At 42.4% G+C, this 144,179-nt stretch overlaps 1 protein-coding gene and 1 non-coding gene across 3 annotated transcripts; one reads left to right on the top strand and one right to left on the bottom strand.

Moving 5' to 3' along the window:
• Positions 1 to 24,248: 24,248 nt before the first annotated feature.
• On the bottom strand, positions 24,249 to 95,437 carry Wars2 (tryptophanyl tRNA synthetase 2, mitochondrial). Of its 2 annotated transcripts, none has more exons than XM_038311288.1 (6): positions 95,333 to 95,437; positions 50,314 to 50,571; positions 36,323 to 36,403; positions 33,503 to 33,588; positions 26,698 to 26,816; positions 24,249 to 25,327 (listed from the first exon to the last, which is right to left on the bottom strand). In XM_038311288.1, exons 1-6 carry the CDS (start codon positions 95,420 to 95,422, stop codon positions 24,879 to 24,881), a joined length of 1,083 nt encoding a protein of 360 aa, XP_038167216.1. In that variant the 5' UTR covers positions 95,423 to 95,437; the 3' UTR covers positions 24,249 to 24,878. The 2 variants fall into 2 exon arrangements, with proteins under 2 accessions (XP_038167216.1, XP_038167218.1); XM_038311290.1 differs by lacking the exon at positions 95,333 to 95,437 and adding an exon at positions 59,436 to 59,502.
• A 30,294-nt stretch (positions 95,438 to 125,731) lies between these two features.
• Positions 125,732 to 125,844, top strand: LOC119801516. The gene has a single exon (XR_005283206.1). It is a non-coding gene; the product is annotated as a small nucleolar RNA SNORA44 (small nucleolar RNA).
• The last annotated feature ends 18,335 nt before the right edge of the window (positions 125,845 to 144,179 follow it).

Here is a 144,179-nt window from a genome sequence, read left to right as displayed (position 1 = left end):
CGCCGCCGCCGCCGTAGTCCCTTCTCCCGCCCATCACCGGAGGTCACCGACCCCTGGCAGCCCAGCAGCTGGGCGCTGTCGGGTGAGCATCACCCTCACCATGCCCGGCATCTCACCTCAGCCAGGCAGGTGCAGGGGTGGTGGGCCAGGCAGTCACAGGTCCTCCGGCCGGCCGAGGGGCAGGAGTAGGCTGGGTGCCTGCCTCTTTCTGCTGCCCGGTGGCTGAGGGACAGGGGAGGGGGGACGGGGCCGGAGAAACCGCCGTCAGCGGGTCCCAGCCCCGCCTCCTGAACACCACGTCCAGGAAAACTCGGGAACTTTCCATTGTCTTTGGAGCGTCACTAAACAAATTGTCCCTACAGCTATAGGGCTGCTGAGAGGAGATGACCAAGGCAGTCTTTTACTCAATACTTCTGAGGATTGTGACTGGAAGCCCTCTGGTGTCCCCGTACACAGATGGACGACGGAGAAGCACAGTCTCATTATCTACTGACGCGAGATCAGGAATTTGAATTCCCGTCTTTAAGGACTTTGGAGGAAGGAGGTGGATGCCTGGACTCTGGGGATCAAAAGGAGCAACAGGCGCCTGAGGCTAACCTGTCAACCAGGGAAGACTCTGGCTAGGCAACTGATCCCAAGACCCTGGTTTCCCGGTTAGGTTTCAATTCTCACAATACTAGCCCCCCAACCCCACTACCACCATCCTAGACCACTTCCTTGTCTGCACAACACACACACACACACACACACACACACACACACACGCACACTCACTCACACGGAATCTTTCACGTCCCGCTTTTCTTGGGAAAAGACTTCCCACAGTGTTCACACCCTTAGCCCCAAAAGATCCTTGGGTACTGAATCTGAAACTTTATTCTTATCAGCGCCTTGGGTGAGAAATGGGTCACCTTCCTCTGGAACTCATGAAAGTACAGAGCTGATTCTCTGTGACCACCCAGTCGGAGTCTCTTGATGACTGAGAGTACATTCCTCATTGTTAAATTGGGACCGGCAAGACAGCTCATTTGTCAACCGTAGGCGCGAGTGTCCTTCTGTGTGCCTATCTACCTTTGAGTCCTGCCACCTGCACACCGTGCAGACACAGACCTACACAACTCCTTTCCTGTTTGCTGGTTCTGCTCCGTGATTAACGACCCCAGATAGTGTAAGGAATTCAACTTCTCAAGCTCAGCGTTTCCAATTTCTTAATTTGTCCCCAGGTAACCGTTAGCAATCAGGGCTGTAGATCACATCGGTCGGACCAGGTAGAGGGAACAGCTGATTCAACGCTGTTGAGTTGGGATTTGGTTTCGTTTTTTAAAAAGTGTATTTTGAAAAGTAGCCCCCGGAGCACTTCAAGAAGGCAGCAGGATGCAGCCTGCCGAGGTTCCTGCTTCTGCGCTAGGGTTTGGGTTGTCACCGCTCTCCTTCATCACAAATGGCCAAGCAAGAGCAGGATGCTCCTTCGGCCTTAGCCCGGGGCGTGGGTGGGGAAGCCCAGCGGGGGAGCTTTCCTGCTCCTGCACTCATTAGCAGAGCTTCTTTGCGGCAATCCTATTACCAGATTCTGGAATACATTTTCCTGGGCATTAACGTGGTAACCACGAAGTGGTAGTAAGATGCTCACTTTAGGGCTCCCCTAAAGCTTACCACAGCTAGGCATTCTAGTAAACCTTCCGGCTGGGAAGTGAGAGGCCGCCTTACCCTTCTACCTTCTCTGGACCCAATTGGGTCCTGACCACTCACTACCTCATCTCATTTGATGAAGGGAAAGAGGCCCTCTCTCAGGTCACAGAGTCTGAAGCATTCTACCACTGGCTACATGATTTCACTTCGTACTTCTGGATCTAAGAGGAGTTTTAAGAACTCATTTTTTTCCCTGTTCCCCAGCATGCACCGCAGGTGGCAGATGATCTGGAGGTAAACCCTTTAAAGAAGGCTCCCGAATTCCCAGATGTCAGGAAAGCCAGAGACTGGGGAAAGGAGAAGAGGGGAGAAAGGGAAGGTGGGTGCCACTGTTTCTCTGGGTCTGCCTGACTTCAGTAGATGGATTCTGCCCCAAGGAGCAGACGTTTGCTTCTTTCTTCCTTCCTGTTGCACCTTCCAGAAAAGTCTTGGAGAGATGGGAAGAGAGTATCTGTATGTCAGCGAGGTGGCAGCAGGCCTAGCTGGGGGACTTTCCTGAAAACTTCAACCAATGCATAAACGCAATGCATAAGACTGGAGCTCCAAGACAAACAGAGCCAATCTGCCCATCTGCGGACTTTGAGAGACCACAAAGTGTGCCTCCTACAGAGCTGTGTGGACCAGAATGTGGGTGGGTGTGTACAGGATGAAATCTGCTGAGGAGCCCCTGTGGAAACGTGAGTGAGCTCTGGCAGGGACATGGGAATATGACCCAAGCAAGTCTTGGTTTTTCTGGCCAGTTGACAGGTTTTGGTGGGGAATCTAAGGGCTCCAAACTGGTTGCAGAGACCCAAGCGCCTTGCCGAGGCATACAAGAATGAAGAGAAAAAAGTGATAAAAACAAAAATCATCCCTGTCCTGTGCACGTCACCCTCCCCCCCACAGAGAAGCTTAGTCTTTTTAAAGGGTTGTTTTTAAAGCCAGAATAGATATACATATAACTTCTCTATTCAATAATTATTGAATTCCTTCCACTAGATGGGCACTTTGCTACACTTTCCCCTCTTTATTATTATTATTTTTGTTTGGGGAGCGGACTGGGCAAGCAAATCACAAGCTGGCCTCTTGAAAGTTTTTAAGAATTACAGCCCCAAACCATCAGAGGTATAGGGCTCAGGTTTGAGGATATTCACACTTTGGATCAGAAGACTATTGATGCCCTGGGAGTTCACACTTTTCATCCTGAGTTGTGGAAATAGAAAAGGAACAACCTTTGGGTTCCAACTTCAGGTTCCGCCCGTGAGGGTGATGCTGAGCAACCATTTAAACAAATCCCTTTAAAGAAATGCTTTGCCTTCCTAAAGGCTGATCTTTTAGGAGTGTGCCAAGGAGCTCGGGAATAAGAAACCTAGCAATCAATGGATTCTTTTCAAATCATATACCGGAGAGAAGAAAAGATTGATTTGAGGCTCTTCCCACAACCACACACTTCATCAGCACCCACGCATAAAGGCACATGGGCAAACTAATGCACACACAACTCTGTAAATCCACCACACAACCTAGAAAAGGGGTCGAACAAGAGTGTCCCAAATCCAGAAACTCCACAAATACACAGAATGTCACTTAACTTTCAAAAAGTTATTAGAGACATTCTGGGTTTTATGTACATAAGATGAAATACTTATGCGTCATGAAATGGCTTGACATATACAGCTATGCCTTATATACTTACCTTATGGTGAAAATTTCCTAACAATTTTCAGGACTAAAACTACAGTTTTAAATCTATACTGTAGTATAGATCTCCTAAACATACTCCTAATTAAAGTTTTGTATCACATGACCAAACACTAGATTTTATTTCTCCTTCTTTCAAGTCTTCCATCCTTTCTTCCTTAATTTAATTTAATTTTATTTTTTAAATTGCTGAGTCAGGATCTTACCTTATAGTTCATGCTGGGCTTGAACTCTTCAACCTCCTGCCTCAACCTCCAGAATGCTGGAATACCACAAAACAAAAAACAAACTAATTTTTACATGCCTTATTATATCGCTGTATAACCAGAGCTGCAGACACCACCCAGGAAAAGCAAATAAACTAGTTGTCTTGAAGCTCCATGGACAAACCCAACTGATTCTCCCCAATAAGAAATGCTCGCTTAGCCTGCCTAGCAGAGTCAGAGGGTGAGCCTTCAAGGGTTGGTGTAAGCATCCTCTAGTTCAAACATATTCCTAGGCTGTGACATTGAATCCTACTACACAAACCAAGCAATGAGGTAGCCAGCCACAATCACAGTGGAAAACATTGCTACTGGGAGAGTGGGACGTGGGTAGTGGCCAGAGGTGAGGGTGGAGGTAGAATACCACTGGAGCTTGTCCGGATAGACGCCAGTTTGGTTCCAGCCCAGCGAGAGCCACACCTTGCTAGATGCAGTTCTCCGAAGTTTGAAAGCAATGGGGAGTGGGCCATGCTAACTCGGGGAGACTTTCCTTTCATAGACTCAGTGGACCTTCTAAACACGACCCCTGATGGTTCATTCAACTCAGGTACGTCTGCGGAAATACATTCTGAAGAAAACCATTCAGCCCTGAAAGCAATCTCTTTCACCTTATTGGCGAAGCAAGCAGGTTTGCTTTTGCTGAGCACAACTCGTTCCCACTTAGTTTAGGATCCTTTCTACCCGCAGAGGTGGGACGAGCTCATACCCTTTGCGGTGTCGGGTCATTAAAGTTAATTAACCAGGCATCTATCACTCAGGGAGAGCTCCAACTGCGAGCTTTCTTTCTTGGCCAGACTTCAGCAGGGCGAAGAGATGCTGGGCAGTAAGCAGTCTGAGCCTTGGACCTTGGTGGGGAGTGGAGTCTAGACTCCCAGCATCTCAAGATAGGAATCGGGAATGCCCTGATGCTCTGACAGCAGAATCAAGGATGCCTAGTGAAGAGCCGGCAGCACGATCCTTACTGCTGGTTTCATAGAAGTGTATAGCCTTCCTTGGCACCCAAGGAAGCCTAGAGCGCAGAGCGCGCAACACTTGGAGTCCTTGAGACTCAGACGCGGACAGAAATGAACTGCCTTTGTTCCAGGCGGGCTGCAGCTGCTCCAAGCTCCGGTGGTGGGGGGGTAAGGGAAGGGAGAAAAAGATGTTGCGGGGCTGAGTTTCTAGCCAGGCCCTGAAGCCTGATCCAAGCTTTAATGTGCGTCTGAATTCCCATGCTTCGGGTCTAAGGCTTAAAGGCCGGCAGGGGCCCGAGGCCCTGCAACCGGTTCCGCAGCGCGGATGTGCTCGCCCCTGCAGTGCTTCTCCAAGAGACCGGGGCGGTGAGCACCAGCACCAAGTTAAAGTCTCCTTTAGCTGTTTACAGACTAAGAAGGGCTGAGTCTCTTGGCTTGTCTATCTTAGTCGGGTATTGCATTCTTCTCAGTTTTCTGGAGGGGGAAATGTATCACATTGAACGTTAACTATTCCTTTTTATTACATTTTCCCCAGACAAAATCCTTTCTAGAAGGGCCTACCCTTACAGCGCAACGGCCAGAGGGTGAGCTCATGTGACGACCCTTGGACCTCGGAGCTCTGATGTAGTTGTGCTGCGTGGATCCCGCAGGGCGATCTCGCCTCTGTGCTGAAGGTTGAGGCCAGATCAACTGCAGAGTTAAGTTCTCACCCCAAGCTTTCCCATCTTCCTGACTTTTGAAGGTGTACCCCATTTTGCGAATCAGGTCTGTGGTTTCTTCCCTCAGCCACCAGCGCTGGAATACAGTCTCCACCACCGTTTTTGGGAAGCGAGGTTTTGCTTGTTTGCTGTTAGGGCTCTCGGGTTTTACTTAGCTATTCTGAGATGCCCCAACACCCAAGTACACAAACTGGCAAATTCTCTCTGGTCTTGGGGTTCTGGACCAGCACTGCTAACTCGTGTGTAAGGGAGAGGCCACATAGGCCACATGCAGCTTCGTTTCTATGAATTTTAACCCCCGATACACAAAGATATAGGACATTAACTCCTCTGAATGTTAAACAAAATCAGAACGGAAGGTACTGATGCTGTAATGTCTTGGATTGTTTTGAGGTGTGTAATCTAAGAGCCGGACTCAGCTTCACCACAGAGTTCCTCACTCCACCGCCACTGGCTGCCTGCCAGGAGCCAAGGCAGGCCTTGGGCAAGCTGTTCAACCTGCGACAGGTCAGGAATGCCAGGGAGGCCAGGATGCTCAGATTTACACTGGGTAATCCTCTGTGGCCGCTACTTAGGCTTCAGTGAGTTAGTGAGCAACCTCCTAGGGTCCACACTCTGCTCATCCCTTCGCTAACCAGCTTCTTTGAGGTTATGAGAGTCACAGATTTGGCCCTGCAGCTCGGGGCAGGAAGTCCCTGGCACGTGTGCCCAGTGATGCAGGTACAACCCGGACCTCTTACCCACTGGGGTGTCCGTACTCTTCCGTTTCCAAGACCCAAAGTTAAACTGTGGTGACTGTTCCGCCCGTCTGAGCATCACCGGACTGGCGCAGTAGCGTGCTCGCGAAAAGCTTACTTCCCAAGCCGCCTTTTCCTTTGCCTCCCCTCCCCCTTCCACTGACAACCTCAGATAAAGAAACCGATTACAAGGAGGAGAAAGAGTAGTAACAGCTATCACAGTGACACATGGAAATTTAACAGTCACAAGACTGCCCCCAAGTGACTGTTTTCAGAATGACATCTCCGGGCTACTTTGGGTTGCTTTGGAGCTAATGTCATCTGTGGCAGGATAATTATTGAATCTACTTGTTTTCATTAATTCCTCAAGAAAAGGAGGACCGGCTCCGAGAAATCCGCTGTCCGAAGACTCAAGAGTATTCTTTCAGTTTGTCTTTCAGCTTTATTACCGTTAGTCTTTTAAACTGCACTTTCAAAATGAAACTCCTCCCCAAGCGGCAGCATTCCCTGACCCCTCTACTCTATCCCTGGTCGGTCTTCCTCCTAGTTTCCTCTTTTTTGAAACAATAGCACGGCCTGATGATACAATCCTTAAGGCATCCACAAGCAGACCGGGGGCCTACTTATCAAAGCCTTTTCTTCTGAGCTTTTTTTTTTTTAAGCTTTTTTTTTTTTTTTTTAAGCTGTTTACTATTCAGGAAATTTGGTAATTATTTTTTTTCCTCTCCATGTAGTGGTATTGCCCTTTTCCTTTTGATATTAGATCCTCTATGGGCCCCTAGCTTCATGCCGTAGAAAGAGAAGGAAGATGAAGGGACCACATTCATTTTCCTATCTGTCATCATCGCTGCTGAAGACCAGCTGAGGGCTTCCGAGGCACAGGGAGCCCAGAGCTTGGAGAGCCCTCAGGCTCCCAGGACACTACAAACTCGAGGCTTTTGTACTGCACCCCAACACGGTACCTTCAGTACTTTTATAATAGTATTAAAGACACGCCATGAGGGGGAAAGGAAAGCTGATAGATATTTTTTAAAATGCTTTTGTTTGGAATGTGCCACATAGAAACGTATGAGGGATATTTTCCCCCAAGTGTGGGGTGTGAAGGTTATTGCTCAGTTTTAACATCCTGGGTAGCTTGCCATGCTTATTTTGGTTTTCTCCATGACAGATACAGTGTCCTGCCCATCACAGGTGACACTCAGTAAATATTTGCTTGTAGAATTTGGAGGAAGAGCAAAGTAAAGGAGCTCCCAAAGAACTGGATGTTTAATTCAATTCAGTTTCTTTCTTTCTTTTTTTTTTTTTAAAAAAAAAAATCCTTCTATGATACAGTTCTTGAGATAATATGGTTTTCAAAGGAAGACTACGTATGCTGGGTAGTGGGAAGCTGATTACATTTGAAGGGTTAACGCTCTGTCTTCCCCCACTAAATTGTACCATAGAGATCAGAGACCCACTGTTAATACTTTCATTATACACAACATCTTATATATTATTGGGCAACTGGTCATGTTGGAGAATGGTTAAGATAAGACTCAGTTTAAAATGGAGCTTATTACATGAAATTTAATGAGCAGGCATCCTCTTGGAATGTAAGGTACCCTAGGAGATGGGTAACCGTGGTCCGAGGCTAAAGAAATTATATTCAGATCCTTTCGGTTTAATTAAAGCTTTTCCCACAGAAATTATCTTCGGGATTACACTCTCCTCCCTGCCTTCCCACATTAGAGTATAAAGCCATAGAGAAGAAGATACGCTGACGTGACGGTGACTTCCGTATTGTCTCTAGCACAGCTATAGTGTGCACAGTAATGGCTGGTCGGCTTAGGGAGGTTGGGTGGGCTAGCGACCAGGTCACGACCAAGGCTCTATCACTTGAATATTTGTTTGGACTTACGGCTATTTGGCCAGAGAACTCTGGAGTCGGCCTGATGATACAATCCTTAAGGTATCCACAAGCAGACGGGGGGCCTACTTAATCAAAGGCCTGAGCTTTTTCTTCTGCGCAAAAAAAAAAAAAAAAAAAAAAAAAAAAAAAAAAAAAAAAAAAGCAAAAGCTGTTTACTATTCAGGAAATTTGGTAATTATTTTTTTTCCTCTCCATGTAGTGGTATTGCCCTCTTCCTTTGATATTAGATCCTCTATGGGCCCCTAGCTTCATGCCGTGGAAAGAGAAAGAAGATGAAGGGACTAGCCACTCCTATACTCACATGCGATGTCTTGACAAAGGTAGGCCAATCAGTGGATTTCCTCTTAGGAGCCATGACGTCACAGGTTGCTAAGCCCGTGACAGGCTGAAATAAGTTAAACAGATGTACTTCCTGGGAGCTTTCTGTCCCCCTTTACTGTCCATTGGAATTCTCTCCCATAGTAAACAGGCACTTCAGATCCAGCAATGGCTTTCCAAGCAGAAAGACTTCTGCTTTCTGGAACTGCCACGCCCCTGTTAGCACCGCACACGTACATGTAAATAAAGTACAATATGCAAACAGTTAAGCGGTCGGCTTGCTTTGCAATGAACAGCTTAGTCTTTGACTCTCCAGTACATGTCTGACTTAGCATGCAAAGAAGCAAGCCGAAGTAGTCGCCTTGAATACTGGCTAAATTGGAAGGCAGAGAATGCCGGGTTTCACCCTAAACCTGACAAAGCAGACATCATCTCTGCCTCAGTCACATCATGGTGAAGGGCAGCTCCCAGCCAGACAGTGTTATTTTCTTTGGCCAGTTCAGAAAAAAAAATTAAAGATTTTTTTTTAAACATTTGTATTTCATGGGTATAGGTGTTTTTTCCTGCACGCACAGCTGTGCAGCGTGTGCATCTGCAGGGACCAGAAGAGGACATCAGACCCCTAAAACTGGAGTTAGCCACCACGTGGGTGCTAGAAACAGAACCCTCAACTTCTGCAGCAGCAGCAGCGAGTGCTCACAGCTGCAAATCCATCCAGGGCCTGAAGGGAAGACATTTTAAGGGTTAAAATCGAACTGTAAAGTGGTGGGGGGCATGCACACATGTACACATTTGAGGACAGGAGAACTGTCCTCAAAGGCGTTATCCTTGGATTCTGCATCTTATTCCCATGACTCGTCAGGACATCTTTGGAAAGCCTCCTTTGGAGAAAATGACTGCAGGGACTGTTAGCCTCCTATGTAAGAGAATCTTAATCCTCACTTACTCAGTAGTTTTTCCTTGTTAATATGGGTGCATTTATTTTTTTCTCTAGAAATAGTGTTTCCTTTACTATACAATGATGATGATGATGATGATTTCTTTTTTTGCCACAATCAAACTTTGTCATGACTAAACATTTTTTTTTTTTTTTTTTTTGCCTACAGTCTTGATTTCATTGTGGCGGTTTGAAGAAATGGCCCCATGGGCTCATATGTTTGAATACTTGGCTCCCAGTTGGTAAAAATTGAATGTCACCTCTTACCCAAACTGTACTGATCAAGGTCTCTAGTGACTCCTTCCCCCCTCCCCAAGCACTGAATCTACTGATCCTTCCCGTTTACTAGACCTAGACCAGCTTTCTGCCTGAAAGTTTCCCACTTGGCTTTTGAGGTAAGGTCAGTCGTCCTCATCAGCTTAGACCATGAAACCCAATATGGACGAGTTGAACAGAACCACCATATACGGGCTGCCCATGCGTGCTTCAACATTGCCAGGGCATCAATTTCATTTTCAAAAATTTTGGTTTTTGAGGTAACAGTCTCCCCTTATTTTCCTTATACCACAGCAGTTCCATTTTCCCTGCATATTTTCTTTTTTTTTAAATTTTTTAAATTTTTTTAAAAATTAATTTATTTATTATGTATACAATATTCTGTCTACATGTTTGCCTGAAGGCCAGAAGAGGGCAACAGATCTTATTACAGATGGTTGTGAACCACCATGTGGTTGCTGGGAATTGAACTCAGGACTTTTGGAAGAGCAGGCAATGCTCTTAACTGCTGAGCCATCTCTCTAGCCCTCCCTGCATATTTTCTGCGTTCTTTCTCGTTACCTATACTTCTAACTATACTTAGTCCTTTGGCTTCCTTTTTCTCTGTCCACTCATCCACTTGAGCTTTCATTAACATTCCCAGGCTTAAATGCTATTATTAATGACTTACAAATTACTGTCTCTAGCCTGGATCACTCCCTGATTCCTTTCTTCAAACCTTCAATTGTCTACTCAACATCTCCAAAGAGTACAACTTGAACTCTCAATCCTTCCAGATATATCCCTCTTGAAATCGCCTCCTACCTCAATAATCGGCAGTTCTATCTAAGCTCAAGCCCAAACCCTTTAAATTATCACGAGTTTTCTCATATCACAACCAAAGCATCTGCAAATCCTTTCTGTGCTTTGAAAATTATTCTAAGAATTTTGAAAATCTGACTACCTGATTGACCGCTTTATTCTTGCACTGATGATTAAAAAAAAAAAGCATATCTGATCTCCCTGCTTTCATCTTTGGCCCTACAGTCTATTTTCTAGCATGAATGTCTTATAACGTTAGTCAGCCACAGCTTCTCAACTCCATATGTTATACCACAAAGCCGGACATCCCTCCAATGGCCTACAGAGCCTCAGCCTCACTCCTTTTCCCCTCTGACCTCATCTCCCATCCCTCTCCTTCTCTTTTACTCTCTTCTGCCACAGCAGCTTCCTTCTTTCTCTCTTTTTGTAAAAAAGATTTATTTATTTATTATGTATACAACATTCTGCCTCCATGCATGCCTGCACGCCAGAGGAGGGCACCAGATCTCATTACAGATGGTTGGGAGCCACCATGTGGTTGCTGGGAATTGAACTCAGGACCTTTGGAAGAGCAGGCAGTGCTCTTAACCTCTGAGCCATCTCTCCAGCCCACCCTTCTTTCTCTTTAAATAAGTCAAGCGTGCTTCTGTTTCAAGACCTTCACATTTGCTACTCCTCTGGCTGGCTGGGTTTTCTCCCAGATCCTGTGCTGCTGTCTTCCCCACCTCATTTAGCCTTCTGCATACACTTAAAAATAATATTTGCATATATATATTTATTTTTAAAAATAAAAAATAGTTTCTCCCCATACAGTAAATTCTAATGATAGTTTTCCCTTTTCCAACTCTTTCCAGATTCTTCCTACCTCCCCACCCATCCAAATCCATAACCTTTCTCTTTCTCTCTCTCATTAGAAAACAAACAGGCATCTAAAAATAAAAACAAACAGAAAAAAGAGTCAAAGAAAAAGCACAAGAAACATACATTTGCAAGCACAGAAATTCCACACAAACACAAAATTGCAAAGCATAATATATGAGCAAAAGATCAGCGAAGTTAAAACATAACAAAGCAAAACAACCTCTTAAAATACTATTGATTTACCAAATACTTTATAATAAAAAAGTTAAATAAAATAATACTATTGAGTTCATTCTGTGTTGGCCATCTACTGCTGGGCACGGTTTGTATATCTAGTGAGACTCTTCTGAAGAAAACTAAGCTGTGTGGAATAATCTTTTTGTGCACTGTGAAGATGTGTCTTTGCCAAGGGGCCTTCTGATTGGTCAATAGCTAAGAAGGAAGAGGTTAGGTGGGAATTGCAGACAGAGAGGATGAATGGAGGTGAGACAGAGATGCCCAAGGACATGGAGAGAAAACAGGTGGTAAAAGATGGAAGAGAGGTAAAAAGTTAAGAGGCAAGATGTAGATTAACATAAATGGGTTAATTTAAGTTAAAAGAGCAAGGGGACAAGCCTAAGCTATAGGCTAAGCTTTCATAATTCATAGTATGCCTCTGTGTCATTTTTGTGAGCTGTTGGCCCAAAGGAAAGCCCGTCTACACCGCTTTCCTTTGCTAGCGTTTATCAGCTGGAAATAGCTTCTAGGTCAGGGATGGAGGTTCGTGTCTTCTTGCTTAGGTCTATGCAGGCAGGCTCTGTGCAGAGTTCATGCGTGTACCCGTCCTGTTGTGTCTAGAAGGCCTTGTTCCCTTGGCATCTTCCCTCCCCTCTGGTTCTTACAGTGTTTCTTTCTCCTCTTCTGCAGAGTTCCCAAAGCCCTGAAGCGAGGAATCAGATGGAGACATTCCACTTAAGATGCTGTGTTCTAAAGTTTCTCACTCTGCACCTTGCCCAGTTGTGGGCCTTTGTATTGGTTTCCATCCCCTGCTGGAGGAAGCTGATGATGGCTGAAGGAGACACGGATCTATAGGCAGAGCAGAGTATGGCTGGAGTCGCTATATTTGCAACTCTGGATTAGTTTGCCGGGGCTGCCGCAACAGAATATTACGGGTTGGTGCTTTGATTGACATTGCTTCACAGTTGTGGAAGCTAGAAGGCTGAGGTTAAGGTGTAGGCAGGTCTGCCTTTTTTCTGAGGATGACTTCTGCCTGTGTTCTCATGTTCCCTTTCTCCGTGTGCACACTCCTGGTGACTCTCTGAGCATCCTATTTTATTTCTTATGAAGAAAGGTACCAGTTTGATGGGTTGTAGTACACTCTAACAGACTCAGTTTTTAGGCTTTTAAAACGATATACATACTATATATATATATATATACACACATATACATACATATATAAATATATTTTTATAAATATTTAAAATATATATAAATATATAATATATTATATATAAATATATTATATATTTATAAATTTATCATTATTTATATAATATTATATTATTTGTATATTATATATAATATATTTATAAAATATATATTTATATATAAAATTTTGTGTGTATGGGTATTTTGCTTGCATTTATGTTTTTGCACCAGGTGTGTGTCTGGTGCCCTTGGAGGCCAGAAGAGGGTATTAGATCCCCTGGAACTGGAGTTATAAATGGGATTGTTAGCTTCCCTGTGGGTTCTGGGAATCAATTCCAGGTCCCCTAGTAGAGCACCAGGGCTCTTAATCACTCACCCCTCTCTGCAGACCCAACACAGCAAACTCATTTTAATTGTAATTATCTCTTTAAAGGGCCAGTCACCCCCAAACAGTCTCAGTACAAGGGAAAGATTTTTGTCTCTTTTTTTTTTTCTCATTGCTGAATAGCCAGTGCCTATATAGTGGCCAACATACATAGCAGGCGCTGAATAAACATGTGTAAAATGATGTAATACGTTTGCACACTTCTCTGCCCCCTGAAACATTTGAGTTGGCAACCTCTAACCTCTCTCCAGTCAGGGTTATTTTCAGTCAATAAGCCTCACTTTTGCACCAGTCCTCTGTGCAGTGATGTGCTCCACACTGGAATGATCTGACAAACAAAGGCAACAGTGAAAAGAAACCAACTCTTTTTCTTCTTGCAATAATGTATGCCCAAAGGTGCATAAAAATACACACATACAAAAGAGGCAAAAAGAACAGTAACATGCAGCGCAAACTTAAACTGCAAATAGCAGGGCAACATAGCAACCAGGGAAAGATTATCAAAAGAAGGGAATAATGATTCTGATGTATCATAGGAAAGCAAAAATCAAATATCAGGAACATATTTGAAAAAGTTATGAGAAGAAAGACAGAGATCTCTGGAAGCCATACCAGGAAACCTCCTGTGGATGGTTTTGAGGCTCAGGAAGGAGTTAATACGCCCGGTAGTGTTCAGGGGATGATGGTGTTGGGAAGTAAATGGAAGTAGATCAGAGATGTAATTCCTGTAACATGAGTGCTTGTTGGGGTGCAGCAGGAGGGCATGGTAGAGCCTTGTAGAGGAGTCCCTCTTTAGTCTCCCCGCTCCAAGTTCAATTTACTCTCCATAAAAATGCAATAAAAATCTCACTTGCCTCCAGACTGTGGAGTATTTTTGATTCCAAACTATTTGGAATAGAGATTGTAACTAACAATATTTTTGGAAAGAACTTAGATGTTCTTTTTTCTTTTATTTCAGTTAAATTTTTCTTTCATTTATTTTACATACCAAAGGCAGTTTCTAGATGAAGTTCTTGAAAAGAGAAAAGAGTAGAGGGAGGTGACAGCACAGCACTATGTTACCAGAATGGACAGCAAGGAGTTTAACGACCCTGCAAGATGTTGAAAAACATAAAGTCGGGGCTAAAATGATTTATTCCAGCAAATGGCAGATGTGCAAAGTGCGTTTTTGAGTTCCTGATAGGGGGTGGGAGAATTTAACATGTGCATAGTTGGGAAGGAAGCTGGAAAATACTATCAGCCACCCCATCATCATCATCACAACTTAAATTAAAGGAATGCCCTGTGTTTGCCTGGTTTCTGATGCACAGAACACCCCTTATGCACTGGACCATCTCTCCAGCCCCTCTTCCCTGAATACGCTTCTCTATGTTACTCTCTCCAAAGTGTAAAGTTCTCATGCTAAAGATTGAAAATAATTTTGCTCTGTATACTAATAACAGCACTTATTTTTATATTTTTTTTGGTGGGAGGGGGACAGGGTTTCTCTGTGTAACAGTCCTAGCTGTCCTGAAACTTGCTTTGTAAACCAGATTAGCCTCCAACTCACAGATACCCTCCTGCCTCTGCCTCCTGAGTGCTGGGATTAGGTGTGAACTACCACCACTTGACTAACAACAACACTTAAAATATTTATTTATTTATTTATCTATCTATTTATTTACTTATTTATTTTTATTTATCATTTATGTATGAGTGCTTTGCATGTTTACCTGAAGAGGGCATCCGATCCCATTATAGATGGTTGTGAGCCACCATATGGTTGATGGGTATGGAACTTAGGACCTCTGGAAGAACAGCCAGTGCTCTTGCCTGCTGAGCCATCTCTCCAGCCCCTAATAGCAGCATTTTATTAGGTGTTGAGTTTGTTGGATTTCTGTTACTGTAAAAAAACATCTGATGTAATCAATGAATAAGGAGGGAAGGTTTATTTTGGCTCTTGGCTTTGCCAATTTCAGCCCTTGGTCAGTTGGACCCATCAGTGTTGGGTTTGTGGCAAGTCACCTCATCATGGTAGAAATATGGAGAAAACAAAAACAGAGAAAGAGAAGGGACTGGGGTCACCAAGCTTTACCTCTTACGTAGTTGTCACAACAGTACAATGGGCAGGTGATGGAGGCGGGTCATTTGTCTATCTGTTGTTTCATTGGTTAATTAATAAAGAAAACTGCTTGGCCTGATAGATCAGAACATAGGTAGGCGGGGAAGACAGAACAGAATGCTGGGAAGAAGGCAGTAAGGCAGATGCCTCAGACAGTCGCCATGAAGCCAGCCACCAGGTCAGACATGCTGAATCTTTCCCGGTAAACCACCACCTTGTGGTGCTACACAGATTATTAGAAATGGGTTAAGCAAGATGTGAGAGTTAGCCAGTAAGAGGCTAGAGCTAATGGGCCAGGCAGTGTTTAAATGAATACAATTTGTGTGTTTTTATTTCGGGGCATAAGCAAGCCAGGCAGCCGGGAGTGGGGCGGCAGGACTTAGCCTGCCACTCCTGTTACAGGCAGGGACCAACCTAAGCTTTTGGGGGACAGTTATCCAACTCAAAGCAGAGTTATCTAATGATTTCAATCATCTAGTTGTCTCTTGCTAATGAGAATAATGACATACTAGCTTTAGTCTCAAAACACGATTCTTTTATGAATTGCATCTACTGTATCTTTTCCATTAAATCCTCCATCCTATCTAAAACGTGAAGAGAATTTACATGAGATATGCCAAGCACAGGCGTCTTTGCTCTTAGCCTACTTTCCAGGGCATCTCCTGCACCACATTAATCTAGCCTGGTCTAGCGTTCTGAGCACTGAATGTTAGGAAAGTTTCCTTCTGTGGTGTCCCTGTCAGCCATGCTCAGGAAGAATGTGAACATTCCTAACTTGTGCATAATATAATTTTATGACTTTCTCGCCCATAAATTTAATCCATGCTCAACTGTTTTGATTTCTAGACCATATAACCCTTTACCGGCTAATAAGAACTGTAATTTTACTACCCACTGTGTGAATGACTACCTCTTCTTACTTGTCTCTCTTGGATTCAGGAACTCTTTATTAATTCCAGTATTGGGGAGTCGAGGGTCTGTTTACTTTATCTACAGCTGTAACCAATTATTTCTCCTTTTATGATTTGCATACACTCAAATGACCTTGGGTTTTAAAATTTTCTGTGATCACATCTATAAACAAAAACAATCTAAGATAAACTGTTCTGAGTGAATCTGGTTCTTTAAAAAGGAAAAGACAGGAAATAGCAGAGAGTCAAGATAACAAGTGTTTTTATGACTGATTAACTCTCACCAATGCAAACATGTTGAAGACAGAGACCGGCTTTTATTAATTCTTGTGGGGAGGCTCATCCTCAGCACACTGGTTCTTAAATGTCTATATCTCTTTTTCACCTCGAGTTAAAAACACATAGCTAAGCTTCACTGCCAGTTTTTCATTCAGTAGCTATTAGGTGGAGACTAGATTTGCATAGTTAACATGTAAGCGCCCAGGAGACCTTGGCACATCTGGCATGGGGATCACAGTTGCTGAACCTCTGCCTTAGCACAACTATTGTTACCTCCACAAGGCTAAATAGAACAAGCTGTAGAGGGGCCATTAGGCAAGAAACTAGTATGGCTATGGCCTAGCACATGTAACACAGAGAGCCCAAGAGGAAGCTGCTTAAGTGTGGTAGGTAAGCCAGGCAGATAGTTATAAGAGAGGCAGTAGGGCTTGGTTACTATTAATTATTAAAGCTTGGCCTTAGCTTAGACTTGTTTTTAATTAGCTCTTATAACTTAAATTAACCCATTTCTATTACTCTATGGTCTGTCATGTACCACCCATTCCACTTCTTCCGTGTCTCTTGGTATCTCTACTTTTCTTCTTCTCAGAGGCCTCTCTGCCCCCAGAAGTCCCACTGGGCTCTTCTTGTCTAGTCATTGGCCATTCAGCTCTTTATTACACCACTCACAGCAAATACCTCTTCACAGTGTACAAATATCTCAGAACAGAGATCTATGACCAAACATTAGGCAGAGAGAATCCAAATTAGTGGTCTCTACTGGGTTCCTCCCCTTGGAGCCTGGAGAACCCTGCAGAAAATGGGAAGAATTGCAAGAGTCAGAGAGATAGAGAACACCAGGAAAATATGGCCCACAGAATCAAATACGCAGTGCTCATAGGGACTCACAGAGACTGATGTGTTAATCACGGAGCCTGCATGGATCAGTGCTAAGTCCTCTGTTTTATATATATATATATACACACACACACACATATATATGTATATATATATACATATATATATGTATATGTATATATATGTATATATATATTATGGTTGTTTAACTTGGTGGTTTTGTGGGACTCCTAACAGTGGGGTGAGGGATATATCTGACTCTTTTGCCTGATCTTGGGGCTGTTTTTCTCCTACTGGGTTGCCTCACTCAGTCCTGATATGAGGGGTTTTGCCTAGTCTTATTGCAACCAGTTATACTGTGCTGGGTTGATATCCCTGGGAGGCCTGCCCTTTTCTGAAGAGAAACAGAGGAGGGGTGGATGTGAAGGAGACGAGAGAAGTGGGGGTGGCGAGGTTGGGAAGAGCGAAGGAGGGGGAACTTCAATTGAGATATATTGTATGAGAGAAGAATTTTAAAAAGTTGCCTCCATAAAATCAGGCTGTAGGCAAGCCTGTAGGGTATCTTTGTGACTGATTTGGGTAATCAGTAATTGATAGGGGAGGACCCTAACACATTGTAGGTGGCTCCATCCCTAGGCTAGAGGTTCTGGATTCTATAAGAAGGCTGAGTAAGCCGGTAAGCAGAAAAACCTTCCTTCTTCCATGTCCTTATACAAGTTTCCAGCAGAAGGCGTGGCCCAGATTAGAGATGGGTCTTTCCACCTCAAAAACTCTAGATTAAAGGCGTGTCTTCCCACCTCAAAGAGTTGGGTTAGAAATAGAATCTTTCCATTCAAACTAAGCACAAATCCCTCACAGTTCCGCCCCTCTAATTTTTGAGGTTTTAGTTAATTCCAGATGCAATCAAGTTGACAACCAGGAACAGCCATCACATTTCCTTTACTGCAAATTGGGAAATCTAGGAGCTACCTGGGGCCAAGAGTGCTGCTGAAGTTCAAAGAGAAATGGTTCCATTACTAACAAGAAAGAAGGGGCGGGTGGATGCTGGAAAAGGGTTAGCAGTTACCCAAAATCTATGCTATGACAACTCTATGAATATAGTAGCGAAAACCTGAGCAGTAAACACAATAAGGTTTGTGTGTATATGTGTGTGTGCATACACGTATATTCATTCTTTCTAAAAGGAGACAAGGAAGAAATTGCACTTAATGCTAATCAATACTGAGGTTGTTAAATTTGGTGTTGGTATGGATCAAGCAATAAAATCCTTTCTGTTGACCTCAATGTGCCCAGCATATCACAGTGCATCTGAGAAATGCACTTAATATTTCCTGAATAGATGGATGTGGATCAACAGATGGTGTGATGAGTATCCAGTTGTAGACTATGCTAGGCCTGGCATGGAAGCCACGATAGCTGCTGGCACAGCAACGGCCATAGGGAGAGTGGTGGGGCACACGGGGATAGTTACTCTAGCATGGTGGGAAGGACACAGGCGTCCAGGTATACCGTGACAACACAGAGGTCATGCACTTTGACCTCAGTGGCTTCAAGTATCAGCAAAAACAGTGGAAGAGAGGAATAAGTCTAGAAACATCTCAGGAAAGAGCTTCCCTTTAGTGACAAGCTGCAGTGTGAGTTATAAAGCGCTCACCTTGAAGGGCTGCTTGCTCTTGGGAATGTATTGGTTTGGTTTGCGAGTTAAGGAAAGTGATGGGTAAGAGAAGCAGGGGCAGGGGCCTGGTCTGGCATCATCTTAGATGTGGGGATGAGAAGCAAGTGTGAGGTGTCCCAGGGGCAAAAGTTCACGACTGTCCTGCTCACTTTTCAGAGAATTGTTTTTGAGCTGAGTAGGACTGAAGCAGAATGGAGACCAGCAAGCAAAGAGGGCAAGAGTAACAAAGAAGAATGCGCCCAAGGGCGAACGACATAATTCATTCACATTCTCTGTAGAGACCCAGGAAAGAAGCTGACCTAAAGCAACTTGGTGGTCTTGTACGCGCATGAGTCGGCCTCCTCTTACAGGACAAACACTTTCTTCTGGAATAGAGCTTAGGAACAGGACACTTCTTGCTCACTGACTGTCCACAACCAGAACACTTCCATCCTTAGGGCTAGCTCCCATAGCCATGTCTAGATAACTCACAAAGTTTCATTTTAAAAATCACCACGTAACTCCCTGTTATTGGGAGCAGGTTTGGAGAACTCAAGGCACTCTTGGGAGAGAACATTTATTTGAGCTGACCATGCTTGCAAGGCTTTCCTGAGGCCACGCTAGTGGTGAGACCTGGTGGTAACAGCCACCCACACAGCACTGCTTCATCACGGCATCCATGTGCCTGAAATGGACACGGCTTTCTTCCAAGATGGAGCTTGTTACTCAAAAAAGGGAACTCTCTTAAATCAGAGTTCAAAATAGACTCGTAAGGCACATCATCCGCTTTTTAGAAATATCTTTCGAAAATGATAACTGGAGGTCTGATGTGTATGTGGGTTAGGGTAGGGAGGATCTAGGGAAGAGTCTTCCACAGAGCCAAGGCAGTTATAGTAGATATAAGATATTCATTTATGTGAAGACCACTGAGTGTGCCACCTTACACGGTTTGAATGTGGATTCATTCTGAGGCTTCTGGTGGGTCGCCATCCCAGTTGTGAGGTATTTAAAAATGTGGAAACACAGGCTGAAGAGATGGCTTGAGGGTTGGGAGCACTTGCTGCTCTTGCAGAGGCTCTGGGTTGAATTCCCAGCACCCACATGGTGGTTGGCAACCATCTGCAACTCCAGTTCCCGGGGATCTGATGCCCTCTTCTGATCTCTGTGGTCTCCAGGCATGCAAATAGTGGACACATACATACATGAAGAAAAAAAAAACCACTCATTTATTATAAAATAAAATAAAAACAAGGAAAAGAAAATCCCCTCTCCTATCCCTGATCTGTGGTATCTTTCCCCCGGTATCCATGTTAATTGCTCACTCCCAAGCTTATCCAGCATTGCTAACTTGCATCTTTCTGTGTCTTCTGCTAAGTAATGGGTATACTGCATCTCCCTCGCTGCTCTTACAAAGCAAATCCATCAAGATGATCACAGTGTTGAACTGCATATCTGAGGACACATTTGTAATGCACTGGACCCCAGTCTCCTTCTTAGAGAAGGAAACAATCCCCATGGAACCAACAAAACAGGGTTGTTGAGTTAACAAATGAGAGCTTAAAAGGATGAGCGGTTGTGCTCATGGCTGTTGTGGCCCAGGGTGCTGGAAGATCCTAATTGCTAATGATAGGCAATCTGTTTTCAGAGCAGTCTCAGGGAGGAACTGGCTCTCCCCATGCAAACTATTTCAAAAGAGCCACCAAGCTGACAGACTGGAAACAAGTGACCCCACAGGGATAGCACATAGTTAAGGACGACACAGACGGATTCTCGTGCTCGAGAGAGAGAGAGAGAGAGAGAGAGACCAAGAACTGGCACATGGCACAGCCTTTCCCTTTAACTCACAGCAGACACAGGCCACTGGGAAACAAAAGCCAAGGGCCGTGCTCTGTGCCTGAATGAAGTTCTGGGGAGTCATTAGAAGAACACTGAACCAAGTGGGGAGAACAGGAGAAGCAAGAGGGGCAGAGAAGGAAAACGTAAAGACTGAGAATGTAACGGAGCACAGGAGAGAAGACTGTGGACCAGCAAGGGCTGACCACCGCTTTGAGCTTGCTAGTCAAGGTGTATCTCAGGTTCCCAACGAGGAGCCCATAAACGAGAGTGGGAAGGGATGTGAAGAACACATCCAGGTTGTAGCTTTGTTCTTTCATCAACTCCCTGAGGGTAACTGGCTGGGTGTAACAGTTGACATTATGTGTCAGCTTTTGTTACACAGGTAGCTGGGGAAACTGGTTTTTTTTTTTTTTAAAAAATTTTGGTGTCTTATGAGGGTATTTCTAGAAAAGACTGGAAGTTGAGTCCGTAAACAAAGACTCACCAATCAGTGCACCGAGGGACCATTTCAAAAGTTTGGGAAAGGCCAACCTGTTCTTTCCTTGAGCTGATCCATCTTGAAATATCAAAGTTTGTGATTCCCCGGCCTTCAGACTCTGGGGCTTAGAAAGGAGCTCACATCCCAGTCTCCCAGTTCTGAAAGCCATGGACTGAGTGTACCACAGGCCATTCAGCCTTTCAATCTCGACTTGATTACGCTACTGTCCTGAGTCCCCAGACTGAAGACAACATTCTATGATTTTCCCCCCAGTCTTTGTGATCAAATCTATACAACAAATTATTTTTAAGGATTTATTTTAATTAATTAAATTAATTTTAATGTACATGTATGTACTGTGTGGGTATGTTCATATGAGTGCAGGTGCAGGCTAAGGCCAGAGATATCAGATCCCCTTAGAGCTGGAGTTACAGGCAGTTGTGAGCTGCCCAACCTCGGTACTGGGGACCAAACTGCATGCATGTTCATGGCAAGAAAAGTAAATGCCATTAACCACTGAGCCATTCTCCAGTGCCCAATAAAGTCTTTCTTCTGCTTCTAAGTGTCCTATTAGATTTGTTTCCCTGTAGAACTCTCAAACATTGAGCAAGGATTTTAATTATTATGGAAAATTTAGATTTTATGCACTAGGAGTCTTAAAGAAGCAGATGCAATCAACTCTTGTCTGCCAATGCACTGACTTTGCTTCTTAGAGGTTATCCTGTTCTAATGCTTTTTTTGCCCTCCTCACTTTTGGAGATCTTTTCCATGTTGCCTTTAATTCTTGGTAGACAGAAGTGTTGCAAGGGGTTAAAAGCCATACAGATAAACAGGCAATTGGTTTGATAGACATAATTTCCAGTATTCCCAAGAGGCTTCTGCAAAGGGAAAGTGGAGAGGTGCTGGGGTGGGGCCTCAGCAGGTAGAGGTGACTGCTACTAAGCCTGACAAGCTGAGTTTGACCTCTGGAACCCACATGGTGGAAGGAAATCAGCTCCTGCACATTGTCCTGACACATGTACCGTGGCATGTATTTCCATGTGAGCATGGGTGTGCACACACCTACAAATGTCAGCAAAAATAAAGTGAAATGAAAGTCAAGAGATCCTTGTAAGAAATATTTCCAGTGATGTCCTCAGACTATAGACATCTCTGATGAAGATCTAAAAGATAAAATGTAAGGGCCAGTAAAATGGCTCAGCAGGAAAAGGTGCCTGATGCTAAGCTTTTTGACCCGATTCGGATTCCTGGAAACCCTGTGGTAGAAGAACTGGCTCCCACACACCATCCTCCAACTCTGACAGACATCTAAGGGAAAAGGCAAAAGCACCTTGGCCTGACTTTAGATTTCAGACTTCACCCTGTAGGGTAAAATAAAGTTTAGGTTCACAAGCTGAGAACTTTCCAGTGGCTGAACAAGCTCCTTCCTCAACCATAGAGATAGTTGTTATGCCCCTTTAGTTCTCTAGAAACATCATGGCGGCTGTTCCCAACAATAGAAGGAACAAATGAATCTGATTGGTTGGACTGAAAAGCTTGCATTGTTGACAATGACGGCATGTTCAAGGAAGCCCCTAATCTCTAAATCCTTACTGGTGAACATTGTAACTGAAACTTGGCAACAAATGTTTGTGATGCTTTGTGTTTATAAACCTGCTTCTGCCCCTGCTCGGGGCTGTCAGGAGAAACAAGGCTTCCAAGTCCCTGTCCTGCAGTCCTGATCCATCAGTGACCCTCTTATGTGGTGATTTAATAAAATCGTTGATACCCATGTGTCGCCTTCCCCTTCCTCGTGGCATGGTATAACAACACGCCTTGGCATGATCCTGCTCATAGAAATACAAGCGCTAATATATAAATGAATTAAGAAAACATGCCCCCCTCCAACAACGACAAAAGTAAAATGTACCCTTTCCCTGAGTCAAGTCTGTTTTAATATGGACTTTAGGAAGCAGTGTTTCCTAGTCCCCATTGTCTAACAATGGTATGTGTTGTGAAATTAAGCTTAAAATTCAAATTTAAACATGTGTGTGGAAAAGCATGTGTGTGTGTGTGTGTGTGTGTGGCTGAGCACAGCTGCAGGGAGCCGGTTGTCTCAGGGACTGAACTCAGGGGGTCAGACCTGGTTGGCACCAAGTGCCCTTGCCTGCTGACCCATCTTGTTGACCCTTGCAAAATTAATCGTGATATTAGGCCGGCCTTGGTGCGCAAGCCAGGACTGCCATTTCCACTTTCAGGTGTGAACAGGCAAGTGCAGATCTACGTTCTGGGTGGTCTGTCATTTTCTAGAGACTGTGGCAGACACGAGACAAGAAGCTTCCCTTCACAGGGAATACGGGAGGCTCCAGTTCTCGCTCCCACTGGAGTCCGGCAGAGACAAGCAGGTGTCTGCAATCCAGACGCGAGGCCTTGGGACCCACCTTTCGGGTTTTGCGGGGTAAATGTGACCAAAGCAAGCTAGATCCAGATTTTAAACACATAGCTATTGGCTGAGCTGATACCAACAACATCAGTACTTCAGGCTCTGTCCTCCTAGTACCCACGTTCAAAACTGGAATGTTTGGAGGCCCAAAGCATTGGCGATCACAGCTATTGGGAGCATCCTTAAAAAGCACTAGTTGTGGGAGTAAGGAGAAAAGGCTTCACTCTTGAATTTGCTTCTTGCTTACTGGCCCTGTAGAAGCTAATCCTGTGTTCTGACCCCTGATTTCACCGTGTGTAAAATGTAGCTCCTCTCAGTGTGCTCCAGAGGAAGGGGGAGGTGCTACTAAACTGTGATGAGTGTAAAAATGAAAGTGCCTACTAGGAACACTACTAGTGTTAAACACTACTAGTGTAAAAATGAAAAGTGCCTACTAGGAGCCAGCTGCGGGGGTGGGGGGTGCACACCTTTAATCCCAGGTGGAGCTTGGTGAGTTTAAGGCCAGCCTGGTCTACCGAGCAAGTTCCGGGACATCCAGAGCAACACACAAGCACACACACACACACAAACAACAAAAACAAATAAACAAAAAGAAACCCCTGTCTCAAAAAACCAAAAACCAAACGAACAAACAAAAAAAAGAATACCACTTGGGCCCTGTGTAATAATATAAAATATGAATAAATAAATGGAACTGAGGCAATATAATGACCTCCCGAATCTCTGAATTTAAGAACAGACATTTGTTAGAATAAGCCAGTGTGGTTTCTTACGAAACAAATGTAAATTAAGTAATTATTATATTTTTATTTATTTGTTGCTGCTGCTGTTGTTGTTGTTGTTGTGTGTGTGCTTATACCATGGTGCACAAATGGAGGTCAGAGGACAACCTGCCAGTGTTCTCCTTCCACCATGCTGGGTCTTCCACCATGCTGAGCTCAGACTGTCAGGCGTGGCAGCAGATGCCTTGAGCCTGAGCCATCTCCTGGCTCAGGTTAAGTCGTTCAAATACAGGAGGACAAACATCATCTCAGTGACATGTTAGCTGTAAGCATCAATCTGTCTTTATGAACTCCAAATAGAAAGGGGATTCAGGCTTACAGCACAGGGCCTCTACGCACAGCTTTGAGAAGGGCTCGGAAACAGAGAGAGTGCACCTGTCACAGTAAAGCACACATCGGAGCTCAGACACTGTTAGCTGTGGAGTGCGTGGGAATACTTCAGACCCCCAAATGCGCCTCAGTTAACTGGGGTGTAGACCCGAGTCTGCTTCAGCTCTCCTGATCATAGCATTTGGGTTGGAACTGGAGCATCAGTTGGAAGCCTTCATCAAATGAAGCTAATCATCAAACCAACTGCGTACAGACTAAAATCTGCCCGAGGAAAGCGGTCTTGACTGGAATGCGGTGACTGGCTGAAATTCTACAGGATCCCCACCAATTTCCTCACCTCCTTGAACACAGGGTAAGCTAATTCTTTGGCTTTTGCAGATCCAGCAAGTAAAACCTTCTTTAAATGGTCCTTATCCTTTTTCAGTTTCTCAATCTCACTTCTGATTGGAGCAAATTTCTCAATCACAGCATCTGCCACCAGCAGCTTGTAGCGTGCTGTGTCCATGCCTGCGCCGCTGCGCACCGCCTCCTCCACCGACAGGCCTGACACTGCTGCGTGGATCGCCACCATATTAGAGACGCCAGCTCTGCTGTCTGGCTCGTAGGTGACCTCTGATGTGAAGTCCGTCACAGCCTTCCGGAATTTCCGCACGATCTCCTCTGGGCTGTCTGTTATTCCAACGGTGGCCAATTTGTCAGGGTCCGATTTTGACATTTTGGCAGAGGGGTCACGGAGGGATTTCACTTTCTTCATAGACGCTAGGGAAAAGACACGTCATCAAGAATGTTAGAGTCTAGATCAAAAACCACCAGAGATATTATCTGATTGCATAAATTGCATACCTGAAGAATTTGAGCAATTTATCAAGTGTGGAGGTAAAGACACCAGAAACAGGTCTTGTTTAGTGCAGCATCTGCAGCACAGATCAGCAGTGATTCATCCAGTATATAACTGACAGAAATGGAATTATGTTGGCTATATTACTTATTCTGTGCACACTAGTGGGTTCCAGGGAACCCAGGTCCCCAGCCTTCCATGGCGAGTGCCTTTATCCTCTAAGCCATTTCTTAAGCTCTGTGAACACCTCATATATTTTTTTAAATTTTGTGTTTGTAGATGTTTGTGCAGATTCACATGTGTCATAGTGAATCTGTGACCACAGGACAACTTCTGAGACTCTGTTTTGGTCATCCACTTCGTTTTGAGGCCGGCTATGGCTTCCTTCTGCCATGAGGCAGCATATCCTAGGCTAGCGGGCGATTCTCCTGTCTCCACCTTGTTGTAGGAATGCTGAGACTTTAACCATCTGTGGCAATCCTTCCATGTCGCTACACAGTTACATACTTACAGACACATGCACACACACACACAGAAACAGTCACAGAAACACACACACAGAGGGGGATGGTAAGCTGTGCTTCATAAACCAGTGTTAGTGATAACTGCTCAGGCTATGGCTATTAATGAGGAAGTAGGTAAAAAAGCCATGGGTCGAACATTGAAATCTTACTGCAAAAATGGAGGTGACGTCAGTGCATGGGATACCCTAGCAGAGCTGAGGCTGGCATTTGAGATGCAGGGTTAGGTGTCTGTCCTAGCTCTCCTCTTCATTCAGGAAACATCTGGGGATCATCAGTTCTCTCTCGTTTGTCTGGACTATGACAGAGCAGTTCTCATTCTCCTGACCGTTGTCTCACTGTGAATGCTAAGAAGTGTGAAGTACGTGGGTTTTAGGATCAGCAGAGCTGACAGGGCTCAGCTCTGGGATAACTAGACACGTGACTTGGACACAGCGTGAACCCTGATGAGCCTTGGTCTGCTTATGTGTAAAATAGGGCATGTAATTTGCTCTATCAAATAAAATCTTTATTTTATAAACACAATTTATTGACATATATTTTAGAAACTAAAAATTATGATTTTTAAAGTTTCTCCCCATATTTCACATTTTTTTTTCTAGAATCCAGTATCACCTTCTAGTCCCACATAATCCCAAACAATAAGGATTTCAGCTAAGAATCCTGAAGTCTGTCAGTGAGAGAGCCAAATTTAGTTCCAAGAAAGTTCCAGGTCTCTAGCCCACTCTTCAACACGAGCCCAGTTTCATAATCATCTGGTTGCTACTTACTGAGAATGGACTTGGGCAATGGAAAGAACTCCCCATACTTCTGGTTGAAACTTTGAGCTAGATCCTGGACAAGTTCCATGTGCTGGACTTGATCCTCCCCGACAGGAACGTGTGTGGACCTTTAATAAAACACAGACAGAGAAACTCAGCAAGGCTCCTTCTTAGCCGGAAATGGTATTGCAAGCAGCTGCGTGTCCTGTGCCTACTTCACCGTTGGTGTTCAACAAATGGTCACCAACTACAGAGGGAACACGGAGACCCGAGTCTTTATCAGTGTGTCAGACAAATGCTGAGGACATGTGTGTCTGCTCCGGTTCTGTTTCTCCCATCGCAAAAGAGTGCAGCCATCAACACCAGCGTGACAGGATCTTGCCGGGAGGGAGCCATGGCATCTTCAATGGCACATGCTCTGCGTATAATTGTGTCTAAAAGCCACTCCTCATCCCTCACCCAGTCAGCACAGATCACTCCAGCCTGGACCAGATGCTTTTACCTCAGAGCTGCGGCTCACACTTGAAAGACACCCCACCCATTCTTCAAATTAGAGATGGCAGACAGCTCTTCCGGCCAGAGCCTTTCCTCCTCATCAAATGATTCAAGATCTTTCAGCAATATGCGTCTCCATGTTCGAGGAACTGTAATCGGAGGACAGCTAATATGTGATGGGGAATGTCAATGGAAATCTCAAAGCACAATGCAGATGGGTCTAAGAGAGCAAACTGCTGGGCGTGTGAAGAACACACTGACATTGATGTAAATTATGAGAGTCTAGGTTCAAATGCTACCTACTTCCACAGATGCACTGATCTGTAAGGATACAGCAACCCGGTAAAGGCTGATGTTCCAGGCACTGGGTTGACTCTCGAGGACTGACAGACAGATAACAATGATGATCACAATGATCACGAAAGAAGGAGAAAGACATACCTAAGCCACCTTTGTCACCTCACTGTAGCTGCTTCGAGAGAGCAAAGTAAATGATTTGAGAGAAGGAACTAAGGAAACTTGAGTTTTATCTAAAAATTTTTATTTATTAAGAAATGAGGACGTGGAAAAAAAAACCACGCAGAACACAAAGAATTTATTTATGATGGTATCATTCCTGCACGCATAGTTCAAAGCACAGACTCCTGGGGTGGAGATGGGTGACTTCAATGGTTAATGCTGGGCTGTGGGGTCAGGTTTGATAAAAACAGCTACAGCTTCTGACGGAGGAAGACGCAGTGAGTAAGCATCGCGGGCCCTCCCTCTTTGCAAGCCTTCATTTCCTCTGCAAACAGAGACAACGATGGCACCTCCTCTTCCGGCTGTTTTTAGGGTTACCAAGGGTAGCTCCTGAGAGGAAACACTCAATACATGGAAGCAACTGATATGACAATCACTCATTGTCATATCAATGACGTTGGATACGACGAAGGACAAAATGCCAAGAGATGTAAATGGCCGTATGAGAGGCATACTGGTTTCTCTAATAAGATCACCTTTATTTTAATGGCCAACCCTGCAAAACAGAAAGACCAATGCTCCACCCCAGAGATGGCCATAGACCTGGGGACAATCCAGATTTGGGTACAAACTATATGTGAAACTGACAGGTGATCCCCAAATGCAAATTATAAACTGCATAGGACTCCTGAGAACTCTGACCTAAGAAAGCCAGAACACTGAGTGAAGAGGTGAACCAGGAAGTAGTGCTTCCTCCTCTTCGGAGGTCAGCAAAAGCATTTCCGGAAACTGCAGAGGACCTGGGAGAGCTAAAGCCACTGGAGCAAAAGGCCAGTGGCTCACCGCGTGTTAGAAGTAGCATGGTTACTTGGTACCCTCTGCTCAGCACGGGCTCCGCTCTGGGGTCCACAAGCACACAGCCTGCTTTTGTCAATTCCTCTTCGACTGGTCTTTGCTACTCCTACCTAGTAGTTATACTGACGCCCATAAGCAGAGGTCACCTTGGCTCCCTGAGCCCAAATTAGCCAACCGAGCAGGTTAAAAAGCAGTTACAGTAGCCCATAGGAAATCACACTGGACTGCAACTAACACAGAAAAAACAATTACCATAATCAATACACTTTAAGCACATCAAAATGAATATTTCCACATGTCAAAATGGTTCCAGATTCACAAAGTCACCCCCTAAACAGAAAACACATTTAGTTTTCATAATGACACCGTGTGCGTCTTGCCTTATGTCGGATCCTTGACTCTTTTCTTACAGTTCTGTGGGGTTTTGATTTTTTTTTATAAGAGGATTAAACACATTTTAATTTTTTTCACCTGGTCCCATTGCTCCACGTGGCATTTGCATCTGACTCTGGTTTGTTTGTTTCTGGTCCCTCCTCCCGCTGCGGCCGCTGCCGCTTTCACCTCCTGTAATTTATCTTGGCCTTTGCTTCTCATCCGCTGGGTTCACACTCTACATTATCCCGCCTGTCTTTGATTCCACTCACTTATGGGGCTTATTCTCTTCACGTTTTCAGCCGCTCTCCTCACAGTCTGCCTTTCACTTCAAATAATTTAGGGCTGCGCTTTTTAAAATTTATATCCAACATAATGATATCCATATTAATACGTCCACTCTTCCTCCCCTGCCTTTTCATTCCCTCTCACCCTGGCTGTGCTTTCTCAGACACAACATAAAACAAAAGTCTTTCATAATTTTGATTGTTATAACTTCTGTCACATAATAATGCCTCTGATCTTCTTCTCTGGTGACTGAACCGCTTTTCTCCTGCTTCGATCCTTATTGCCTGGAGGTTTGCTTGGGCTCTGCCCCGCCCCTTTGGCAGCATCAGTGTCCAGATGAATGATCATTGCCCGTGGAGATCTTGCTTTCCTACTGGCTTGGCTGTGCCTGTGGGGTTTCAGAACTGCTGCCTTTACTCGGCAGGCCGGGAAAGGGGTCCGGGGTTGTCTTTTCTGTCACAAAGGGCTGGTTTCTCCTCACTGACTGCTTACTGGACATGTGGCAGTGACTCTCCATCATAGCAATTACGTATTAGACACTGATACTCAGTAGACACTGAGAGGAGCTGTGACTTCCGATGAGGCCTCTCCTAGTACTGCCCACCTCAAGCAGGGCAACAGCGTAGTAAATGTGTGGTTACCCCAACACAGGACCCACGCACACTCCATCTACTGTGAAGGTGTATTTCTTCTACTTTACCATCACTACCATGCTCGAGGCTGGTAAAACAGCCTGGCAACAGACTGGCCCAGCTGCTGTCCTCCCTTTAATTCATCCTTGCATTTAAGGTTTCCTTTGGAAAGCATCGATGACACCCAATTTGCTGGGTCCTTAAATTCCACCGACAGCTTCCCATTCTGGGAGCACACATTGGTTAGTTTGTTGTCAACCACAGTTCCCTGCCCTCTGTGAGCTCCCAGTGTCAGGGGCCAGAGCCTAGAGATTCTGCGCCTCACACTCTGAGTCCTTTCAGTGGAGTTTGGTTTCACAGAGCCATGTGCACTATAGCTGTTCCAGAAGAATGGAGAAGGGATGCCCATTCAGGCAGCACGGCAGAATGAAGTTGGTGCCGTGGCTTCCAGGACCATGAAAGAAAGATTCCAGGCCAGCCTGGGCTCACTGGATAAAGCTTAAGAACCCTAAAATTTTAAGACTAGCTTTAAGAAAGCATACTCCCAGGGTAGCACTTCCAATCCCAGACAACAGGAAGACTCTCAAACTGAAATTCCAGGCCACTTATTCTCCTGTCTACCTTTTTATTTCTGGATTGTACTTTAACTGTTCCCCAGAGACCATGTGCTAAAGGCAAGGGCCCAGTCTATGGTGCTACTGGGAGGTGAGGGATCACTTAGGAGCAAGCAGGCTAGAAAGAAATTAGGTCATTGGGGTGTGGCCCTGGAAGGTGATTTGGGGACCCTGGTCTGCCTTTCTATCCCTGTTTCTGGTCACCATGGAATGAAGCAGCTGGACTGACATCAATGAGGCCAACCAATCACATTCTGAAACTGCTGACTCCGGCTGACTCACCTCAGGCGTTTTGTCAGCACTAAAGCAGCCGACTAACAGAGTTTGGCTTTCTACGTACAGCTTTTAAAGGCCCACCTCCTCATTCTGTGTCATTTCAGACTTTTTTAAAACATGTATTTACTGTGTGTGTGTGTGTGTGTGTGTGTGTGTGTGTGTGTACGCACATGTGCGCGGTATGCTTGCAGTCACAAAATAACTTATGGGAGTCAATGCTATCCTTCCACATGGGTTCTTCGGCTGTGCTTAGGTTGTCAGACTTGGAGACAAGTGCCCTGCCTGCTGAGCATGCTCACTAGGCCCATCTTATCTTCTGATTTATGGTCTCAGCTTTTTCTTCTGTTTCTCCTCAAATCCTTGGGAAGCATACATATTCTGTCTATGCAGAATTAACAGATTTTCTCCGAGAGCTAATTTCTCTCTTTTTAAAATTTAAAAATTATTATTTATTGTTACTATTTATTATAAGTTTTGGTGGTTTCTCACTACACTTCTTCACCCTGAAAGCTAATTTTTTAGTGTGGAAAATGGGGAGAGATCTCACCCACCTATCTTACAGAGCCATCATGAGAAATTTGAATGGCATGTATCTACCAGCTATTAGGATGCTCTGGAGACCACTGCTCAACACCTCTCAGTCTTCCCTTCTCTTCCCTCCAGCGGCGTGTACAGCAGCACTGCCTAGAATTATTGCATCACAAGTACTTAGAAAATCCTGCTGAATATAAATACATTGTTCATATCTCTCTCTATGTGTATATATATATATATACACACACACACATAGATATATACAAGAAGTTAAACAAAAATGAAGAAAAATAAATATTTACTTAATATGTGGCCAGCTATTTAATTTTTTGAGAATACCAAGAGTATCACATTTACATTGACATCCTTTCCATTCTTTTCTCCCCCTCCAGCTCTTCCCATGTTTACTCCAACTCTCTCTTAAATTTATGACCTCTTCTTCTATAATTATTGTTACACACAGATAGACTGACCGATACACACACACACACACACACACACACACACACACACACGCACACACTCCCTCCTTACTGAGTCCACTGAGTGTTGCTCCTATGTTTATGTGGTTAGGACAGACCAGTTGTGCCTGGAAACTATCAGGGGGCTTGTCCCTGGAGAAGACTGAGTCGCCCTCTTTGCCTAAAGCTCTTCATCTGAGGGTGAACCCATCTAAGACTTCTCCTATTCACACTGGTGTGTCATCTGGTGTTGTCATTATGTAGGTCTTGTTTAGGTGACCATATTGTTGAGATGTCATGGGTAGAGCTTCCCTATCATATCTAGAAGACATTATATAGCAGCTGGCCTTCTGGTCCTCTGATGGTTAGTTATTTAAAATTAGGCATTCAGAGCTGGAGAGATGGCTCAGAGGTTAAGAGAACTGACTGCTGTTCCAGAGGTCCTGAGTTCAATTCCCAGCAACCACATGTTGGCTCACACCCATCTATAATGAGATCTGGCGCCCAGAACACTACATACATAATAAATAAATTAAAAAAATAAAATTAGGCACTCAGATAAGCAAGAAATGTATGAATAAAAATTAAGAACTTTTGCTGTTTTGTAATTTTTAAGTGTTCTTTCTTCATATATTTTATATATATATATATATATATATTCAACATACACTATTATCATCAATACTATTTTGATAGTGCTAGCGACTGAACCTAGGGCTTCATGCACACTAGGCAAGCTCTCTACTACTGAGTTATATCACCTACCTTCTTTATACTTTTATTTTGGGACGCGGTCTCACTAAGTCACTCAAGCTAGCCTTGAACTTGTGACCTTCCTGCCCAGTCTGATGAACAGCTGGGGTCACAGACCTGTACCTCCAGGCTTGGCTTAAATTTCTGTTATTTATCATATTCTCCGGATAATATCATCTCAGCTCGCCATTCCTGGGTTCCTATGGAAACAATTACATGTCTTTCATAAGCTTATCTGAAACTGCTTCTCCATTCCTGGCCCAGTGTTTGTTCTCTGGCCTACCGTACCACTCATTCTAATGCTGACTTTGACAAAAACAAATACAAAACCTTTATTTGACTTGCACCAGCATTTTATGCAGAGGACACACAGATTTTCTGGTGGGTAGAAACCACCAATATTTTACCCATACTTCAATCTATCAACCTACCTATGTTTGTAATATAAATATTCCTAGACACGACTTTTCCCAAATACAGGAAGATGTGAAACAAAACAAAAATAAACAGAAAATACTCCCAACTGCATAGGTGGTCTAGCCTGAGACTAGACAGAAGGGAACACTGGGCTGTTTCTCTTAGTAAAGGGGCATGCAGATGTGCACATCTGTAATCCAACCATGGCATTAGATCTGGCATGTAATTTCTAGGCTTGGTCTATAAGGTTGAGTGGCCGTTTTACTTTTCTGATCCTCAAGCAAGTTTTATTTATTAAAATGATGATAAACTCCGCAAGGCTATTAGGATTCATGCAGAGATGACTCAGACAGGTCCCTAACACATAGTAGGCCCTCCGCACTAGCTCCAAACACTGAAACACACACAGATTTAGTTCGCAGTGCTGCCTGGTACATTTGATCCTTTCTGTAGCCCCTTCTCCGCAAGTAAGACCTTTCCCTGACGTGTTAAGACTACTATTGTGTGGCACATGCCTGCAATCCCTGCACACGCTCACCATGAGCCTGGGCTGCCCAGTGCGACCTTGCCGTGAACAAACCAGCGACACTCGCACACGGCCTTTCTTCTCATGGGGAGAGTACATAGGCCCCAGAGCAGGGCTGGCCTCCCTCCTTACTTGTAGCACAGAATGTCCGCCGCCTGCAGCACCGGGTATGTGAGCAGGCCCACTGTCCCATCATGCTTCTGCCTTGCAGCCTTAGCCTGTAGAAACAGGAGAGAAGAGAAAGAAATATGACTTGGACCCGATTATACTGCTCAGTTAAGACACGTTGAAGGGAAGCCAGGAGTGCTCTGGAGGTCCTGCAATAACACACATTCGGGGCCTTTAGCCACTCCGGCATCACCTGGCTGCTTACCATGGTCATGCTCTGGGTTCCAGGACAAGCAAGGGCAACTTTTTGCCATTTGTATCTAAGTTTATTCTTGAAGCTGGGGCAAAGCCCACCGAAGCTCTACCACTGAGCTACACACAGGGCCCCTTGCCCCCGGAGGGATCCTGGACCACCTCTATTTCACTTCCATTTCACTAAGGACAAAGGAATTTCCTAGATTCCAAGTCAACTATGTTCAGAAATGAACTATGTTCACAAAGCCTGATGTGCCAAGCTCCACCCCCACGACCCACAATCTGGAAAGAGAGAGCAGATTCCGGGAAGGTGTCCTCTGGTCTCCACATGCCATTGCTCACCTTCCCCCCCCCCCCAGACATGATAAATAAAAACATTTAAAAAGATTAAAAACTGAAATGGTGTTGCATTACATTTACAGATACATTTCCACTTATTTATTTATTTATTTATTTATTTATTTATTTATTTATTTATGTGTGTGTGTGTGTGTGTGTGTGTGTGTGTGTGTGTATGGTCTTGTGCCTTTACGTGTTGGCATGACTGAAGGTACATGCCAAAAGCTTTCATGGAGAGGTCAGAGGACAACTTTTGGAGAGCCAGTTCTCTCCTTCCACTGTGGGCTTTAGGAACTGAATCCAGGTCATCAGGCTAATGAGAGTCATCTTGCTGCCCAATTTGAGGATATATTATTACTATTATTTTTTATTTATCTATTTGTGTGTATTTATGTATGTGCATGCCACATGTGAGTAGGTGCCTGCATAGCCAGAGAGAGGGTGTAGGATCCCCTAAAATTGGACATACAGGCTGTTGTGAGCCACCTAATGTGGGTGCTGGAAGAGTAAAAAAGATCTCCTGAGCCGTCTCTCCGGCCCTTTACTTTTTATATCAGCATGCTGGCCTTGCAGTCACACAGGAGGCAAGGCGCTGTAGAGAACACTAGTGCTTACTGAGTGCTCTTAATCTGCAACCCACGCTCTATCCACCCACCCTCCAGATAACCCACCTCAGCAGCCCTGTCCCACCCTCACACCACTCCTCCTGTGCTCACTGTTCCCACTCTTCACACCACTCTTGTGCTCACAGTCTCTGCCCTTCACACCACTCTTGTGCTCACAGTCTCTGCCCTTCACACCACTCCTGTGCTCACTGTCCCCGCCCTTCACACCACTCCCCCTGTGCTCATGTCCTGCCCTTCACACCACTCCTCATGTGCTCACTGTCCCCGCCCTTCACACCACTCCCCCTGTGCTCATGTCCTGCCCTTCACACCACTCCTCCTGTGCTCATGTCCTGCCCTTCACACCACTCCTCCTGTGCTCACTGTTCCCACTCTTCACACCACTCCCCCTGTGCTCACTGTCCCTGCCCTTCACACCACTCCTTCTGTGCTCACGGTCCCCATCGGAATTGCCCTTTGCATATCTTCCCAGGATACTGAAATTCTGCCTCAGAGAACTTTTTACACTTAATTATTAGATTCAATCAGAATTTAGTAGTATAATGTACTAAAATATCAAAGTCTTGCCTAAAATTAAAATATGTTAGAGAGTCTTATAAGATCTTTGTTTCCAGTTCCTGGCACATGGTCAATCTGCAGCCTCCCCATTAGTATCTTATTTACCAGTTCTTTGGACATTCACAAGATACCAATTTTTGTTGTAAGCAATAGAATAGACATTCATTTTTCCTAGTTCTGGATGCCAGGGAAGTACAGGATTAAGACAAAGACTAGAGCTAGAAAAGAGAGCCCCTGCCACAGCCCACACCCCACCTCCAAGACTGGCCAGTGGTGCTTTTGTGTGTGTGTCCTTATTTCCTTTGTGAGAGAGGTGAAGGGGCTTATTTTAGAACAACAATCCCACTCACGAGGGACCCACCCTTTCCATCTGACCACCTCTCAAAGTCCCGGCTGCTGGGGGTTGGGTTTCAAGGTAAGGATCTGGGAAACAGGAATCCCTGTATCCAAACCAGGCACAGGCACTTCGGGGGGGTGGGGGGGCTTCTCTCTGCAGTTTAGGGAATGGCTTCTGAGGAAATGAACGGCCCTGAAAATATGCTCAAAAGAAGCTGAAACTACAGTGAGTGCTGATATAATTGGAGCTACCTAATTCAAGTTAGCCAATTGCAAAAGTAAATGGCAGTGAAACACTATGAATCACCTAATTTATCTTCTTAGTGGAACTTCTTTGGACTTGAACCGTTGCCTAGGCTCAACTTGTTTAAATGTTAAAAGTATTGTCTCTTCTCCCCATAGAGAAAACATTCTTTCCAGGGTACTTGTTAGTTCCAGGGGGTATTGGAGGCACAATCAGGGACCAGTACTCTAGAGATTCTGATTGTTCGTTAACTATAATGTAGTAGGTTCAAAGCCATTCCCAAATCTATCCAAATACAGATATAACAAATAGGTCCGAAGCCGGAGTCCTGGAGAACCACACTGTGACGTGGAGAGGTGGATGATGCTGCTCCAGCCTACAGTGAATGGTGGACCAGGGTGGCGAGTCAACTCAGGACGCCTAGAACCTGGCACAGCAACAAACAGACGCCTTCCTTTCCATTAACAATCTTGTCCTGGCATTTACCTTCCACTGGTGTAAATGCTGCAGCCGGGGCAGTCTGACCATGCAGGTGAGGATCCAGCTTAACTGAGTGTGTTCAGGTACCTAAGGGAAAAAATAGTAATAACAAAAAACAGTAAAAAAAATATATATATATATATAGTCAATGTCTTCTTGCACAAAAGCAGAAATAATTAGACAAGATGGATAGCTCAAATAGTTGAGAATGACCCAAGTCAAAGTTATTAAAATGAAACAGGTGAAGGGCCGGGCTGTTATTTCTGATGCATAGACCCTTAGGTCAAGGAGAAGAATATGAATATATATATATATCCACCACTGCTCCACTGCTACTGCTAAAAACACCCATCCCAACTAATACAAATACCAGTCTATTGTTTAATTTCTCAACATCCCTAGTAAGGAGGTGACCAGGGATGTTTCAATATCTTCAATATGGATTTCACTACATCCTAGGGGACCCATCCCCTTGAAATGTCAGGCTTGTCAATAAATCTCCTTTCCTCACCTCTTTCTTCTCTTGTCTCTCCCCTCCCCTTCATTCTCCTCTCCTCCCCTTTCTTGCCCTCCCTTCCCCATCCAAAGTCCTCTTTGATCCTCTTTAAATCCATGATGATAGCCAAAAAACTTTTCATGTAGACAGCAAAGAAAGGCACCTAACTCCAGTGAAAAGTTTGGCCTGTTCAGATCTGCAGTGATGAGAAAGCGGACTGACTGCATCACCTGTCCCCAAAGGAGAGTTGTAAAGATCCTAGCTCTTCTTCTTTTGAGTCTTTCTTCACTTTCTTTTCTTTCTTTTTTGTATTGTTTTGTTTTCCTGACCCCACCACTAATCAACAAGAAAATACAAACTCTCCTCAACCTAGTTTTATTTGAATCAAGCTTAATCAAGTAAGCAAAACCTGGCAACAATTGGGATGATTCCTGGGCCCAGGCCATATTCTAACTGATGACCTAGAATGTGCGTCCTAAGAATCCCATTTCTGGGCCCTGGGGATTCCGAGTCTATTGATTGTGGCATTCTGTGTCCATATGATTCCCTTAAAAAGCAGAGACTCTTGCCAATTCTGCAAAGTGGCCCCAAATGTGTTCTCTGTGGGTTTTGCAAAGGGAACATAAAGGGATGGGGATGAACCAGCTCAGGCCTGTTTCACTAGCAAGGAGCCGACATCTGGAGCAAGACAGTTTCTCTTTTTTTTTTCCCCCTTCAAGTTAGAGAGAAGGAAGAGTTGTTTTTCACGTATTTGACAAGGAATCGCTTTTAAAGTTTTGCGAGTGGCTGGGTGGAATCTGTCATCTTTCTTCTAAGGGGTTTCAGGGAAGGCAATGGCTATGACAACACTGCCCCAGAAAACTGCCAACTGCTGCTGCGGACAAACAAGCGGTAACCCAGCATGTCGCCAAGAGGATTAGCGTGGCTTCCATTCACCGCGAAAAGGCATCCCATCCATCCGAGCACAGCTAACAAGCACTAGGCGCGGGGAAGAGTGCCATTGAACGGAGGGAAGGAACGAGAGCACAGCGAGGGAGTGTGGGTGATACCTGCGAAGAAGCAAGAAAGGCTCAGCCTTGACGACATGATAAAAAGCTTCCCACTGTGTCTCCATGAATGACAGTATTTTGCTTGGAATAGCTTTTTGTTTGGCCAGATGGAATGAGAATTATTTAACATTCTGCAGAGATTTTGATGTTTTCAAATTAGCATTAGATTAATTCAAATAGATTCCAGTAGAGAAAATAGGTAAAAGGTCAAGGCCAATTAACTTTTTGCCGTTCACCTTCAATCATTATAAGAGAAATAATATGAGAAGTAATTGTCACAGTCAAGACAATCACACGGAGAGGTGATTTCTATTTGAAAAAAAAAATTTAAAGTGGTAAATACTTAAATTTATTATTTTCCTATGCTGCGAAGCCACAAACAAAACAACTATGTGATCTGTTTTAGCCACAGACAAAGTCAGGGCAGGGAATTGGCCTATTCGCCATCTACGAACAAGACTGCACCCATCCACAGAACAAAGCACAAGCGTTCTTCAGCCACTGCAGTTTGCCTGCCTTGTTCGTCCCTGTAAATTACAGGCTGGTGCACGGTATATACATACTAGGCACTGGCTGCAAGTATGAACCTCACCAGAAGCTGCAGAAAGAACAGAGTTGCAAACCAACTTGTTGATACAGGGAAAAGCAGTATAAAGAAAACAGCTGCAATAAATCATAGTAGGTGAAGGGTAAGACAACCACCCAAGGTATGAAGGACACATAAGGATGGCAGTGGGGCTTAAAGCTTTGTCTTGAGAGCTAACTTGGCTAATTCTATTGGGGGAACACAGGTACTTTTATACCCTTGGCAGAAGCATGGTCCTCTTTAGAGGAAAGGCTGTCTGTCCCCTTGGACTGAGTGTGTAGCTTCAGGAGGAACTTGCAGGAGGGAGGAATGGGTCCCTTGCCCAGCTATCCAGATCACCTCACACCCAAGAGCTTTTGTCCTTCGAAGGAGTTGATCTGGGTCTGAATCCTAGTTCTGTTCCTTAGCTAGATTACTCTGGGTAACTAGATACTCTATGGGCTTCAGTTTCATTATTGACAAAGGAAGGGTAACAGTAGTATCTCCCTGAGACTGCTTAGAACAATACCTAGCACAAAGTCAATTACTATAGGTACTAAAAAAATACTGTCTCCCCATTCCACATGTCTTCCCCTCCCTTTTTGCTCTTGTTCTCTCAGAAGCTGGCCTTGTTGCCTTCCCTCAGACACACTCCTACCTCAGTGGCTTTTCGTTGGCTCTTTTCTCTGAGGGAATTCTCCTTTCTAACTCCTTCACCTTAAGTCTGCTCAACCATTAGCAGATCCCACCATTAGAAACAGCCACCTTTTACCCTCCTATCTCATTGCAAGTGTAGCGGATTCCTTTTTCACGTCACTTATCACCTAATCTGATGGTCTGAAGGAGAATGGCCTCTATAGGTTCAAATGGATTAGAACATATGGCCTTGTTGAAGAAAATGTGTCAGTGGGGGAGGACTCTTCCGATTCCCAGTGTGCTTGTGAGTCAAGATGTGAACTCCCAACTGCTCCTGCCACCATGCCGTTTCTTTGCCATCATGGACTGTAGCCCTCTGAAAATGTAAAACAATTAAACAACTTCTTTTATAAGTTGCATTGATCATGGTGTATTGCTGCAGCAATGAAAGTAACTGAACCTTCTAATATAATTTACTGTTGTTTTATGCACTATTGTTGTTATTTATTTCTCTAATCCAACAGAATTAAAGATTTTTATTTGAATTATTCACTGGCACAGCATAAGTACTTAGCAGAGCACTTACGATTTCCATATATTCATTGAATACTTGCGAAACTTATGAACAAGATTACAAGCTCACTAATAGAGAAATGACAAAAATCAAGTGTGATCATGCAATGATACATGTGGCTGTTACAGTTAATTCAACTGTCAACTTGATTTGATTAAGGTGTTAAAAGGTAGAGTAACAGGTATGTTTCTGAGCAGTTTCCCCAATGATCACTATCTGAGGAGGGAAGACTCACATGAATGTAGGTAGCACTGCCCTAAGCTGACGATCTAGAGGGTAAAGATAGAAAAAGTGGGGCTGGGGAGATGGCTCAGCGGTTAAGAGCACTGACTGTTCTTCCAGAGGTCGTGAGTTCAATTCCCAGCAACCACATGGTGGCTCACAGCCATCTGTAATGAGATCTGGTGCCCTCTTCTGGCCTGCAGCATACATGCAGGGAAAACTCTGTATACATAATTAATAAATAAATCTTTTTTTTAAAAAATGGGAAAAGTGGATACTGACATTCTCCTCTGTTTCCAGGTCCACTGAGATGTGAGCAAGCAGCCACAGGATCCTGCTGCCACAGCTGCAAACCGTCCGTGCCCCCATGCTTTCCCAGCCAAGATGCACTGTACTCTCAAACTGTCACAGTCATCCCTTCCTTCCTTAAGGGGCTTCTTCTCAAGCATCTGCTGACAGCAACGAGGAATGTACTGAATGCAGTGGCTTCCTGACAGTCTGCACAGCAAAAGAGACCAGCCAGATTGGAACCTCCAGACAGATCACAGAAACAACTGCTCTTCTAGGTGGTGCACACCTTAAGTCCCAGTTCTTGGGAGGCAGAGGCAGCAGGCTCTCTGGGAGTGCCAGGCCAGACAGTGCTACAGAGTGAGACCCTGTCACAAACAAAAAACTTTGCCAAACCCAAATCACTCCAGACCAAAACCAAATAAACTATTCTGTGAAAAGAGAAAACTGTGAAAGGTACCACACTACATTACTTTTGCAAAATGTTCTTAAGTCACAAACCCAAAAAGCATTATATATTCTCAATGGAATTATAAGTACAAAATATGAGTTTGTGGGAAAATAAGTATCAATTATGAGCCACACTGATCATACGAAGGTCAAGATCGTGGCTGTCTATGGTGAAAGGAAAAGGATATGATGAGGAGAGATGGCAAGACCGTACAACTCCATCTACAATTGGGAAAGTTTATGGGGTTGGAAAGATGAAGCGCTGGCTGCTCTTCCAGAGGACGTGGGTTCAATTCCCAGGACCCACATGCTGACTAAAACCCATCTGTAACTCTAGTTCCGGGAAATTCTACCTCTTCTTCTCGCACCAGACACACGTGATACACACACATACAGGCTAAGCACAAATACACATAAAAATAAAAGTTTATGGTTGTGTGTGTGTGAGGGAGAGAGACAGAGACAGAGAGACACACACAGAGAGAGAGAGAGACTATGAAAACCAGAGAGGCCGGCACTGGGTATCTTTCATCTATTGTTTCTTCACATTTTTTGAGACAGGGTCTCTCACTGAATCGGGTATCATCGATTTGGCCATCCTGGTTGGTCAGTGAGCCCTTGCAAGGATCCACCTATCTCTGCCCACTTAGTGCCAGGGTTACAGATGTACAACTGGCTTTAATGAGGGTGACAAGGAGGAGAATCTGCGTCCTCAAGTTTATAGGTAGGTACCTTACCAACTTAATCATCCTATCAGCTCCATCATCCGTAACATTTTTTAAACTAAAAGGAACTGAAAGTAATATGAGAAGATATTAACAACATGCATCTTTGTGCCGAGAACATAGATGTTCCTTATGCCATTATCTGTATTTTACTGTATTTTTAAAATAATAAAGAAATTAAGAAAAAGAGCCCAAGGAAGCTGATTCCAAAATATGTACTTGCTAGATATCAATCATACCTAGCCAATGACCCAGTTCGGTAATTCTTGGGTCAGAACTCTAACACACCCTCAGGGTCCCTCAGGACGTCCCTCTTTTCCATGCAAATGCTACCCTCCCATGCATCAGGTCCTGGAAACTTTAAGTTAGGACGTTTGGAAGACTATTCAGACTCACAAACTCCCATTTACTGCTTCCTCTCGGAAACGTGCAATTTCATGCTGAGTTATTTTTATTAGACTCTTATCATCCCCATGACAAATCCCTTTAACAAGAACCTTGTTTGGGGATCTGATTTTAATTAAAAGGACGTTCTATCAACGATCCACTCTCACTCTCCTCAAATGGATTGCCTCCTGTCAGGACTTGAAATGCCAGTGAGTATTGGTCCGTATATATCATGAGTTCACCTTTTCTCTGTCCAACATTTCCCAAGCTAAATATGCTGATTCTATCTGCCTGTTCCTAATTCAAAAGTCACTCCACCTAAGTCCTGGGGTTCATTGGATGCATACATCCTGCACATACCTCTCCTTAATCTGAAGCATTGTATCAGCTTTAAGGACAAACTGGGTAGGAGTTGCTCTTGATTTGAAGTGCCTCCCACACATTGTCTCTCCTTTTACCGTCTGACACCTACAGATCATACTTCACTTTGTCTCTTTCCATTGCAGAGTCTAACCTATGCGATGCTTCAAGAGTTTTGTGATAAAGAGAAAGGGATCAGAGTTTGATACCATGCAAAAGTGGTCAAGTAGGGAAGCAAGGGTAAAGTGGCTACAAAACAACAGAACAAATAATGAAACTAAGTTCTTCCATATCTGAAACAACCTGAATAAATGGATCAAAGTCACCAAACAAAGGCTACACTGGCTGAATGGGTAAAAGTACAAGATCCACCTATATGCTGCCAATGGGAGACTAAGAAACACATAAGCTAAAAGTGAGAGCTTTTCCATACAAACAATGACCTAAGAGAAGAAGGTGGCTTTATTTACGTCTGACAGAGCAGCCTTCAACTCCTGCTTGGATATGGTGTGCACTCTGCTCTGCCCTTTCCAGTGGCTAAGGCAAATCAGTGGAAAATCGCACTTCAAGGAAAGCCAGAGGATGTGGCTAGTGATGGCATTTCTGCTTTCTAGTAAAAACTGGAATTTAGGAAACACGTGCCCTTCATTCCTCAAAGCTCCCCTGAGATCTGTGATGACATTAACAGCATGGCCTTTTACCATGACAAATGAAATGTGTAGGACTTCCTAAGTTTTGTATAGCTCAGTCATAAGTATGAAGAATAAAACTTAAAAAACACTCGGGAGATAATACAGAATAGTTCTCCAACGCTAAGCCAGAGAAGAATTACTGAAAACACACATCATGAGAACTCAACCGCAGGAAAATAAAGGCTGCTTTTCCATAGCTGTCTTGGCTTGTTTATGTGGTAAAAATGCCCATGAAAAGCAACTTAAGACAAGGCTTCTTTTGGCTCACAGTTCTACAGTGCTGCAGCAGGGAACGTGTGGCCACCGCAGGAGCAGAGGGAAGTGGGCCACAGTGAGTCCAGTTGGGATCAGAATGCAATGAACGCACGCACGCCTGTGTTCAGCTCACAGCCTTCCTTTGATTAGGTTCAGGAACACAGCACACAGAATGGCACTACCATATTTAGAGTGGGTCTTCCCACTTCAGTTAACCCACTAAAAAAGGCAAGCCACACACACCGAGAAAAGATAGTACATAACAAAGGGTTAGTATTCAGAAGATGTAAAAGACTTCCTCGAATCAATAAGAAAATACAATTAAGAGATACAATCACAGATGAAAACAGAAGGGTTAAGAGAGAAAAAAAAATTAACTTCAACCAAAAATGCCAATCACAACAAGATAGCAGAGTATATAGCAGAAAAAGAAAACCATCTAACGACACTACTATTGCTGAGGACTTAGAGCAGCATAAGAGTGGGTGGGAATGCAAACTAGAATCAGTGTGATCTGGCAGCATGAGTAAGGCTCATCCTCATGATTCTACTCTTGATACACACACATAGAAAACAATCATCCAGGGCCAAGAGGGCTGGCTCGGAATATGGGTGCTTGCTACCAAACGTAACCACTGAGTTTGATTCCTGGAACACACATGGTAGAAGGAGAGAACCTACTTCTGCCATTTGTCCTCTGACCTCCCAGATGCAGGTCAGTGTGTGCATGGTCCCCCACCCACACAAATAAATAAATATTAAAAAATACTTTCTCATCCAGGTGGTGGTGGTGGTGCTGCGCGCCTTTAATCCCGGCATTTGGGAGGCAGAGGCAGGTGGATTTCTGTGAGTTCAGGGTCCGCCTGGGCTACAAGAGCTAGTTCCAGGACAGGCTCCAAAGCTACAGAGAAACCCAGTCTCTGGGGGGAGAAAAAGCCTTTCTCAAGTACACAAACGACATTTTCAAGCAGGACCACAGCACTATTGTTTGTAGTTATAAAAAAAAAGTTTGAAAAAGAATTCTAAGTATTCTTGCCAAGAAAATCAGTAAATGATTTTTGACAGAGCCAGAAAATTCGACAGCAACAACAAAAATGAACAAATCTCAGAAATGAAATGAAACAAGGACCAGATAACAGATGCAGAAAGATAAGCAGCAGGATACCATTTACTTAGTTTGAAAATGTGCAAAGAAATAATTCAGATTATTTATGGCCATATCACATTCAATAAGAATATAAACACATATGCGAGAATGATAAATACCAAATAGACAAAAGGGCTGCCTCTAGGGGGGTCAGAGCATGGAACAAAATTCGAGTGAGCTAAAAAGTTTCTCTTATATTTGCAATGTTTTATTTTGAAATCAAAACCTATATAAAGGAAGTTAATATCTCAAAAGACAGCCATTCATCTTCGTACTTTTTGGAACGGTTGAAACATTTTTTTTAGTATCCAGCACTCTTGGATATCCAAAATATTCCTTGCAAAGAAAAAAGTAAGCAAAAAGTTTCTTAAAATATTTTATTAAAGAAGATAAAAAAGATAGCCATTATCTGGATGACCATCTGTTAGTCCACTTTATACAAAACCTTTGCCATATCAAGGAACCTGGAGACAAGGACAGGCTCACAATGACTGGTGATAGAAAGTTCGTCTTTCCCAAATGTGACACATGGTTTTCTTAACCCCCATCGTAGACATTAAATAGGCTTCAGAAAAAATTAGTTACTTGTCAATTATAAGAATAAAAAGAGATGACAGTGACATTCAGGCCACTCTTGCTTTGAGTATGAGGCAAGACCACTTCCTGTAGGTACAGTCCAGCCGTCCTACCCCTTCTCACCCAGTCATACAGAAGCCTGGATGGAGGCCAGGAAGGGGCACCTGTGGTCTAGGTGAGAACTGTGTAGAGAAGAAAACATATGCAGACTCTGGATGTGGAATCGCGTCTTCACCTTAAGTCTAAAGCACAGGCCATTGGGAGACTCATTTCCCCAGGAACTCTAGAGGGATTGCCAATTTTACAAAAACATTCCAAAAGGCCGTTAGTCTACACAGATGTTTGTTCCCGTCCTATTAAAAGCTGAGCACACACTCCTTTTTGGTAGCTAACAACCTGGAGAGTTCCACAATCACGAATTCATGCTCAAATGCACTTGCAAAAGACCAGAGTACACTGAGCCCATGGGGACTCTGCCTCATTTTAGGATCTGGCTTTCTACTTCTCAGGACAGAGAGGTGAGTCAGGTATAACTTTGTGTGCACAGACTGGGCCAAGATCCATCTAGTCATTCCTTTGGCCTTCTTTCAGCAACTGATTCCCCCATAGTACCCTTTAATTTATTATTATTATAGATTTTTGTTTCCTGGGAAACAAAATATAACTCTAATTAGAGAAGAGGTTACATTCATTCCAGATTCAGATTCCTTCCTGCTCTCCCGACTTTTCCTGGACGGTTCTGGACCTTCACTAACTTGATATCTGATACCCCAAACCCTCCTTTTGTCCTGACCTCCGCTGGAAGCCAGGGCTGAGGGCTGAGTCTTGAGTTTTTTATCTTCCATCTGCAGGGTGATTATATTGCAGGGACGCTGTCAGGGAGAGATGGACCTGTCCCTCATAGACATCTGGGGGACTCAGGTTGGATCTGTGCTCAGGTCTGCCAAAAACAAAAGGCAGTGACTTTGGCTTTGAGATGGAAACCTCTGCCAAATACACATAGGTATTCTCCCCCCACCCTATCCCTCTCTCAAACAAAATGTGCTTGTGAACATATTCATGTGCACATACACACTCATGTACACATTTTCAGACGAGGTCTGACAACGCCCCACATATGGCAAACATATTTAGGAGAAGCACTGTAACTACAGGCCAGTGGGAGAGGAAGAAAAAGAAAATAATGGGGAAAAATCTCCAATATGTCTAAACTGTTCCAGTCAGGCTGCAAAGGACTGCAGATGAAAATTATTGTTAAAATCAGCATCATAGCATAGCCAAATTCTTTTCCCATTTTAAATGATTACTAGGGCTTTTTCTAATGCACAACCAGGGTATATGGGAAAACCATCATTTAACCAATGGCTATACTACCAAGAAGATGTTACATGGTAGAAAACAATATTCTTATCTAACTTACAATTTCAATAACTATTAATTCTATTTGTGAATAATTGTGTGGGGGTGTCAGGTATAAATGCTCTTAACCGGCCCCAGTTTCCAAATCTCCTAATTCTCTGCTTTATTTATCAACCAAATGCTCACATGGTACAAAACTGCCAAAATAAAGTAAGCAACAGTAGAAAAAAAGTATTAAATAATGTATACAAATGATTTGTATATTACCTGTTACTTGTCTCCTATATTGGGGCTTAATTTATCAAAATTAAATTACTTTTCAGTATGTGCTTCTGAAAGTCATTGATGAGAGTCAAGCAGGTCACGAACACAAAATAAACTGATGCTAAGTTTATGTCACCTTGGTAGTGTGGCAGAAAGGCTCGGCTGCTATCCTTTGGGGCCTTACTGCTGGAAGTTTTTGCTAAATTGGGGTAAGTTTGGCCCCAAGGCAGGCACCCAGCAGAAAGATGCCTGCAGCTACCACACAGGTGGTGGACTGACATTCTGTGAGGTGAAGGCAGAAAGCCTAAGGTGGGTCTTCCACCAGCCCTCTGCCTGCAGCTTCTAAGGAAAGTGCACCGGGAGGGTCAGCAGGCACAGGCAGGAAGGTCCCGCCCCATCGCTCTATGAACAGGACCGCAAACTCTTCCTGCAGACCTAACAAGATGGTTCTTTTCTGTCCTCACTTATATCGGCTTCACAGGTTCATCACCTCTATCTCTTTAGCTGCAGCTATTAAAAAGTCAAACGATTACGTATGCTGGCAACACATGGGAAAACAAAACTCCTGCCAAGCATTGATGGGAGCAAAAAAGTACAGCCATCTTGGAAACGAGTGTGGAGGTCCCTAAAGGAGACCAAATAAAACACCCACATGACCCTAAACTGGGTCCAAACCCCAAGACTGTCTGCCCTCCCAGGCTCACGACAGCACCTTTCACAAGTTGTAGACCCAAACATCAAGATATGAACAAACCCGCCCGGATGTCTATCAACATACCAATAAACTGCTACTATAGAATACTATTCGGTCTTTAGAAAGAAAGAATCCTGTCATTTGCAGCAATATGGATAAACTGGGAGGGTGTATGCTAAGCAAAATAGTTCAGGTACAGAAAGACAAATGTCTTGTGTATCATATATAGAATGGAAAGAAACTGAACTCAGAAACAGAAGGGAGAAGGGTGGTTATCAGGGGATGGTGGCGTGAGAATGGGGAGATGTCAGTCAAAGGGTACAGGCTGCAAAACTACAGTAAGACATAAAGAACAACTTCACGAGACCTGCTGTAGGGTTGGTGAGGTCACTCAGTGAAGGCACTTAGCACACAAGCCTGATCTCCCGCGTCCCATTCCCAGAAGCCACAATGGAAGGAGTACACCCACGCACACTGCAAAACAAACCCAAACAAACAAAACACCCAGCATGTGGCTCTGGGTAGATCACTCGAAATAATTTTGGGATTAAACGGTAATGTGTATTTGTCACCAACTTCATTAGGTATAATGATAACATGGTATTTCTATACAACATTTTCTTAATTTATAGAGAGGCACACTGAAATACTGAAGGAGGGAAATGCGATTGTATGTGATAGCTACTTTAAGTTATTTCTCTAAAACTAAGTGAACAACTGTTAATAGTATGAGCATGGCCACTGCTCTGTTCTTAGGAACAGCTCAGTGTTCTGTGTGGATACTAAAAAGGGGCCTGGGAGATGCAGTCCATCTGTGGAGTTGGGACACTGTGATTGTCTAAGTTAGAACAGAGGGAACTGCCCAGACTGGGTATGTCTCGTGGCTACAAAGGCACCTGAGGAAGCCGTTCACACTGGCTGTGAGGGCAGAATTACAGCATGTAGGTGAGGTGAGTGTGTTCCTTAGAGTTTACAGTCGAACTATCAAGGCAGAGCTGAAGTCAAGGGTGGCAGCAAGGAAACACGACAGCGTAAGAGGACGGAAGCTGAGGCAGGCAGACCCCACTCTGTGTCATTCATTTCTCCCTGACCTAGAATACTAGCCACCTGGGAACCAACGAGTTCCTGGGCTCCCTCAAAGAGAAGGAGAATGTTCTTCTCCCTCAGTTACGAGACAGTGCACAAAGTCTCTCACACTGTAGGTTACTCTTTCTTAAGTGTTACAGGCTAAAGAAATAATCTCAATGACTGCACATTTTATATACCTAAAGAGGTCACTGTCAAAAGTCTATTACAAGGAAAAAGATTTATAATATGCGAATGTGATGTTAAAAATGTTATCACAAGGAAATTATCCTTGAGGAAGGAGCTGAAAGTACAACTGTTGAATGTGGCTTTTAAAATAGTCATTAATTTAAAGATGACTTCAAAAGCAACTTGGCAAGCAGCTATTTTGGGGAGATTAGATGTATCCACCTCCAAGAAATATGGAAATAGTAACTTGTGGCTGAGAATGCAATTTTAGAAATAACATCAAATAAGGATCAAAGGAGCGCCTGTATCAAAACCAGCTTAGAGGGAGTGAAGCTGGCGTGCTTCACATAAGGTGACTCAAAAGGTGGCTTGAGGAGGAGCACCTCTGCAGTGTCAGGGACAGGCGTTAGGGTAGAAAGAAACTGGCTTCTAGAACGACAAGCATCACAATCCCACAGAAAGAAGGTGAAATGCTTCCCAGGTAGGATGACTGACAGGCAGGAGGACTGGGGACCAGCAACACGAACAAAGCAAGACTGAGGGAGGAGAGAAGACTCAGTGGTTAAGAACACTGTTCTTGCAGAGGACCAAGGTTTGGTTCCCAGCTCCCATGTGGCAGCTCACAAGCATCTGCAACTCCATTTCCAGGATATCCAGTCCCCTCTTCTAGGCTCCATGGCTACTGCATGCCCATGGTGCACATATACATGTAGACAAAACACCCATATACATAAAACTAAAAAAAAAAATTTTAAAAAGTAATACTATAGGACAAAGGTGGCATAATAAATATATACAAATATTTGATAGGCAGATGTGCAGAAGATACAGCTGGTTTACTGCTGCTTTTTAAAAAGCCAAAGCTAATGAATGCATGGAAATCATCAAGAACATCTACATTTGCCCAACATAGATATATACTTTAGGTCTGTCCAACACTAAACTTGAAAAGCCATAAGCAAAAGCTTCCTGATCAACTGTAAATCAAAAGTAAATCTGGGTAAGTTGTCTGCATGACCCAACTAATGATGACATCATTTCACATATGCATATGAGTGACAAGCTTACATTGATAACTTTATTAAGGATATTCTTTATTTAGTGTATGTGTGTTCATGTATGTCTGTGTATACTTGTGTGTTTTGCCATGCTGGGGATTGAACTGAGGACTCTGAGTTGAATATTATTAGATAAGCATTCTACCATCGAGTGACAAGCCCCTACACCTATTGTATATTTTCAACTGTGATTCACTGCAGTAAATTCTGGGTTAATAAAATGCTTTATTAAAACTTAGCAAAAGTGATCAAGAAAGGGGACCCCTTGACTGGGGCTATGCTGAAGGTTAAAGCAAATCTGTAGTAAGGGTATGACTCTGTTTCTGGGTAAGATCGCTTCCTGTCTAAAGATAACTGACTCATCCATCGTGAAGGTATGAGTCAAATATTTTGGCTTCATATCTTTTGGCTTTCTGAAAAGTTTCTTGGCTTATACACTGACATTGGGACTTTGTCTTCAAATATCCTGACTTGCTCCATCAAATCCTTTCAAAAGCTATTATACAAAGAAGGAATAATGAAAATTATCTAATAGGCCTTCCAAATTCAATATCCAATAAACCACCACTGGAATTACAAAAAAATCGTTGGTCACAAAATTCAATCCTGATCACAAGGAGATTAGTCAACAGTGGGAAGTCATCGGACTGAAAGTATCCAGCTCAAAAAAAAAAAAAAAAGAAAAAGAAAAAAAAAAATCCCAGGATCCAAAGAACTAATGTAGCATAACTTTGGGGAGGATGAAAGACCATGCAGTATAGCAGGAGGAAGCTGAAAAACAGTACTGAAATACAAAGATACTTAACGATATAAATGCATGTAAATATTAAACTGGAACCATCACATTAGATGATGTCATCCTTGAATAATTTTAAAAAGATTGTGAACAGGCACGTCAAACAACATAAAAACCCAAGCCCTCTGGGCTCTGGTCCGAGGAGCTGACCTGAGACTGCTGGAAGAGGATACTTTTCTCTGGGTTTATGCCACAGGCAAGAAGAGCAGCAGTCATGTCCAGTATGCTCTGCTGGAGGAGGGCGGGGTCCTGGGGGACGGTGATGGAATGGAGGTCAACGATGCTGTATAACACTGTGCTGTACTCCTCCTGCAACTTCACCCAGCTCTCGATGGCGCCAAGGTAATTGCCCAGGTGGGGGATTCCTGTCGGCTGGATTCCAGAGAACACGCGCTCCACACTGTCCTTCTGCAACAGGGAAAAGAAAAACAAACATAGTTGCTTTGGAGGCAGCATCCATGCATTCTATGCACCTATTACCGTATAATCCTGTTTCTGCGAACTGCAGCCTGATGCTCATCACCATGTATGCATTGTTGGGTGTGTACTCTGTTTAGATCACTATGCTGGTGCTATTGGAGACAAATGGACATTAAAAATGGTTTTTCTTACTTCAAAGCATACAAAGATGCTTAGGAAGAGGTCTGCTTAGCCAAAAGATAGTAATCTAGTTGACAATGTATGCAAAGATGAGGTACAAGGTAGCAAGCAGTACAATCATGAACAGAATGAACCAGAAATGGGGTAAATGGACAGCACTTCCTAACAGGAAAAGCTTGGCTTTGGCCCCAGTGGTCACCATGAATACCTGTGCATGAACAGGCCATCTCATTAGAGATTAAATGAGCCTTTGGACTTTGCATGTGATTTCACTTTTTGTCGTTAAAAATAAAGGCCACAGCATTAGTCTAAAATCTACTGTTAGTTATTTCTTATTAGCGATATTATAATTTAATGGGTATGGTGTCTTAGGCTAGAATTCGAGAGCATGTACTTCATTTTAATATTTTAAATCTATGGTTATTTTCATGTTTATTCAATAATTGTATTTAGGTTTTAATTTGTTAAGAAAAATTTGAAATTCTGCATAATTTTCTAAATTATGAAAATATTTTTGTCTTAGTCATGTCCTCCCTTTGAGTCTCATTTTCTAGTGTCATAAAAAAACGAGAAGGAAAAAATAAGTGAGAGGATGATGACTTTTCCTGAGTGACTTCATTATGTAGTGATGACTCAGCAGCTGTGAGCAGCATCAGTAACTGTGCAGACTACAGGGTCTAAAGATCACATTGTCCGTTGTTTCAGCCAGCGCGGCAGGAACATCTTACCAGTCCCCATGTTTACCGGACAGTTATGCTGCTAACATTTACATTTTATGCTCAGTTCTTTTCTTTCTTTCCTTCCTTCCTTCCTTCTTCCTTCCTTTCTTTCGCTTTCTTTCTTTTCGGTTTTTTGTTTGTTTGTTTGTTTTGTTTTTTGAGACAGGGTTTCTCTGTGTAACAGCCCTAGCTGTCCTGAATTCTTTCTTTTTTTTAAATTACCATTTTCCCTTTATTTTACATACCAACCACAGTTTCCCCTCTTTCCTCTCCATTACCCTCCACTCCCATCGACCCCCTCTCCCTGTCTACCTCCTCTCCTCCTCTGCTCCTCTGCTGTCTCCATTCAGAAAGGGGCAGGTCTCCCATTGGCTTGAACATAGCATGGCACATTCAAGTGAGGTAGGACCAAGCTCCTTCCCCTTTATATAAAGACTGGGCAAGGAAATCCAACATTGGGGAAGAGGTTCCCCAAAGTCATATGCTCCGTTCTTTATATACAGGAACACATTTAGTTGGGTACCTAATATAGCAGGGTTATTACTCTTTCCAATTTGCAGATGAGAAACCAAAGGTCACAGATATCAATAGAATGATTACCCATGGCCACACAGCAAGGAAACAGTAGATGTGGGATTTTAAAGCCAATATGTGGTCACTCTACTCTTGTGGCAGTTTGAATGAAAAGGTCTCACATATGCTGGTATCGTGTTTGAACCCTTGGTTCCCAGTCGGAGGCACTGTTTGGGGGAGGTTTGCGAGGTGCAGCCATGCTGGAGTAAGTACGTCACTGCTGGTAGACTCTGAGATCACACAGCCTTGTCACGCTTATAGTTTCAGCTTTGTGCTTGTGGTGGAGATGTGATCGCTCAGCTTCCTGCTCCTGCTGCTATGCCTCCTGCCACAATGGACTCAATCCTCTGGAACAGCAAACCAAAGAAACTCTCTTCTGTAAGCTGCCTTGGTCACGGTGTCTTATCATAGTAACAGAAGAATAACTAATACAACTACCCATGTTCTGCTCAGCATCATTGATTAAGAATTTATTGCTTTTGGCAAAATAATTTTGCCAATTTTTCTGTAGGTATAAAAATTTACAAGAATGAAGACCACTGCCATACATATATCTTTGTGTGCCACTAGCCAAGCTTCTTTATATGTAGGGTAGAAATGCAAAATCATAAGGTGTACACATGCCTCTTCAACATGCTATAGGCTGGTGAACTATTCCTAAGAATGGATCAGTATGAACTCTCTACCACCCTTTCCCATGCCTCCAGAGTCCCATCAATCCTGAGCACTGCCTGTCCCAGTCTTTTTAGTTAATAGAACAGACACCATGTAGAATCTCTTGGAAGTTTAACTTCATCTCCTTAATTACTAAAGAACTTGAAAATCTTTTATGATTATAATGTCCAGTTCTACTGCTATTGTGAATATCCTGTTCAAGCTAGTCTAAGCTTTAGTTGGATAAATTGTCTTTTACTATTTAAGAATTTATATATGTTCTAGGTACTGTTGTTAATTACAGGTAGAGGAAATACATTCTCAGATTATGTGCTTACTTCTTCCCATTATCTTTGATGAAGAGAAGTTCTTTACTAGTTCAGTAAATATAATGTACTTTACTTCAGACTTCTGTGTCATAGAAGAAATCTTTTAACATAATGAGGCCCTGAAGAGATACGTATGCACACACACATAAATGCATATTCAATAAATTCCATGTGTGCACTTTAATGCTTTATCTATCTTTCACATTGAGGTCTGCATCTATTTGGAGTGTTTTTGTTTGTTTTGCATACAGTGTGAAGGAGGCATTCAGGTTTTTTTGATGAATAGCTGATTATTCCAGCACTATGTGTAGAAAAAGGTTGTTTCTTCTCCTTGTTCTGAAATGCCATTTCTGTCACACAAGAGTGTGAAGAATCTGGATAGAACCTGAAATGTGTCCGTTTGAGGCAGAATAGACATCTTCATGTTACAACACTCTGCAACCATGTTGAAACCATGGGAAAACATACAACATCCTACAGCTGTATCTTTTCCCCTAACAATAGCCCCTGAGAGCTAATCTACTTTACATAAGTGAGTGTCAAGGCTACTTAAGTTTTTCTTTTTCTCTTTCACCAAGAACTCCAAATTTTACAAGTGTAATTTTTTTTCAGCTAATAAGATGACAGTGTCAAAATAGAATATTACATCATATCTCTATGGTCCAGCATTGACTCTGATCCAAGCATTTAGAAGAGGATCCAAAAGATTTGTAGCTCTGAGGCTATAAAAAAATGCCATTCAAGGAACTATGAAAAAATATCATCAGACCAATGACAACCTCATCCCCCCTTCACACACATGCACCCCCTTCAATGAACTCTTCAAATCATTATTTATAAACAGTACTTAAAAATCATTTTCCAGCTGCAAATCGAGGGAAGAGGGAAAAGGAGGTAGAGAAGGGGAAAGAGGGAAGGGAAGAACGGGGTCAGAGAGATGGAGAGGGAGAGAAAGAGAAGGAGAGCAGAGGGAGGGAGAGAGAAATTAACACAGACTAAGGAGGCATCCTCCAGTACCCAGGGACCATGAGTAGCTCCAATATGGGAATGAGCAAGGGGTTTTCAGTGCACTGAAAAATGATTAATGGGCGTCAGCGCTGGTTGATGGAGAGGGAAAGTAAAGCAGAAAAACAAACTTGGAACTTAGTAAATGGGAGCGAAAATACCATCCAGAAATACTTGACCAGGAAGAAGAGCGGCTGTTTATGGTAATAGAAAGGGTTGTGGAGACCAGAAATATTAAGCTGAAAAAAAAAAAGAATATGAATAGTTCCATATAAATTCCTCTATGGTCAAAGTCAGAAACTGTGCCCCAGGAGAACTGGAGAAAATAAATTCTTGAGAAGACGCGAAGAGAAAAGCACAAGACGATCGACTGTGGGAAAAAGGCATCGTGAGCAGTGGGAATGGATTGACCATGAGCTAATGCATCTTTTCCATCCTCTGGTTTCCGAGATTCTGTACATCAGCGCAGAGGGAATGATGTTACGAAGACGTAAGAGCAACAAGAAATGTTTTGTTCAGTGTTCAAGGAGCCTTTAAACAAATACAGCCTCTAAATGGGATCTGGATCCCTGGTCTTAAAAATATACAGAGAGCGTCCTGCTCTTCTGCGCCGAGTTTACGTTGCAGTCTGTTCCTCAGCGAGAGCCAGCAGGCGGTCTGACGGCATGGCAGGGGAGATACGCCTGGTACCATGAGATCACGGAGTTGGAATGTGGAGTTTGGGTGGTGGGAGGATGGGGGGTTCTGTGTTCAAAAGCACTGTAGTCAGAGAAGAATGAAAATGAAAGGCGCATGGGCTTCCCAGTGGACAGCAGGCGAGCCACAAAGAAAACAGCTTCGGGACTAGCCCACAGGCATGCACTCACTGGAGGGGTGGATTCCACTGCGGTGGACAGAGTAAGCGACTGTGTATGATACCCCCTCGTGTCCCTTCCAGGCATATTTCCTTCACAGAAGCCACCTCCAAGCAATTAACTGGCTCACTGGAGAACCAACACCAGCAGTGGACAACGACGTAATCCTGACAAGAGGGTGGGGGATCCCCCACAGCTGGCACGGGTTCACCAGTTTCACAGAGCTGAACCTCTTCTTGCATAAGGTCCTGAGCATATCCAAACCTATCATTTTAGTAGTGTTACTGACTGCACTCAGAAGCAATTGAAAAATCCCAAACTGTTAATTATTGCAAAAGACAATGCTTGAGACCACTCAAGAGGACTTCTGCTGTTGATCCCAAGTAAGTAGGTTACATCAAAAGGGTGAGGTTGCGTACTAGCCCTGACACGGTTTCTTCTTGTGTGTGTGTTAAACATTTATTTATTTATTAGGGGACATGTGCATGTGCAAGTCAGAGGATACCATTCGGGAATCAGTTCTCTCCCTCCAGCACGCCTCTGTGAGGTCTAGGGATCAAATTCAAGTCATCAGCTATGGCAGCTAGCACCTTCACCTGATAAGCCATGGCACCAGCATGGTGAAACCCATTAACTTGAAAACAATGGTGGGGAACAAAGACTCAGTCATCCCTACAAAACCCTGCCCTGTCCACCTAGAGCATCAAATGCTCAGTCATCAGACTGCTTTTAACTGTGTTCAAAAGAGGCAAACCCAGAAACTCGACTGAACAAGCTCCATGTCTACCTGGTTATCAGAATGGCAGGGAAGGGCCAGTACGGCAGCACACTCCAGGCCAGCCAGGGCTACACAGTAGGACCACGACTCCAAAAGTGTTTTAAAAAGAATAGCAATAAAGATTATGTATGTATGTATGTATGTATGTATGTATGTATGTATGTATTTAGTATGTGTGTTTATATGTGTGAATGTGTGTGCACGCACTCATGAGTGTGCATATGTGGGGGCACACATGGCCCACAGGGTGCGGTTTCATGGGATACATCAGAAGACCACTTGCAGCAGTTGGTTCTCTTCTACCACATGGATTTTGGGAATCAAACTCAGGCCTTTCGGTTCTGTGGCATGTGCCTGTGCCCACAAGGCCACAGACTGCGATAAAGTCATTCATTATTAACACTAGCAGCTAATGTGGATGGAAATATCTTTTTATAAGTGTTTGCTCTTCTGACTGCATATGAATTAAAAATACTGTTTAAAGCCCCCCTTAGCGCTCTGCGCGTTTCTCCCTTTGCCATCTGTAGCGTGTCACTATCATAGCTCTAGACTGTTAAAACACACCTTCACCCTTCCTGAATCTCTCCACTGTCAGTTAAAGACTTCAGAGTTGAAGCAGAGGAGACTGTAGGGGCATTTTAATTGTGTTTTAATAAATAAAGACTACCTGAAGATCTGAGGGTAAAACAGTACCACTGATCAGCCTTATAGACCAGGTTATAGTAACACACACCTTTAATTCCAGCATCCACACTGGTTGCCATAGAAACTGAGCGGTGCATGCCTTTAATCACAGTGGTGCACACCTTTAACCGCAGCCCTAGAGAGGATTATAAAATGGGAGGAAACAGCTCTCAACAGGCAGTCTCCTTCTGAGATTCCAGGAGGCAGGATCACCTTTTCAGACTGAGGTCGAGCTAGGAGCCAGTGGCTGGCTATTTTGCTTTTTGGATCTTCAGGTTGATCCCAAATTTCTGACCCTGCATTTTTATTAATCGGCTTCAGAAGACCCTGTGTAGAAAATCATCAGACGGCTCTCTGGAAGATTTGACTGGGCCCAGCACTGTTCTGGTGCAGTCAACTTCAGCTTCCACAAAGCATTAGAACCTTGGACTGTTGAGAAATGCCCACTCACCACCAAGGTAAGTAGGTTCACTTCTGCCTAGAAACAGAACTAGATGTACAGAGCTGGGAATCAACATAGTAAATGCCCAATTAATAAAAACACAAGCAAATCTTCTGCCCCCCCCCCCCCACTTTTACTCCCCAAGAAACAATACACAGGCAACAACTAACACAAGGAAAAAAAGAAAGAAAAAGGAGTAACCCATTAGACAGTAAGTTCATTACAAACATCTATGATAAGTGCTTATATATGTTGCTAATCAGGGGAAAGGGTGTAAAAGAGATTGTTGGTCAGGACTCTAACTCCCAGCCTGCCAAGAGCTTGGACTCCAACTCCCAGCCTGCCAAGTGCTGACCACTCCCACAGGGTATTTAAGCGGCTGCCCAGAGAAGGAACACTTGGTTTGGGGCTTGTGTGTCTTCCCTGTGCCATGTTCCTGGCTACCCGGGAGTCCACCATCTATTAAACTCAGGCATTTAATTTGGTGTAATCTGGCCCGATTGGATTCTTTTGCACCGGTAGAGTTAGAAAATATTCCTAACAGAGATAAACTTAGATTTTCAAATAGTTTCTACAGGCTTATTTAAACCTCTGATTTCCTTTTTTCTCAGTGTGCACTGTGTCACCTTCATCTGTGAGAGGATGTTTTGGCATCACTTCCCATCAAAGGTCTAAAGAACGTGCAGAGAGCCAGGTGAGAGGGACATACGCGCTCACCCCTGGGCTCTGGTTCTGTGCTCCTTCTCAAAAGGCACTGCATTCAACTTGGGAATGGCTGGCACCTCCATTCGTACCATCTTCTGTCCCATTCCACTTCTCAGAGGAGGAAAGTATCCTGCAGTAGTGTTCAAAACAAAGCCAAGAGCACATCTCTGCTGGGACCAGAACTCTAGCCAAGCGATGGTTCATTCCAAAGACACTGGTGCCTCCCTCTTGCTGAAGCCTTCTAGAGATTACAGTGGGGTTAACTCAAAGACAAAGCTGCTTCTTTTATTTTATTCTTAACACATATAGTGTTGGGCTTCAAATGCTTTGCCAAACAAATTTTGGTTTTATTAGTTATGTTCTTCCCTTTATTCCCCAAGTCGCCGGGTCCCCTTGTGCCCTTCCACCCTTTCCCCTTTCATGTCACGTGTGTCCTATTGCCCTCCCCACATCCTTCAGTAACCCCTCCTTTCTCTTAGTTTCCTTTTTCATTTCATCAACTATACCGACCCCTACACACACACACACACACACACACACACACACACACACACACACACCATAGCAGGACCACATATGAAAGAGAATATGTGATTTCCATCTGAGTCTGGGTTACCTTGTTTAATCTAAGATTTTTCCACCTCTATGCTTCTTCCTGCAAATGCTTTTTAAGTATTTCACGATGCTTTCTCACCAGTGGCATCCCCGTGGGAATTCCCAGGAACAAGCAGAGCTTCTTAATGTAGTTTCCTCAAATGGAACAGCATATGATACGGACATATGAATTTGGACTGTGAGTACTTATAAACTCTGGATTTCCCAGAGACGGATAATCAGTCAGCCCTGGAAGCTCCAATGAGTGAGCCTGACCTAGCAGTTGTGGCCCAGATTTACATCAAAGATGATGTTACGGCAAAGGATGCCACTGTGAGCGGGGAATTCATGACTGGAAGACACGCTCCATCAGTGTGTGCTACATCCTGATGGATAGTCCGCTGATGGAAAAACAACCATATGGAACTTACTGTCCTAGTCACACCGTCGCGAACCAGGACTCAAGAAAGAACTCCTGACACCTGATCGGGAGACCTGGGGAAGTCTGTCCTCTAGCCGGTGCAACTTGTGAGCACCTTGCTTATTATCAGAGTTCTAAATGTCACAGTGCTGTCCCTAACCCCAGAATATTTCAGTTTTAAATCTTGATGGCCAGAGTGCATGAGTACAAGTCTTTAAAATCATGGGTTTTTTGGCAGCAGAATAATGAAAAATTAAAGAAGAAAGGCACACATGGGATGGCCACTCTTTAGCTACTGGTGTTGAGTGTGGTGTTTTCCATGGCCTCCCTCTCGTAGCTGCCAAAAGCTCTAGGTGGAAGAAAGCAAAATCATTTAGGAGTGCATGCACTGTTACATCAAGGGGTCAGATATCTGGCAAAAACTCCCTGCGTGTTCAAGCACTTCATGCCACTCTTGCTGGGGAGCAGAAGTGCTTACAGAGAAAGCCTTTTATTGTATGGAACTTTATAACTGCCATGAAGACTGTTCTATTGGTTTACGCACAATACAGCATTTCTGTAAGCATCTTCCCAGCCTCCCCACAGACAAGGCTTTGAGGTTATTAGGTGTTGGCCTTTGTTATCTATCGGGGCTGTTCTAGAAAACTGCTTCCAGAATATTACATCTCTTCCTTATAAAACACATCCTCTACTACGGTGACTGAAACCAATTTCAAATTCATACGGGGATTTTTGTTTTGTTTTGTTTTCCCTACCCTTCATAAGAAATAGATTTTTTTCTTCCACACACAAACAAGAAGAGAGTAGGGTCTTTGGTAATGTGAGTAGATTAACGTCCTTGCAAAAGAGACTTAAGAGAAAGTCCGCTCTCTCTGTCCTTTCATCCCTTTGCCACGTGAGGACGCTGTACTCACTCTGTCCCTCTGGAGGGGAGAACAACAGTACAGCACTGGAAGCAGAGATCAGCCCTCGCTGGGTATCAGAGAGGATCTTGAACTAACAGCCTCTAGAATGGAGAAAATTAATATAACATTCAAACATGATATACATAAAGATTTTTAATATCTAAAAACACTGCTTGCTAAATCAGTCATGCCATGCACATCCTAATCACTACTAAATAATTTATTTGTATATCCAAAGTGGGGTACGGTGCTGGCCCAGTGGTTGAGGAGTTTCCTGCTCTTGCAAAGGACATGGGTTCAATTCCCAACACCCACACAGCAGCTCACAACTGACTGCAAATTCAGTTCCATGGGATCTGTTGCCCTCTTCTGGACTTTGCAGGCTCCTGCATATTCTGGTGCATAGAAACTAACACAAACACATATACACATAAAACAAATAAATAAATTCAAAAAAGGAATAGTAAAGACAGCCAAGAGACAAATAACAAAAAGTTTTAAAGTAGAAAGAAGATGATTCAAATGCTTAGGATTAATTTTTCCTTATAAGAAAATTCTCAAGTAGTCTTATCTATTAACCATGGCAAGATACAATTTTATTGTTACCTCTGGTGGCCAATGAAAGGTTTAACCCAAATCATTGTTCAGATATCCCCATGAATGTCTGCCTGAAGTCCCCGATTGTTTGAGAACATTTACTCTTTTGCAGCACAGAAAGGTGTCTACTTATATCAGTGGTACTCAGCCCATGGGTTGTGACCCTTCGAGGGTCCAAATGACCCTTTCACAAGGTTCACCTAAGAGCATTGGAAAACACAGACATTTACACTAGTATTCATAACAGTTGCAAAATTAAAGTTAATGAGTAGCAATGAAAATAATATGCTTGGGGTCATCACAACATGAGGAACTTTATTAAAGGGTCACAGCCTTAGGAAGGTTGGGGACCCTTAGACATGATATGGGAAAATTAGATGACACTGATTAAGCTTTTTCCATTTTCTTTAAACTTCTTATGGGGACCAAACCTAAAATGGTGCTTCTGCTAGGCAGGCAAGCAAGTATTCTACCACTTAGCCCAATCAGCAGCCCTGGATTGTAATAGTTTTATAATTTTTTTAAAAAAAATTGTTGTCATATATCATGTTTTAAAAATGTGCCCAATGCATAGAAGAGTGCAAGAGTCTGAGTTTGACTGGATATGGAGGAGAGTTGGGGTGTCCTTTCACTGTGCTTGTCCCAGCCAACATCAGAGATCACTTCATACAGTAACCTGAATCTACTTGACTCAAGGCATTTCCTAAACATTCATTTATATTTTTTTTAAATTATTGACAAATAGACAGTAGCACAAAGCTCTTCAAAAAGAAGGCTGGGCTAAAAGTGGAAATACTATACACTGAGTTAGCAAAAGTTTTCATTTCTTCTCTGGAATGAGGCTCCAACATGGTGGGTGGGCAGTTCATGCCATTCAGTCACTATGCAGGGAGGGTTCCGGCACACGCTCCTCAATGCACACTTTGTTGATCAATGTAGAATGCCTTCTTCCTTTTCTGCTAGGAAAACACTCCCTGAACACCAACCAATAATAAACTCACCAATTCTATACATACTACATACACCCACGTCAAGACACATAAGACTCACATAGACACACACACACACATACCATGCACCTTTATCATCTACACTATCAACAGATCTCGCCTTCATCAGTTTTCATTGCTGCACATAGCACATCAGAAACTTGATAAATATTTCCTTGTTTGCTTAGTAAATATTTTCTTACCTAGGATACAAGCTCCTCTAGGGTAGGGGCCATCTTTTTCATCTTTAAATCCCTAGTAAATAGCACATTGCCAGGTGCATTATGAACGCCTAATAAATGTTAGTTAAATGCAAGACCAATGGCTTCTCTGCCTCTCTGGTTTCAAATGAAAATGGCAAGATAACTGTAAAGAAGTGAAGGAAATGTTTTTGTTGCAAGGCTATACAAGTTTAGTTGTAAGAGTCTGTGTATAAGTTGCTTTTCTGAACATCTGAAACTTAATTCTATAAATGGTGGTTATGCTTCTGGAAGGCAGCTCATCAAAGGCCCTTGAGCTCGCAGTATCCCTGAAGGATGGTTTCAACAGCATAATCTTGGCTATTTGCAAACATTCACAAAATTATTTTTGTGGGAAAATGAAATCCAAGTCCTACATTGGACATCAAAACCCATCTGGTGTTATCTCCAAGTCTGCAGTAGAAGGAAGGGTCTTGGGGAAAACAATGTTGCATAAAGTGGAGTTTGCTTTTGCATAGTCAATTGTTTCTAATTAGATTGGCTGATTATTGGACAGGAGTGACAGACTGTGCCTCCTCTAGAAGCCAGGACTTTTATAGCACTGATAAAACTTAAATTAGGACTACTTAAGGCCATTGCATCCCTATGAGAAAGAAGAAAGGTGGGAGGAAGAGGTCAAACCAGAGGCTCTTGAAGTGCAGTATATGCCAGTACAGGAGTATCATTTGGGAACATACTAGAATCTCCTAAATCACAACAGGCTTACCACGGAAGAGAAAATGGAGAAAGTTGCAAGGACTGGTCTTTCATAGGGCTCTGAGGCAACCACAATGCATGTAGGAGTTTGAAAGCAGCTTTTGAGCACTGTGATGTCAACTGAACACCTAGGAAGAAAGCCTCTGGGCATACTTGTGAGGGATTACCTACACTACAACCAGCCTCCGAGGATGTCTTGGAGGGATTGCCTTGATTACCGAAGTTGATGTGGGAGGACTCATTTTAATTGTGAATAGATCTAACTCCTAGGTAGGGAACCATGCACCCTCCAAAACTGAGTACAGCACACGTGTATTCATTGCTCTCTGTTTCAGGTTATGGAGGCCTTGGGACCATGACCACTAACTCCTACCAGTGACTCCCACCATTATGGGCTGTAACCTGAAACTAAGTTAAAACAAACCCTTCCTCTCTGCAGAAGCTTCTGTTGCAGTATTTTTATCAGAGCAACAGGAAAACTAAGACAGGCACCAATGGTTTATTCTTTATCTTCATTTCAACTTTACAAATGTATAGAAGGAAATACTATGTATGAATGAAAAGGAGATGATTCTTTCTAAGCCTCCCCTTCTCAGTCTTCCTTCGAAGCTTTAAAAGGCATGATTCTGATTTATTCACTCTGATATTTGACATTAGTATCTTAAATTTTAATAGCTCTCCAGGTGATTCTAATGTGAGGTCAATATGGGACAACCAATACTGTGACAATTACTACATAATTATTCCCCAAAGCTTCTAACTTGATCAGACAGACAGACACAATTCATTTGTTTACAATTTGTATTACAATACAGTAAAACTTCTGAAACAATTCATCTTTAACAGCAAGTGCACCATCTTCAGCAGCTGGGAAGTCTTACTTGGCAATGTCCAGTTCTATAAATCTTACATGGCATGGGAATTCAGAAAGCATGAACAGCCTGCACTTCACAAAGAGATCTTTAAAACACTCCAAGTATAAGCACAAAACAAAAATTCTCTATGGCTAACAGGCTCAGTTCTATCCATGTCTCTGTCTGGCAATCCTCCTTGGTTCCTAATCTCTTACCAGAGTATAGATTCAGTACTCATTCGCTTTCATAATTAAGTGATGTTGTAGCACTAGATATCTTGTTATTCTTGCATGAATATTTAACTAGATATCTCGTATTCTTGTATGAATATTTACAAATAAGAATTATAAAAATAAAACACTTGTATTTTTGATCCCCAAAGATGGTTTGGTAAATTCTGTAGGGTATGGGGTTGGGTATTATGATCATCAGTTCAGTTGGTTGACCCAAGCCTGAACTAGTAACAGGTGACCTTAGTTAACTGAAGCTGAGACACCAAAAATCTTACACAAAATGCATGAAATCCTAGCACTAGAGAGGCAGACGCAGGCAGATCCTGACTTGGAGGCCAGCTCAATCTACAGAGGGAATTCCAGGACAGCCAGGGCTACCCAGAGAAACTCTGTCTCAAACAAACAAACAAACAAACAACCCTCCCCCCAAACTTATGAGTTTTGGGGATCAGAGAGTGCTAGGGTCAAATTCCTTCTATGCCCACTCATATTATACTTGTATCACTTAATGTGTCTGATACTACTTTTTTATTTGAGCAAGGAGGCCCAACACTAGCTAACATTTGGTGAGAGGTTTCAGTGGATACCATTACAAGAGCTATGAATGTTGTCTCCATCTATGCAAAAGCTCCTCCGATGTAGTCCTTTTACAGAAGAACAAACTGAGCTGCAGGAGGATTGAAGGAGTAGCGAATGGACGGTAAACAGTAGACAGGCTGTGAGTCAGGTATCAACTCTGGCTGCAGACAACTCTAAGAAGACGGGGTTCGATAAAGTTATTTGGTTTTACCTATTCGAGCCACTAATATTATCCCTACCTTCTAAAATATATGACTTAAATCCTACTTCAATTTTATGTTATGAATATCATCAAAGGGGACGTGTGACTCTCTCACCTCCCCAGTTCCCACTAGAGATAACTGCTTGACGTACGTGTTTTCATTGAGGACTGGTGGCCAGTACCAGGGCAGGTGACAAGGACAGTGGTTCTTATTCATGTGGGCAGCAGCTTCCATGCTAATTCTAAACACAGGTGGTGAGAGAGACAGCCAACAGGAAGGGGGAAGGACTCGCCCGCTGACACGAGCAACTTGGAAGATTGATGGCTTCCCTCTCCCCTTTTCCCCAATGCGTCAGCCTGGGGGCAGAGATGGAGGAGCTGCTGTGCTGGGGACAGTAAAATACACAGCACAGTGTCTGCCCTGCTGCAATGCTGATTAATGAGAGCAAAATGCCACTGAAAACAGGCGCTGCATCGGGAAGAGAAATCACAGGCATTTCTTTCTCTAATGGTTTTGACAAAGCGGTTCCCACAAGCCGTCAGGTTGAGGGGATAACCTGTGACTAGAGAGATGCAGGGGATGTTTGTAGGAAAGCTTGGAGTACAAGGTGAGACAGGGGTTTGCGATGAAGTCCATCCACTTATTAGCCAGCTGGCTCCCAGTGTGTCACAAATTCCTCTTCTCTATTTGGCTGAAAAGCTCCACAAAGTTCTAAATATGGTATCTACTTACCTAACTTAAAAAGGGCCCTAGAATATACAATTGCAAACAATTCACCCTGTTTAAATTACTATGCTTTTTAGAAGACAGTATTATTTTTCATGTTTTCCTGCAGCCACATAAGATATACAATCAAACACTATCGTATTATTCAGAGCAGACGGATGCCAACAGGAAACACCACTGCCGACCCTTTACAGCCACCAACGTGGCATATTCACGTGCACTTGCAACACATCCTTCCAAACCCGCTCAGTCTGGGAATGGCATAACAACATACAACCATTCCTAACTCCTTCTTCCTCACTCTGTCCTAAGGATCCAGTCCCTGGCCCCTCTCGTCCTTGCTTGTGTAATCTTTATTGAGGATTTATTACGAGTCACTGTCTTCGACTTCATGGGATTATTCCATGGGTTAAACAGAGGAGGAGACTAAAAGTGCCTAGGACGCACTCGCTAATGTCAGCTAGCACCATTATCAACCAATCAGCTACAAAAGCAACAGGGATCCTGTTCACTTCCCCATCTCTCCTCAAGGCTTTAAACTGCCTTGGACTTTGTAGGACTCATACCATCATGTGCCCTGTCTTTTCAAAATACTGACCGCATTGTTCTTTTCCCCATTAAACCCAAACCCCTTGTTTCAGAGTATGACTTTACACACCACCAAAGCATGGCAGAGGTAAGTGTCTCCATGAGTTGATCTTAATTAAGCAAATGAAAACTCCCATGAGAAACTTTGGGTTGGTGATTTGCCTTTAACCGTTCATTTTTAAATTAAGCAACCTTACACTAGAGTCAATGTTATGTTCAACTATCATGGTAAGAAGAGTCAGTGCTCTTTAGGATCTGTAGTCTAACGTCCAAAATGGAAGAAATGTTTATATAACAACTGACAATGTTTCTGGGTAAATTTGAATTTACAGTATTTCTATTGCTTAACTGCTCCCCTGCCAATTCATGCCTACGTGTATCTCCATAATATGACCTTATTTGGAAGATGAGTCTTCACAGATATAAATAGAACGAGGCCATACTTGACTGGAGTAAGTCCTAATCATTTCCCTTATAAGAGGCTGCAGTAATAAAGGGGAAAGGGAGCCATGTTTGATGGATTTGTTGGAGTGATACATACAGCCCCACGGTAAGGAAAGCACCCTCAAGATGCTGCATCTGTCTGCCTTTGATGCTAGAGCTGTAAGAGATGCTCCCGTTGCACTGAGTTCTACTTCACAGGGCTGAGTGAGGCACGTCACTTACAGCAGCCACTTACAGCAGCCGGAGGAAACAAGCAAGCTCAGCTAGCGCAGCAAACAGATGCACAGTCTTCTGAGATCTGGCTGCCATCCCTTCTAGAGTGAGCCTGGCCACCGGACCTCCCTTCCGGAGTTGCAAGGGCCAGTGCTGTGGGCAAGGCAGAGCAGGATAAAACTCTGCACTGCCTCTGGTGATTGGCCAAACCACAACTGTGTGTAGGTAGTGGTGCTGTGTTGCAAAGCAGCATTATTGGGCAGACCACATCAAATAAACAGCATAGATCAACTCACAGGGTGTAATCATAGATGAAGTTGCTGTTATTTAGTTCCAGGATCAGTTCAAAGTTCTAGGGTCATATTTGCATTGATTCCTTAAAATTATTGCACATGGTTTTGGCTTTAGCTCCACTTATTGCTTCCATTTTAAACAGCACCGCTGGAATTTCCATTATGGGTAATCACTCAGAAAAATGTAAATGTGAATTTAGCAAATGACTTTTTTTTCTGGTGAAAAGCACTCACTGTAGACTGTCTTTGTAATGGAGTATCAGGACACACACTACTTGAATAGCCTGATCTACTGCTGTTCTCTAAAATAGCTTTTGTTCCCTTTGAATTTTTAACTGTTTTTTTTTTTTTTGCATAACCACTATAGTACAAATGGTTTTGAGATATAGACTTCTTTTAAAGAAAACAAACAGTGAACTGTTTCTTTAACTTTTGGAAAACCAAGCACACATGTTTGATTTTTCTTTGAAACTCTTTAAGAAGAGTTCATAAAACTTTTTGTGTATAATTAATAAACTGAGGGGAAGGGGATTCAAATTTGCAACCCAGTGTCAGCTGATCATTAATCCACCATCCCTCTTTATGTTCAAAAGCGCATGTCAATAATCTCTGGAATCTCTCAATGACAGCCCATAACGTTAGAGAACAAATAGCCCAATATATTTTGACATGCCACATTGCTTCCTGCAGGTCCTATCTTTGGGTCTCTTATAAAAGCAGGGAATGAGGCTGGTAACATGCATCCAGATGCAGAGAGGATGCTATCAAAGAGGTGCCCGCATCGAAAGCATTTCAGAGTTCACAGTTCCCCAAACTCACTATTCAACATTAGTTTTGCACGTGTGAGTAGCTCGCCCTCTGAAACTGCCGTCAAGGTCAGTTTTCTATGTCTGTTCAGTGGTGACCGCCTGATCATGACTTGCATTCACTGTGTGTTTGTACGTATATAAAATAACTCAGTAGCCTTAGCTGTCTTTGAGCCTGACCAAATTCAACATCCTCTAATTGAGAAAGCTTTCCTCCCTAGACTGTTTTTAATTTTTTTCATTCCGTTAAGTTGGTTCCCCACCTATTAGTGAACAGAACTGAAGCCAGCCCTCACTTTACAGCAGTAACGTGGTTTTGCTGTCCTCCTTCTAACGATGCATTTAGAACTTGTGTGCGCTCATCGTCATCAAAGTGTGAGTACATAAACCAAGACAGCCCCCTCTTTCCTATTTTATTTGGACTTTCTAACTCCAGAAGGGTGCCTCTATTCGCCAACGGGACACTTCTAGATTGCTTCTGTAGCATAGCTTTTATCCCAGCACACCTTCTCCACAGAGCTTATTTTATTTTATGTTTTTCATAGTCACATTATATTTTTGAAAATATGCTTTGACTCAATATCGATAATTTTTGTTGCAACAGCGTCATCACAAAGTCAGTATTCCCTCAAACCATAATGTTTTAAGTATGAGTTTCTAAGATTTCTTCCCCATTAGAATTTTTACATTGTTTATAATTCCCTACAACTACATTTTAGTACATAGGACGATCAGCATAAATAACACAACACCATTCTTATTCTTTGCAATGCCACGTGCCTGGTTTGAAAGCATATCTTGCAGGTGACAAGCGACTGTGTGCTGGGCAGTCACTCAGGGTAAAATATTTGGTGTCACAAGAGATGGTTCTGCTTGCCCCAGTCTCTAAACCTTGGGTAATTTTTGCAAAAAACACCAGATACTTGTTTTAATATTACTGTTTAGACAAAGGGAACTGTAAATTCCCCTGCATGGAGCTGGAAACAGGGAAGGAGACTGAGGAATGCAGAGACAGAGTGGCGCAGAGCTGTTTTCTGTGGACAGCCCCAGAGACAGCTGGGGAAAGACCCGAAATGTCAGGATTGAACTGGAAGGGATTTTTCTCTATTTTCCAGACCTGAGAACGGTAATGAAAACACACACACACACACACACACACACACACACACACTACACACACGCACGTATGCATGCACACACACACACACACACACACACACACACACACACACACAACACAGTCCAGTGACCTATCAGATGATCTGTGTAACTGAGAACTTCTCAAATCCCTTGTATTTCTAACAACCTCAGCATCCTTGCTGATGTCCCATTCATGTTAACAAGACTCCAGCTGCTTCCGAAGCCTTTTCCTCCTAACCCTAGGATCTGCCAACTGTCTGTTTACTTCCTTGGAAAAGCCAAACTCTTTCTAAACGCTAGGCTTTTACACATACGGTGCCTTCTGCCTGGCTTCCCTTCCCCATCTCATGAATTTCAAGTTACTCTTTACGATGATATCCTATCCGGGCTCCTCTCTAAATGTCCCAGATAGGACAAGTTCCTTACTCAATCCCACAATCACTTACTCATCATGCTCTAGCTAGATCTCTCCTCTGTCTCTGTCTCTCTCTCTCTCTCTCTCTCTCTCTCTCTCTCTCTCTCTCTCTCTCTCTCTCGTCTTCACATGTAACTACACTGTAACTTCCCCATGGTGCTCTCACTCAGTCTCATATGTAACACACTGTAACTTATTTACCCTACATGTCTCATCAAGAAGTGGAATTCTAGTCCCTAACACCACCAGAGTGGCAAGTTTCAACATTGTAAATGAATAAAGCGAATGGAGCAGAAGCTAAGACTCCAGGGGCTTACAAACTGCAGCAGTTAGAAGTCTGGTCCCGGGTGGGTCCTAGTGTAGAGCAGAATGAGCAGAGGACACATCTTGACATCAGCAAAGCGGATTTTCAAAGAACTGCTTTTAGGCTGCCCACACAAAAGCAACAATATCAACAACACTAGAACATCTTCCTGTAGTCTCAAGGCAATAGAATTTTAACTGAATTTATAGTAAAATACTTTCAGAATAATATGTACTTAATAACTACTATCTAAACTACTCAACTCTCTTTCCAGTGCAAGGAATCCTTGAAGGTTCAGAATGCTCTCATGTGATACTTTGAGGCTTATTTTATCAATGTGCTATTAAACAGGTACTCAAAGGGATACAGGGAGCTCGGTATGAATTCAGCCCGCTTTGATGAGTTCTGCACTTAGAGTAAGTATATGCCTAGTCTACAACACAGGGCACTTCCGCTGTTCCGGAGACAAGCACTGTGTGTGTCCAGCAGGCACCCAGGGGCAGTCCTAATCCGCGGATGGGAGGAATACAGCAGGGTGCCATAGGAGCAGGATGTTTTGAGTTGAGTTATGGGATGAGGTTCATGGGAAAACTGAGTGGAAATGTGTTTATGTTTTTAAAATCTGACTCTTTAAAAAGAACAAATTAAGAATCTCAAAATCAGAATCAGATGTTGGGTGATGACTTCAACACAACAAGTAACATCTGAAAACAAAATATTTTGAAGTCTAGTTCATTCTTTGTTCATCTGTTGCTGCAGTGGTTCAAGGGGTCAGGGCTTCTATCATGGTGGTTGCTAACAACCAAAGGAACAGGAGAAAGGCTCAGTCTTTCCAACGTCCTCCAACAGCAAATATCTAATGCTTGCTGCTATACAGAGGAATGCTTGCTGAAGTATCATAATCATTTCAACTTTCTTTGTTGGAAACAACCGATGTGGAGTATTAGTGTGTTGATTCAAATCAAACAAGACACCAGTACTTTTTATGAAGAATATTCAAAAAATGCAAACAAACGTCAGTTTATAAGCCTCACTTTATAAAAAACGATAAAAAACGTTCTCTGTATATATAGTACAGTTGTTCAACATATAATTACTATTGTTTTTAAAAGGAACATTTTTGAATCTGTGTGTTTATCATTTTCATTTGAGTTTTATCATTTGTTTCTGTAGCCAATGATTGAATCCAGGCTTGTACATGCTTAGTACATCCTGATGCCCTCACTGTAGTATGCCTGGATAAATGAGTACATAAATGGTAATCACTTTTCTTTTCATTATGATAGAGAAATGAAGAGGCCAGAAGCATCTTTATTTTCTTTACTCAAATACTATCTTTCTTTGGGTTGGAGAGATGGCTCAGAAGTTAAAAGCACTTGCTGCTCTTCCAGAGGACCCGGGCTTGCTTCCCAGCACCCACACTGTAGCCTAAGACCTCCGGAAGTCCAGGTCCACAGGAGCCAATGTCCTCTCTGGCCTCTATGCTCACCAGAAATAAACATCGCATATAGACATACATGTAGGCTAAATAATCTCACACATAAAACATTAATAAAACACATACTACCCATCTCTGTCCTTCCCCTTCAGTCTTTCCCTGAGGAAAAGGCATATGCCATTACATCAGCAACCCTGGTGCCCACTTGTTTAATACAAGACTACAGAAAGTGGATGTCCTAACTCATGGGCGAGACCTTTATTCAGCTTTAAATAAGAAGGTGTGAGTTATCTCTAGGTCTCGAGGACATTCTGATGAGGAGGCAAGGGCCAGGAAGTGCAGGTTCCCAGCACTGACATGTGTCTGGCATTCCAAGCAGGGCCATTCAGAGCTACAAGAAGCAGGGTGAATGTTAGTTCTAACCGCTCTTACTTTTCATTTGGGATTGCTCAAATGAGTTTTTTCTACCTTTTAAATTATAATTAATAAATTCATTTCTGAGACAGAATCTTACAGAGTAGCTGAAGCTGACTCTGTAGCCCAGCCTGGCCTTAAACTCAGGACAGTCCTCTTGCCTCCAGCTGCTGAGAGGTGGGATAACAGGTGTGTGCCACCACACTTAGCTTCTTTTCCCCACCTGCTTACCAGGTACTTCAAGGGTTTCCTAATATGTTGAAGCACACGGAGGCAGGCCCTGACCTTGGGCTATTTCTCCCTCTCACCCTAACACCCTACGAGAGCCCTATATCTGCCATCCACTTTAATTACCTACAATTTGGTTTCTCACCCATAGAATTACTAAAACTCTTGAGGCAGGACTTCACTATATAATCCAGACTATCCCCAAACCCTCAGTTCTCTCAAACACCCCAGTCTCCTGAGTGTTGGGCTAGTTTCAGCCTTTCCTAGAATCTCTGGAACTACCCGTGCCCCTCACCCTAGTCCAAACCTTCCTTGCCCTGCTGTTGTCTTCCTCACAGATCTCTTAGACTCTCTCAACTGACACAGCTGTCATCCTTTCAAAAGTCTATGGAAATGTCATGACAAAATCCACTATTTTATATATTAACTAATGAATAGTATCAATAAGAAGAAAAGAAATCATAAGCCACTGTTTTCATTTCCATGAAGCTCCACTGTATGGTTTATATTTTAGGACCCTTCATTTCTCCAAGCTTGTCTTTGTTGTTGGTTCCTGACTGGTTTATTCTCAGTGAGGAGCTGCCCTCCAGCAGTCTCCAGCTTCTCCTCATCTGGCAGCTGATGTCCCCCTCTCTTTTCCTGCTCTTGTTCTGGGCTTGGATGGAGGACGCCGTGTGGAAATGATCCACTTCCAGACTGTGGCTGGGCTGCCTGTTTACCAGAGGAGCTCAGCCTACAGTCAGCTCAGCCTGGCCAGCTCTCTGCCTCTTCCCAAGTCAGCGGCACAGACTGGTCTCTTGCACCCTCTATCTTAGGCAGCCGGTAATTAACATTCCAGAACTGGGCTTAAGTTTAGGATGGAAAAGCATGGGCAAGTCAAGGTAATCAGAGCCACACAGTGGAGCATCAGACCTCATGGACACCAGGGCAGTAGTTGGGTTCCCACATCTATCGCTGCTGCGCATGTGTCTACACTGGGACTTTCTGAAGGAAGCAAACAGGTAGCTAAGGAGCATCCCCAGCGCTCCAGTCTGACTACCTGCATTCTTTTCTCCTCTTTTCTTCATTAGATTAAAATAAGGCAACAGTATTTGCTTCTGATAACAAGCCAAATACAGAACCACATAAAGGACTTAAAAACACCCTTTCTCCTTTTTTTATTAGACCTGGCTGAAGCATTAACACTAAGACCCAGAAGTAATGCTCATCCACGTCTTTACCAAAAGGCACAGCAACAAAACTGCACGTATGTATCACCTTGCATTTGCTTCTGCCTGTACATCCTTCCGGAGCAGGCCATGGAAATGTAGCAAGTCTTTTCAGTGACCCCATGTCCACACTATTCAGACCCTTCCCCTCTCTGGTCTAAATGCCTTTCTGCTAATTTCCTTGCCTCCATTCTCTTCTTTTGAGAATCAGATGGCACAGGATTCTTTAAAGTTATAAACTCAAACAGCAACACAGCTCCAGTTACTACAGGCTTCTCAAATATAAGGCCCTAATTTATGGAACTTAAATCCCAGAAAAAGACCTGAAAAAAAAGGAAAAAATAAATGTGATAAATGAAGAATGTGATTAGGAGCAGGAAGAAAGAGAGAACGAGACAGCAGCACAATGATGGAGCGTCTTCTTCAGGCGGAGCATGGGAGAGTAATACTGGAGCACACAACATCCGAACTTTTGCCTAAAGAGTAGGAGAAAAGCCAGGCATGGAGGTGCGTGCCTGTAATTCTAGAATTCAGAATGTAGAAGGATTGAGTTCTTGCCTCGAAAATTTTAAACTAAAAAAATAAGGGATAAAATATTTTAAGAAGTGAAAAGCAAAAATAAAATCATCAAGAACAAAACAGAGACCCGTGTCTCTGGAGTGCAGTGATCAAAGGGAGATGAACACTGGGAAGGGAGACGAAAAAGCAGGGAGCAGCAGAGGACGGGAGTTCTCTAGGGAACTGATCAGATGTACATCTTTTAAGGGTGGCTCTGGTCTCTAGATCAAGACAGAATGGAAGGCAATCGACAAGGCAAGCAAAGAAGCCACTGGAGGAGCAGAGGCAGTGACAGTGGCTTTGATTAGGGAACTTGGAAGAAAACAGAAAGTAAGGGCAGACTGGACTCATCTTTGGAAAGGAACTAATGATATCTGCTGATGGGCTGAGCAAGAGAGATGAAAGAGGGAGATGCAAACTGAGGGAAACGATGGCACCAAGGACGAATCCTAAACCCTGCGTGGCAAAACTAGCACCTGGGAACATTTCCTATAATTGGACAAAAAAAAAAATCCACACATGAAAAAGTTCTTTCTCATATTTTCTGTATTTTATTCCTATCCCTTCTTTCCCTATAAAAGCTCCTCCTCCATTTGCTTCTCAGGGGACCCGACCCAAACTTCTAAATCAATTTTTAGCTGGAAGAAGCCTGTTTTATAAATAGCTGTTTGCAAAAATAAATCACTGAAAAAAATTTAGAAGTTCTATTTCAGAGAATGAAAGTGCAGGTGCTCCCTACCTTTCTACATGGGATGCTGACCGGTCGATGGAGACACATGCCGTGCATGAAGGCGTGCTGGAGTTATCTGGAATGCCATCAGCATGCACTGGCCTCTAAAGATTTACTCATCTCTTTATCAACAGGGTTTCTCTGTGTAGCCCTGGCTGTCCTAGAACTCGCTTTGTAGACCAGGGCAAATGCTCCAGGATCTTGGCACTAGAAATGACAGTCCAGAAAGGACTCCAGCAGCTGGGCGGTAAGAGCAAGAAGAGCGCACAGGACTACAGCAACTCAAGAGGCCTCTCTGCAATCTCATCACAGACAAATGATGGAACAGAGACCTCTGTAAAGGGAGGGAGGAGCAGGGACTGGCAGGGATTAGGAAATATGCATGAGATATAATTATAAAATAAAATATAATTATAAAATAAAATAAAATGAGATATAAATTATAAAATGTTTTATAACACAGAATGACAACAATAGCTTATAATGTTTTATGATATATTTCAAAAGGATTTGAAGTCTAAAGTTTCCCAGCACACAGAAAGCATGTTTGGTAAGAAGCAAATGTTAATTATCTAGATGGCAAAACACATTGTAACATTAGTAAAATCATCATATGGCCCTCTCTATATGTATATGTACAGATATTATATACTAATTTATGTATAGATATTATATTTATATAGATATTATATACCACGTTATATATTAGATATGTGCACAGATACTACATATTAATTTAAATACATTAAAAACTTTTGTATACCAACATAAAAAGAAACACTGAGTGAAGAGACAGTCTACAGAACAGGAAAAATATGCCTGTTCTATGATAGGAGATTACTACCCAAATCATAAAGAACTCAAAGCTTTAAGTAACAAAAGAAAAAACAATCCTATCAGTATGTGGACAATGGACTTGAACAGAAAGTTTTCAATGGAATAAGTAGAGATGATCAATAAATACACAAAAGAACAAAAAGGTGAGTTCAGCATCCTTAGCCACCAGGGAACTGTAAATCAATACTCACTAAGATTCCATCTTAACCTCAGTTAGAATGGCTACTATTAAGAAAATACACAATAAAAGCTGGTGAGGGTGCAGGAGAAAAGAGCCCCTACACACATACACATAATGGAATTTTAAAAACAATACAATCCTGTCATTTGCAGGGGAATGGATGAAACTGAAGATCATTATACTTAAGGAAATAAGCCAGTCACTCAGAGACAAGGATCATGGGGGCTGGAGGGATGGCTCAGCAGTTAAGAGCACAGGCTGCCCTTCCAGAGGTCCTGAGTTCAATTCCCAGCAACCACATGGTGGCTCATAACCATCTATAATGAGATCTGGTGCCCTCTTCTGGCCTGCAGATACACAAGCAGGCAGACCACTGTAATAAATAAACAAATCCCCAAAAAATCAAACTCAAAGAAAAGACAAGGACACAAACTGTGCAACTGAGAGGTGTGAAAAAGAACATGAAGGTAAATGGAGGATCCTTACAGATGTGGAGACTCAAGGGGAAAGGTGGTGATGGGGAGAAATGGGAAAGAAAAAGCAACAGAGAGGTGAATATCAGCAAACTGTAATATATGCATGTGCAGAAATATATAGAAATGTCATAAATGAAGAAAATGATACTAATCAGTAATATAAAAATAAAAAGAATATCACAATAATGCACACAAAAAGGTTAAAAAGGAATCTTATGAATGAACATAGGGCACTATGTCCACAAATTTAATAAAATAGATTAAATGGATTAAATTCCTGAAATGCAAAATGTGTCAATATTTCTATATGTATATGTACAGATATTATATACTAATTTATGTATAGATATTATATTTATATAGATATTATATACCACATATACAATATACAATAGGAAATTGTATACAATACAATAGGAAATGAACAACTTGAATTGGACCACAACTCTTAATGATCTAATAAGCATCTAAAGACCATATCAACTCTCTGCAATCCATATAGGACAGAAGCTGAGGAAATAATCTTTGATTCATTCTGTAAGTCTACTATTACTCTATATCAAACATAAATATAAAAATACAAGAAAATTATAGATCAATATATCTTATGCACATGGATGTAAAACTCCTCCATAAAAATATTAGGGAGTCAAACCCTATACTGCATAAAAAGGATCACACACAAAGAAAGAGAATTTATCATATATCTATTTGTTAAAAGAAAATTCTTGCTAAAATCAGGAACAAAAGATTAATGTCAACTCTCACCACCCATTTTCAATATTACTGCAAATCCTAGATAATTACATCAAGAAAATTCTAATTTAAAAGGAAAAAATGCCTTTATTCACAACATGACTGTCTACACAGAACAGCCAAAAGAACTATAATACTACTACTAATAACAATAATAATACAAACTCTGCCTCCTAGAACAAGAGATTCCAGGTAGGTGGCAGGACACGAGTTTAGCATGCAAAAGACAATGGGGTTTCTATTGGCAGCAACAGCAAGTAAAATCTGAAATTAAAATATATCACGAGACTGTTAAGACAGCTCAGTAGGTACACTTGCCATGAATGTCTGACAACCTGAATTTGTTTCCTGGGAAAAAGCCAGATTCTGTGACTCACATCTGCAATTCAACATTGCAATCATGAGATATGAGGCAGAATCAGGAGACTTACCCAGAAGCTCTCGGGCCAGTCAGCCTTAGTATGCAATGCAACAGAAACAAGAGAAACCTGTCTCAACAAGGCTGAGAGCAAAAACTAACTCCCCTAGCTATCCTTCGACTCTCTATATACATATATAATGTGCATGCTCTCTTTCCCTCCCCCATCATATTTTAAAACAAAAATATATATTACTGCTTATATTAGCACCTTCCAAAATGCCTATATATAACTTTAAGACAAATGTGTGTGTGGGGGCGGAGGGGGCGATCTACAAGAGGAAAACAACAAAACTCTGGTAAAGGACATCAAAGAACTAAAATGATGAAGAGATGGTCCACGTTCATGGATAAGTATTAAAGAGTCAACTCAATCCTAGTTCAAATTTCAGCAAATTATCTTGTATATTTCTACAAATGGACTCTAAAGTTTACGTGGAGAAACACAATAGCCAATTCAGTTGAAAAAAGAAGAGTTGAAGGACTAACACTGCCCAATTTTAAGACATTATATTGCTACAGCTGTAAAACAAAACAAAACAAAACAAAAAAACTGTAAAACCAAACCAACAAACCAACTCAGCACTAGAGGACTAGTGCTCCCCATGCTTATGGCACCCCATAACAATCATGACAGCACAGACTGGCAAAAGGACAGAGTGGGGGGTTAAAACTACCTCTGTTTAACACAGTATAATGCTACAGTAATCAAGACAGCGTTCTTTGGTAGAACAGATAACCAGATCCATGGAGCAGAATAGGGTGCACAGTGTCAACTGATCTTTCTCATGTTGAAAGAGACAACTCAGCAAAGGAAAGAGTCTTTTCAACAATTAGACCCCTGTGTGCAAAACAGATACAGATAAACCTTTGACAAGAAGTAACTCAAAATGAATCCTAAGTCTAAATACAAAATGCAAAACCTTAAGTCTCCTAAAAGGCAGGAAAACCTTATTGACAGTGAACATGGTGATGATTTCTTGGTACCAAAGGCATAATACATGAAGGAAATAATTGATAAACTATATAATTAAAATTATAAACTTCTGCTGTGGGACAATGGTCTTTTATCCTGTCATTTGTATTATTTTTAATAAAATATTGATTGGCTAGTAGGCAGGAAGGAAGTAGAGGCAGGGCAACCAGGCAAGAAGTAGAGGCAGGGCAATGAGAACAGGAGAATCCTGGGAACAAGAAAGAGTCAGTCTGCAGTCGTCACCCAGATGCAAAGGAAGCCAGATTCAGAGAGCAAGCAAGATGTGACTGCCTTGCTGAAAAAGGTACCAAGCCATGTGATTAACAAAGATAAGAATTATGAGCTGGTATAAGTTATAAGAATTATGTAAACCTTGATGTATTTCTTTGGAACTGAACAGCTGCAGGACCACGCAGGACAGAAACCACAGTCAACAAACTTCAGTTCACCAAGACTGAACATCATGATAATGAGAAGACAAGCTACAGGTCTGGAGAAAATATTTTAAAAGATGTAGACAGAGCCAGGGAGAGGGCTTAGTTATCCACTCCCCACAAAGCTCAAAGGTAGTCACAGTGAGTCCTTCTGCTGGAGCCTAGGACTTGTGCGCTTACTGTTTATCCTACCTGAGTGCACAGAAAGGGAGGGCAGTCTGCTCTACAGCAGAAGAAGTCGTGGGTGCTACTTCACACCAATGCTTATGCCAAATTGGAATTTACTGATACTAGGAAAGAGAACAGCAGTTGTCTTAAATATAATAATATAATAAAATAATAAATTTAAAACATATTACACACACACACACACACACATACACAAAGGAAGAAAACGAGGCCACAGATTTAAGACAGTATAGGAGTACATGGGAAGGGTTGGAAGGAAAAAGGGGATAGGGGAAATGACATAAATTTAGTTTCAGAACTTAAAATTTATTTTAAAAACTAAAAATAAGGTGAAGAACAACAAAGGAGGACAATCAAAGTCCTGATTAGTGTGTGTTCCCTGTTCATATACACACACACACTTAGAACAATGCTGGTGTCTTAGTTAGGGTTTCTATTGCTATGAAGAGACAACATGACCATGGCAACTCTGATTAAAGGAAAACATTTTATTGTGGTGGTTCACTTGCAGTTCAGAGGTTCATTTCATTATCATGGTGGGACATGGTGGTGTGCAGGAAGACATGGTCCTAGAAAGGTAGCTGAGAGCTCTATATCTTTCAGGCAGCAAGAAGTGAATTGTCTCACTGGGTGTGGCTCAAAAATATTTGAGACCTCAAAACCTACCTCAACAGTGACATACTTCCTCCAAGAGGACCACACCTACTCCACATGGCCATGCACCCCCATTAGTGCTGCTCCCTTTGGGGGTCATCTTCTTTCAAACCACCATTGTTCCTGACATGACAATAATGGACTAACCCTCTAAACCCATAATCCAGCTCCAATTAGATGTTTCCTTTATAAGAGATGCTGTGGTCATGGCGTCTCTTCACAGCAACAGAACCCCAGCTAAGACACCAGCATAGAGAAATCAAAAGGAAGAGAAGCACAGAAGATTCTGAGAGGAAACTCGTTCATGGTGAGAGGGAGGCAGGCAGTGGACCTCCTGGGGAACATGGGTGGGGGCAAAACCTACAAGTCCCAAACATGCTTTCTGATGACAGCCAGAATTCAGAGACAGCCCAGCTTCCTGGGCAGGAATTCAGGACCTGCCATTTTGTTTGAGATATCAAATAAAATTTGTTTGAGAAAGCAGCCCGAGGTTCACCCTTGACACAAGAAAGTAATTTTTATTGTCAGGGTTTCGAATTTTTCCTGCAACCTCTTCTCACTATAAGGGGCAAAATGACAGTTCCCTAAATTGTTTTTTGTTTGCTTGCTTGTTTACTCCAGCTATAAATTTATGACAGGGTGCATCCTAAAAAATCCAAAACAAAGCTGCTATATCAAAACCTAGCATTAGATGGTCTCCAGTTCCCTTAAAATGCAGTCATATACTCTCTGATACAGACTCCTCTCTGTCTCAGGGAAGACACAGGACATGTCATTGCCATTGCTTCCTATCCACATTTAATAAAGTAATAAAATAATAATAATAATAATAATAATAACAATAATAGTAATGTACCAGCCACAATTGGCTTCAGTTGGTGTAAATAATGAGATGTGGTTGTCAGATTCCTGGATAGCTGCCAGCAGTGTCACTGGCTGGTCAGATACTAGACCCCCTTATAAAGATGACGATGAATACCGATTTAAATGAGGTCAGTTTTAAGAAGATTTTAAACTGGGGGCTTGGGTGTGGAATGAAACAGTCTATGGTTTAGAAACCTTCCTGCACTAAGCAAGAGCTGTCCATGAGAAAGGAGGCAGCTTGGAAGGGAATGGAGGGAAACGGGCTTTGGAAATCAAGCTTTGCCCAATTAAAACACAGTCCTTTGCAGGGATGTCTATGATAGAGGAATCTTAGCTTTGACAAGCTGGCAGTAATCCTTGTGATCTATTTTACTGGGATATAAATTGTCACTGCAAAAATGAAACATACTACAAAACTGGAGTGCAGACCCTGCCTGTGATCATTAGCCAGAATGGACCAAGAGCCTCAAGCCTTTGATGCCCTGACATATTATTTTCTGGATGGTGTCCAGCAACCCAATGCAGAATAGCTTTTGCTCTACTGTATCCAGATGGTAAATGGAAGAGATCAAATTCAACAGTTTCAGGGCTGACCTTAATGGATGTGAAAGGCTGGCTCCTCCACTAGCTTTCCAGGGATCGCCGATACAAAAAGGCCTTTGAACAAAGAGACAAATAATTGCTTCCCCCCACCCCTCTTTCTTCAAAACTAAGTCATAGAAGTGGTAATCTGGTTCAAATCCATCTTTTGGTTGGAAAAGACAGCCAAATATCTGATGGATTCTAATCACACATTCTGAGGGTACTTTCTGCAAAGCTCAGACGGATGTCAGTGCTAACATTCCCTGAAGCCTTTCACTCCTGTCGGGAAAATATTTTCACTCCTATTGCCATCAAAACTGCAACTGTGTGTGTGTGTGTGGGGGGGTGGGGGTGGGTGTGTACAGGTCCCTAATGTTTAGGCAGCATCATCTTATGGTACAGGCTTTCTTACTAAAGGCTGAATTTCTGAATCAGCTAGCAGCCTTAGACATCTGTGCTACCATGTAAGTTGACTTTACTAAAAGTCATGTGTTGAAGGCATAAAGGTCTTGAGGCCAGAGGGCCCAGAGGATTTACTTAAATACCTCATTGTTCACATAAAGTCTTCACTGCAAGGCTCGTGGGACTAGTTTCTAGGTAAACAGTGAAGAAAAGCGAAGAGAGCAACAGTAAGGAAGAGGGTCCAGTATTTCAAAGGGGGCTGTTTACCTTTTGCATGTTATTCCATGAGACAAGGAAATGTCAACATGAAGATGTGAGAGATATGTGTGTGTGTGTGTGTGTGTGTGTGAGAGAGAGATATGTGATACACATATAGAGAGACAGAGACAGAGACAGAGACAGAGAGACAGAGAGAGACAGACATGGAAGGGATTAAAGGTGTGTGTGTGTGTGTGTGTGAGAGAGAGAGAGAGAGAGAGACAAAGAGAGATGCAGGGGTTTGAAGATGTGTGTGTATGAGAATGTCTGTGTAACTATATGAGTGTTTGAGTGTGCAAATGTATGTGTGCACACATGCAACAGTGTGTAATTGTGTGTGTGTGCATGTATGTGTACATGCAAGTGTGTGAGTGTGTGAGGGGATATACGTGTATTGTGTGAGTGATTGAGTGTGTGCATGTATGACAGTGAGCATGGACAAGCACATGCACACGGTAATCTGAACACAGCTTCCTAACTTGGCTTTCAGGATACCTCTTTTTGATTTTTTTTTGTTTTATTTGCTTGTTTATTTGTTGTTTTGCAGCAAGGTCTCTCTATATAGCTCTTCCTGGGCGGAAACTCTATGCGTCTGACACCGGCTTCAAATGAAGGCTTTCCTGGTAGCACCAGGTCCAGCAGCTACTTTATCTTTCACCTATTTGGATACTATAATCTTGCTTGGTTTTTCTCATCATCCTGACATCTTTTATTTTAATTAAAAAAAATTACCCCCCCCACCCCCATGTGTGTGTTTCTCTCCTTCCACCATGTGTGCTCAGTCACACTCAGGTATCCAGGCCTGGTGGAGTTCACAGATCCAGTCTCTGGATTGCTTTTCTCCTCTCTGCTCTATCCCCTCCCCCTCTCCTCTCTCTCTTCCCACATCCTTCCTAAACAAACTGCAATGGCATACCCAACCTCAAGGTAACTTTATGTATGCTCTATTAGGAACTCCTAATGGCCTAGCCCCATCTAGGCCTCTCCTGAGCTCTAGTCTGAGGTATTTGGTTGCCTGCCTGAGAGTTACACAGAAGTGCTTAACAGGCATTGACGTCAGTATACCTAAATGAACTTCATGGTTTCTTCCCAAATCACCTTTCTGTCACACACAATGTGTTACTATCTCAGTAAGTGTGAATTACTTCTGCTCATTTAGTTGTTCTGGCTGGACTCCTTAGAACCCCAGCTGATTCTTTCATTCTTTTCCTAAGTAGTCCGGAAGTTGTGTTAATTCTACTTCCATTTAAAATACCCAGACTCTTTCACTCCATCTCCACCACCCTGCTCAACTCAAGGCGCTGCGATCATTCACTTGAATCTCACAGTTGTCTCATGTCCAGTCTCCCTGCCTGTACTCTTGCTTTTCTACACTAAACTCTTTGTCAAAGCACCCACAGCAAGGCTTTAATACCTACCCATGGCAGACATTACCAGGCTAAAGCCTTCTAATGACTTCCCAACTCAATCTCAACAGCCCGGTGAAACTCCAATCATGGATTAAGGTTAGGAAGTTCTTTAAATACTACATGCTAAATAGTTTGGGCAACAATAAAAATGTCAAAACTCTGCAGAATTTATGTATAAAATCAATTTCTAGTTTTAATATCAGCTAGTCTCAACACTGCTTATAAAACACTTTTTTTTGTTTTGTTTTCTGAGACAGGGTTTCTCTGTAGCTTTGGAGCCTGTCCTGGAACTAGCTCTTGTAGACCAGGCTGGCCTCGCACTCAGAGATCCACCTGCCTCTGCCTCCCGAGTGCTGGGATTAAAGGCGTGCGCCACCACTGCCCGGCTATTATAAAACATTTTTAAAAACTTGGTCTATACAATGAACTTGGTGCTGTCCTGAATCCCTATAAACACTGACTCATGTGATCCTCACAGCCACCATCACAGGCAAAAGTAGGTATTACTATCTTCATTTTACAGATTGTAAGAGAAGAAAACAGTAGTGGAGCATACGCGGCCCAAACACTGGCAGGCTGGCTGTCGAGGTCAAGCTGTTAACTCTGATCTTACTCATCCTACAGATGAAATGGGCTCTAGATCCTAGTGCTTGCTCCAGAACCCAGCTTCCATTATCTATCAAATGGAAGAAGCTGGACGAGAACAGTGTCTAAGTTTAGAGTCCACACATTAACCCATTATACTGCCTCCTCAAATCTCACCCCTTGGAAGAGCTACCGCCCAATAGCTTTGGAGTCCCTCCATTGACTGCACCCTTCCAGAAAACTCTAGACCCACACACACCCATCTCTGCCTCCTCCCAGAGACAGCTTTCTCTCCTGCTGTTTACAATTACTCTGGACAGGATTTTTTCATTCTTCCCTTTATCTCCGAAGTTTCCATCTTTACGCTTGATTTTATAATCATGCTTAAGTTTCCTCGATCTTAAAGACTACCCTAAGAGTTGGCTTATGATGTCATGCCTACAGCTCCCTTTACCCTCCAAGACAGTTTGTGCTCAAGAAGGCTATTTAAAAGGGCAGTCCTCACTTGCTCATCTCTTGTCTGTGATTAATTTTCAGGCTCAATAACCATTCTACAATTACTGATGCTACCGTCCCTGGGTATTAATCAATTGTAAGTGCTTTTTAATAACTCTCAGTCTTTATTTACTATACAGTCTTCAGTTGACCTTTGGCATTCCAGCCCCCTTGGAGACCCTAGATTGACCCTCTAATGATTCTTCTACCTATTTTCTTTTTACAGTCTTCAACATTTGCTTCTAACTCCAGGTTTTTAGTTTTTTTCACTTTATATACCCACCCCCTCTCTCTGTTCCTGCCTGCCTTTTCTTCTTTCCTGTGTGTGGTGCCTGCACAAATGAACACCTGTTCCTGTCTTTGAAGGTCAGAAGCTGGCATCAGGTGTCTTTCTCCATCACTCTGTGGGGTCTCTCACTGACTGTCCAGCAAGCCCCTGGGGTCATTCTGTCTCTGTCTCCCAGCACTAGAGTTACAGGCACACAACCACGTCATCTATTTTTTTTTAGTCATAAACTGATTAGCCCATTAGCTCAGGCTTCTTATTAACCGCTATAATTTATATAAGCCCATTATTCTTGTCTACGTTACCAAGCCACGTGGCTCTCTCTGCCTATTCTATCTAGCATGTGAGCCAACAGACTGGTCCTGTATCCCACATCCACATGATCTAAAGTGAACATGTAACTTTCAAAATGAAAAATATCATTGAAACCTGATCAAAAGGCCCACTAGTTAGAAAAAAAGTAAAATCAGAGAACAAGCTATGTCTCTATTTAAGTCATAAATATGTTAATATATTCCCAATCAAAATTAAGGACACATGGTCGGCTAAAGAATTTCTGCTCCATTTTAGAAGTGAAAAACAGCTGCTAGATGTCATGTCAACGCGGAAACACTGGAACATCCAACACATTTCAAAGATTTTCAAGAACTAGTCCTGTTTTACAAGATGTTCGGCCACTGAAATCACACACTAAGATAGACAATGTCTGCGGACCCCAGGACTTCATGTTGAAACTTAGTCACCAATGTGAGGGTACTGGAAAATGAAGCAGGGAGGTGCTTAGGTCACGGGAGTGGGTAATTCTCACAGATTACTGTCCTTATGAGAGATCCTAGAGAGGCCCCTTGCTCCTCTCACCAGTGAGATGCCAGCTCCCTAGTAACTAGAAAGGAGGCCCTCACCAGCACCTTGATATTGGACTTCTCAGCCTCCAAAGTATGAGAATACATGGCTGTTGTTTAAGCTACCCAGTCTTAAATACATGGCACTACTGTGGCAGCCTAAACAGATTAAGGCACAGGAACTGTTATGCCAATCCTATTCTCCCAAGAAACATGATAGCTCATAACTATTCTGTGATTACACTGGGTTGATTTAAGGTTTTATTAAACATATACATGACAAATTAGTATGCGAGTATAACAATGAAGTTTCTCTGACCAGATGTCAGAGCCATTAGCCACTTTGAAAGAACACATAAATTGTTTGCTGTATGTGATCATACAAAATCTTGCATCATGCTAGCCCTCTCTTACCATGCTGCAACTAAAAGCAAGGCACATTACATTAGAAGTTTAGGCCTGGCCTTACCGTGCCTACCACATAACTGCAGTGAGAAGCAGGGTTGCTTTCTATGCAAAGCACACCACCAGCAACAGAGCAAAAAGTGCTAGGTATGGTCCAACAAGCTGCCTTAAGGAGACTTCAAATGTGTGACTGAATGAGAAAAACTACAATTAATAAATGAGATCTCATCTCTTTCATGAAAGGTAAAAAGCAAACCCTTAATTATAATAGCAAAAATATAATAGTAATTATTTTATAGGTGACACAGCACATTTATTGAACTAGACAGCCCCTAAAGCAAAATAAAAATTTTCATCTTAATTGTGAATATGTTCACACTTACCTAAACACATAGGTAGCAAACTTCTATAGAACAACAACAAAAACAAAACAAACAAACAAACAAACAAAAATGCAGTGTAATTAGCAGCACCATGAAGACTGAGCCGGCAAAGTAAACTCAGCCACAGGCAAGAGGTTGGAAACTGATAGCCTTTCAGTAACATAAATGCCTAGATACACTGGGAAACAACACTCACTCCCTGCGATAAACACTGAACATTAGATGCAATCAGTTAAACACAAAATATAGTAAAATGTATGGTTTCTATTCAACAACACGCTTGATATCAATGCTCTAGATTTTCTCATTTATCACTGCACTGATTTGGTTTTCACTGACTTCATTCAATAAATAATTCCTGGGGTTCCTATGGTAAGAATCATAATACCAAGGATTTAAGTAATACCTCATTTATCACACATACACTTATCATAGCTACCACTCAACAGGAAGGGCTCATCCTCATTTTTTAGAACATGTAGGGGTCTCCAAGAAGATAACACCTTGGGAGCTCTCTATGCTAAGTGAAGCCTACAGGTCATCTGTGAAACGACGTCTATGGAACTGCTCCTGCTGTAGTGTCCAAACAGAGTCTACAGAACAAAGCCATGCACTTCCATCTGTCTCAAGTCGACTATAAAGAGGTGTGCGAGCACTTCTATAGACAGGAACAAAGTCTCATACAATTTCAAAATGGGAGATATAATTTCAAACTGGAAGTGATTACCTCCAGCTTCAAAAAAAATTTCTACAAAGTTTTATTAGAATTCTTTGCTGCTGCTTGTCTTAAGCCGTTCTCTGACCCGTGTACAAAAGCTGCACCTAGTGTTTGGAAGTGGCGAGACAGCTAGGCAGCACGATGCATGCCCACTACCCTAGCATTTGGGAAATGGCTAGGCAGGATGATGATGCATGCCCATTACCCTAGCATTTGGGTGAAACGGCTAGGCAGCACGATGCATGCCCATTACCCTAGCATTTGGGAAATGGCTAGGCAGCACGATGCATGCCCATTACCCTAGCATTTGGGAAATGGCTAGGCAGCACGATGCATGCCCATTACCCTAGCATTTGGGAAATAGGCAGAAGATTGCAAGTCTGAGCCTAGTGAAAGCTACGAAGTAAGATCCTGACATAAATCAAGTAAAATGAAATTAAAAAGAAAGGTAGAATACAGAAAAATATAGATGGGAAGAAAGGCCCTTTAAAAATATATCATTAAGTGAACAGGTGACTCTAAGCAAAGCAGAATTTTATGCAACTCTGGGTCAAGGATCCATCTTAATAGCAATGGTCTGGAGAAGATTTAAAAGTCATGAGGAGGACAGACTTTATGAAAAGTCACAAGTCTGCTCTGCTTTGGGGAAATTAATCTGGTTGGGTGCTGGGAAGGAAGGGCTGTGTGGTGATGGGAAAAATACTATTAAGGTAGATAAGAGTGGGAACAGTCCTCTTCAAAGGGCAAGATCTACTGAGTACTAAATATTAGCCAAGGGACTTTATATACATGATAGATGCTTAAATCCGCATAATATTCCTACAATGTGATCATTATTGACACTTCTGAAGAGAAGAGCAAGTCTGATGAGTTCAGGTAAGTTACGTGGCATCACACTGACATGCCTGTGGGATCCAATAGTCAGGCAGATTCTGCCATGTCAATGCTTCCTTGTGATAAACAGCCCAACAGAACACAAGGAACGATGTGTTCTGATGTCAAGATAAACATGTGAATGTTTATCTTTTGCAAACTTTCTTCACAGTTCCTGACCTCGCATGCTCCAGTTAGTGGCATGTGGCAGCTGGAGAACTGCTGGACACTGGAAGCCAAACTTGTCTGCATTGGATTTTTCCTTTCAACCAAAATCTCGCTATGCAGCAGAGTGCAGCTGCTTGATAGTCTAGTCCTCACTATGCTTGAAACCCCATGTCTTTGTTGTACAATGTTTTCTTAGTCCCCTAGCCCAAGAGACCTTTTCTATCTTGCAGTATATTTTTAACTACCTTTAAGACCAAATCAAGGATTTAGGCAAACAAATCCACTTCCCTTCACCACTGTATTTTTATGCCTTCCTGAAGGACTCTTGGGTGAGGCTGAATATGCATGTCCGGTCTCCACCGGAGACTGTCAGGAAAAGGTACCAAGGAGGCCTTTGCTAGTGTAGCGCCAACTCTGTCCAACTGCGCTGATTTAAAGCCTCATCGCATCTTAACGAGTTGGCAATCACTCCAGTCCATACTCTGTAATTAGTGAACTCTTTAGAGCTCCATTAACAAGTGAGAATCCTCTAGAAAGGAACTCCTTATCCTCTGCAGTGGGGGCTGACAGCACTAACTCTCACCTCTCAAGCCTTGCCGCCACTGTTTCTACTCCTTGAAGAAAGAATTCCAGCCATAAATCCCAGCACAGCCAGACAGCGACTCCCAATCCGCAGCAAATTTAGCACTCTCCGCCTCCATTCTGCCTGCAGGGCTTCGTCCAGGATGACCTTAAAGCTATGGACAATACATACATATAACTTCCTACATGCGCCCTGGGACTCATGTTTTAAAGCCTTATTTTATCTAAGGTAATCTTAGTGGCAGTGACCAATGGAGACAGAGATAAATGTACAAGACAGCTTTGCTCTGTTTACATAATTCATGCAGCCAAACAACACCCCAAGAACAGCAGTAACAAAGGTAGCTTCCATGGAGTACTTACAAGTTTTCAAAGAGGTCATCAGCAAATTACCATACACTGTTTCTTTTTAGATACTTCTGCCATTTTATAGTTCACATCTAGGGTTTGCAAGCAGAATAACTGGGCTCACGTGTTGGCTCTTACACTTACCAATTACATGGCCTTGAGTGACTTATTAAATCCTCCCAGAATTCTTATCTGTGGACCTAGTTGAGTTGGGAGGATTGGTGTATCTGATGCCTTTACCAACATTCCTGGGACAAGGCAGGCATTCAGTGACAGTTTGCGGGCACTGCATCCCCTGTCATTATCCTTAGCAATGACCGAAAGCCTAAGTCCTATCAGAAAAGGCCCCGATGAGTTAAGTACTAAACTGATTTAACAGAAATAGGAAAACACTCACTAAATAAAAATATAAAAGAACACTGATACTTACTTAGATTGCTCATTATCACTGAATTGTTTTTTTTTAAAAAAAAAAGAGAGGGGAAGCATAATTATCATCAGGTAGTAGAAATTTTGGACAGCTAAATAATGAAATTCTGTATCTGATGTGGGAGTCCTCTCTGTGTGCTGTGATTACCATTAATGAATAAAAAAAATGCCTTGGCCTGTTGATAGGGAGAACTTAGGTAGGTGGGGAAGACGGAACTGAATGCTGGGAGAAGGAAAGAGTCAGAGGATGCCATGGAGCCGCTGGAGGTACATGTTCTGAAACTTTGCTGGTAGGCCACGACCTCGTGGTGATGTACGGATTAATAGAAATGGATTAAATTAAGATGTAAGAGTTAGTCAATAAGAAGCTAGAGCTAATGGGTCAAGCAGTGATTTAATGAATACAGTTTCTGTGGGATTATTTCAGTGCTGGGCGGCCCGGACAAACAAGCAGTCTCCTTGCAACATATATTTTGTATTCAAAGTTAGATGGGAATATCTGAAATATTTTGGGCAGTACAGAGTGTTATATTCGAATAATATATTATTATTGAAGAGCATATATTCTATTTGAAAATGTATACAAGGAGAGATTTGTTAAAAATCTACAATTAACATTCTGAAAAATGAGATCAGGGAGGGTTGTACTTGACCATTCAGGGCTACACTCTCACAGAAGCTGTCCCACCAATGAGTCAGTCAGAACAGGAGATAGGAAAGAGGAGTTGGAACCTGAATGCTGGTTGCTGCTCTGGCATAGGGATGCAAGGGGAACTAGTGAGAACCCTCATGGTTAGACATCACACTGACTTGACTCTACTCAAAAGGCAAAAGAGCAGTCAAAAAGCCAGCTTGTTAGCCAATCAGAAGTAAGCTCAACAGGTAATGGAGAGGCAGTTCAAGAGAAAACAAAACAAAAACAAAAACAAAAAGACAAAAATGGCTGTCTCAAGAGAAAAGAGAGCTATGGACGAATTTCAGGAAATGATTGGAGGACCAAGAGAACTCAAGTGATGGGGCGGTGCAATGACCTCGATATGACCTTGCTCTGCTTGGTCAACGCCGACATGGCGATAAAAGACAGGTCTCACTGAAATGATATAGGTGGACGTCTGCCAATGCCAGGCCGATGAAGGCAAGCTGGAGTTGGTGAGTCGTCTCTGCCTGTAAACCATGTCTGCACCTGCCATGCTACACCAGGGCAGAGCAGCTTCATCCTCAAAGAGCACATCTTTCCCGAGAAGAATCTACGAGGAAGTCTTGGGCGTGGGCCGCAGTGTCTAGAAGAGAAGCTCCCAAACACTAGGGAGCACAACCGGGGAGGGGGGTGTTCATTGTCAGGAGGCTGGAGGCCAGGCCAGGCAGAGACCCAAGATAAAACTGTGGCATTGCCTTCTGTGTAACGACCAACAGTCCATAAAGAATAAGGTCTGAGGAAGCAAGAAGATAGGAAAGAAAGACAGAGAAGATGGAAAACCCAGAGAAGGAGAACAGTACTCGATGACTTCCCTATACTCATGGAGCTTAGGTAAACAGAACCAATACCATAGTCTACTTATATATTTCAGGACAGCTTCCTAAAACATAATCTATCCATCAATGTGGACCCAATCAACAAACTCCCTTTTACTCTAAAGGAAGCTGCAGCCTGAACTTGCTGGTCATTTCTTATAAGCTGGCAAGACTTCCAGTGGAGGGATTGGGAGCCCAACCCAGGCTCAAACCCTCTGACCTACAATTTGCCCTGCCTACATGATATGCTGGGACAAAGGTGGTACAGAAATTATGGGAGTGGCCAACCAGTGACTGGTCCACCTTGAGATCCATACTATGAGAGGGAGCTCACCCATGACACTCTCTGGAGGGCTAACAACTCAGAGACCTAAAACTATGAGAGGGAGCTCACCCATGACACTCTCTGGAGGGCTAACAACTCAGAGACCTAAAACTATGAGAGGGAGCTCACCCATGACACTCTCTGGAGGGCTAACAACTCAGAGACCTAAAACTGAACTAAAAAGGCAGTGAAATGATTCCTAGTGATAGTCTGCTATACTCACAAATCAATGCCCAGCCCAACTGTCATCAGAGAGCCTCATCCAGCAACTGATGCAAAAGATGCAGAGACCCACAGTCAAACATTAGCAGAGCTTGGGAACTCCTGTGGAAGAGGGATGAAGGACTGTAGGAGCCAGAGGGATCAAGGACATCATAAGAAACCCCACAGAGTCAACTAGCCAAGCTCATGGGGGCTCACAGAGACTGAACTGCCAACCAGGGAACTTGAATGGAACTGACCTAGACCCTCTGCACATATGTTACAGTTGAGAAGCTTGGCCTTCTTTGGGACTCCTAACAGTAGGGACACAGGCTGTCTCTGACTCCCCGGTTGTGCTCCCTAGTGTTTGGGAGCTTCTCTTCTAGACACTGCGGCCCACGCCCAAGACTTCCTCGTAGATTCTTCTCGGGAAAGATGTGCTCTTTGAGGATGAAGCTGCTCTGCCCTGGTGTAGCATGGCAGGTGCAGACATGGTTTACAGGCAGAGACGACTCACCGACTCCAGCTTGCCTTCATCGGCCTGGCATTGGCAGATACCTTCTTTGGGGACCCTTTCCTCCTATACTGGGTTGCCTCATCCAGCTTTAACAGGAGAGGAAGTGCCTAGTCTTACTGCAACTTGATAAGCCATGGCTGACTAACATACATGGGAGGCCTGTACTTTTCTGAAGAGAAAGGAGGAGAGAATGGAGGAGGGGTCATGGAGAGGGACTAGGAGGAGAGAAGGGGGGAGCTGTTGGGGCTGAAGAAAAAAAATAATTAGTTAATAAAAATGAAAAAAAAAGAATGAAATTCACTATTGTATCTCAGGGGCCCTGGAGAATAGGAGGAGGGACCAGACAAGAAGGGCTATAGCTGTCCCCTTACCCCCTACACTATTTCACTGATAAGAGGGAATTTCTAATCAAGTGAAAAAGCAGAGGTAACTCTGGGTTTGCATCCCAGCACCAGTCTCTACTAGCTCTGTTTGGGGAACGTCAACTATTCTCCCCAAGTTTAGTGTCTTCTTTCATAAAATGCATAGAAATAAGAGTTACAGAAACTCTTGGAAGGAGTAAGATAAGGCTCGCATGGCACAGGTCATGATGCTTCAGCACACAGCATGTGCATTATTTCCTCTTCTAAAAGATACCACAACACATACATCTACGCCAATGCAAATATGTGTATCTATGTATGTACACACACACACACACACACACACACACACACACACACACACCAGTTCCTTTGTGAAGACAGCTCTGCACGTGCAGGTATGAAAATAATAAACTCAGAAGGAATCTGGAGGGCAGCAGCGCGCTCTCTCCAGCACTCCCTGCTTGTGGCAGCCCTAAGAATTATCTATGCTTTTTTCTCTGTGTTTTCAGCAGTGGTTTTTATTAGCTATCCAGTGATATTTTCAAAGACTTGAGATATTTATATTTATACTAACTCAGTCCACATAGACAACCAACCTAAGGGGCATTTTCAGCAAATGTATTTACTTCTTGAGATGAAAAGAAGCTGTGGGTAGATCCACAGAGAGCCCTCTTGCACTACTTAAGAAAGCAGAGCTGAAACAGTCTGACCTAACTGGCATAGTTCTCAACTAACAAGACTCTGAGCCGACTGCAGCAGCTCCTAAAGCTTCCCATACAGAGGGAACAGGTGACGGACAGGGCACAGACAGAACTGGAAACGAACTGAGTCAAAAGCTACCAGGAAAATCCCAATTTCATGGCATTACGATCATAGAAACCTAAGCAACAATAATCATAAAATGTGGAGCGAAACGCCCACTGTAAACTTGACCATCTCAGTTCCACCACTGATCAACTGGGAAAGGATTTAAAGAGACCTTATTTTCTAGTTTTTAAAGTGCTAACACCTGCCTCACGACCTAGTCAGAAACTTCTCCTCTGTGTACTCTACCAAATCCATAACTCTGGTCTAACCATGAGAAATCCCTAGGAGAACTCACACTGAGCCACCCTACCAAGCATGACTCGTACTCTTCAGTAGTGGACAAGGTGCTCCTTTCAACAATAAAAACCAGAGAGTAATCCATGTTGGAGAATGCACAGCAATGAAACTTGGGATCCTGCATTCAATCGGATGAAGCAATATGAGTGCTGGAAAAACTGGCAAAATCAGAACCTGGTTCAAACCTAAGGTGATGGCAGTGTACAGATGTTAAGCTTCAGTTTTGATAATCATGAGTGTGCAGTACAAAGTGTATCACAGGCTAGACAGGAACTAATTCTGCAACTCTGGAAATCTTAAACGCTTTTAGAAGTTTTGTCTTGTAATCAGAAATTTAAGACAGTGGCTCTTTCTTCTTTTTGAAACACGTTTCCTTCCTCTAACAGTTACATTTTGACCATCGGCAGGAAGAAGAATAGGACAGTGTTGGCCAAACCTAGGATGAGGAGGGCTAAAAATGAACCAAGGGCTTTTTATATGTGAGCTGAATGATTATAAATAATCTGACAAAAAAATCTTCAAACCAAGACTATTTCATTGTTTTCAAAATACAACCATGAATGAGTGCTTAAAGAAGGACAGGTCCTGTGTTTGGCCAATGATGACAGGCTTAACTGGACCTAATACCACCGGCCTTTAAACAGCACGTCAGATTGTCATTTCTCTGACTTTGTGATTATTCTCATCTCGTCAGATTTCAACAGTTTTCTGTCAAGCAACACCTGACAAAATAAACCATTTTCACATAAATTGTAGACATCCACAGTGAATATAATATGATGTGCTCTTATTCGCATTTTCTTCCCCTGTGCCCCTCTTTAAGATAGCAGAGATTAAAACCAACACCTCTCCCGTACTAGGCAAGCACTTGCCACGCCTCTAGCCCTTCTCTTGCTATTTTGTGTTTGAGTGTACATGTAGCCTTGAGGAGTAAATACATCACACTTCTTACCAATGCACTTCTTACGCTTCTTAGCCAAGACATTGTTTAAAAATTCCCCAAACATTAAAAGAACTTAGGAGTCAAGGTACATCCCGTCAGTTTTGAACAAAGCACAACGATGACTCATCTCACCTCAAAGCAGACGATTGCTCCCACTGGGCACCTCAGGGGGGCACGAGCACAGCCTAAACCAATAACCGAGTAACTTAACCATTCCTTGGTTTGATAAAACCACCTATATGATAAATGTGCAATTCTTCCTATTATAGTATGGTCTTACAAACTATTTTTTGTTTTGTACAAAGGTTATGAGATGTCATAAAAATGTCCAGTGCATCTGGTTTGAGAATCCAATTCTTCCTTCACATATTTCTGCATCTGCTCACAAAATCCCTTGGACTTCAAAGGAAGCCTTTCAATAGAAAAAGAAGACCCACACAGGAAAAGTGGCCATAAATTTTTAGGAGTCCTTTTCCAAGGCCACTTTAATAATGGCAACATAGGACAGGTATCTCTTTCAGAAACCTAAAATGCCAAAACAGCATCAGTGACTATAGGTTTGCACAGAGATTTATGCTTTCAAATTTTTTCTGGTTATAACAGTGATAGATCTGCAACTTGAAACACATGAGACAAATGCTTAAAGCATACTTAAATTACTCTTAATCCCCTATTTAGGATGAACAAACACAACAAAAAAAATGTTGCCTTCCAGCCTTTTCTTCCTATATGTAAACACCTATGTATAAAAACTACTGCAATATTCTGAATACAATGCTTGCTCTTCTCCATCAGTCTTTTGGCAGGACTTGGCTGGTGTTTCTACAACCAGGTCATCGTGTGCACTGCAGAAGCACCCTGACACTCAGCTACATGTCCAGTCATCTTCTTACTTTTTAGTTTGAGATAAAAAAATAGCACTTAATCACCCAGACTGACCTTAAACTTTATATATATCCCAGTCTGGTCTTGAACTTGCAATCCTCCAGCCTCCACTTCAGGCTCCAGAATAGCGGGGATTACAGGTCTCTGCCATCAGGCCAAGCTTAACCCTAATCTTTCCAGCCATCATTTTGAAGTGATATGCATTATGACAGTGCAGAAATGGTACTTTAACATTTAATTATTTTTATTTAAAGCTAAATTAAGGGTTTTAAAATAGTAATCTGCCCTAGAATTTCCTGGTTGCATACACATTAAAATGCCTATCATATTTTTATTCTGAAAAATCAAAAATCCCAAACCTCAAGGAAAACAGCATTTGATAATTAAAGCTGGAATCATATCTTACCGAACACTGTTTCTTAAAACTTAAAGTAACATTTGACGAGTTGCTTGCTGAGTCTCCAGTATAGTGTGTCTTTTATTCTTACGGAATCTTGTGAGGTTTACATTAATGAAGAAAACAAAGTTCAGAGAATGAGTAATTTATGGGATGATTAGAGACATAATCTTACATGTTGGTTTTCATCTACTCTCACTGGCTATACTTTATCTTCGCAGTGATGAACCCACAGGATTTCCAGGCTTGGAAACATTAACATGCCAATCAGTTCAAGTATCCCATCTGCTAAAGAAAATAAGCCCAGAGGATGTAGACTCGATCTGCAGCACAGCTAGCAAACGTCAGAGAAAAAGTCAGGAACTTTTTGGATGTTTTCCTAACTTCTAGGCCGGTTTGTTTTGTCATATCATCAGCTATGATATGACATTCTCAAGTCACATCTGTGCATTAGTGGCGATGAAGACGCAAGGTGTCAGAATTCATTCCTCAAATTTCCTTCCCTCTCTCAGACCCTACTGCCGTGATAATCTAAGTCAAAAAGCTTTGGTGCGCATCTGAACGAGTGACAACATATCTCCTGCCATGCTTGGCTTTGAGGGTAAACTGCAAATACGGTGGGTCTCAACACAAGGTATCACGCTCAGTACTGTCAGGCAAGCAACAGTATGAAGCTCCTTGGCAGCCTGTTGCTGTTGGTTACAGGGCCTGCTAGACACAGGCCTAAGGATCAAGAATTAACCAGAGCGGTGCACTGGTACTTGCGCACCTTCCACGCTGCTAGCTACTGCACGAACCTAAACAGACCTTTTCTGACTTCTCCGCAGCACCCGGGGTAGCCGTTAGGGAAAGGAGGATAAACGCATAACAGACCAGCGTGTAGAACGACCCCAGAGCAACTAGGTCTCTGGCCACTGCAGGCTCTTTTAAGAGCCGGCTTCCTGCGTTGCCTGGCAACGGCGGCCATGTGGCCCGGCGGCGGCGCGAGCCTCCCAGCAGCAGCGCCTTACTCTGTCACGTGCGTTTGCGACGTCCCCCACGTCGGGGACATTCATAGGCTAGTGGACCTCGGAAAGTACGGAGGACTCTTTGCGGGGAAACAAGGAAGGAGAAATAAGTGCCCGGAGGGAAGGGGCGCGGAGAGGCGCTGGCGGATCCGGAAGCCTGCTGCAGAGTGCCGGCTCGGGTTACCTGGGGAGCAGGAGTCGCTGCGGGTCCTTTGTGAAGTGCCCGGATGAAGCTCCAGCACCCACGCGCCTTCCGCACGGAGCATAGCGCCATCTTGGGAAGGGCGGAGCCGCCTGGCCCGGAATGACGTCGATGGGCGAGCCCGAGTAGTGCTTACTGCGCATGCGCTTGCCATCAAGGTGCTTGCTGGCCCGTCTAGCTCGTTAGGGAAGATGTTTCCTGTGTTTGCAGAGCAGGTGCGGCCTGGAATGAGGTGGCACTCGGCTTTAGTGTTCTTCCTACAACCGTCCTCTTTGTGTCAGCTTCCTTGAAGGAGACTATCTGCCCTTGGGAATAAGCTGTTGCGCGTTAGACATGGAAATACAGGAAATCATCCACCCTAAACAAGGGCCATAAAATAGACCCCCCCCCCCCCCCCCCCAAGGTCCCTGGGAACATGCGGCCAGCGGATTTCCTTGGACACCGAAGATGGCAAAAATAGGCAATCTCCCACCCTGCAGTTTCGAAAAGCAAACCCTGACAATGGCAAACCATGCCCACCCCACCTCCTATCCAATTCATCACTCCCACCATCCCTTTTTGGTCACCATCTGACCAAAGACTTGTCAGACCCTACATGGCTTGTTCACAGATACTGAACCGAAGGGCAGTGACCTCCAAGACCATTAAAAATATGCCCTCAAGGCTTTGAGGTCAAACTGAGCCTATTCCCTCTCCCTCCCCGACTTGACTTCTTACAGAAAAATAATAATAATAATAATAAAAAAATAACCCCAAGTAGTTTGTTTTTCTGACCTAGGTACTAGATGCAACTTTCTATTCATGTCTCTTAAGAAGGAGGTGGTGTCGAAGCAAGCACCACATCCAGTAGACAATGCTTAGGGCTGCAGTGTTTCCTGGTGGCTCAGTACCAGCCCTAATGACACCAATGATGCCAGGAGGAAGAAAGTGTTTTGTGTTAAGATAGGTGACTTCTGTCAGTGGACCTGAAAACTCTGAGATTAAGAATCAGTAAAAAAAAATATAACTGAAGCAGATGTGGCACAATCCTCTTGTATCTCTTATATTATTAGTCTTATACTAGAAATTACCAAGGGGCCATGGCAGGTTAAGGTGTCTATGAGGTGCCTGTACTCCTAAGGAGTTGACATCTAAGGTTAAGATGGGATTCAAATCATGTAATAAAATTTCCTAAGTGTGCAATTGACCCCGGAGTTCAAGCACAATGGCTGTAATTGAAAGTGAGCAGGGAAGGGATTACAGGTATGTATATGGTCATAGTTCATCCCTTAACAGAACATACCAACGTGATCTTGGTTTTGTCAGTTAAACTCAAGGTGCATGTACTTCCAAGTGCAAAGCATTTTAACGACACAGCTGAATGTGGACCTGAGGAGAGACTGGAGCCACAGAACATGGTATTAGGAGCCAAACAAACAAACAAAACTGAAACCAGATAGAAGTTAGAATACAACCGTGGCCAAGAAATGGAAATTAAGTGGCCATGAATTAATAGAAAACAAAAGTATTAGCTGAAGCCCAGGACAAAGTCCATCAAGAGAAGAGACAGACAATATCCACTGTGACGTGGGGTTTATAAATGACTTAGGTGTTTAGTCTTCCCATAGGAAGCGAACCATTACAATTTGAGTCAATGAGATTATAACTTGAAAAATTAGCTTTAGACTTGTAGCATTCCTGGTCATCCAGATTGTAGAATTAAAAAAAAAAAAAACCTGGTAGTGAGACAGTTGGGCCAGTTGTGTTTTGGAATCTTTTGCCCAAGTTATGACTGGTAATACTTTCATGGGGAATATTTCCAGGACACGTTCTTAGTTAAGACAGTTTATCTTAACTAAGACTCTACTTCTGTACCGTGAGCTTTGAATAAATCATTTGCTCTGGTGACACATTATTATGGAAATATCTCTTACATTATTATGAAAATATCCCTACATCCTTTCGCTGGACCTCACAACCAGCAAATTATACACCTTGAAGTTACTTAAGACTGTACTCAGCCTGTTTGTTTAATCTGCCTTTAAGAGAACAAGGGAAGGAGGAAATTATATAATTTCAAAAATTACAAAAGAGAGAGAGAGAACCATGTAATAATCATCATCGCTTGCCTTAATTTTCCATGCAACAACCTGAATTAATGCATAGTTGCACTCTTAAGATAAATGTTCTTCCTTGCCTATGATCCAGAGAGCAATGCATGAGTTGTTTGTGTGTTATAAGTAGACATTTGTTGAAAGCAACAAATAGGTTGAAAGCAACCTTATAAACAAATCACCATAAACACTGGAAGCAGAAGTTAGATACAGTTGATAGTTTTTGTTCATTGCCAGGGTCAGTTTGAGCCAATAAAGTTTCACCCTTTGTGAAATTCTGTTCAAGGTTCCAGTGAAGAATCCATCCCCTCTCCATGGAATGCTTTCTTTGCTGTCCAATAAATACAGAACAAAAGCCTTTTGCTAGGGACATACAGACACAAGGACAGATTTCCATGACATAATTCGGGCAAGTACAGATTCAGACTCATGCAGCAGAAAGATTGCAAACACAAGGCAATGTAAGACAAAGAGAGAAATCTGGACTCGCTCTTGGTAAAAGATGTGTTTATGTTAATGCACCATCAATGTATTTCCAATACTTTGAGGTAATCATTTGTAAACTATAAGATGTTATTAGAGATTTGATAGCTAGTTGTTGCCAGGAAAAGGATTACGCAATATTTACTATACTATAAAAACTTCATAAATATTAACATTTCTCCAAATCACTTAGAAAAGTACCTTGCACAGAGCAGTTATATGTTCTAAATTTTCTTTTAAGTCATAATGTGACTTATGATTTTAAAAAGAGTTGGAATATTTTTAACAGTCAGAATCAACAAGACTCATTAGAGCCAGTTCCAGTCAGTTTTTTGACATTTTACAATAGTGTTTTAGTATGGGAGGAAGATTGACCAAAGAGGTGCCATCCTCTAAACCATCTTCCAAAATAAACAGTATACAGGGGTTGCTTACGTTAACAAATATCTTTAATTATTGTAATTGTCAATCTTTAAAAAGTTGTATAATGCACTTTTAAAAGTGTTTCCATACACAGTAAAAAGGTTACAATGCTAAACTTATTTATCCAGAAATGTATCGAAGAGTGCTGTTTAAATGACACACTGCTTAACGGCAGCTTTTTACTTCCTGGATCATTTGAGTAAGATGAAGTGTTTCCTCAAAATGAGACATAAATTCGTTACCAGAGCAGTCTTTGAACATTCTTAAAATATTAATCTTTCTTATTCTTAAAGTTGTAGGGCCCACCATGTGCGTCCACATGTGTTCATGTTTAGGAGCGTGAGCACTTGTTTAAAATTTGATTTCTCATCAACACTTTTATTTTATAGTAAGTTCTGGTAATTTTGCGCTCTTCTTAACATTCCCTGAAAATCCTCTCTTGCTAGAAACAACAGATTAAAACCAGACTGGCAGCCGAGGAGCTGTTTCTATTGCAACCATGTGTGTCAGAAAAGAGGATTGGGTTTCCTTGTCCACGAACATCAAGGGAACCTCCACCTCGGCAGACACACCTCCACTCCTCAGTAATGGAGGGTTTATACCTAGTTAGATTTAAATGGGATAAGGGAAGAGTTTAAACCCACTCTTAACTCTAGTATTATAATCAGCCCCCAAGTCTCAAAGTATCCAGTTTTGTTTCTCTAATTCAATTCTCAGCGTCACGTTGGTATTAGGTGCTGATCAAGGTAATGGAGAGGTGCCCTGCACATTTAGTCACTTAAAGAAGAATTTTTCAGACTGCAAAAATTAGATGGCAATTGTATTCAAAACTTACCTTAAGCATAACCCACTCACCCCGACCCTTCATATAGAGTATGCCTTTTTTTAATGTGAAGGAGGAGATTCTGTAATAGAAGAAAAACTGATAATTGTGGGTGTACAGCAACAGTTTTCTGACCATATCATTTCCATTATGCATAGAGAAATAAAAGGGACGTGTGGAAACCCACCCTTGTGTAAGACAAAGGCCGTGCACATCGAAGCATGTGTGAGCTGAAATGAGGAATTGGTGGCTGGTGTTTTTCAGTTTTGGCTTGGCCTTCGTACTGTGGCGCATTTTATAGATCATGGAACTGGTCCATAGACAGTACTTGTCACAAACCATTCCACACATAGGAGCAAGAGCACACGAGTTCATGCGCGCACGCAAGCACATACACACACACAGGCTTCAATTCCATTTCCATGCTAGGGCCTTGCTAAGAAAACTGAGGTTAAATCTGGTCCAAGTGAGGGAAGGTTTTACATGAAGCCACGTCCTGTGTGTGGTCAGAACAGTGAGTATCTGGTTTTTAGGTAGGTAATGCTGGTCTCTTCATCTGTATTTTAGAAGATACTCTTTCTCTATATCCCCCTCCCTTGGAAGGGGGGGGGTTTGAAAATTATCTCATTGTGAAAATCATCAAAAGATTCATTGTGTACTTTGAAAGGTCACTTAGCAGTTTTAAGGGAGATATCACTGTTCTCAACTGTGCAACCCAATAAGATCAAGGGAGAAAGCAAAGGATATGAATAGCAAGAACCTTAAGAGTTTTTGATTCCTACTTCACAGCATTGTGACTGGGGCTAAAAGAAAGCCAGGGGAGAATGGAAAGAAATGGAGCATGCCCAGTAGGTGATTTGGATGCAGTGATCCTCAGAATACGGAATCCTGTGGTCTTTAGTGTGTAGCCATAGGAAAACTAGTTACATAGGATTACATAGGATGCGGGCCCAAGGCTGGCTATTAGCTTTTAATACTCTTTCCATACCCTTTCTGAAGCTGCAGGTTTGGCTTAAGAGAATGGCTTGAAAGAAGGTAGAGAATGCAGATCCTTAAACATGGATCTCAGAGAGACTCGAAAGAGGTTGCTTCAGTGTTTCCCACTGGCACCCTTCATCTTCCAAGGAGAAAATGGAACTTGAAAATTAGAAAAATTAAACTTTTGAAAAAATATTTTATAACTGCCTTTGAATTCCCTTTTTTTTTTCTCCAGATGGTATGGCCCTGAAAATAAGACCTATACGTTCTCTGCAGCATGATCTATTTTAAAGCTATCCTTGGCTCTTAGCTACTTCATAACTGGAATGGACAGGTCTCCTACTTCCAAATTGAGCTTCCATGCAGTAAACTTTGGCAGGCTTCTTCAAAAATGTTTCCGGAAGTCAAGCCTAGTGACTCATGTCTACACAAAATTCTACTTCTTTGGAGGCTGAGGCAGGAGGATGGCTATAAATTTGAGGTCAGCCTGTCCCAAAGTGAGACCATGTCATAAGAAAAAAATAAAAAGCAAAAAAAAAAAAAAAACCCACAGCCGTCTCCTTGAATTTTCTGTTTTAGTTGATCAAACTATTTCCTGTTCATCTCCTATCTTTCTACAGCAGTGGCTCTCAACCTCCCTAATGCCACTATGATACTTTAATATAGTCCCCCAAGTTGTGGTGACTCCCAACTATAAAATTACTTTTGCTGCTCCTTCAGAACTGTAATTTTTGCTACTGTTACACATCATAATTTAAATAGCTGTGTTTTCTAATGGTCTTAGGCAACCCCTGTGAAAGGGTCATTCCTATTAAAAAGGTCGTGACCCATAGATTGAGAACCACTTCACTGTGACTACCAAAATTCACACAAAACATTTATATCTTCTCATCTTCCTGGAGCTAAAAATCAAGTGATTTTGATCTCTCTAAAAATAGCCTATCAGCCTCACCCTGTGGCTGTCAAATTCCATTTCAGTGAGTTAGAATCCATCAGACTTCCCCAAATCCATTGACCTATAATTGGCTATTTTTTTTTCTTTCATGTTTTCCCTTCAATAAATAGAATAGCAAAAATTTGAGAAAAATCTGCACGCTGCCTTGTTGCTGATCTCCACGAGTCATTTAAACTTCGCATGTCTTTTTTCCTAAATGTAGAATAGATGGGGAAAATGGATTGCTAGAGGCTACACATTACAACATGTCTGTCTAGGCTATTGGTTTCCCTTGTCCTAAAACGAAGTGATTGGCAAGGCATCATCAGACTCACGTCTATGAACTCTGTGCTCGGGGGCAATATGAGGAGACAGACACCTGAGAAGAACTTCTCCAGTCTGATTCAGACAGGTAGGCCCAACTGAATGAAACCGCCATACCTGCCATATCAGCATGGCAAGTTTACACACAGGAGAAAATAAACTTCTCAGCCACCGTGAACATGGGAGTGGTGTTTTTCACAAGTCTCGAAGGGTTGAGAGGATATCCTGGCTTAACTTTCCTCTCTAACTTTTCCAGGAAGCAGTTCCTTTAGCTCTCAGCTGTTTTGCTGTTTTTCTTTCCGTTTCAAACGTACTTAAGATTTTCTTATTGACAATCACAACAGCTTATATGACAACTGCTAATCAGAGAGAGAGAGAGAGAGAGAGAGAGAGAGAGAGAGAGAGAGAGAGAGGAAGAGAGAGAGAGAGAGAAAAAGAGGAAGAGAGACAGAGACAGAGGAAGAGAGACAGAGACAGAGACAGAGAGAAAGAGAGTTCTTGGAGAAGGCATTTAGGAGGGAACCGGCGTCACCATCCAGCCCCAGCTTGGTGCACTGGCGTGCATGCCTGTTCTAAATTAAATACCACTGCTTCTGTCTTCTCTCACCACCCCCACCCACCTTCTGATGTTTTGTTTCCTTGAGTTGTTTAACCTCACAGAGGGGAAAAAAGATTTATCTGGTCTACAAAAGTCCCCTTGCCAAGCCCAGAAAGAGAGGCCAGGATGGAGAAGGTGGGTGGTGGATCTGGAGGGGCCTATGGACACCCTCAGTACAGACCCACTGCCTATTGACAGAATTACAAAACTGGGGGGAACCCTAAATCTTAGGCTAATGTTTATTGCAACATCAAAACTTCTGGAAATGAGACTTTTACCATACTAGACTTGTTTGGCAGAGTGTTTGGGACATCCAGGAGGGGATCAGTAAATATGGTCAGACTGATTAAATGAACAAACGTGTGTGTGAGAGGGGGTAGGAAGCAAATCTGTGTTGGGATATTTTAACGGTATACACTTTAGAAAGTTAAAGCAGAAAGTGTATGTGTGTGTGTGTGTGTGTGTGTTTCTGTAAGCTAAACCCTGGAAGCATTTTAAAATTCTGCGATATATGCTTACTTTCTTGTGGTTTGCTTTTTTGGCTAAATCAGTGTATATACAATATTCTGATTACTTGAGGGATATTACTTAGGTTCCAGTTAATGTTTTCTAAATAAATCTAAGTCACAATTTGCCCTCCATTTTGTTCCTCTTTTTGTTTGGTCAAATCCCTGTGGGAAGAAATAGCATTCCTGTGGGTAAAATAATTTCTGTGGAAATTATTCAAAATCCACTTTCAGTAAATACTCCATGAAGATGTGATGTATTTCTGGACCAAGTCCTTGAGCTTGCATCATCTCCCTGCTTACTGAGAAGTTCTGCTGGCCAGCATTTCATTGTAAGTATACGTACCAATCAGTTGTACATACACTGTGGATAAATGTCCCCTGGGAGGGTAAAGGCGATGGGAATCCAGAAATGATGTTTCCAGATAGAATGCTCTAAACAAACAAGCAAACAAACAAACAAATAAAAACAGACGTTGTTTCCAGCAGGACTGTACCATCACCGGAAGAGGCCTTTCCTTCTAAGCCTGTTTTGTTATCTGAATAGCAGAAGTGACTGAACCAAATGGCCCTCACACTTCCTTTCAGTCTTTAGTTCAGGTAGGCATTGCATTTGTAACCGAGTGACCCCTCGTGCTTTGGAAATAACACCCAGGAATGTATAGCCACAGCCCGCCTCTAATTTTGATAAATGTTTCTACTACAACCTAAATAATTCTTTTATTATTGAATTTTTAGCATTATTCCCTCCACACACAAGGCTTTGGGATCTTTCTGAAGGAAAAACAGTAAGAGCTAGAGGTGGTGGGTGACTCTGTGGAAGCAGTATTTTCCAGGCAGAGCAGGGCAGGTGTTTGCTATGCTGTCACAATTACCACCATCTCTCCTTGGGTCTCATTGCCTATTTTGTATTTTTTCTACATCCTTCCTCCCTCACAGTCTTCCTTCTTCAAAATTATCAGTCACCCATGTTATTAGCACTCTTCTGTCTAAGGCACTGATGTTTCGTGGAAAACCAAGAAACGATGCTTCTCCATCGAGTCTCACAAGAAAGAGTTCGCTAGGCGGTAGTGGCGCATGCCTTTGATCCCAGCACTCTGGAGGCAGAGGCAGGTAGATCTCTGTGAGTTCGAGGCCAGTCTGGTCTACAGAGTGAGTTCCAGGACAGCCAGGGCTATTACACAGAGAAACCCTATCTCGGTAAACAGCAACAAAAATTAATAAGGGCGAGTTCTTGTAAACTTATGAAACTATAATGAGGTAGAGGCATTCTAGAGCTCAGGCTTGGCAATTCAAGTTTACCACTCAGTTATTAAAAATAACTTCAAGTTAGACACTCTATGAGCCTGAAGAGTTACTGGTGGAATAAAGATGCACCCCTTGGTGTCTGCTGTATTTGGGTGTGGTTTGTCCCCCAAGGTTCGTTTACTGAAAGGTGACAGAATCATTAAGATGTAAAGCCTAGTGGGGAAGGTCTTTAGGTCTCTGGGGCCATTAGACTCAAATCATGGTATCCACTTCTGCCTCTCTAGCTTCCTGTTTAGCCATGTGATCTCTGCCTCTTACAGGTGCCCCTGCCACCAGTCATAAGATGCTCACCAAAGCCGAGCTGATGGCAGATTCTTACCTATGAATTCTCAGAACTATCAGTTAATAACTTCTTTTCTTTATAAAGAGGTTTTATATATATATATATAGTATTCTTTCTATATATACCTGCCTCTGGCATATCATTGTAGTAATGACAGCTGGGTTGGAAGAAAGGGTCATGAGCCAAGGAATGCAGGAAGAAAAGAAGAGACCAGGGTTGACTCTGGAGTTCTCAGATGGAACACAAACCTTGATCTCAGGACTACTTATTGCAAAAACTATAGGGTAATATACTGTACTTTTAAAAATTATTTTTATTTTTTGTGTATGGGTATTTTGTCTGCATGTATGTCTTTGGACTATGTGCCCATTTGATGACAACAAAGGCCAGAAGAAGGTGTTGAATAACTTTGGACTGGAGTTGCGAGTGTTTGTTGGACACCACGTGAATACTAGGGATCAGACCTAAACCTGGGTTCTCTGGAAGAACTGACAGCGTTCTGTTTTGTTTGATTTGGTTGGGTTTTGATTTTTAATTTTTGTTTGTTTTTACTGGAACTCACTCTGTAGACCAGGCTGGCCTTGAACTCAGAGATTTGCCACCACACCCAAGCAACCAGTAATCTTAACTATGGAACCATCTCTCTCTAGGCCCTGGACTGTGCTGTTTCAAGCTACTATATACCCTATTTGTTGCACCTTAACAGAATATCTGGGGAGCAAGGCAGGGCCAGTTTGCTAATTCATTATCCCATAACTAACAACTGACTGCCCTTCCTTCCTGCTCAAGACACTATATTTGCTCAGATGAGATTAAAGAACCCAGTTCTTGCCCTCAGAAAGTTGGCAAACTAGCAGAGGCAGTCCTGGTGAATGCCGTTTCCTGAATTCAAAGGGGATAGGATTTCCACCTGACTAGAACCTGATGCTTATGCTTCTGAGCAGAGCTCTGGACCATCCTGGGGGTGTTTCCTGTCCCTGCATCTGTCCTCCAAGCAGCCACGTACCTGGGGAAAAAGCTCCCAAGCAAGGCTCACTGCATGCCTCTCAACCAAGGAAGGGATTGTAAAACTCAGCTCCACCGAGGCTGTGGGTTGTGCTAACCCCCAGTGGTGTCGGTCATTGCTCCTGGATCCTTTCAGTGACTCCTGGAGGTTGATTTCCTTTTTACAATTGTTGGTTTGTTTTCTTATTTATTTATTTTCTTCAGTTACAGTCTTACTCTGTAGCTCAGGTTTGCTCCACATCTGTGACACCCCTTCTACCTCAGCCTCTCTGTGGCTGGGGTTAGAGCATGGGACACACCTGATGGCTGGCCTGACTTTGGACAGTTTTTTTCCTAGGCTTGTAACAACTCTGCTAGACTCGTTTGTTCACTCGTATTAATCTACTCATTGGGATCCCACGACATGCACGGATATCTGTTGTCGTGGACAAAAACGCCAGAGAGGAGATGAAGAGCAAGAGTCTGGTTTACTTTACGTGACACTTCCTCCCCAAAACACTGAGACTTAATGTGTGTATTGTTCCTTAACTAAGTGATTTTTAAGTATGTGTGTGTGTCTGTGTTCATATTAGTTTTAAGCAGAAACAGAACTGTAGAGATGGCTCAGTGGTTAAGAGTACTTGCTGCTCTTCCACAGGAACTGAGTTTATTTCCCAGTACCTACACTGGAAGGTAACAATCACCTGGAACTACAGTTCCAGAGAATCTTATGCCCTCCCCTGGCTTCCTTGGGCATGTACACACAGGTGATGTATGAACATGCACACACACACACACACACACACACACACACACACACACACACATTTTAAAAGTCTTTAAAATGGAGAAACATTTTTGAGTGACTTTGAGACAGGCTCTGTGGTTGACTTGCACACAGTACGCACCCGTAGACGTGCTCTCCAGATTTCCGAGAGCAGGCTGTTGTAGACTGGGGCCATCTCAACTGCCTTGCCTACTCATATTCTCAGCCCTTTTGCTAACCAGTACCAGCTGTGCTATGGGTTTCCTTTTCCTGGGACCTGGGTGTTCCTGCTTGGCTCCATCCCCCCTTGCCTCCCACGTCCTGGCATGACACAGGCCTCCACAGTGCTCTTCCCAGGAATCTATTTAGAGCCGGTATTCTGCACAGCCCACGAGGAGTCACAAACCCACAATGAGATAAAAGGAGGAATTCGGAAGAAAACATTGAGCATTGACAAAGCCAAGAACAAGATGCGAGCAGCATGTTCTTCTTCAGCAGTCTGAACATGTAAAGCCACACGAGATACACCCTTCTCCCAAGGTGGAGATCGTACCCCTCCTGGTGTCCCCTTAGTGCCCTGTTCTCGGCATTTCACAGGCTTTCTCATGCATAGCCCATCACACCATTGGCTGACTGTATTCTCCATGGACCTTTAATATCTTCCAGAGAAGTGACCGACCTCACTTAGGACTATACTCCATAAACAGCACTGTGCACAGCAGACGCTCAGCAGAGAGTTGTTGGGTTGAGCTGAATGAGATAAAAACATGCTGGTAATATCTTGGACACACTTTAAAGGGCCTGGAGTCCAACTACCATTTGGAAAACCCAAAAAATCATTCTCAGTTCTAACTGAGTATATCTAAAAAACGTAACAATAGACACACCTTTCTCAGAGAAGTATTCATCAATGGCACTTCCAGCCTGGTTTGCTGAAGAGGCATGCAGGCAAAAGGTGTCGTAAGAGCACTGTTGCCATCACCCGCTAGCTCATGTTTGCATAAGAAGGGACATTACATGTAAGAGAAGAACATGTTCCACAGAGTCTAAGGTGGGAGACAGATGTCAGTCTGTTTCCACATATCAGCAGAGACACTGGGCATGCCTTTGGTCAGGCATCTGTGTTCAGGCCGGACTGAGGAGCCCTAGGAATGCGGCTGCATGGAACGGCAGGTGTTCTTAGGAAGGGTGGAGAGGTGTTTCCACAGTGGGAGTAGCCAGGGTGGTGTCAGAAGTACTTGAGCTTTAATTTCACTTGATCAAGATCAGAGGATTTTATACACTCTTTCAATAGCAGCACACTTTGGGAGACGGCTCCTTTGAAAAAACCCAAGTAAGTCACCATGCCACGAATTGGTGTTTGGTATCACACCTGGCTCTTGTAAGCAGCTGAGGTGACATCTCTGGAAGCAACAGCTGATCTGTGCTTTACAACAAACAAGGAACCCCCTGTCCTCTGGGAACAGCAACATACTAATATATATTCTAAGTTGTATATTGAGTTTTGAAATTACATAGGTCACTCAGTAGTTAAAGAAGCTGTGCAGCCCATCAAAATCCCAGCAAAATTCTTCAAAGACCTCGAAAGAATGGTATTCAATTTCATTTGGAAAAGCAAAAAACCCAGGATAGCCAAAACAATCCTGAGCAATAAAAGAACTTCTGGAGGCATCACAATGCCTGACTTCAAACTCTACTACAGAGCTACAGTACTGAAAACATCCTGCTACTGGCATAAGAACAGACAGGAGGACCAATGGAACAGAATAGAAGACCTGGCTATCAATCCACATATATTTGAACACCTGATATTTGATAAAGAAACAAAAATATCAAATGGAAAAAAGAAAGCATATTTAACAAGTGGTGCTGGCAAAACTGGATATCAACATGTAGAAATTGAAAATAGATCCATATCTATCACTATTCACAAAACTCAAGTCCAAATGGATCAAAGACCCTCAACATAAAGCCAGCCACGCTGAACCTTATAGAAGAGAAAGTGGGAAGTACACTTGAACGCATTGGCACACGGAACCATTTTCTAAATAGAACGCCAGCAGCACAGACACTGAGAGAAACGATTAATAAATGGGACCTCCTGAAACTGAGAAGCTTCTGTAAAGCAAAAGATACAGTCAACAAGACAAAACGACAGCCTACAGAATGGGAAAAGATCGTCACTAACCCCACATCAGACAGAGGTCTGATCTCCAAAATACACAAAGAACTCAAGAAATTGGACACCAAAAGATCACATAATACGATAAAAAATGAAGTACAGACCTAAACAGAGAACTATCAACAAAGGATTCTAAAATGGCTGAAAGACACTTAAGGAAATGTTCAGCATCCTTAGTCATCAGAGAAATGCAAATAAAAACAACTCTAAGATTCCATCTTACACCTGTAAGAATGGCCAAGATCAAAAACACTGATGACAACTTATGCTGGAGAGGATGTGGGGAAAAGGGAACACTTTAGCATTGCTGGTGGGAATGCAAGCTGGTACAACCCCTTAGGATGTCATTGTGGCAATTTCTCAGAAAAATTAGGAAACAACCTTCCTCAAGACCCAATAATACCACTTTTAGATATATATCCAAAGGATGCTCAAAGACATGTGCTCAACTACGTTCATAGCAGCTTTGTTTGTCATAGCCAGAACCTGGAAATAACATAAATGCCCCTCGACCAGAGAATGGATAAGAAAAATGTGGTACATTTACACAATGGAGTACTACACAACAGAAAAAAATAACGACAGCTTGAATTTTGCAGGAAAATGGATGGAGCTAGAAAACATTTTTGAGTGAGGTAACCCAGGCCACAGAAGACAATTATCACATGTACTCACCCGTAGGTAGTTTTTAAACACAAAACAAAGAAAGCCAGCCTACAACCACAATCCCAGAGAACATAAACAACAATATGGACACTAAGAGACTTACATAGATCTAATCTACATGGGAAGCAGAAAGTAGAAAAAGACAAGATCTCCTGAATAAATTGTGAGAATGGGGACCTTGGGGGAGGGCTGAAAAGGGGAGGGGGAGATGTAGGGAGGGGAGCAGAGAAAAATGTAGAGCTCAACAAATTTCATGAAAAAAAGAAGCTGTGCAATGTGAGCTAACACCATGCTACAGCTCCTCAGGGTGCTGAGGGCTTTGTGTAGTTCTACCCTGGCCAGCCTGTGAAGGCTAGGCCTGGCCTATGACTCTATGTGGCTGTATAATTGGGGGTTCAAGACCATTCTGGTGAGTTTTAAAAATTACTGGTCCTCAAATAAATATTGAGCAAAACTTCTGTGATAATGAAGCAATTATGTGCCCATGTTTTTCAACACTAATGTGATTTGTTATCTAGAAAGTACACCATTAGTAAGCTAAGTTTTAGTTAAGGGCTGTCAGATGTCCCTGTGCATTCTATTCTAAGCTTTTCTATAATTTTCTAATTTCTTGGCAAGTTGCCTGAGAGCTTATGCTGGTTGGTTCTTAGAGTTGAGCAAAAGATAATTGTGTAAAAAAAAAAATCCTACTTCAGAACTGCTATAACCTAAACAATGCATGCTGATTTTCCTCTGTTTTGAGGACAACTATTGAAAAGTAATGATAAGGAAAATAATTTTTCTGGGAATAGTTCTGCACACAAACCATCTCAGGAGGGAAGGGAAGAGAGGGAGGAAGGAAAGAAGGAAGGAAGAAGGAAGGAAACGAATGAAGGAAGGGAGGGAAGCCAAAGGAGAAAGGAAGGGAAGTAAGAAAGGAAGGAAGAGAGAGGAGTGGAGGGAGATACTAAAGCAATGAATGAATGAAGGAGACAAGGAAGGATGGAAGTGTAAAAAGAAAAAAGAAAGAAGAAAGGGACGATAAGAAGGAGGAAGGTGTAGCAGATATTTCTTTGGATTGTCAGCTCCCAAATAATGACATAGAGCTTCTTGTTATTAATTATGAAAGCTTGCCCTCAGCTTAGGCTTGTTCCCAACTAAGTTCTTAAAACTTAACCCATTTATACTAATTTACATTGTGTCATGTGGCTCATTACATCTCCTTCGTACTTATGTCCAACTTCCTCAGTGTCTCACTGGCCAATTCCCCACCTCTCAGATCCCCTGAGTTTGTCTCTCTTCTGGATAGTACCATGTATCCTCTCCTGACTAACTATTGGCTGTTCAGCTCTTTATCAAACCAATCAGAAGTTGCCTTGCAGGTAAAGACATCATCACACAGTGTGATTCAAATATCCTGCAAAGGAAAGGAGAGAAAAATGGAGGGAAGAAAGAAAGAAGTGAAGGAAGAGAGGAAGGGGAGGAAGGAAGAAGAGGGAAGGAAAGAATGGGGTTGGGAGCTAGAAAATAAGAGAAGGAGGATAGATAAAAATTGCTCATTGAAAATATTCTTAATATTAAGAGGAATACGTTCACAGGAAATTCAAATAGTAGGGTCAGCATGGTGGGTCACAGATGAAAGAGCTTGCCAATAAGCCAATAACCTGAGTTCAGTCCTCAGTGCCTACATTGTGAAAGCAGAAATAACTTCTATGGGTTGTCCTCTGACAGCCACATGTACACCACAGCAACGTGCACAGCCCAGAACACACACCACACTTCTTCATGACCACACAATATAAAGAAATAAAAGAATCAAATTGTAAATAAAAAGATAAAACAAGATCTTGGAATTCCTTTCTCCACTCTTTCCTCAAGTTGAATCCAGTTGCCATGAGAAACACTGCTAGTGGTTGGTAGTGCCCTTTACAGAAGTATTCTATGTAGATTCTAGAGAGAACAGCACACTCTAGTGCTGTGGTTCTTAGCCTATGGGTCGTGACACATTTGGGGTCCAAAGATCTTTTCACAGGGGGTCACCTAAGATCATTGGAAAACAGATATCTACATTATGATTCATAACACTAGCAAAATTAGAGTTATGAAGTAGCAGCAAAAATAATTTTATGCTTGGGGTCACCACAACAGGAGGAACTGTATTAAAGGGTGATAACAGTAGGAAGGTTGAGAAACCACTGAGCTAGTGTTTTCTTTCCCTGTAGAGTATTACAGCTTGATCTTCCCCATATTCTTGTGGATCTTTATCTGTGTATAGCTCAGGCTTCCAAGGGTGAGTGACAGAGGCCATTCCATTGAATGCTGACATCATTGTTCATGCTGTCATCTTCCAGCAGCGTCTAGATTGTTGTTGTTGTGTTGTTGTGTTGTGTGTTGTTGTGATTTGTTTTCTTTCTTCCTGGGACTGAATCCTGGCTTCGTGCCTGGATATGTGGGGCCCTAGAACAACTGAGGTACATGCCCAACTTGATTATCTTTAGATAGCTATATGCTTCAAGAGAGTTTATAACTATTGTAAATATACTAAAATAAGGCTGACATTCAGAGTAAAATTCTAAAATTAAGATGACTGTGAGTATTATATGTTTTTTATACCCTTAATACATACCCCCTTACTTATCTCCAAAAAGTGTAATAGTGAATGGGGATATATTTTCAATTTCTCCCATCACTGTAGAATTTGTTTTGTTGATGTTAATAGAAACATGTATACAGTATTGTGTCTCTGCATCAGGGAACAACCTTTGGTGTTTATTTTCATAGACTTCTGTGTAGCCAGCTTCCAGACCCCATTAAATGGGGGGGGGGGGGACTTGGGGCATGGTGACACATACCTAAAACCTCATTCCCTCAGGAGGGAAATACATGTAAACAGAGGACTACACTTTTGTTTACTGGCCACCCATACCCAGATAATCACACAGAAAACTATATTAATTACAACACAATTGGCCAATGACTCAGGAATATTCCTAGATCAATCTTACATCTTTTTTTAACAGATTTATTATGATGTATATAGCATTCTGCTGCATGTATGCCTGCACACCAGAAGAGGGACACCAAATTTCGTCATAGATGGTCTGAGCCACCATGTGGTTCCTGGGAATTGAACTCAGGACCCCTTGGAAGAGCCGTCAGTGCTCTTAACCTCTGAGCCATCTCTCCAGCCCTCGCTCTTACATCCTTAAATCAATCATATCTATTCATCTATGATCACCATAAGATGTGGGGCTTACGGTAATGTTCTGGCATCTTTCTCCTTTGGCAGCTATGTGGTATCTGCTTGACTCTGCCTTCTCTTTATTCTCCTGTTCAGATTTCCCACCTGGCTTTTACTCTGCTAAGCAATGGTCAAAATAGCTTTATTTGTGAACAAATAAATGCCAGCACATATACAGAAGGACCTCCCAATCACATGCAGGGCCAGTGCATCTGAATCTAGTGTGGACTATGTAGAAAGACACTATTTTACAAAAAAAAATGTGAGAGGATGGGGAAGGAGGAGAAGTTGGCAGCTGGGATGCAGAAAGAAATAAACGTGGGTCTAGGATCCTAGTATCCTTTGGAAAGACTATGCTTTTGATGTCTTAAATTCCTCCTGCTAGATAACAGCTCTTGAAGGTTCCACAGCTGTTCAATAATGTAAACTCACATGCTGGGGACCTGACTTTCAATATATGAGCCTGTGGGTGAACAGTTACAATTCAAATTATATCAGCAATTATGCCATGTAAACTTGATATAGAAATAGGTGGGCTTCTGGTAATTAAAAAAAGCAAGAGATTCAGAACATTCTATATATAACGGTTTTTAGACTAATCTCTCACTTGCTAAATAAGACCTAGAATATCAGATTATTGATAACAAAAAGACCTATGAGAATGAGTCACTAGAGCTAACACTGGGCAGTGCTAAAGCCTGTAGGACTGGAAGGTTGCTCACCCGCGAGAACTACAGATCATACTGTGTGTTATCCAAACCTAGGGAGGCCAGAAGAAGATCTGTAACAATAGATAGCATTGCTGCCTCCTTAGGCAACACAATCCCCTAAGATGAAGAGTGCACTGTTAGGGACTATTCATCAGTAAGAATTATACTTTGCTCTTTTTAAGTTGTTTTATTGAGGCTACTATATTTTTCTCTGCTCCCCGTCTCCTATCCTCCACCTTCCTCTTCTCCCCTCTCCCTGGTCCCCACACTCCTCAATTTTACTCAGAGATATCTTATATGTTTTGCTACTTCCCATGTAGATTAGATACATGTATGCCTTTCTTAGGGTCCCTCTTTGTTTATCTAGGGTTCTCTGGTACTTGTGGCCTGTAGGCTGTTTTTTCTTTGTTTTGTGTCTAAAAATCACTTATGAGTGAATACATATGATAATTGTCTTTCTGGGTCTGGGTTACCTCACTCAATATGTTTTTTTTTTCTGGACCCATTTGCCTGCAAATTTCAAGATTATATTATTTTTTTACTGCTGTGTAGTACTCCATTATGTAAACGTACCACATTTTCTTTATCCATTCTTCAGTTGAGGGGCATCTAGGTTGTTTCCAGGTTCTGGGTATTACAAATAATGCTGCTTTGAACTTAGTTGAGCACATATCCTTGTGGTATGATTGAGCAATTTTGGGCATATACCAAACAGCGGTGTTGCTGGGCTTTGAGGTAGATTATTTCCTAATTTTCTGAAAAATCACCATGCCAATTTCCAAAGTGGCTGTACCAGTTTGTGCTCCTACCAGCAATAGAGGAGTATTCCCTTTACCCCACATCCTCTCCAGCATAAGTTGTCATCAGTGTTTTTGATCTTGGCCATTATTACATGTGTAAGATGAAATCTCAGAGTTGTTTTGATTTGCATTTCTCTGATGGCTAAGGATGTTGAGCATTTCCTTAAGTGTCTTTCAGCCATTTTAGATTTATCTGTTGAGAATTCTCTGTTTAGGTCTGTACCTTATTTTTTTATTGGATTATTTGTTCTTTTGATAACCAATTTCTTGAGTTCTTTGTGCATTTTGGTGATCAGCCCTCTGTCTGATATGGGGTTAGTAAAGATTTTTTTCTCATTCTGTAGGCTGTTGTTTTGTCTTGTTGACTGTGTCCTTTGCTTTACAGAAGTTTCTCAGTTTCAGAAGGTCCCATTTATTAATTGATTCTCTCAGTGTTTGTGCTACTGGGGTTGTATTTAGGAAGTGATCTCCTGTGCCAATGCATTCAAGTATACTTCTCACTTTCTCTTCTATCAGTTTCTTTTCTGTACCCTAAACACACCCATGCCTCTAACTATAAGTCCTAGAAAGAAGCATGTTCAAGCCTTCCCTCATCTCATAACCTTGGAGACCTGGCTCCCATCTACATGTTTACATTACATAGTTTTCTTAATTGAGAAAACTCACCCATGCCACACTCCAGAGTCCGGGCAAGGAATCTGTAAATCAACATCTAGATTTGGGGAACATTTGAGTGTCAATGGTGTGTGTGCTGGCTGACTTCAGAACTGTTTCTGTTAGGTTTTTTTTTTTTTTTTTTTAAGTTTTTATTTCATTATGTATACAACGTTCTGCCTCCATGTATGCCCCGCCCCCGCAGAAGAGGGCGCCAGATCTCATTACGATGGTTGGACGCCACCATGTGGGTTGCTGGAATTGAACTCAGCGACCTTTGGAAGAGCAGGCGCGGTTGCTCTTAACCACTGAGCCCTCATCTCCCAGCCCGCTTCTGTTAGGTTTTGTATAAGTGGTTTGGCTGGAAAGGAAAAAACCTGCCAGCAAAAATTGGAACCTGGGAAAATGGAGCATGAGTTTCTCATCACGGAGTCCATAGAATAAAATAAAACCATGCCCATCAGTGAGGAATAACTCAGTGAAGCTGCTGATAAGCAATAATTCTGAAAAGAACGTATTTTAAGAAAATGAAAAAATAAGTGTATGGTAGTGTGGTGCCATTGCAGAACACATAACATTCCTAGCAGAGTGGAAGTGGACAGGGCCTAGCACTTCTTTGTTGTAGACAACTGACAAATTCAGATGGCAAACCCTGGGTTCAGTAAAAAAAACGTATTTCTGTTACTGAAGCCATGAAATCTGGGATATTTTTGTTATGTAGCCCTAGCAAGTGAATACACTCATGGGTGTAAAATACGAAGGTACACTTCCCCAAAAATGAAACACAATACAAGAAAACCATTTACTATGATAACAAATTCCTTAATTTTAAAAAAAAAAGGAAAAGAAATAGAAACAACTCAGTGTCTGATGGAGGAGGGTCATCTGTCTATGTGTTACTTTCATTGCTTAATAAAGAAACTGCCTTGGCCCTTTAATAGGACAGAAAATCAGGTAGGCAGAGTAGACAGAACAGAATTGTAGGAGAAAGAAAGCAGAGTCAGGGAGACGCCTCAGGCAGATGCCATAGCTCTCCTCTCCGAGATGGACGCAGGCTAAGATCCTTTCCGGTAAGACACCACCTCGTGGTGCTACACAGATTACTAAATATGGGTTAAAGCAAGATGTGAGAATTAGCCAATAAGAGGCTACAGACAGTTGTTTTAAAAGACTACAGTTTCCGTGTAATTATTCATGTAAAGCTAGCCGGGTGGCGGGAATCAGCCACGCTGCGCCTCATCAATACAAGTGTCCTCTCATAGGAAGCCTGGAAAAACTAGGAAGCATGGCTCTAACAGCCAAGTATCATATCAGCCAGGAAACAGCATAAAGGTCCCCATGACCTGTCAGAAAGTGACTTCCAAAAAGATGCTTGTGGTTACAGATAAAAATCAAGATGACACCAGCGCGTAGATACCATGTTCTTTTGTGGTGGGAGAGAGGAGTAAAAACCATGAGCACACTATTCCCATCATTTTTGTAAAAGTAAATGATAAACCAGAAATGAAAGTATTTACCCAAGGCACGGGGGGAGGCAACAAATTAGCTATAATATGGGCCGCGAATGATATCCCTCCATGATCTTCTGGTGCAGGTTGAGCTTTGATCACGAGAACTTTAAGATTCAAAACTGGGCAAAGGGTCAGTGAGATGGTTCGCTTGTTGCCAAATCTGGCGATCCAAATTTGATCCCTGGCCTTGACGTGGTAGAAAGAGAGAACTGACTTCTGCGAATGTTCTCTGACCTTCACATGAGTGCACCATGGTACACATGGACTAAATAAATGAATGGAATAAAATTTTAAAATATATAACTAAACTCAAAAGAAGCAAACATTGACTGTAACCAGACATGAGAAAGCTCACACATGTCAGGTTGATAACATAGCCATGTAGGTGAGAAGAATAAAATCAACTCGAGCAAAATCCAAGGGATATTAAGTCTAAGCACTAAATGGTCTGTCGTACAATCAGAATTTAGTAGGGGTGCTGCTGGAGCAGGCATTGGATGGAGTACTGGAATTCTGTTTAAGGGATTTAGATGAGATCTCCTGGGTAAACTGGAGGTGAGGGGGGCGGTAAAGGGGAGAAGATGGGAGATGAGAACATGAGAGAACGGGATGGTTGACGGGGAGAGGGACGTAGTGGGAGAGCAATGAAAGAGAGGTCTTGATAGAGAAGAGTCACTGTGGGGTTAGAGAGAAACCTGGTACTAGGAAAATCCCCAAGAATCTACAAGTATGACATGAAACAAGATTCTTAGCAATAGTGGAGAAGGAGCCCGAGCTAGCCTTCCCCTGTAATCAGTTCATTGACATGTTTTCTCCCTCCAGTCGTGTTTGGTTCTATCCTAGGTCTCTGGGTCATCCAGCCTGTGGATGCTGGTGCTCCAGGCCATGTCAGGGGTGGGCTTACTCTCCTGGCATGGGTTGTAGGCTAGACCAACCATTGGTGTAATGCTGTCCCTCACTTGAACAAAGAAAGCTTCCGGGTGCACACAGCTAGTTGTAACTTAGAAGGAGCAGAAGAACCAGGCAGCTGCAGACATCACACGGGGGCTCACAGCCTGAGAAGACAGGGCTGCTGCAACGAGCAGACACCAAGCCTGTGGGGGCCTTTAAAAATATCGTTGTTGCATTTCTTAATTATTTGTAAAGTTTCACGCAATACATCTTGATATTGTTCTTTTCCCTTCCCCAAGATTTCCCAGATTCTCTCCACCTCCCATTCTACCCAACCTCATGTTCTTTCTCCCTCCCCCTCCTTAAAAAAACTGACAAAACAAGCAAACCTCAGAAGGCAAAAAATACCAAACCCAAACAAGCAAATAAAAAACACAGGTAGAAGCATGGAGTCCATTTCGTGTGGACCAGCTGCTATTTCCAGTGTGAGGCCTGCCCTGGGGTGTGCGTTGATATACCCAGTCTCACTCCATTAGAGACAAACTAATTTTTTCCCTGGGTCAGTAGGTATCAATTGCAAATAGCTTCTTGGTTAGGAGTGGGACTTTGTGCCCACTTCCTCTTCTCTATATGCTGGGTTTTCTGGCTTGAATTGGTGTGGTGTCCTTGGCTCACTGTGACAATCTCTGTGACGTTCATATTGTGTAGCAGCCCTGCTAGACCTTAGACTTGGTGCTGCAGGCCTTCTAGTGCCACATTTGGGGCTGTGATTGAGAACTCCCAAAGAATAACATGCACCACACTAATTATTAATAAGTTATGCTACAGGTAGTAGTTAGTAATTCATGAGATAAAACCATTTATTTTAAGATCTGTACTCTTGTACTGATACCATAAAAGAAAGCAAGAGAAGGCAATCTTTACGTCATAGCAGATGCCAAACTGTTACATGTATCACGTGGAATGTTGATATTACAAACTTGCATTTTTCAAACACCAGTGTAATCACTGGTTTCAATAAAGGACATCACTGGTGGGCTGCCTTGGAATTCACAGAACTCGCAGACTGTGATGGGTTAATCACAGAGGCGAAGGAGGCTTCTTCACAAATGGAGACAGCCAGCAGGTGCCTCACCAAGGGTCGCAAGAGCTAGGGCCCGTGGGGCTGACACTGGGGATATCTGCCTATGACACAATGGGGGTCCACAGTGTCCCTTAAGAAGCACACACTAAATATTTAACCTGCCTCCGAAGATGAGAAAAAATTAGGTCCATATTGTTGGGCATCCTTCAATACTACTAGCATGGGCTTTTGAAAAGTATTAAGTTCATAAAGTGAAAAATTTGGGTGGGGTAATCTGTTCTAGAGTATAGGAAATAAAAATTCATGAAAAGTGAATGCAGTACACATCCCCTCGACCTGTTCTAGTTGGTATTAATAATAAAAACACAGAGTCAGGTATTAGGGGTAAAGCTAAAAGATTAGAGAAGCAAAGCAGCCAACCACTAGAGAGCTCTGACCTCTATGAAATCCTCAGACTGAAAAGAATGAGTTTCCGCCTTATGTTCCTCCCTAGTGCTGGTATTTAAGGCATGCACCACCACTGCTCGGTCTCTATGGCTAACTAGCGTGGCTGGGATTAAAGGTGCAAGCAACCACTGCTGACCTTCATGGCTGACTAATGTAACTAGCTTTGCACTCTGATCTTCAGATAAGCTTTATGTGTTAGATCATAAACAAAACATCACTATAGATATTAGCAGGTCAATTAAAAATTTGAATTTAGATTGTGTGTTATGTGATGATGTCCTATCAGGTCTCAGCTATATTTGTGTGAGGTCAGTATCAAACAGTGAGCATTTCATTTTTCAGGTGCGTACAAAAGTATTTAGGGTTGCAATGTCACACGCCTGTAACTTCAGGTCAAGTGGTCCAGCAAACAACATATTCAAAGTTTATAATTTTAAGTTTTACATTTAGGTGTATACTCTTCTTGAGGGTAATTTTTAGCACATGCTGCCATATGGATTGAAGCCCATCTATTAAATGAATGTAAATTGTTAGTATATCATTAATGCAAGACTCTTCTTTCTCAAATAATTGCCTCTTTGTCCAAACCAGCTCACCACATGAGCAGATATTTCTTCTCTGGGCTGTCTTCTGTTCCATGGATCTCATTGTCTTTCCACAACACTAGTACCACATGGCCCTCTTTGTTTATGTCTGAAGTCACGCGCAGTGTGAGTCTTCCATACTGTTTGTTTTTCTAAAGTTGCTATGGAGTATTCTAAGACCTCTGCCTTTCCTATAAATTTTATGACTAGGTCTATTGCTTTCAACCAAAGAAGTGTATAGATAGGATTTGGAGCAGACGGTACAGTTGACTCACAGGTCGGTTTTGGAAGGACCCGACATGGTACTTACTTAATCTTTCAGTTCATGAGGCATATTTAAGTCTTTTTGTATTCTGCAGTTTGTAGTACACAGCTATCACCCCATTCATTGGCAGGTTAACCCAGTTTTTTGTGTGATGCTAGTGTAAATAGCAATTTGCATCATTTCTGTTTCTAATTGTTGCTGGTGTGCAAAAAACAATTTTGTTTATTTATTTCATATTTAGTTACCACTAATAAAGGCATCAATTAGTTTTAGTAGTTCCCTTTGTAGCTTCCTTGGGAATCTCCACTGTGTACAGTTTTCACCATTGGGAATAAAGGACAATTACTTCTTTCTTCTCAGCATGGATGCCTCTTTGGCTCCTTTTCTTTCCCTATTCTGTTACCTCAGTATAATTTGGAATAAATGTGTGGAGCAGACATCCCCTACTTGATCCTGAATTTCAGAGGAAAAGTATGTAGTCTTTCACCATTAAGCTGTAAGGTTCCTGTATGTGCTATTAAGTATGATATTAGCTGTAGGGCTCCAGTATGTGCTACTTAGTATGATATAGCTGCAGGGCTCCAGTATGTGCTATTAAGTATGATATTAGCTGCTGGGGGTTCCTGTATGTCTATTCCACACACTCTAGAGTCTTTGTTCTAGTAGCAATTTGTTGAGATTTGTGACTTATTTCCATTTTGTCGTGTTATTCTAGGGCTCAAACCCCAGAGAAGAAAAGAAGAAAAACCAAGGATGGCCTACCGAACTTTGTTACATTTTTCTCCATCTATAGTTTTTTATTATTAGCTTCTGTCTTTCTTTTCTGTCTGAAAAGGTGTTTGCTTTCATTTAAAAGATATTTAGGGACTAGGATAATTCTAGTGTGACAGTTTTACCCCTTAATACTTCGATTGACAAGTAAAATTACATATATTTATGGTATGGCATAATGCCTTAGTATGTGAACACTGTGGAATTGCTACCCCCAAGCCCTTACCCTATGGCTGCCTCACACACTGTATTTATTTTATATGTAGAGTGATCATGTAGCCTCTCTAGGGATATCAATTTGTAATACACTGCTCAGAAACTACAGTCTCTGCAATGGTCAACTCATATCTTGAACTTTTTCCTCATACCTAACGAAATTGTTGTATCCTTGACTAATGTCATCACCGTTTCCCCTCCGTCCAAGCCTATTGTAACCACTACGTTATCCTTGCTTCAGGGGGTTTCATTTTTTTAATGATCCCTCATGCAGATGAAGCCATGAGCGTTTGTCTCTCTTGGCTTGTTTTATTTACTGTGGTCTGCCTTCTGGGCTTCCATATCACAAATGACAGGATGTTTTTAAAAGCTGTGTTGTACATAGACACCGTACCTTCTTTACCCATTCATCTACTGATGGACACTTAGGGTTGATTTTTAGAACCTTGGATCATGCAAATAAATAATACACTGCAACCCACAGAGGAGTGCATACATGTATGGTCTCACCCCTTTTTGTAAATGCACAGAAATGGGATTGCTGGGTTATACGGTAATTTGATTCTTTGCTTTTTGATAAATTGCCTGTAGTTTTCCATAATAGTTAAACTAACTTATTTTCCTACTAAGAGTATTCAGTTGTTCTCTTTCCCACACTGATGTTTTTCTGGCCAAGATTTCTCTTTCATCTTTTTTATTAATAACCATTTTAATTGACGGGAGCTCATATCTATATTTTTCCAATGTCCAAAAATAGTTAGTGAGAGATTTGGGTATATTTTTATTTTAATTAATTTTCGTTGTTGTTGTTGTGTGTACTTTATTTCCTTTGGTTTATAGAAGACAATAGAGATTTCTGATGGGGAATCTCTGTCAGCCAATGAACTTTAAGAGGTGGGACCAAGTTAGGGGTGTGGCTTTTAGGGTACCCAGAGAAAAATGCTGAATGGTTCAGGGTTCTCTCTCTCTCTCTCTCTCTCTCTCTCTCTCTCTCTCTCTCTCTCTCTATCTCTATCTCTTCCCGTGCTACATAACTGAGCTTGAACTTCTTGCTCCTGGTTTACCCCTTATAATAAAGAAAAATATAATTGGTCTGTCTTGTAGCTAGCCTGGTATTTCTCCACCCGTGATAATTCAACAGGTTTGTGTGTGTGTGTACAACTCTGAATTTAATTGTAAAATTTTAACATATTAATAGCAATATTAACCATAAAACCTCACAGCACTTATGTACATGCATATACTTGTTTGTGAAATTTGATTATGACCTGCCTTGATGCTCTCATATTTTCTCATGTTTCTTGTAGTTGAGGCATCTTGGCTATTTCTTAAATTTAGAAATACTTTAGCTATTATTTCCTCAGTATTTTGTGTCCTACCTAGCCTTACCCACTTTCATCACACATTTACTGGTCTGTCTGAGGCTGTCCTGTGGTCCAGTATCCACTCCTCTTTCTCTTGGTGCCTTTAGGTTCTGTGCTTCACAGTGAGCGGTACTTGTCTATTTCTGTGTCTTCAAAGTCACAATACCAGTTTGCCTTTGGTGCCTAAGCTAGTGTGAATCTCATCCAGTGCATTACATCTTTGATGCCTTCCTTCCATATTTAGAGGCCATTTCAGGTGTGGGCTTGAAATAATGTTTTTCCATAGAGCCCAAGCTTCCTTGTCTGAGGATCCTTCTTCCATTTTCTGGTGTTGAATTACAGGTGTGGTCCACGGGTGCCTAGCTAGAATGCATTTTGTCGAAACATCTTCATTATCTTCGCCTCATATATTCAAATGATATCGCTAGTGTACGTTCCCCTTTGTTACAATAATAATTCAAAATATTAAATTGGCATTTGATGTTTGTAAAATATTTATAAATACTAATAGTATTAATTTCGTGAAATTAATTATAGAAGTGAAAGACGGCAAGCGCCAGAGGAACTGGAAGTCTGCTGTGAGACTGGTGTCTCCTACAAACACCAGAAGTCTCGTCACAGCATGACTGCGTTAGCCAGTTCTAAACTACAAGGACACCCTATGGGCCGTGCTACAGTGGAAGGCTTGTGGAGCCTCCACCCTTCTTCCTGAAGTGCGGAGTGATGGAGTGGAGGAAGCCTGGCAGAGCCTTGGCAGAGCTGGCAAGATGCTCTGCTTTGTGAGCTCTTTTCTCAGCCCCTTTCGAACATTTGGAATGCAATTACCACACCCATTTCTCTTAACCTTCCTTATTAATGTTATAATTGAATCGTTTTAATTTGAACAGGATTTATTTTCTCCTGTTCACATTTTTAAAATCAATTCTTCGTGTTCTTGGCCAATATTTCCCCCCTAGGTGCCCAACTTCCACTTTCGTTTGTCTTAAAAGGTGCTAGACACTGTTCCCGAGTAAGGCCAAGTACAAAGAAGGCAAATTGATGGTGCTGATCCTGATTTAGTCTTTGCTCAGTAGCATCAGGACAATATTTAGCTCAGTTTGAATGCCTCCCCCCACTTCTGAGACTAGAACGTTCTCATACTAGCCTCAGCCGCATAGAGGTATAAGATTTTTCAGGATGATGGAAACATCACTGTCCTGGCCCTCTGTGTATCCTGGGACATCAGAGTTTATTGCTTTTTAAAGGTAGTTAACTCTATTGAGCACTTCTTAGCTGAATCTTGCAAGAGGAAACTACAAAATCCCAGAAACTCTCACTGGCCACCATCTCTTTCTCCTTGGGCTCTCTGTTATGAAAACTTTGACAACACTGACTTCACTGAATTCCAGGGCCTCCTCCCAGAAAAGCCACCAGGACTCTACCCTGCCTTCCTCACTGTGCATCTGGGGGCAACTGTGGAGGGGTCACCTACCTGCTTCTATAAACAATACCATCTCTACCAATTTTCCCAAAGTCAAGAAGAAGCTTAGTATTATGTGTATTTATCCAGGGCGTACACAGGAAGGCAAATCTAGTTTCCTTTATTCCACCAGCACAAGGAGTAGAAGTCTCATGAGATAGATGGTTTTTTAAGCATTTCAAAATATTGTCCCAGGGCAAAGCCCAGGAGATGCTCTTTGCTAGGCTTTCAGGGTTACTTCCCAGATATGATTAATGGTGATGTCATTGCTCTAGCTACAGAATTGAATATGCCTCACCTCCCTCTTTGTTTTAAGCTGCGATTTTATAATACACAATGTCTTGCACAATGTGGTTATGTAGTTGTGATTACAGTCAGACTTGTGGAACTGAAGAACTTGACCAACTATTTTTGTTTTACTTCTGAGTTTTAGTTGAGAACTCGAAACCAGAACCTCACTCATGCCAAGTATATGTCATGCTGCTGAGTTGTACTCCCAGCCCGAGGAACATGTACAATTTCTATATATGATTGATAATACACCCTGGAAAAAAATCAGAGAATATATAAGGACAGACAATTTGCTTTGGATCCTCTGAGGGCAGGTTTTGCTCTGTGTCAGTTCTTCTTCTCTTTTGCTTCTGTGATGGGAACGAAACTTACCAAACTCTTGGTCTCACTCGCCCAGATCCTACAGTCTGAATTCAGCCCTCTAAGTGTGCAGTGGCTGCTAATGACATTACATCTGCTCTGTCTTTCTGTGACTTTATCCCTCTTTGCATAGAAGGAGATGAATGGAGGGAAACCGAACAAATGCTTAAGATCCCAGAGCTGTTAGCTTGTTCTCTTGGGATTTCAGATCAAGATCTGCTTGAGGAAGAGTCTCATGTGCTTCCTCTTGCTTTGCTTTGCGTTGTGAAACCTGGCCAGCTATGCACACAACGATGGTATGGAACACAGGAAGCTTTGTGATGCTATTCTCCTGCAGGGGCTCCCTTAGTCGTTCGTCTGCTCAAAGAGAAGACAAGGAAAGTCGTCTGGGACGAGACTGTGTGACACTGTCAGAGTTGGCGGTTAATCCACCCGGGGTGTTTTGAATTTGCTCAGGAATCAGGTTGGAGCTCAGACATTCCACATGACTGTATTCTACCTGAAGAGAAAGATGAGTTTTAGTTTTAGCCAGCAAAGAACAGTAAACTCAGGATTTGCCTGAACTCTATTTTTCTTATGAATTCTGTCCAAGCACACTCCAGTTCCAGCAATGGGAAGAGGAACACAGGCGCCCTAGAGGCTCTCCACAGCTGCAGGCCTTCTCCTAGGGGAGGTTAAACTGAATGAAATTTGATAGAAAGTTTTGATCTCACAAACCTTCCTAATAATTTTGTGTTATGGGTCAAGCAGGCATGTTCCTTGCAAAAAAGATGATAAAAATTATACTGACCCCACGATGGCCCGCACTGGAGCTGTCCCTTTGGGTGAGACCTCCTAAACAGAGAGCCGATTTCAGTGACTTGGGGGGTTTAAAGTCTGAGCCTGCAAGGCGGGTAGCAGGGGACTTGGTGGAGGAAGAAAAAAACACCAGCTCAGATTGTCTGCAGCGGGGGAAAAGGTTCATCTTAGCTGCCTCAAGACTGGACCAACGGCTTAGCATCAGGTCGCTGGTGCCTATCACAGAGGCAAAGAGGGGTTATTTTATTAAGTATTCATGTTTGTGTAGGAGCTTTGGTCATTAATCATTAACTCTCAGGGCTCATGGGACTTTTGCAATGGGAAAGAAATAACACCATCTAATTTTACAGCTACAGACTTGGGAACAGCACCATTCACTGCTGTCCCACCTAAGGAGCCAAGCCAACACACAAGAATCTGGGGAGCCAAAGTCAGGAGGCCTGAGGATTTCTGTCCCCGCTGATGTGAGGTGGTTTTGTTTTGATACAAAGTTGACTGATTCTTTTTCATTTTTTAAGGTAACGTGATAGATACTGAGTTGCCCCTAAGCAAAAAAACAAACAAAAAACCTCGCCTCATTTCAGACATCTGGTTGGAAATTCTGCTGGATCCTCACAATGTTTAAATCGAAATGTACATTTATTTATGTAGCAAAGATTATAAGGCATTGCTTGCCTCATCCTATCTTCCCGGAAGATGAGCCAATGACGCAAACCATTCCGGGTAGGTGTGAGTAAACAGGGGACTACGAGAGAATTACATGGAGGGAGTTGGTAAGTCTACCATGCATCTAGAGGCTTCCTGGAGGAAAAGTGTCTTTGAAGTTCAATTAAAAGCATACCTAAATCATGGTAGCTCAAAATCCCTTCAACCCAGGTCCTTTGAAGTAGCTTTCCTATTTCTGTCTACGGGATGTAAACACCTGAAAGTATTACAAGATGATGGATTTTCCAGAGAAACCCACAAGAACATGTATCAGAGGAAATGAAGAGAACTCTGACCCTTGAGAACTTTACAATCTATCAACTGGCCGGCTGCGGTGACTCATGCTTTTAATCCCAGCTCTCAGAAGGCAGAAGCAGGAGGATCTCAGTGAGTTTGAGGTCGGCCTGGTCTGCAAGAAAGTTTCTAAGACAGCCAGGGCTGTTACACTGTCTCAACCAACCCCTTCCCCCCAAAAAATCTATCAACTGTGAGGTAGGTAAGGGGCACATGTGTACAGTGGGGGGTGGTGTCAGTAAAGTCATTTGGATCTTAGATAAAGCACAGAAAGATCCTCAAGGTTCAGAATGCTCTTGGATGGGGTGGGGAATGAGCGAGGGTTAGGATAACCGCCTTCCTCCAGCGTAAGGCAGACCTTGGTTCAAATCCACGTAGAACTTTGTGGCTGAAAGTCTCAAGTCAGGTGATCTGACCAGAGCCTGCCCTTGTAACCTGAAGATGAAAGTCATAGTGTCCGGGAACACACATGGCACCAGGGCAAATCCAGAGGGTTGTGGGTGTGAGACTCATTCAACTCTGGGAGTCTTCCTTAGATAAACAATGCACAACTCGGACTTTAATACGAGGGAGTTGAGTAAATGTTTAGTAAGGAAGAGAAGTAGTCAGCATGCTTCCAAAGGCTATGGGATCTCCAGTTCATGCCAGAGGAACTGGAGAGACTTTGACAGCCCAGGTCAGCACAGTGCCTGTAGATGCCACTCAGTTATCCTATATATACTAAAATAGAAAAGAAATTAAAAAAAACGAGAATTAGCGCAGTGTTATTATGGAAGAAGCTGACAAACAGTACGAACATTTGCAAGTCCAGGCAAACAGCAAGGCTTTTAGTAGTTATCTGTCATGAGGAGATGGAAGGCACACTGAAAATTCTCTCATCGGACAGACAACAGCTATTTTATAGTGACATATACGGACAAGCGGAATAGGGACATTCCAACTCTCCTCTATCAGTTGGTTTAAAACCAAACTTGCTTTTATTGCTGATCAGCTTAGGAACCTTCTCGGCGCATAATCTCACAGCTTGCAGGGCCACTCACACACAAATTTAGATCAGATTGAAAATGCTTTCTCAGAACCTTGAGAACTCCAAGAGTCACATGGTCTAAACAATTTTTCCATGCCGGAATGCTGGCTTTGCAGGTCAAATCTTATCTTTCCTCCTCCACCATCATCCTAATTCCAGAGCTGGGCATTAGAGGATGTGCTCATGTTCCAGGATGAGATATCTTGGTTATGCAGATCACTGGGTGAGCAACCAATAAGAGGGCTTCTGGAATCCATTCATGTAAGTATGAGCTCGCAATCAACTCTACAGCAAAGTTACATGACCCACATAATGCGTTCCACTCTGCTCAAGCTGAACTCGTCCTCAACGCACCTGCATACCACCCTATCTGCAGAAAAATGTGACAGAGAATTCAGAGCATATAACTAATTGGCATTAAGCACTTTAAACTTGATGAACTGTATAAAACATTTAACCATGAATGGATATAGCCAACATCGACAGAGGCTCTGTGAGGATTTTCTGAGGCTAGCTTCAAGACTCCGCTGTCCCTGCTTCTACATGTCATATCAACGTTCTCAAGCTTTTCTAACTAGAGTCACATCTTTAAAGTTTTATTGTATTTAGCTTATTTGTGTGTGCGTGCACACTCACGCAGTGGTACATAATGTGGGGGTCAGCTCTCTCCTTTCATTGCGTCGGTCCCAGGCAATCAAACTCAGCCTGTGGCGGAAGCATTTTTACCTATGGAGTCATCTCACCTCGAAATAATTCGATATCCTCATAACTGTTACTCAAAGTGACTACCGAGGGCATTTGGGGGCCCGTTACTCAGGACACTCTCTGAAGCTAGTGTCTTGCCAAAGTTAGAAATGATGTCTGTCCTTCCCAGCAGGGACAAATTGAAATTAAACTGACTGGAAGGTAGGATGCTTCATAGGATAAGGAAGCGCTTTGCCTCCATTTGTTTGCGGGTTCTATCTGCAATCCCAACTCCTCTCTGAAGTGGTTGTGATATACCTAGCTCTGATCTCTTTCGTCTTTCAGGAAATCCCTTCTGGGAATGCTCGCCTGTCTCTCCCCTCCCCCTCTACGAAGGAGACAGGAGAATAAGTTGGTGAGTTAGTCAAACCTGCCTCAGGGCTACTACCCCCCACCATTCTGGGCCAAGGCACCAAGGAGGCTGATGAAGGCAGAATTTGGGAAACTGGGGTTCACGGTGTGGTGGTCATTCCAGAAATGTAACCCCTCAGGAACGTGCTGCCCCGGCGCTGGAAGACCGGTAAAACAAATAAAGCTGCCGCCTATTTGGAGCACACGCTGGCCCCTTCCACATCTGCAGGACATTTAGCTCCTTGCATCTGGTAGTGTTTGTGCAAATATAATTCCATATTCACTAATAATTCCTGGGGCTAAAGTCCCCCCCATAACCTTGTTAATATTCTCCCAAGGCGTGGTGTGAACGCTTCATAGCATTTTGATTAGAATTCAATCTTCTGTCCCCCTCCTGCCCACCGCGTCTCTTTCTCCCTCTCTCTCTCATGCTTTCCCGGCCCCTGGTTTCCTGGCCACCCAAGCGTGAGGAACATTCCTCCCTCCCTTCCACTCATCCCATCTCAGTTTCAAGGAATTTCCTTGTGTCAAAGGCAAAGTGTGATTGACATATTTCCCCCCTTCTAAGCGCAGTCATCTCAGTTTGACTTAACCATCTCCTTATGGGGACCTATACAGTCATTACCTGGGCGAGAGAGACCTCCTTCGTGCCCTTCTCAAGGGCCAGCAAAGCTCCATGCAGCTTGGCGTTTTTATAGACTTAAATTCTTGCTCCCTTCTCTCCTTATTTGCTACTTGCGGGGAGGGGTGGTGGTGTTGCTGTTGGCACTAGCAAGCATTCCCTGACAAACTGCACCTCGAGATTGAAGGAATTTTAGTTATTCACACTCAGGTAAACCAGCTGCCTCCTTCCCGTGCCCTCTCTCTGCCAGGAAAGGGATTTAATTGCTGTTCTTCAGACCTGGGCGGGCAGGGGGAATGGATATAGCACGGTAGGTTTCCAAGTGAATTCACCAACTCTGGGGCAAGCTGCATTCCTTGGGCTTATTCGTCTTCATGACCAACTTGTTTGTCTCTCATGGGAAGAAACTAAAAAAATAAATAAATAAAAGCAAAGATTTATACCTTGAGGGATCATATTCAACCTACGGAGAAGCTCTTGGCAGGGAAAGTTCTTGGCTGGAACGAGCTGCTGGCGTTGGAATGTACGTTCTTTCTCGGGGTGTTTACAGCAGGCCTCTTCTATCAGAATCCCCATGGTCTCTAAGTGCTTCTGCCCTTCCGAACATCGTGAACTATGACCTTGGAAGGTCACCCACAGCTTTATATTTTGGAAATACCCTTTTCTATGAAGTGGCCACATATACAACCACACCCTGCCATTTCCCAGTGAGGAACCACTTCTGCTGCTGCTGGTGGTCACATACACTGCTAATCGAAGCCAAGGTTGCCAATAGAGCTAGTGCCTTGCTGGAATTCTCCTCTTAAGGGCATGTTTGCTAACCCTCAGATCTCATTTTCCCACAAGAGAATAAAGTTCTCGGAGTTTTCTTTCCTAAATTTCAGCAATAGTATTTCAGCTTCAATATGAAGTTGTAAGTTTATAACTATAATACCTAACGAAATGTATGGTATTCCTTGTCTCAGCATAATGTAACAAAATAATGTTTGTCACTATGTCACCTGCTTTATGACAAACAAAGTCTGGAGCCAGCTTGAAACAAGCCCACATTCTGGCACTGCCAGTCACAACACTATGTGTTTTATTGATTGCATACGTTAACTGGCACATGTTAATAGCTGTGCAAATTTACAGGCTTCATGTATGTACTTATCGTGTGATAATTCAATGCATATACATGTGGAATGATCAAGTCAAATCAATTAGCACTTCCATTTCCTTAAACATTTATGATTTCTTCTTTTTGGGAGCATTCAAATCCTCATTTATAGTTCTTTATCAAATAAAGATTAAGTGTATGCTGCTGTATTATGGCTCCTGTTACTTGATCTGCGCTCCCCCATGCCTGCCTTCTCTGATTCCCTACCTTATAGTAATTACCACTCTGCTTTCTGATTCATTTTTAGCTTTCATATGTGAAAGAACATGTAAAATCTTCTATTCTGTGTTTGCCTTATTTCACGTAATGTCCTCCAGTTCCATTTGTTACCACATATGATAGGATTTCATTCTGTTTTAGGATGGAATAAATACCCCATATATACCATACATACACATATGTATTCATGCAAACACATATTTTCATTTATGGATTATGTGTATAGATGTATGTATGTGCATACACACATGCATATTGCACTTTGCAAACTCTTTATCTATCTGATTATAGGGATGGTGCTACAGTAAACAAGGTCAGGCATCACTTTGACAAAGTGTTTCCATTTCCTTCTGCTCTATATCCAGAAGTGGGAAAACTGGGCCACACGAACCTCTGTACCACATTCTGTGATGGTGGTGACGATTCACATCCTCAGCACGTGTGACTACGTTTGCTTTTTCGCCACAAGGAAGTGGGTTAAATTGGTGCCATTCCCTGTTGCTCTGGGAATATTTTGCTGAAGAAGAAAGGTAAGTTATTGCCAGTGTATCCATACCTGGAAGAGTGTATGCTAGCCTATGTCCTGCCCAGACTGGCCACCCCAGCATAAAAGTGTAATTATGGGATGGTGTGTAGAGAAAAATATTACCCAAAAAAGCACAAGCTGTAAGGTCTAGAACAGATCTTGAGACATTTCTGTCTTTCCTTCCTCGGTTTACCATTACAGGCTTCCGTGTGTCGTCCATTGAAGGGGTGATCTGAACAAGTCTCACAGTCCTCTCATCAGCCTAAGCTGCTTCTGTACACAATTTGTATTTTAAGCCCAAATAACAGGTGTTTCTTGTCTCTACTGTGTGGAGCAGTATGCCCTTTTATTCACTGTGAAAGGCCAGCCCCTGATTTGTGGGAGACAAGGGCCCAGGTGGCATTTCTGGGGGGCTCTTGCTCTCCTTTCTGTAGATGGACTTTCCTTTTCTACCAGCCGTTCCAAATAATGACACAGAGACTTATTATTAATTATGACAGCTCAGCCTTAGCTTAGGCTTGCTCCTAACTAGTTGTTATAGTTTAAAACAACCCATATCTTTTACATGGCTGGGTAACCTTTACTCGGTACATCCTGCTTCCTCCTTTGTGAAAGCCCACAGATTTGACTCCCTTCCATCTTGACTTAAGGTCAGAGAGTTCAAACCTATCCTTGATCCTCAAGGCCAGATAGCTGGATGTTTGATCTAAGCTGTGGTTACTGGATGCTTTGAGAATTAAGGAAGTAATTACATGCGTTTGTTCCTTGTATCATAGTAAGGAAGTCTTTTGCCCTCCCTTTTGCTTGGGGTATATAAGTGCTTTGAGAAATGGATTTGGGGGGGTACAATATTCGCTGGATTCTCTCCTGACTCTATCTTCTGTATATTTCTTTCCTTGATCCTTACTCCCCCTTTCAGGCATATTTGAACAGGTTGGCTGACTCTATCTTCTGTATATTTCTTTCCTTGATCCTCACTCCCCCTTTCAGGCATATTTGAACAGGTTGGCTGACTCTGTCTTCTGTATATTTCTTTCCTTGATCCTCACTCCCCCTTTCAGGCATATTTGAACAGGTTGGCTGGCACTCCTTGTCTGACTGTCAACCCCACCTTACTTCTTCCCAGCTTTCTCTCTTCCCAGAAGTTCCACCTCTCTCTCTCCTGCATAGTTATTGGCTATTTAGGTTTTTATTGCACCAATCACAGCAGTACTTCTTCACAGTGTACAAATATTCTACAACATTTCCCCCTTTTGTCTAAATAAAAGGGAAAGTTTTAACTCTAACATAGTAAAACTATATACAATAAGAACAATTATCAGGTAAGTATTACTTTTACAATATCCAGTCTATCTGTATTTGCCAAATTTATAGAAAATATTCAATTATGCATCCCAAACTGTACCTAATTGGCTTTCTATCCTAACTTGTATTACCAACCCCAAACTATCTTTCTAGACCTCAAAACATTTTCTTTGATAAACAACTTAAGATTATATGTCTCTCAACCTTATATACTTTAAGCCTTTTTATGAGTTTTTTTTTCTGAATTTGGTAACAAGGAAAGTTATAACTAAAACTATCTAGACTTTAGCCCCATCAAAGATCCAAGAAGGATATAATCTTACCTGAATAAACAGGAAGAACAGAGTAAGAAACTTTCTAACTGTAGAAATGATAGAGGACATCTGGCTGCCTTGGAAGTCAACCAAGGTTCCTTTGCAATTTCATGGCATCCATCTTTTTGCCTGCAGGCCTGGGAATATCTGACAGACATTTTTTGTGAAGCATGGATATTGAAGGCTGTCCTACTTTCTCTTGGAAAATTTGGCAGTTGCCTTTTTTGTGTACTGCTCATCCAATTTGGCCAGCATACCGTCAGCAGTTGAGGCAAGGGCAGCTTCTTCCCAAATGCCTAGCCTTGCCACAATAAAAGCAAACTCCATATGGAGGTTCTTCATTGCCCATCATCCTTTTCTGAAGTAAGTTGGTGCTGTCAGGAGCAGATGTGTCTCACTGTCATAAAAAAGTCTTATGTCATTAAAATATTTTAAATGCCATATTCTGTAGGTCTCTGAAGTGTTTGAAATCAATATCCCTGTTTGATCTTGAAAACATACCTAACATGACTATATGTTTGATTGTTATAGATTACTAACTACTAACATGTCTTTATTATCCTAAATAGCTTTCAAGAACTAAAATTTTACACTGTATTTTTAAATGAGCTGCATAGGTACAATATTTTAAACAAGAAATAGAGACATAAAATATAATATAGCAAAAATAACCTTAAATTTGCATCAATATAAAAAATATATACCAATGTAAAATATTTGAAACTAGTAGTTGCTTTTTAGTTTGAGAGTATATTTAAGAATTTGCCCCTTTATCTTATAATTTTTACAGGCCCCTTTTTCAGAATGAGATTCCTGAATCTTAGTTCCTCCCTGACTATGACTAATAACAACTTGTAACCAACTCCCCCAAATGATGACAAACATTCACTGAGTGACCAAAAATCAGCCACCCCACCTCTTGGGTATGTGGGAATTGTGCTCTTAAAATCACTTCTTCTTGTCTGGGGATGACAATATCTTTAGGGGATCCTGAAAAAATGAGATAAAGATCAAGTCCTGGGTTAACTAACTATTGTCCAGTCTCAGTGTGATGGGAAATGACAGGGCTTATCTGAAGCTGAGGTTGGACTATCTTAGCTAACCACTTTGAAGTTGTCCTGAGAATTTTGTAGACCAAAGCTGATCTTTGGGTGGTGTTTGCCAGCTTTGTGGTATTAGCACCATTCAGGTGGATTTATCATTGTGGGGGCCCCATCACCCTTTTGGAGAGTTCAAAGGTCACTGTTAGTCATGGCCATGGTTCACTGCAGAAAACTTAAAAATTTAAAATGTCATATGGAGAGGTTATAGGACCATAATCTATTAAATGTGTCTGGGGTACACAATCTCATTTTCTCATTCCTGTTTAAGACTTAAGACCAAAATCATGTACAGGAACCTAGATGAAGCCTGAATCTAGAATTAGTTAGTACTCTATATGACCATTATTATCACAACATAAAGTTTAAATATATATTATATAATAATATAAATTTTGAGATAATATTTAAGCCTTAAGAAAAGTTTTAAAGATTCAAAATAAAGTGGAAAGATTATGAGATTAGTGGCAATAGAATAGTCCTTACATTTTGATTTTCTTCTGTCCTATATAGGTGGCTTTTCTGACATGAGACAGAGACCTTGGATTTTCCTTTAACAAGCATGCTTGAATTTAGATAAGGAGAGAGTCACACTCCAACTCCAAAGCTAGCTTTAAATTTTAATTGAGTTGAGGCCACAAAACATCATTTACCTTATATATCTGTAGAGAACAGCAAAATCAAACATTTGGGAATATTTATGAATTTTTTCGGTTGGAAATATGTTATACCTTTAGGTCAATTTACCCTTTTGGGGGACATTTTCTCTGAGTGATTTGCCCTTTCATTTCAGATGTCTCGTTTGTCCAGTGATCTTCAGATTCTCTAGATAAATGCTTTTATTCTCCTGGAAAGATGAAAACAAAACCTTGCCCCTAACACTGAGGAATTCCCATTTTTGGTGGGTTACTTCCGATCAAATGAAAGATATTTGTTAGTCTTATAAATTAATTTAAATGGAATGGTCATGCAGTTTGATAAACTATAGCCTCTCCTAAACAAGAGTTCTCTCCTGTTGGAATCTAATATTTATCAGTCTTAAGAGTATCCATAGTTTTTCTTCCCCTGTGGAAACAAAAGTCACATCTCTTCCCCAATGTAACACATATCCTGGTTTCCATTCTGAGGTCAACACATCTTTAAAGTATATGGGCTGATTTAATTTAGCAGTTTTTATCCTACTATCTAATGTCTCTCCACAGCTGTTGCTCGTTTCTTGTTAGCATTTAAAGATTTGCAATCAATAAAGTGTTGTGCAGTCGGTCTCTGGGGGTCTTTATTATCCCTTTCTGTTTATTAAGAATATCTTTTAAAGTATGATTAGATCTTTCCATTATTGCTTGTCCTGTAGGATTGTGTGGTATAACTGTATTTGTTCAATATTGTAACATGCAAAAAAACCCTTTCATTATCATAGATTGTGGCAGTAACAGTTGTTAAATATTTGTGAAAATATAGAAATCAGAGACATATGCTGGCACATTGTCAGTCTTAATTTGCACAGGTATCCCCATGATGGCCATAGCTTATAATAAATGTGTAATTACAGAATCAGCTTTTTCAGAGCTCAAAGTGCTGCCCATTGAAATCCTGAATAAATACCTATGGTATGGTACACATACTTTAATTTTCCAAAATCTGTAAAATAAAACACACCTATTTGCCTAATTTCATTTCTTTGAGTACCTTTTGGGTTACTTCCTGCAGGTAGTAAAGTTTGGTTTGGTTATACACAGAATAAGTAGGATATTTCCTTACAATTTCCATGGCTTGTTGCCAAGTGATAGAAACTCTTTCTTCAAACCTTTGCTACTAGCTTAATTAATTTTAGAGAAATGAGCAAAGCTCCAAGAGGGTCACTAACACAGTTTCTCTCTCTCTCTCTCTCTCTCTCTCTCTCTCTCTCTCTCTCTCACACACACACACACACACACTCACACACACTCACACACACTCACACACACTCATCATAAAGCTAGTCATTATTGAAAAAAATTGAAAAGCAAAACAATGGAAAAAGGGAAAAAATAAAGCAAAGGAGTGACTGGTGTGTGGTCACCTGACTCATGACAATTTGTAACTGTATTTCAGTGAGCCCACAGTGTCTTCTCATAAATTCTATGACCACAATGAATATCTATGTGTTTCCTATCTCACAGCAAACAACAGAAAAAATTATTTGCGGGAATCTAGAGCAAGAAAATGCTTTGTATAGAGTGTAAAGAGTAAGCTTAAATGCTGATGTTAGTCTGGCGCCTGTTTTAGTTATTTATTCTTTAGTCTGCCCCTGTTAGACCATCTAGTATAATTGCTTTTTAAGGAATTAAAAAAATCCACCATGGTTTTTATTGCAGTTGTATTTATTTCACGTGTGTTTGTGCCTGTGCTATAGTGAGAATGTGGTAGTTAGAGAACAACTTGTGGGACTCAGCTCTTTCCTTCCACCGTGTGTGTGTGTGTGTGTGTGTGTGTGTGTGTGTGTGAACTGAACTAAGGTCATCAGGCCTGGCAGCAGGCGCTGTTACCCAGCCCCTGACCTATGTTACCAGACCCATCCTGACTTTAATAACTGAGCTGTATCTTTTGTGCTATTGTTTAATGAATAGGGTCTTTAAATGTCTACGGGCTCTAAGTAAACTCTAAGATTAGTGTAATATGGACATTGCTGTTCTTAGTCTTGTTTAACTGGTGTCTCGTGTCTCTTAGACTGGCCTTGAAGCTGTTACATAGTCAAGGATGACCTTGAACTTCTGAACCCCCTTACTGGACCTTTTGAATTCCAGGCTCACAGATGGACACCACCATTTCTAGTTTACAAAATGCTGCGCACCAAGCCCAAGGCTTCAGGCATGCAAAGTAATAATTCTATTGATTCACAGCCCTTAAAATATAGATTTTGACGTTAATGATAGAGGATGGGAGGCAATGGAGCTTCTAAATAGCCACAATCTACTTCTGCCTATTTTGTGTGTTTGTGATATTGTACGTTTGAGTTTTCTCTCATCTGTAGCCAAATTCACGATGACACAGTAGCTAGGCGCCTGAATCTCTCATGGATGATGGCATTGGCCTTGTTCCACATAGTAAAATCCAGCCTCTCTCTACCATGTGGCCAAGCCCTTTAGTGTATTTAGACTCTTCGGAGTCTTCCTAAGAGAACTGTGGCCCAGAGAGGAGCAATCCTTCTCTTGCCCGCAGCCTAAGGCATAACTGTCAATTTTCCATCTGACCCAGAAGCTGCCTGGTCTCCAGATCATTCTCTCAGATGCTGTGCTCTGTCCACAGGGGTCCAGCCTCACCTGATGTGGCTGCTGAGGAATGCATCCGGTCACTTTTCAGTCGCAGTTCAGTTCCTCCATCTGAAAAGCAGGGAAACTCTAAAATAAACACAAGCCACAAATGATTTTACAATGTACTCTTGTGTATTTGTTTTGGAAACTCTACCAGAGAGCTTCTCCAAATGAATTTTGGCTCGTCTTACCCATATATGCATCTTAGTGACACATGACTATAAATAAAAAAGACACATCCAGAGTCACGGATGATTTAACACACACACACACACACACACACACACACAAAATTGTTCTGTGTATTATGCACATCCTTGAGCACACTGATACAGAAGCCTAAATAAACATAAACTGGGAACTAGTAGTTAGGAAATTCAAGTCATGCAATAGGCACATTAGTTGAGGGACCTAGCATAAAGATTACAAATAATCAAAAGTGATCCCTATAGTGCACAATTATCATGGCATTCTGATAGATAGATCTCTGTGTTCCAGGAAAGGCTCTGCAGAAGCTTGTCAGTGCAAGGCTGCCTTTCTTTTCTTCATTCTTTTCTTTCTTTGCTTTTCTTCCCTTTTTTCTTTTTCTCTTTCCCTTCCTTCCTTCTTTCCTTCTTTCCTTCTTTCTTTCTTTCTTTCTTTCCTTCCCTCCCCTCCCTTCTTCTTCTTCTTCTTCTTCTTCTTCTTCTTCTTTCTTCTTCTTCTTCTTCTTCTTCTTCTTCTTCTTCTCTTCTTCTCTTCTCTTCTTTTTCTTTTTCAGTTTTTTAAGACAGGGTTTCTCTGTGCAACAACCCTAAACTGTCCTGGAATTGGCTCTACAGACCAGGCTGGCCTCGAATTCAACAGAGATCCACCTGCCTCTGCCTCCTGAGTGCTGGGATTACAGGCGTGCGCTCTTCCACAGGTTTCTCTGTAAGAGAATTTGTGTTAATTCTTTAAGCTCATTGATGACAGGTGGGACCTGCAAGCAAGTGTGTTTCCAAGCCTCATCATTGGGACTGATAATTTTGTTCTCTGGACGGAACATCCCCTTGATCCCCATTAACTGTGCCCTTTGAGAAAAACAAGCTGGTGTGTAGTGGGATGGAACGGAGCACCTGGTGAAGGCAGTAGGTGATAGGGAAAGATGCTTAGGTACAGAAGTGTCTGAGTGACAATACCTCTTACTCGGGTGGGGACTCGTAAGTCTGAGAAGATAGGGATGTTCTAGGATGGTAAGGAGGAGACATCATCATTGCTTCCCTGGAGGAGCTGCTCTGGAAACACAGAGACAGGCAGATGAGTAGATGGATGGATGGACCAACACTTTCATTTGGACACGTCTTGTTTTATTCTTTTTCAGTTTCTCCTCCCCTTTTCTGCTGTTTGAGCATGGCAGGTACTTGCTTATGCTAACCACAACTTAACCCTGCTGTCAGTTAGTCAAATGACACAGATTTGGGACTTTTCTCCTTTTTAATAAAACTGCCCCTTTAATCATTTCGTTTAATCATTTTGGCAGTTATTTTCTGAATTTCACCCAATTTAAAAATAAACTACACGCCCTGTCCCCATGGATTCAAAAGCAGGCTATTGCAAAGCCCTAATACATTCATTCGGCTTATAGAAGTAAGGTAATGGATGTTTCTTAAGCAGGGCAGAGTGGAAGAGACCAGGCAAGGTGGGGAAGGATTTTGCCAGCAAAGCTATGGGACACCGTGGTTGTGGGTCTGTTATAAAAAACAGTGACAACGGTTCTTGTCCTGAGTTGTAAAGGTGAAAGAGCAGATGGGAGGTCCTGCTTCTGGTCCCGTGGCCCTGCTCAGGAAACTGTGGAGGGGCAGCCAGCATCCTTCATCTCTACACATCTCAGCCCAGAGACATTTGCATAGCTCTGTGTATAGCAATTGCCCCAACTTCATTTTTGTACAAACAGTGATTTATTTAGCTGATAGTCATACGCCTTGTGTCCCTCCTTGCCTTTTAACCATCTATCATGGAAATCAACTCGCATCACACTTGAGTAGCTAATTTAGTGTTTCTCATGGCTGTGTAGCATCCGGAATGTAAATGTCCTATAGTTCACAATTAATGAACATTTGGAGATGATAACAATTATTTTTATTACTGATGATGTCTTCCTGAATAATTTTATGCATTTATGCATTATATGTGGGATGAAATTCCTTGTATAACATATAGATTCATTGACAATGCAACAGCAACTGGCAGATTGTATAAACTGGTACAGCCCCACAGATACACGAGAATACCTATTTTTCTGTAATCTCGGGTTGAGATTTGCTGGAACTTGGTGTTCGAGTTGATAGAACACTGACCAAAAGCAATTTGGGGAGAAAAGATCTTACTTCATCTTAGTCCATCTTCCAAGGAAGCCAGGGAAGTAGCTCATGGTGGTAACCTGGAGACATCTGTGGAAGCAAGTAACCTGGAGATATCTGTGGAAGCAGGTAACCTGGAGACATCTGTGGAAGCAAGTAACCTGGAGACATCTGTGGAAGCAAGTAACCTGGAGACATCTGTGGAAGCAGGTAACCTGGAGACATCTGTGGAAGCAAGTAACCTGGAGACATCTGTGGAAGCAGAGACCAAGAAAGAACACTAACTGGTTTGCTTGCTCTGGCTTGCTCAGGGATGGCACTGCCCACAGTGGGCTGGGACCCACTACATCAATTAGCCAATAAGAAAATTCCCACACATCTACACTTCAGAGCAGGCCCCCAGGCCCAACAGTATATGACCAACACAAAATAAACTCAATGTTAGTTTTGGAGCTTTTTTCTATTTTAACCTTACAGATTTTTTTTTTGCTTACATGTTAAAAAACAATGACATCTTGAATTTTGCAGGCAAATGGATGGAAATAGAAAACACTATTCTGAGTGAGGTAACCCAGACCCATAAAGATGAACATGGGATGTACTCACTCATATTCGGTTTCTAGCCATGATTAAAGGACATCGAGCCTATAAGTTTGGGATCCTTGAGAAGATAATAAGAAGGTGAACTCCCAAAAAAGATATAGTAATCCTCCTGGATATTGGAAGTAGACACGATCGCCAGGCAAAATTGGGAACTTGAGGGTTGGGCAAGACTGGGCCAAGGGAAGATGGGGAGAGAAAAGTGTGAAGGGGAGAGCGGGGGGAGCTCGGAGGAATGGGGTGCTTGGGATATAGGAAGGGTGGATATGAGAGCAGGGAAGCATATATCTTAATTTAAGGAGCTACCTGAGGGTTGTCAAGAGACTTGACCCTAGAGGGGTTCCCAGGTTTCCAGGGAGACGCCCCCAGTTAGTTCCTTGGGCAGCTGAGGAGAGGGAGCCTGAAAAGGCCAGTTCCTATAGCCATACTGATGAATTTCTTGCATATCACCATAGAATCTCCACCTGACGATAGATGAAGAAAATGACAGAGCCCCACCTTGGAGCACCGGACTGAGCTCCCAAGGTCCTGATGAGGAGCAGAAGGAGAGAGAACATGAGAAAGAAAGTCAGGACCGTGAGGGAACCTCCAGCTGGCGACAGATGGGGAAGATGACTGAGCCCCACATTGGAGCACTGGACTGAGCTCCCAAGGTCCCGATGAGGAGCAGAAGGAGCAAGAACATGAGGGAGAAAGTCAGGAACGAGAGGGGTGCGTTCACTCATGGAAACGGTGGGACAGAACTAATGGGAGATCACCAACTCCAGTTGGAATGGGACTGATGGATCATGCGACCAAACCCGTCTCTCTGAGTGTGGCCAACAGCGGGGGCTGACTGAGAAGCAAAGGACAATGGCTCTGGGCTCTGATTGTTCTTCATGGACGGGCTCTGTGGGAGCCTTCTCAGCTTGGTCGATCACCTTCCTGGACCTGGGGGGAGTTGGGAGGACCTTGGTCTTAGCATAGAGTGGGGAACCCTGATGGCTCCTTGGCCTTGAGAGGGAGGGAGGGGAGGTATGGGTGGAGGGGAGGGGAGGGAAGGGGGAGAAGGAGGGGAGAGAAGGGGGAGAAGGAGGGGAGGGAGGGGGGAGGAGGAGGGAAGGAGATGGAAATTTTTAAATATAAAAAAAATTAAAAAAATTAAAAAAAAATAAATTAAAAAGGACAGAAAAAGATTTGTTATTATACCAAAATGCCCATCATAAATGAGTAACTAAGTTCCTTAATATTATGAATCTGATCAACTTTAAAACATTTAAATTGTTTTCTAGATTTCAGAATGGATGAAGATTTAAATATGGGAAATAAAAATGTGTTTTGATATCCCCATGCAAAGCCTTTTTAGTCCTCAACTGGGAGTCAAAACACAGAAATACTTTCACTATTTGCTGCTTTCTATCAGAACCTTAAATAAAAATTATTTCATAAAGGGGGAAAAGAAGAAGAAAATGCCACACAGGCAATGTCTGCAGATCATGATGAGGGCTTTCCCTCAGTTGAAATTCCCTCTTGCCAGGGATGTCTAGGTTTGTGTCAAACTGACAAAAACTAGCCAGCACACTGATAAGCTGATGAGGAGGAAAAAAAAATTGTGCATTTCATGTATCTTAAGGATGAGTTTCCTTGCATTACTATTTGTTAGTCAGTTTGTTTTGAGACAGAGCCTTACTATTTATCCCAGGTTGTCCAGGAACTCACTATGTAGCCCAGGCTTGGCGTCAAACCTTTGATGATACATCTCACTCGGCTTCCAAAGTGCTGGGATTACAGGCACAGTTAGGCCGGGTTTCCCCATTTGAGGTTATTTTTAATTCTGTGTTTCTTCCAGTACTCATATCAAAAAAGAAGTCAACCAAACCTGACTTTTTCTTCCAAATGACGACCCAGCTGTTTCAGCGCCAGTTACTAAGTAGCCTATCAGTTATTCACAGCTTTGGAACATCACCCTCAGACCACAAAATCAACACTGCTTTTGTGGTCTTCCCGAACCCTCAGAACCCTCAGTCGGCTTTGCTACCACCTTTTCATACAGAGAACATCTCCTTCCAATGCTTGTTTTCCTAGCTGCTGGTTTTCTATCAGACTGTTTGGCTCAAAAGCGTATTTTGCGGTTTTGAAAACTCAGGGCGTGTTAAATTTATAGATTAGGGGATGCCTGCTGCTGTTTGTGAAGGCTAGCCCCTTCTTAGGAGCATGGTCCACTTCATTTCTGTCTGTTGAATGCCTTTCCCAACAGAAGTTGAAAGTCTCGCCTGCATGAATTTCCCATTTCGGGGTAATTTTTTTTTTTTTTTTTGCCAAATATAAACTTAGGATCTTTTACAATGTCTTCTCATCAATATGTGAGTATGCACTCGCAGGTGTGTGTGTGCGCGCGCACACACTCTTGTGTGTGTGTGTGTGTGTGCACGCGCACACAAGCGCGTGCTTGTGTGTGCGTGTGCATGTGTACACGGGTGTGTGCATGATTCTGGTTCTGTGTTCTGCTAGTTAATTTTACATTCACCAGGCACGTGCCTCAGATCGCTTCTGCCTTTTTTCTCTCAGGCTCTCCCAAGTCATGGTGTCTAGCACTGTTGGCATTAGAGCTCAGGGAAGGATTTCAGGAGAAAACATGAGTATCTGGAAGAGGTGAGGTGGGGTGGGATTAGTGACTCCTCCCCAAAGATTTAAATTTTTTTTCCAGCATTTGCCATCTAGCTACACACACGTCAGAGAAGTTGGCATGTTTCTGATCTAATCTCCATAGCCTGACATCCTCTGGGTTCTTCAGGGGAAAACATTTAGAACAAAGGGACACATTTGAGGTTAGAGGAAAATATTTGTATTCTAACCCCAAGCTGAGCCATTAGATTATTACATAGATGTGCAAGTTGTCCAATCTCTGTGAATATTTGTAAAACTGTAATAAATATGCTCACATCATGGGCAGAACTGGACAGTGGAGATCACATCCAAGGCAACAAGCCTGGAACCAGAATACACACATTTTAAACTCTTGGCTAAAATGCAAGTGCTCACAACAGACTAGATATTCTAAAGAAATGACTTTAATCAATCAATTTTATGAAAATAATGGGACTCGGGAGGTGGCTCAGTAGTTAAGACAATCTTCCAAAAGACCTGGTTTGATTCCTAGCACCTCACAACCATCTGTCATGCTAGTGACTGAATGACTGATGCCCTCTTCTGGTCACCACAGACACATGCAGGGTACACAGAAGTCATGAAGTGTTCTTAACTGCTGAGCCACCTCTCTACTCCCTAATTGGAACATGTTTAAAGAGTTGGAAAAACATTTAAATAACAATATTTTGTGAGGCATATAAAATATATAAAATTAAGATTTTGTTATGCATAGATAAAATTTTTATCTCTACAGAGATGTGTGCTTTTGCTTTCGTCTATGGCTGCTCTCGTGCTACTCGGTGAGTTGAGTACTTTGTGCAGAGGATCTGGTTTAAGCCCTAAAAGAGTCACTGTCTCTCCCTTTATTGAGGATACTTGGCAGCCACTCTTCTATGAGATGTCAGTACTCACCTTAGCTGTGAGCCTTTGCCAAGAGCTGTCTCTGAAAAGACCATTTGAATTATCCTGTTGATAAGACAGCACCTGGTTATGGCTTACTATTTATTTGTTTTTAATGGAGAGAATTAAGAAAGGGATCCAGTTTTGGAAGGTACTAATGGGTGGGCCAAAATTATCTTAGGGCCTGTACTGTGAGGCCTGTAAGACAAAGAAAAGCCTGGCTTGAGTTTGAGTGGGGATGAGACAGCAGAAACTAGGCAGACGCCCCTCCAGCCAGAGGGAGGGTTTGGCTGCCTCTCATTGCCTGGAGGTACCCCCACATCACATGATATCACTTAACCTTTATAAGCTGACGCTCACAGTAATAAAGTGAGTTCCTGCTTTGACTCAACTCCCTATCATGACTGACTGTCCTAGTGTGGGACTGTGGAATGGACAGATAGCTCACTCACCTTTTTTCTGGTGAATGAGAAGGTCTAGCAACTGTGGCTGGGGGAATAAGAAGGCTCAAGAAGCCTAGCACCAATAAAAATCTCACAGGAAACTGAGCTGACTTGCAGATCTCTCAGTTTGGGGACATAAGTAATGTTAGTTTTTCTTAAGATTTAAAAAAATTTTTTTCAAATGATATATTTTGATGATTTTTATCCCTCCCCTGACTTCTCCCAGATACTCCTCACCTGTTACCTACCCAATCAAAAAAAAACATAGTAATAAGAACCCCCAAAAGTCAAGAAACAAAAAGTCCACCAAAAAAAAAAAAAGCAACCCGTCACTCTGTTTGTTTTGTGTAGGTCAACTACTTCTAGGCATGGGGTCAATACTTGGATGGAAAATACCGTCTTTACAAATTTGACAGAATATAATTTAAATTCGTGTTTTAGTGACCAAATGTGATATTCAACTAAAGCATTTTACAATTTTTAAATTTCTGATCACTAACATATCCCAGAACAAAATACACATACCTAGAGCTAAGAAGAAAACTAAATAAGATATGGGGGGTGCTAATATCATAGGTCCCCGTAGGAGCTTAGTGCAGAGTCAGGCAAACAAACAGGTCGTTTGAACAAACCGCGACAGCATGAAAATGCTTCGTGACAGACTGTATAACAGATACTTGTGTTGTCAGGCTGTTGAGAAAAGGCAGTTTCCGTTAGGAAAGTTGAAGAGGGCTTCATGGAGACTATCATTTGACCTCATCTTAGAATATGATCAGGTCTTCCAACCATAAAAAGATTGGGAAGCCATCTATGATACTGAGAACAATTTATGAAGAGACCAAGAGGTGCAAAAACTTGGGGTCGTTGTGCTAGGGAATTAGTTCAAGACCTAGAGGGCAGGAGGGGTGAAATGGCATAGGGGTTAGGCTGTAAATGTGTGTAGAGTTAATAGAATTCCCCAATGATACACTGTGGAAGTTGGATGGCTTTCTGTCACCGATGGTGGTGAGGATCCATGGAGGACTTTAGATGTGCTATTAAAATGACAAGACATTGACTTCGGAATACTCTCATAGCAGTATGAAGAGCGTCTTTAAAGTGAGAGACTACATACAAGACAATATACAGTTATCATGTTAAAGCTCTATGACAGTGTGGTTTGAATAAGGATGTACCTCATAGGCTCTTGAATTTGAATGTTATGTCACCAGGGAATAGAACTATTTGAAAGGACTAGGAGGTGTGGACTTGTTGGAGGAAGTGTGTCACTGTGAGTAGGCTTTGAGGTATCAAGGACCCATGCCAAGCCCATGGACTCTCTGTTTATGCCTGTGGATTAAGATGTAGCCCTCACCTACTTCTGTAGTACCATGCCTCTCAGGCCTGCTGCCATGCTGTGATGATAAGGACTAAACCTCTGACATTGTAAGAAAGCCCCCCCCCCCATTAAATGCTTTCTTTTGTAAGAGTTGCCTTGGTCTTTGCATATCAGTGACTAACAGTGA

The sequence above is a fragment of the Arvicola amphibius genome, chromosome 14 (genome assembly GCF_903992535.2).
Source record: "Arvicola amphibius chromosome 14, mArvAmp1.2, whole genome shotgun sequence".
NCBI lineage: Eukaryota > Metazoa > Chordata > Mammalia > Rodentia > Cricetidae > Arvicola > Arvicola amphibius.
Note: the sequence above shows the minus strand (reverse complement) of the source record. Positions and strands in the feature narration are given on the sequence as shown.

Coding starts and splice junctions, on each gene's coding strand:
- Wars2 (XM_038311288.1), bottom strand. CDS start 95,422: ATGGCGCTATGCTCCGTGCGGAAGGCGCGTGGGTGCTGGAGCTTCATC. Junction 33,589..36,322: donor AGCATTTACACCAGTGGAAG/GTAAATGCCAGG, acceptor CTGTTTCTACAG/GCTAAGGCTGCAAGGCAGAA. Junction 26,817..33,502: donor GCGGACATTCTGTGCTACAA/GTAAGGAGGGAG, acceptor GTTTTATTAAAG/GTCCACACACGTTCCTGTCG.